Raw genomic sequence first — 144,179 nt, forward strand, 5'->3', positions numbered from 1 at the left:
TTAACCCTGAGTTTTATTCTCTTTTGGGGTTTCTAGAAGTTAACAGTCATAGCTTCATATTTGCCCCTTTAAAAAGCTGAATCTTCTGCAATTAAGATTACCTAAAACAACAGATGTGACACTAACTGTAGCAAACAATACCTTCCCAAGTTTTGAAATGCCAGGAAGACCAGGTGCTCTCTGACCAGGAATTCAAGCAGAAGCACAGTAAATGCTGCCCAGCCTGTGGGCAGACTGAGGTATGTGGCGTAGGGTCACTTCTTATGGACGCAGAGGAGAAGACGGTTTAAAAGGAAAGTTTGTGCAACACAGCTACAGTAGAATAAAGATAAAAAGTTCAAATTACCACACTCAATTTAAATTTAAAGAAACAGCTCCCCGCCCCCCACCTTTAGGAAAGCTTGAAAGAAACTAAAACTAAAATAAAATTTCCAAAACTGCTTTGCAAAAAAAGTCACTCAACACAGATGCTTCCACTTATAGAACTCGTCATCTACTTTGTATCATCAGGCATTTAGCACACCAAAGAACAAAATAATGACATCTCTTTAGTTCACGTAGGAATAAGAGATAGATAACACACTATACACCTTAACTGACCATGAAAAGATTGTTTTATTCCATGAAAATATTCTCAACAGAGAACACTATCTTAAACAAAGCATTTACCATTAAGAAATCAACATGTGCACAAAAAGAGTAAAAATTACTGAAAAATTAAAGATTTCTTTTGGACAATTCACATGTTCAAAATTTAAGAATGATTTAAGAATGATTTAAACTGTGCAAGTACAAATGTCTGTCCTATTGTAATAACCCACGTACAGGTTGCACTATGCCACGTGAAGGACCTTGCCTCCTACGGAAGCAAATCCTGCTTTGAGAAAAACAAACAGTAGCCTGAAAAGAACAGTTAGTCCTTACAAGAAAGCCTTAAACTTTGCCCTCTGTGGCCGTCAGCCAAAAAAACACAAGCACTTCAGGCTTTGTACAGAGGACAAACACAGCCAGATCACATTTCCTCCTCATTGCTAACCTTTAAAATAAAAATAGCACTAGATTTTAAAACTACTTTATGTAGTCTGTCAGTATTGAATAATGTCACATTATATAAATAACCCTGTAAAGAGATTCAAAATCTAAACTTCATAGTTTACTAGCCTCAAAGGTAATACGCTATATGTCAGCTGTGTAACAGGGGTGCACTTGATCTTATGAAGGCATTAACTTTCACACAATTGTCATTCAGCTTTAGTATAACTGCTAGTAGGATTCAAATAACACTGGGAAAGAATTATTAAAGCAGTCACACAGCTTCTAAAATATTGCTTAAAATCCAATAATACACAGACCCATTTCACGTTCTTTCTTCCCTCAAAACAGTAAAGAACAAAATTAATGAAGCTTCTGTGGTACAAATATCCCCCCACCCATGCCCATCTCCCTATTAAACACTACTAAGAAATTAGTTAAGATACAAGTCATTAACAGAATCACAAATGCGAGGCAGGACAACATGAGCAATAGGCGCACTAACAACAATTATATTTACAAGTATAAACAAACAGGAATTTCCATTGTACAAGTAAAAGTGCACATAGATCATTACAAAGTTTCACTAAATTTTATCTGGTTGAAACAAAAGCATCACTTGGAAACAGACTACCATTTTAATAAGAACATGGTCACCCCAAATTAAAACACAACGGGGAGGCGGGGGGGGGGGGGGAGTCCATAAAACTTCTCCTAAAAACACTGAGTAAAGTAAAATGGACTTGGACATGTCTTTAGTCTGATGCATAAATTTGAAGATGCACCATCACACATGGTAGAGCTCTAAAAGCCACCTACCAAGGCTACATCGGCACCCGCGGCAGCGCTGCCGAGTTAAAGGAGGTCGCACCGAGCTGACACATAAAGCCCTTTGTGGGATACTGTAGTGGTAGTGTTGGCAATCGACAGGTTTAGGCACTCTAGTTTAAGGCAGCATTTGAATGGAAGCAGCTGACTTCTGACAACAGTCCTGTGTCTTGAGGTGGTGAGGATCTTGTGTGTTTATTATGCCAGGATTTCAGTGCTGACTATAGATTCTTCCCAGACTGAGGTGAAGATGGATCACGTTTCAGAGTTCTTTCAACCGGGCTGTAGGCTAGAGCAGAGATGTTTTCTTTTTCTTATCACAGACACTTCAGGTCCACAAACTACTTCTTCATCATGCCCAAACTGGAATGTTTGTAGTGGGGAAGTTATAGCAGCGTACACGAATACTAGGATGGAAACATTAGTGCTGGAGATGTCTGACAAAGTGACTTGCACTACAAATGTAAAACAAAACAAAGGCTTTGACGAGAACAAGGGATTATAAAGACATGCCTGAAAAATCTAGCCCAATCACTCTAGACATGCAACAGGATGTTAAGCAAGCACAGAGGTGGCGCAGGCAGACACTGACAAATGGCGAGGGTTCTAACAGACGACGGGTCTAAAAGCCAATTAGAACAGAGCTGGGATAGACAGTCCTGTTGGGACAGCCAAAGAGAAGACAAATTTAATGAGAGCTCTGCATTCTTTCTGATTTAGACATCAGTAAAAGAAATGGAAAAAAAGGTTAGCCATTTTCGGCTTGTTCCCTTTATGTGAATAATTGTGAATGACCAATTTAAGGATTGGTATTACAGTGATTTTTTAAAACAATGTATGGAAATGATAATGAAGTTAGTTTAAAAAAAAACAAAACAAAAAACGTCTGCATGCACTCATGCAACTTGCTTCTCTCACTCTCTGTTTGAGCCTGACAACTCTAATACCCTCCCCCTAAAAGCAGCTGCATGTAACCTCCTTCAACATCTTGCCCATTTCCTCAGAAACCCTCTTCAGGAACCTGTAGTCCAGGAGGAAAAAGAAAAGAACAATTACTGAAGACCTTTGGTAAGACCAAAAGGGGTGTTCAGTTTAAAGTGTCTGTCCCCAAAGTGTCTGTCCTAAAATTATTTTACAGTCAGCTATGTGAGAACACCAGAAAAATCTGGGACATGAGCAAAATTAAAGGACCAGTCTCTTAAGTGCTTCCTCACTTTACTTCCCCACATGACCAGCACTGCACAATCCTTTACAGTACAGTATTTCCAACAAATGCTTGTTGAAATTAATGGGAAAAAATAATCTTGAATTGATGATTTAGCCAAAATGAGGAAATGCCCTAAATGGTGATAAAGGTATAGTCATTCAACCCAGTCAGTCAAAAGTTTTCAAAGTAAAATTTGCCAGGACTTGCCTTCCAGTCAAGATTTCCTCTCAGTGTACTTAGAATCTATTTTCCTATGAATAACTGCTAAATGCTAAACAATCACCAAAACGGTATTTCCCCAAAGACATATTCAAGATGAAAAATACAAGCATTAATTTGGAAGGAAGCTTATACATTATTAAAAATTTGTAGTATACTAGATGAAAATATTTTCAGGTCTCAAAAGAAAACCATTTTATTCACTCAAGAGCTGGACCAGGTGGGCTTATTTTGCAGGTCTCTTGATTAGCCTACTACTGAAATAGATTTACGTTTGAGGTGCTTGTTTTCTTCCTTTAGGAAACCATAGCAAAGAATAGGGAGGAAAATGAAAATGACTGTATTTCTTATTCTTTCAATAAGCCAACTATGACTTTTCTTCCTAAAAACTGTAGCTACAAAAACTCAAACTCCTATGCTAAACCACTCTTTTGGGAGCCAGCTTTCTATAGCATTTCAGAGCAGTTTTACTTATTTAAATTCACTACAGTCACTGTGTTTTCAGAAGCAAAGTGTGTGTTGGGTGAAGGGGGCTTTCTATCTATGGATTCCTGCCCAAAGATCAAATTCTATAACTTATAAGGCAGAAAAGCACAATCTTTCACAGAGACTTAAGCAGGACATAAAGCAAAAGGCATCAATTAAGCTTCACACCAATGTCACTCAAATGGTAAAACATCATGAGAACGGTTTCTTGTGGTACTATTCACATCTTTAAGATAGAGCCTACACTCAGCTCACATAGTGAACAATGTATCTTGGATGCTCTTTAAGTTTTCTTATGTTTTCCCACCCATTGAATGTGTTTCCATTTTCCATTATTGTTCCTATGTCATACACGTCACAAAGCTGCCTGGTTAGTTTAGATGTAAGTTACTGCACCTTTACTGTTTTTCTCTAGAGTTACATCTATGTATGATGTGGGAACGTAGCCTTCTTCACCGTTCTGTCTCCGAGCTCTTGTCCAGCCATCACCTTTGTCTTCCTCAATGATGTATAGAACTTCACCTTCTTTCATTGCCAGGGTACCTTCATTATGTCCTAAATGAGAATTTTCACAGCACAAGTGTAATTAAAGTAATAATTTCAAGTAAAAGTTACAAACACAACACAAAACAACATGAAACTCTACTAGATTTCAACATACCTAGAACCAAGAGCCCAGTGACAAGATATTATTAGCAAAAGCTCTATGATGCTTTTGTAGTTTATCCAACACTTTCATATATAACATTATCTCACTGGAACTGGACAGTGGCCCTGAGAAACTGGCATTATTAATATCACCCCCATATAACAGATGAAGTATCTGAGCTCAATGACATTATATGATTTGACAGGATATTCTAACTCCTATTTCACTTCTCCAACTCTTTTCCCAAATTTGAGTGGCATTGCTGTCGAGAAAATTCATGACGTGTAAATCAGGAAAATATTAAGACTGTGAGAGGGCGGGAAGAAAGAAGAATATAGTTTTGAAAGAGAGCAGACAAAAACACAGGTTCACCTCTGGTGATGGTGAAAGCAGAACAGTCACAGCCACAAAGCACAAACTTCCTTCAAAACCTCATGAACCTCAGGGCTCTCTCTCTTCCCCATTGCCAACCACTCCCAACCCGCTTAGCAGTAACAGTTTTCACAAATCAGTCTTCATTTAACATGTTAAATTCTCCAGGTTACATTATAGCAAGCCCTTATTCAGTATTATTTTCTCAGAATAAGGAGTAATTAAAAACTTTACTCAACTTTAAAATTAATACAACGGATGGGTGGGGAAGGACCTTAAGTCATACGCCATTTTATAACAATTTATTTGTGAAAGTGTTACTCTGCTCCTCAGAACTGAGGAAAAGGATTTTTCACAGTCCACAAGCAGAAAAATCTGCAAGAGAGAACCACAATGTCTTCCTTCCCTCACAGGGATTGCTCCCCACCTCTCACAGGGGAAGGATGGCATAGTCAGAAGCTACTACATTCTCTCCTTTTCTCACTGGAAAATATGACCTACAGAGTCAAGCTATCATAAGGACATTTAGCTATGCCATTTGCCTTGTACCTGTCTCTCAATGTTAGCAAGTTACAAGGAAGAGCTTATAGTGGCATCCACTAGACTTCCACTTCCTAGGTTCTGAGCCACCTGCTCAAGCTGCTTCAACTTTAGTGATTACATGTAGCATTAGTAAGATCTCTGGGGGAAATTAAATTCTGTATCAACCAAAGTTGACAGTCAAATAAAAATCTGTACTGGGATGCTGATAACACCGGTAATTTTCTTTCAGTGTCATGTATAAAAGAAAAACCTCTATTTGTAATACAGTTAAACAAAAATATTCATACTAATGAGCTGGAATTATAATTTTCTGACAATGTATTATTTAGCTAAGGACACCTAAGTACATGTTTCAGTGTATGCAGACTTTAAGGAACCAATGTTATCAAATACAAAAGAAAATCATACCATCAAAAGGGTAGATAGCTTTGCAGTGTCCAATAGCAGGCAAGGGATCGTCATCTTCAAATTCATCATCGAACTCATTGTGATGACCATGTTGTTGGGGTGGCCCTCGGACTTCTTGGTTTGCATCATCAGTGTAACTTCCCTCAGGACTATAAAACATAGAAGTTTATCTCATCAAGTATCACAAAGATGGAAACTTTTTACGCTATCTGAAGGTTGATCTCAGCATCAATTCACAGAACTAAATATCAATGACACAGTTCCAAATTAAGCCTTCACTGTCTTAAATGTTGATGATATATATAAATTGCCTGCAATACAAAATGCTTCTTTGTTGAAGTTCCTGAAACTAAAAAATTAGTGTTCTAGGCATATGGCATGCATTCAACAAATAGGTCTATCACTGGGTCCAGGATAAAATGGAGAAATGTAGGGAATACTTGCCTTTCATCATCCCGGATTTATCACCTCCTCTTTTGGCAAAAGAACCCTAAAATTCCACAGGAGACCCACCCAGACCTATGGTCAGTTCACAGACTTCCTGGGGAGTTCTGTCCTGGCTCCAGAGGGCCCGTCTCAGCACAGCACTTGTGTGGTCAGAGTGAATAGTTAACGAGTAGGCTTATAACCTGGTCAGATAGAAAAGACCCACAGAGACTTTTCCTTAGGACTGAAGAGAAGCTCCCTCCCTTCCTTTTCCACTGGACTTGGACCTGGAGAAATATGAGCCCAGTGCTTTGGAAGATCACCATATGAAGCCTTCAAATGAAGCCAAAATAGTGGAAGGTAGAACTGTGAGGTGGAGAGAAACAGTCCTGCGGATATCATCTGAGCTCTTAGATCAAGCTCTCCCTAAAGCAAGCCAATAAAATCCCTTTGCATATTTATTGTCACTGAAAGCAAAAAGACTCCTAATAAAGTTAACTTCCAATTAATCATGCTAACAGGGAGGTTAGTAAAACTCAGAAAATCCAAAAGAACAGGTAAACCCATAGGCATCTTTTTCCTTAAAATATTTTTAAGTCAAAGAGAGAAAAAACGTTAATTTTGCTAAAGAATCAAATGACTGAACAAGATAATGGAAAATCTGTATGATCAGAAATTAAAAGCACTTTTAGTATGCCTAAAAGCCACGTTCTTAAATAACACAAACAAGAGAGATTAGATTACTTTAATCTAGGTTTTAACTAGTAAGAAAACCAGTATATTTGTGGGTTTCTCTTGATATACAGGTACTCTTTCAAAAAGTGATAAGAGTTTGAGAAGGAAGAACTAACATTTCTCAAGCACATACTGTTCCAAGGTATTTTATTATGAGGTGCTCTATGTACATTACTTCATTTATTACTAATAACGCTATATGGTAGGTATTTTATTTTTCTATTTCAAGTTTATGCATTTTTGAGATAGAGAATGGGAAGGGGAGAGTGGAGGAGAGAATCCCAAGCATGCTCTGTGCTGTCAGGGCAGAGCCCGATGCAAGGCTGATCTCACAAAAGGGGAGTTCATGACCTGAGCTAAAATCAAGAGTCAGACGACGCTTAACCAACTGAGCCATCCAGGCACCCCTGTATGATAGAGATTTTAACCTCTGTATTTTAGGAAACTGGGACTCAGAGATCATTAAAAATGACTTGCTCAAATTACACTGTAAGTAGTAACCAAGATTTGATACTAGATCTCTCAAATTTTCTCTAAGAAGAATTCTAATTTGTTGGCTCTTAGTGGGGGCAGAGTGGGGAGAGACATATACACAGAGGGGGAAATTGTCACAAATGGTATGAAAGCATGGAAACTTAGCAAAATGCCTTTTGGAAGCTCTGACTCAAACTAACAATATTGTTTTTTCCTTCACAAAACTTTAAGCAATTTAACAGTTAAGTTTTTCTTCGGCATAAGCCATCCAACTCCATCTAAACTTTAAGGGAATCTTCCCAGGTCTGAGGAGCCTATGCCTTCAGACAGTAGCTCCACAAATTTTCTATGTTCATACCTTTGTTTTTGGATGCATGACAAACTAGAACAAACCAGCAATGGGAAATTTCATATTTTATGTGTAACTACTGTAAAGAAACAGAAAATCATTTAGGTTCATAAGACTAATGCTATTAAAAGCCAAACCCATTACATCAAGGAAGAAGAAAAAGAACTGTATGAAATTTAGAATGAATTTTAGAACAAAATTTAGAACGAAATTTAGAAAAAAGTGAAAAAAGTTTGAGGGAAAAAAATACAAATAAAATGCAAAAAGTGACCTTTCTCGTCCCTGTGTTACAAGATGATTTATGTCACTGCTATGTCTTCTGTCTCCTCTCCCACCTGTTTTGCCTTCAACTTCAGAGAGCCAAGCCTTAGGAAAAAAATAAACAAAAATGGGCTTAGTAAGTATTCTTAAAAGCTCAAAAGATAGTCTACAATTAAAATGTGCTTTGAGTTTTTATAATTATGTAATTCTTAGAGAATGGAAACCTTTATTCCAGTTTGACCAACGATCAACTTCATAGCTGATAAGCATAAATGTTTAGTTTTACATAAAAGTTTTAATTAAAAAGAAAAACTTGAATGAGGGACTAATTCTAAAGATTATAGACCATAATGATTCCTTTCTTTTAGATAGTAACCCTAAAATTAAATATTTGAAGATAAAATTGTAGCAAAAATCAATCTATCATAATGAAGTTTATACAAATGAATTTGTCTTAGACAACTGCAAAGTAACAAACCTACCTCATTCTTGTGGATTTCCATTCGTAGGCGGTCAATGTTATTCATGGTCTCTGCTAATTTAGGCTGCAAACTCCCTGGATCCCCCATTTGTGGATTTTTCTCATACACATCTTTCATTTTGTTGAGTGCTTCTCTGAAAATGAGAAGGAAGTCACAGAATTAAATATTCACTTCATATGTTCCCAGATAAAAGAGTTTCATTTGATTTGGGGGGGCTCTCATGTAGCCTATCTTAAGAGAGTAATAACATCTCTTTAAATATAGTCAAACATTACCTGTTTACAGATAATGTGCATAAAGATGATTGTATAGAGTGGGCAATTTATGAAGACCGTCTTAAAACATTTGGAATAAAAAAAGAGATTTTTCATTTCTTGCTTCTCATTTATGAGATTTTATATATGTAATATATGTAAGTATATATTACATATATGTATATTGTGTGTGTATACACACACACATATGTGTCTTTGTATTTATATAGGTTTAATCAAGGACTGGAAGAATATTCCTCAATATTCTTAAACTCATCATGTCCCAAATCAAATTCATTATATTCCTCCATAGACATATATTCCTCCTTAGTTCACAGCATCTTTGGCCTCCCACTCATCCATGCTAGAAATAGGAATACATCTTTAACTTGACCCTCTCCCAGCTCATTCATCTCCTCCTCATTTCTCTAATCACACCACTGTAGGTTATGTATGCCTCAATCAGCACTCTGACTTCCTCTAATATCTGACATTACTGGCTAACAACTCTTTTCCTTCTTAATTTCCTAGAAGTTACATTTTCTTTTCCTTTCTTCTCACCTCTACTGTCTCATAATGTCCTTCAGTGGCTCTTTCTCAACTTCTGCTCATCCTTTAAATGTGTTACATAAAACGACAGAGGTTTCTTCTCATCTCATCTTATACGTCTTTTTGAAAACGATCCCTTCTACTTTCTAGTTTTGCTGAAATATAATTGACTCTACTATTTTAATATCACCTATCTTTAGAAGATTTGAGTAATTTCAGCCTTCTTTCTTTCCTAAGTTTTAGACACTCTGAACAAGTATCCTTTTCGGGGTCCATCTAGTGCCTTTTTTTTTTTTTTTTAATTCTGTGCTCTTCATTGCTTTTTCTTTTTAAAATAAGCCCTTAAGTGTAGTGCTGAAGTACTGTCTAGTGTTTCTAAGTGCAAGAAGGCTGTGAGATGCCTTATGGAAAAAATGTCATGTGGTTAGATAGACTTTGTTCAGGCATGAGTTACAGTGCTATCAGCCCTGAGTTCAAAGTTAATAAACCAACAGTATATATTATAATGAGTCTTCAAATAGAAACACACATAAAACAAGGTTATAACTGACCAGGTGATGAAAATGTTGTGGCCAGAGGCTAAATGGAGCCTTAAACCTGTATTTTCCATTTCAGTCTTCACGAATTCAGTGCTCACAATAACTTTATAGTACATAACTATCACATGCTGGAAAAACTGGACAGCAACATGCAGCAAAATGAACCTCGACCACTTTGTTACACCATACACAAAAAGAAACTCAAAATGGATGAAAGACCTAAATGTAAGACAGGAAGCCATCAAAATCCTTGAGGAGAAAGCAGACAAAAACCTCTTTGACCTCAGCTGCAGCAACTTCTTACCCTACACATCTCCAGAGGCAAGGGAAACAAAAGCAAAAATGAACTATTGTGACCTCATCAAAATAAAAAGCTTCTGCACAGCAAAGGAAACAATCAGCAAAACTAAAAGGCAACCGACAGAGTGGGAGAAGATATTTGCAAACGACATATCAGATAAAGGGTTAGTATCCAAAATCTATAAAGAACTTATCAAACTCAACACCCAAAAAACAAACAATCCAATGAAGAAATGGGCAAAAGATATGAATAGATGCTTCTTCAAAGAAGACACTCTGATGGCCAACATATAAAAAAGACTCAACATCACTCATCATCAGGGAAATACAAAGCAAAACCACAATGAGATACCACCTCACACCTGCCAGAATGGCTAACATGAACAATTCAGGCAACAACAGATGTTGGCGAGGATGCAAAAACAGAGGATCTCTTTTGCATTGTTGGTGGGAATGCAAGCTGGTGCAGCCACTGTGGAAACAGTAAAAACAGAACTGCCGTACGACCCAGCAATTGCACTACTAGGCATTTATCCATGGGATACAGGTGTGCTGTCTCAAAGGGACACATGCACCCCAATGTTTATAGTAGCACTATCAACAATAGCCAAAGTATGGAAAGAGCCCAAATGTCCATTGATGGATGAATGGATAAAGATGTGTGTGTGTACACACAATGGAGTATTACTCAGCAATCAAAAAGAATGAAATCTTGCCATTTTCAACCACATGGATGGAACTAGAGGGTGTTATGCTAAGCAAAATTAGAGAAAGACAAATATCATATGACTTCACTCGTATGACTTTAAGATACAAAACAGATGAACATAAGGGAAGGGAAGCAAAAATAATACAAAAACAGGGAGGGGGACAAAACGTAAGAGACTCTTAAATATGGAGAACAAACAGATGGTTACTGGAGGGGTTGTGAGAGGGAGGATGGGGTAAGTGGGTAAGGGGCATTAAGGAATCTCTTTCTGAAATCACTGTTGCACTATATGCTAACTTGGATGTAAATTAAAAAAATAAATAAAAATTAAAAAAACATAACTATCACAAATAATGAGAATTAACTATATTACAGTGTTTCATTTATGATTAAGCATCCCATTATACCTGATGTACAATTCTTAACATCCAAATTTCAATCATTTCTACACCTGAAACTAATGTGATGCGCGTCAACTATACTTCAATTAAAAAAAAAAAAAATCTGGAACGAAACTGCCTGAGCTACAAAAAAAAAAACAAAAACAAAACCCTCCAAAAACTTTCAATCACTCATGCTATGGTTTAAGCTCCAATTTTATCTTTACTATGAAAGCAGACAGTAAGGCACCAATTCACTGTAATTACCCTTTATTCATCATAAATATCTGTTCATTAAAACAAAACTGAACCAAAGGAAACTTTTTATAAAATTGAAAAAAAATTACAGCAATGAGTCAATGAATCTGAAGCTATAAGTAATCAAGTACTGTATGCTAACTTGCTGCAAACAAAATAATTATAGCCTTAGGTTTCTACTGAGCTCAATTTATGTATCAAAGCAAAATGAAATGTATCAAGGTGTAAGAGGCGGTTAATGTTGGTGAAAACTACTGTTGATAATGAACCATTAAACTGTTTTGCAATATTATTGAGGACATGGACTATTATCATCCAATAAGTAAACTGCAACCTAAGAAACTAACATTTCATTTTTATTTATCACACAGCAACCATAAAATTTTGCAAAGTTTAGGAGTGTATTTTTCCCTCAAAAGATATTTTAATTAGGATATATGATTTTTATATCTTCGATACATCACATTTAAACATATCATTCAAAATATACCCAGAAAGGAATAATAATGGTAAAAAAGACTTAATAGAAGAATACTTTTGGTCTGATTCTTTTTGTAGTTCTCTGTTAAGTTCATCAATACGTTGCTGTAGTTTTTTACGTCTCTGTTCTGGTGGCAGATGACTGAAATCTTCCAGTGCTGGGCCCTGAAAAGAGAATCTAAATTATAAAAGACATCTTGAGGAAATTTTCTTTTTTAAATATACCCGCTATAAAATAAAAATACACATCAGTTTTAAGTTTAATTTAAAATTAGCCCCAAACTTTTAAGAAGAAATCTACACAGATATGTGTATGTAAATTAAAACTATATTGAACAAAGCTTGAATTCCAGTTTATGAAATCATGAAATAGAACAGGTAAAAATATAACCAGATAAAGAAAATTGGTAATGACCACTATCACATCATTTTCAGGTCTTGGCAGTTAAAATAAATACATATGAACCTTCTTACAGCAACAACAACAAAATGGAAACACATAACATTTCTCACCTATACAAATTATTGTTCTTTCTATAACATCACCACATTCCCAAATCAAATACTGTGAATGTTCAGACTGCAAATATGAAAAGCTTATACAAATAAGTAGGCAACTTACCTCACAGAGATAATCTAACTGGTGAAATATATTTTAATATTGCATAGTCTCTGAATGATTACACTTATTAAACCACTCTTTAGAACCAAAACATACAAAAGGTAAAACTATCCATTGTGTGAACTGAAAGTAGAAATTATTCTAATAAGGAGTTTATTTTCAATTATCCTTTTGTACAACCAATAACATACCTCAGTTTTTCCCAAAAGAAAGATAAAATCCAAAGATTAAAGATGTGATCCTTCTTTAGGAAAGATGCTTGATGTTTGAAAAAATTTTAATGTTTTAATATGCAAGAAACTATCATTTAGGAAAAAGTACTAGTATTTAGTTGTAAACTTCTGATTCAAATTATGTCTTTCCCATCTTAAATGTTAATCATGTCACTCATATTAGAGGTTCCACAACAGAGCCAATATTAGCAACTATTGATTCTATTTACCATAAACCCATATTTACATAAGTTTTGATACACTCCAAAAATTGATGATACCTATCACTCTTCATTTTTCTTTTTAAAATGGCGATATGAGGGGTGCCTGAATGGCTCAGTCGGTTAAGCATCCGACTTCGGCTCAGGTCATGATCTCACGGTTTGTGACTTTGAGCCCCGCGTCGGGCTCTGTGCTGACAGCTCAGAGCCTGGAGCCTGCTTCAGATTCTGTGTCTCCCTCTCCCTCTGCCCCTCCCCTGCTCACGCTCTCTCTCTTTCAATAATAAACGTTAAAAAAAAAAAAATTAAAAGAAAATTAAATGGTGATTTGAAGAATATGCCAGTTCAATTTTTAAAGTATTGTTGAAATGAAACTCATCCTTGCTCTCTGGGCCATTTATGCCTATAACATACTTAGTAGCTTTATTTCACCATCTATAAGAATGTTTCCCTGACTTTTAAAAAAAGAGAAAACTCACTCTTAGGATGGAACCATGATCAAAGGTTAACATTTCATTAATAACAGAATCTCCAGAATTTTCCCCAAGTGGCCTATACATTATGGATATTCAACAAGCTCACCTTAAAAAATAGGGCATCTTGTCTAAGTGGCTTTGGTTTTTTAATCTACCAAGTAGCAGAAATAATAAAATGTCAATCAACCAAATCTGACCTAAATAAATGAATGGCAGAATTTCCTAAGGTGCCTTTAAATTTAGGGGTCAATTATTAATGTAAGTTGTCGGTTTTAATCTAACTTCAGATGTAGGTTTTGAAAAGTATTATATATGTGCCAAAGATAAAACTTTTAATCTATATATTTTTAAATATTTCTTAAAATTTTGAAAAACTATCTAGTGAAGTAAAGAAATATATTTCAATGTGGGTATTTTTTGGTATTATTACAATAAACTCACAATTACCTGTAAGTAAACCTGCCTGCTTCCCACTTACCCCTAATCAAACCTTGTTCTCAAATTTAGTAACAGTAGGTATGAAAGCATTTCTAATATCCCATTTTGACATAACCTATTCTTTTATAGAATTTGAGAGCTAAACACTCTATTTCCAATGGATATAAAGACCTGTGAGGTATTTATTGACAACTTCTACTACAAGGGAATACGTTTTAAAAAGGCTAAACTGAAAGTCTGAAAGAAACTGGTCTGAAAGAGAGTGGTCTACTTTCTAAAAATAAGAAACTATGCAACCCCCAATGATTTGGGGGTTAGGTCTTCACAATGTAGTTCCATTAATGTGATTGAAATGTATAAAGGACCATCTCACTCACACACACACACACACTCACCCACAACTGCGCAAGCACATACTATATTTAGATTATGTGCACTTTTATTCCCATTCAGTACTACAGAAGAAAGTACTGACTCTCTAATGAAATTAGTAGGAAATTTTCTTTCTTACTATTTTGAAAATCTAATGATTCTTGTGATAAACTACAAATAACATGTATACAATCTTTTTAAAAGACATTAAAAATCATTTTTAATTTTCCTTGTGTAAAAATATGAACTTTTGTTCTACCATGTAACTTAATGATTAACTATAATTTTATGCTCTGTAACATGACAAGGATTCCACTCAGTAACATGTAGGAACTTAATAGGTTGATTAAAGTTAACCATATTATTTTAGAATTTTATGACATCAAGAAATACCGGCATATGTTGGACTATGGATCAAATTATAACAAGAAAAGACACATACAAGGTGAAAATGTAAGGTTGTACCTTACTACTTAGTCTGAATAAAAAAAAAAAAAAAAACAAAAAACAAAAAACACAATGTTTTGAGTGGCACCTGGGTGTGAAGTGTCTGACTCTTGATTTCAGCTCAGGTCATGATCTTGTGGTTTGGGAGTTTGAGCCCCACACAAGGCTCTGTGCTGACAGCATGGAGCCTGCTTGGAATCCTCTGTCTCCCTATCTGCCCCTCCCCAGCTCATGCTCGCTCACTCGCTCGCTCGCTCGCTCTCTCTCTCTCTCTCTCTCTCTCTCGGAATAAACTTAAAAAAAAAAAAAGTTTTGAGATTATTTAATGTTGGCACAGTATATAGATCAGCACATAAGGCTTACCATCTTCACCGACCACTGAATAGTTCAATGGAAAACAGAAAGAAATGGTAAATTATTCACATGAAATCAATACAGAAGATGCAATAAATTATACTTTTTTTTTTACAATATTAAAATAAATCATGAACATTTCACAATCCAAACAATTATGCCAGAAAAACAATTTTAAGCACATTTTGGGGAAAGTAAATTACTTGCAAAAAAAAAAATACACTGATGATAATGGGCAGATATTTTCTAAATGCAACAAAAACTTAAAAGTAAATAGAAATTCTCCGTAAGTGGATTTTACTTATAGTTCTTCATTCTCAAAATACTAATATTTGAAGAGCTAAATATAAAGATCCAATATTAGCCATTTGAAAAACTCTTCTATGACGTATTAAAAAGTGAAAAACTCTTCCCAATGCATTAAACAAACTGGCATCACAGGAACTGCTATAGTTCAAAACACTTTTTTGAATTTAAATATGTCAAGGGTAACATTTCTACCTTAGTTATAAGGTTTTTTAAAAAAATGTACAGACACATTAGAAACACATTATCAAAACAATGAGTCACCCAGATTCAAGTTTCCCATACATATTTCTTAACAGACACAAATACATGCGTTGAATGTTGCTTTGCAAACGGAGTGTCTACTTTTCACTTTTTCTGAAATCCATATGCAACACTAAAAATATAACGTCAATTTTTAGAAAGAAAACTAGATAAAATTTTTCTTTCTGAAAATATAAAAGGATATAGCCAGAGTGCTCTCATACAGTACATATACTACTCGTGTGGTATGTACCACACATATATACACTAATGGTGTGTGTGTGTCTGTGTGTGTCCGTCCCACATGAGGTGGGTTAGCAGGGCTCTGCAACTGGCAATGCATCTACCAAACATACCAAGTAAACACACGTGTGCACACGTGTCCATGCACACACGCACACACACACACACACACACACACACACTCTTTGTGACCCGTAATATGCAATTTGGCTTTACAAAGCTAATCTTCAATTAATCTTCATTCATTCATGGCTTGCAACCTCTAAAATTTTTATTTTTCTTTGTTTTCTAAATCACGATGTTTAAAGAAGGGGGATGTCAGGTAGAAGAATTTCACATAAAAAATATGAACTTTAATAAATAACTGACAAAAATATCTACCCCTTATCTCCAATGAATTGGCTATATATATTAATGGTTATGATGATAAGAAAGATGACATTTGCTATCCATTAGCTTTCCAATTAAGCTTAACATTCTTTAGACTGTCAGTAGTTTCAGGGAACAAAAAGCACAACTTATTTTAGGATCACAAAATTCCTGGTAAAAAGGTTAACAAGTTTAAGTTTAAAAAGATATTCATGGTCTTCTTTAATGTTATTAAGACAAAATTATATAGAGCACAAGAAACAAAATATGTAGAGTATTTGAATTTATCTTTTATAATTTTCCCCAGCTAAATTTCTAAGTGAAATAAAAATTATTTTTCCAGGTTATGTATTAATATGCTTCAGAGAAAACATTAAGATAATTATAACTGAAATATCGAATGGTTCAGGTTTTAGTTAGTCTAGTTTTATATCAATTATAAAATTAATTTATGGTACACTAACCTTAGATTTAAGGATACAAAAAACTCAAGTTCTTTGTAAAATATTAGAAAAATATTCAAGTTTTCTTTTAAGTAAGTCATGTTCAATACATAAATATCTTCCTCTCATATACAATTATCATGTACCTATAACTAGAAAATTTCACATACCCCCATACCTTAATAAATACACAAGGGAACTAAAAAGGAAATTAGGCAATTAAAATGATTAGATTTTAAATATAATATAAATATAAATTATTAAAATTATTAGATTTCTTTTAAAGATAGGAAAATACTGATAACTGTATTCTGAATAAATAAAAAGCTTACAAATATGACTATGAAGTCTTTCAGACCATGAATAATTTAGACAGATAATATGGACTTGTTATTGCTAGATAAATCTACTTCCAAAAAAAAGGATTACCCAACAATCTCAAATGAAACAGTTATATAGTAAAAAATATTTGTTTGTATATTAAATAGTTAAGTTGAGGTGTGCACCAATTATCCATTAATGGTTAGCTCCTGATTTCACATAAGGAAAATTATACACCATCATCCCTCAGAAAAGGTCTAATGGTATCAACCATCAAATTCAAAAACACTGGTCCAATATAACATTTCTCAGATCCTTAAAAACATTAGGAACTTTATATAGAAAAAAAAAATTATAATTTTTTAGAAAGCTAAAAGCAGATATTCAGGAAAAACAATAGGTCGCCTGGGTGGCTCAGTTGGTTAAAGCATCCGACTCTCGATTCCATTTCAGGTTATGATCTCACAGTTCGTGAGTTTGAGCCCCATGTCAGGCTCACCCCGGACAGTGCAGAACCTGCTTGGGATTCTTTCTTTCTCTTTCTCTTTCTCTCTCTCTCTCTCTCTCTCTCTTTCTGCCCTTCCCCCGCTAATGCTCTCTCAAAAATAAATATTTAAAAAATATAATATTAACAAAAAACAACGTAGCAAACATAGTTCAAAACAAGAGTTTCTGATTTGAATGGTACAACTCATCAGCTTTAAAAATCCTTAAGACTTGGGGCACCTGGGTGGCTTAGCTGGTTGAGCGTCTGACCTTGACTTGGGTCATGATCTCATGGTTTATGAGTTCGAGCCCCAAATCAGGCTTGCTGCTGTCAGACTACCAGCGCACAGCCCGCTTCTAATTCTCTTTTCTCCCCTCCCTAACCCTCCCCAACTTGCACCCTCTCAAAAATAAACATTAAAAATAAGAGAATTCTATCTCTCTCAGTTTTGCTTTATTCTACACCAATTTGTATGCACAGGTCCTTTTACAAAAACAAAAAACAAAAAACAAAAATTTCCCCCCAAAATACCTTAAGACTTATTTTGTAAGTGAATGGACTGACATGTAAATCCATGTTTAAAAAAAAAAAAAACAAAAACCTGGCTTCTTAAAGCTTCTCTTCTTTTTTGGGGAGCCTAGGTGGGTCAGTAGGTTAAGCATCTGACTTCTGCTCAGGTCATGATCTCATGGTTCTTGAGTTTGAGCCCCGCATTGGGCTCTCTACTGTCAGTGCAGAGCCTGCCTGGGATTCTCTTTCTACGTCTCTCTGCCCCTCCCCTGCTCACTCTCTGTCTCTCAAAAATAAAAACATTTAGGGGCACCTGGGTGGCTCAGTCGGTTAAGCGTCTGACTTTGGCTCAGGTCATGGTCTCACGGTTTGTTGAGTTCCAGCCCCACGTGAGGCTCTGTACTGACAGCTCAAAGTCTGGAGTCTGCTTCAGATTCTGTCTCCCTCTCTCTCTGCCCCTGTCCCACTCACAGTCTGTCTGTCTCTCTCTTTCTCTCTCTCTCTCAAAAATAAAACAAAAACAGTAAAAAAAAATTTTTTTAATGAAAATAAAAATAAAAAAATAAATTATTTTTTAAGAAGTTCTTCTTTTTGGATTTTCCTATATTGAGAAAATTCTTAACTGGAAGAAAAATATCTCCATAGGTTAATTTTGAAACAGAATCTGATAAACTACTAAATACCAATCAAAATGAAAAATGTCGGGGCCCCTGGATGGCTCAGTCAGTTAAGCGTCCGACTTTGCTCAGGTCATGATCTTGTGGTTCATGAGTTCAAGCCCCATGTCAGGCTCTGTGCTGATAGCTCAGAGCCTGGAGCCTGCTTCAGATTCTGTCTCCCTATCCCTTTGCCCCTCCCCTGCTCATGCTGTCTTTCTCTGTCTCAAAAATAAACACTAAAAAAAAAAAAAAAAAAAAATGTCAATGCCAAGATTGTAATAAACTTTCCTTTCTGCTCTATCCTCCAATATCCTAGTCAATTTGTCATATTTTCTACCTTACATATTGCTTTTTCTCCTTTGGTACGGTAAGTAATAACAAAAGTAGGAGGATTTTGACCTTCTGAAACTGGCTCCCCCAAAACAATGTTCTAATATTTAAAACTAAAGCAGTAAGTGGAAATAAGACAAATAATAACTAAGCAGATACTTTTAAGTTCTACAATTTTATAAAATGTAGATTTTATAATTCCACCTATAACTTATTCAATAAAAATGAAGAGGTCACATATTTAAACTTCTCTCTCCAAGGCTCACAGTTCTAACTGCCTAAATTTCACACAACTATTTGACATCTCTATAACTATACTGTATAGATTACTGTTAACTGGATCTGGTAGGCTCAATGTGTAAGATACAGAAACAATTACAAAAATATAGCTGCTAAACAGTCATTTTTCATAACAGCAGAATATTTAATAAAATCTAAATCATCATAGAGAAGAAAGATGGGAATTCTGCCCTCCTAAGTCAGGCAAAAGAAAATCCCTAATGATTTCTTAAGTGTTTCCAACAAGTGTTAAGGGCTTTTAAAAATGAATACAGGTTACCTGTACTGTATAACACAGACTCATTCCTACTGGCTTTTCAGAATATCATTAATTGCCTATATCATCATTCAACACAGAAGTAAGATAGATGTAAAAATGTTCATGACAGTATAGGAAAAAAGGAAGTCCAAAAAGGGACATCATATACTAGAACATGTCTACTGCATTACTGACATCACTTCAGGTTGTCATAGTGTTTTAATGAAAATGCAAATAATGTCATCTTGCCCTAAATGAATATATCTTGTTCTACATGTGGCCAAAAGAGAAACTCAACTGAAGCAATTTGTAGAAAAGGCTACAGAAGGTAATTAAAACAGACTAGACAGAGAAGAAAAGAATCGAAAAAGAACGCAAGCAGGAAGGCAGAGAGGAAGGGAGGAAGAGGGAAGGTGGGGGAAGAATGGCAAGAACAAGAGTAAGCCCAACTATAGTGTATCACTGTTAATGATTAGATTTTTTAATGGCACTGATAGATTGAGTTCTCATCTGTGGGCTATCACACCTATGTTTTTCATATGTCCAAACAAATGTTCAAATTTCATAAATATATCTAAACTATGAGCTATGAATATTACAAGCACATCCTTAAAATCAAATATAAACAAGAGAAATTAGTTTCACTAACATAATGGAATCACACTACTATTTATCAGTAGTATAATAGGTGTTGCTAAAAAATAGCTTGATATTTGATTTTTACAATTCTAAAATTTTTCATTGACAGAATAACTAGTTTTAAGTAAATACCAAAGACTGGGCAATTAAAAAAAATATTTTGGTAAAAAAATACTTTTTTTTTAAGCTCAAGAACACAAATACCATGTAAACATTACTCAGTAATATCTAGTATTTTATAGGCAAATAATTTACAAAATATCTTCTAATGTATTATCTTAATATGATCTAGAATCTTGATATTTAACATGCCTATCTTTAATTTCTTATTTAACTACTGGAAACTGTGTTTTATACTTCTAAACGTAGGGAAATTAAAAATTGAATTTGATTTTTTTATAGACAACAAAATACTTTATAAATTGGCAGAAGTCATCATTAGTGACAAAGTATTGCATGAGTTAACTGCAGTGACAAATTACTGAAAGTCTTAAAAATGTAAATACATTACAAGACAATGGTGGACATATGATTTCACATAAACAAAAAAATAGCTAATATGATTGTACCCAGCACCCTCTTTATAATACCATTCTTTTATGGTTGCGCATTTCAAATGTTATAAAGAGGAGTTATTTTTAACTTGAGGGCAGCTATACTTAATTCTGTGGTCTTTTTAAACTACATATTTACAGGAGAGAGCCTTATAATGAGGGTGGAGAGTATTAAAAGCCACACTACACACACAATAGGCCATCATGCATTTTAACCCATTATTAAACTTACCCCTCTTTTGAGACTTCTGAAAGAAGGAATTCTGGGCTTCCCTGTTTTTATTTCATTCATACAATAATGCACGGGCTCAATGGAGAATGTGAGAAACTGGGACCCATTAGGAGTACTGGATGTGAATAAACTAGTAGGGGTTAAGGGTGGGGACTGTGGCTAATATGGAAATAAAGAAAGGAATCAATAAGCCAAATGTGCATAGTTTTCTCCTAAATGAAAATTCTATTTTTGGCAACATACTTTTCACAAAATAAATCTCAAAGTTTTCTATAAAAATGTTATAAGAATATTAACATAGTTTTGCCAAAACGGTCATTTTAAGAAGTCAAATTTACTTTAAGAAATGTACCATTTCATTTGATCACTTTTTACAAAATGACATTAAAAATATAGAGTACACAAATTATAATGTCAGAGAAAGCAATATGACCTACATAAAAAAAACTCTCTTCTAATTTCTGGAACATTAGCACTACCTAACTGGTTATACTTAACCTGCACTTGTCAGAGATAAAGGCAACAGCTACAGGTAAAGTTATCTAAATAGATAATATATATTAAAACTGCAACTAATTATTATCACAAATAGGCAAAAAGTTTTCATTACATTTGTGGTTTTTCTCTCAGACTGTTTATTTCATCTTCATTGCACCTCATTTAAAAAAAAAAAAACTTCAGCAGTCCTGGTTTTTCTAAGCTTTCCTGTCTACTCTGATTTGACTTAAAAAAAAAAAGTCTCACCTCTCAACTTCTCACCTGGAAAATATTAAAAGCATGAATAATGCTTGAGTTAATTATAAGTGTACTTCTGAAGAGATTAATAGGTATATTATGAGTTAAATTTATCTGCATTCTTATGTCTAGATCAGAAAAATGAATTAAAGTCACCTATACTTTAATAAATAGAGCATATCAGATTAAAAGTACATATCTATTCCCATACTAGATAGACACTATTATAAGCACTAAATTGGTAGGATTAAGCACTCATCTATTCCATTTACTCATGCTGTTGAACTAGATTTATCTAACATATACAGCACATCAAAAAATGGGTTCCAACAAGAAGTTAAGAGAGATTCTCTTAGTAAACTGGAGATTTTTAAACTTCAAATAACCACAAACATTGGGCCCCTCCCATTAAACATTCACATGGATGATAAAAATAACTTCATTAGTACCATCTATAAGACCTAATGTGACATTTATTATTGCTATAGTCAATCATTCATTCTAATAGAGAACTGCAATTTTGGTGGTCTTATAGTTAGATCACAACGTTTCCTTAGAAATTCTGATTGAAACTGCATACAAGTGAAATTTCAAAAGCATATAATTCAAGAGGTATTAACAACTATTTAACATTTTTACTCATTAAGTGGTGGTCAAATGTTAACTCCAGAAATAATTTTTACTATTAAGATACAAAACTATGTTTCTAATAAGTGAAAAGTTAACTGAATCATTCAGATAAAAATACTTATTCTCTATTAATAGTAAGCCATTATCCACTCAACACCTACATTGATTTAAATGACACACTAAAATAAAACTATTAGCATAGAGGAATTTCATGACTTTTACCTTTGGCTTCTTTCCAAAGAGCCACAACTTGCCCTTGGCCTTTCCTACTGTGGTTTTGGCATCCATCTTCCCACCTTCCTGTTTGGATGCACTGATAGTCCCATCAGAAATGGTTCTATAAATATGTTGACTGTAATCTTCAAATGGAAAATCTCCTGGAGGTTCAAATCCAGACTTAAAGGAGTCCACTACCATTTGAGAGTCCTACACATAAGAAACATGTTTTTAAAATCATTTCATTTATTTTTAATACTGTTAGCTGTTAAAAATTTACTCAAGGAAACAACCAACAAAAATTTAAAGGAAATAATTCTACAGATAATAATTAAACGTTAAAGTGAATAATTTCTTCTGGTGGATTAGTAATAAGCCTTAAATATTTTAATCCCAATAAAATACGAATTTATAATCAAATTAACATTTTATTAGTTTGTAATATTCATGAAGTGTTTTCATTCCACAACTTCAACCCACTGAAATTCATCTGAGGACAAGTTAGTTGATAAGAAAGATCTAACTGACAAAAGGAATATAGGAAGAGGTTAGTCTCAAGTAGAAATTCTAAGAAGTTTCAGAGGAAAAAGTCTTTTTGCTTTATAGGATATCTACAAAAAGTTGATCTTTGAAACAGGGGAAAAGGCATCTATGTAAAAGAGTAAGAGGTAGAAAGGCTTTCATGCATCCAACAGGGGAAAAAATAAAATATACTGAAGACAGTTGGGAATGTTAAGTGAACAATGGAGAAAGATCTGACAAACAATATTAAATACAAAAAGCAACTTTAAAAATATAAAGTTCTATTTCCCCTAAAACTTTAAAACTCACATAACTATACTATATATTGTCTTTGGAAGTACATACCACTATCCAAATGTTCTTCTGACACCTTAAACTCATTATTTTCAAACAGAATACTTTATCTCTTATAAACTCTTCCTGTTTAAAACCCTTCTCTTTTATTCCCTATTTCTGTTCATTGTACATTTTGCCTGTCATTTAGTCAAAAGTTATCTGTTAAGTCACACCTTAGTTTTGTCATTAATGCCACCCTACCAATCACTTGCTAAAGGATGAGAAGAATGAGAGAGAAGGGACCTAACTACATTTGTAACCTTGTAACCAGCCATACTGAAATATAAATGTACTTCTGAATTTCTGATTAAAGAACCCTAAAATCCTTTTATTTTTAAAATTCAAGTCAAAATTCTATTTGTTACAGAAAAAAATCCTCATTAATATAATACCAACTTGCTATGAAGACTAAAATATGTGGTATATATTTAGCACTCCCCCAACACTGGTTCTCTTCTCTTGCTCCTTCTTCATAACATAAATTTCTGCCAACTACCCTTTCTGGTCACTCAATCAACATTTATTGAGAAATGACCAGGTACAAGATTCTTGCCAGACCTTAATTAAGACAGGTTAGTGGATATACTTTCTCAAGGGGAGCAGGGCTATGCTGTTCCTTCTACTGCCCTTTCTTTTTGCCCATTACTCCATACACTACCCACAGTTCAAGTGCCAACTCTTCCATTAAAAAGCAATTCTTATAGTAACTTTATATCCATTTCTTTCTCTAAACTTTCACTAGAATAAGAGTACAACACAGTTTGTAACCTACAGTTCACAGGTTGTGTTATACTCTTGGAGAACTGAAAATTTAGTCAGGGGAAAAGGAAGGATTAAAATTTTCTTTCAAAACAACTAGAATTTTGGTGTTCAGAACAGTCTTAAAAGCCCAAAGGAGTCCACTGAGTGCCTGGGTGGCTCAGTCATTTGGGCATCTGACTTCGGCTCAGGTCATGATCTCTCATTCCATGAGTTTGAGACCCATGTCAGGCTCTGTGCTGACAGCTCAGAGCCGGGGGCCTGTTTCGGATTCTGTGTCTCCCTCTCTCTCTGCCCCTCCCCTGCTCACGCTCTCTTTCATTCTTAAAAATAAACAAACATGGGGGAAAAAAAAAAAAAAGCCCAAAGCAGTCCAATCTATTGCCAGACTTCTACAGAATATAAAGTATAATCAGCTACCCATCAATTACTTCACCCCTTTCCCAATTCATTTCACCAACTGAAACTGCATATGCAAACCAAATACATTTATTCAAATATAATTATATAGCACTTACTCTTCTTTCATCAACTGATTTTGCGGCGAGAATCATTCCTTCCAAACACTTTGAAATGATAGGAATAACTTTGCGTTCTGAGTCTGCAAATCCTCTGTAACACTCACTGAGTTTAATAGTCCTTCGTTCATCCATTTCTTGTAGTTGCTAATAATCAGAATTTTTTTTAAGAAAGGGAATATTAAATTTTCTTTTCATTCTGATGCAACCCCACCCCCCAAATTAGGATTCTACACTAACAGTCACACTGTTGTTAATACCTTTTCAACAGTCTTACAGTACTTAAAACCTGAGACTTGTTACATAACACAAGGGAAAAGAAAAAAAAAAAAAAAAATCAACCCTTTCAGCATATCCTAACCAGGTGACACTGGTTTTCAAATATTCTAAAGGGATCCCCTAACAGGCTACCAGCTCCCTACCTCATACCACCTCCACCTTTCCATTCTTCAGTCAGAGCAGTTGTCTATGCTTCCAGGAAAAGCTGCACTCGAAAACAGAATTTTGATGGTTTTTTTTTTCTTTCTTTTTAAGCAATTAGCCTGTAACATATATAAATCTGAGAGTTCTAAGTCCTTAAATTAGTTCAGATTACTTTGGTAAGATCTCACTGGATTAAGGATCCATAGTTGACTGAATACCAACAGGTACTCAGACCTACCAGTCAGTCTACTGCTCAGTAACTATCAAAGGATTGGGGATACAAGATGAAAACAGGAAGCCAAAAGGTGAAAGTGGTACATACAATGGAATCCCCACAATTCAAAAATTTACTGGCACATGCCCCTAAGAATTATGCTATGACAAGTGAAGCCAAATAACTTACAGGCATTTTTGACCCTTAATATTTGCCGACACTACTAACCTTTTTCTCCTAGGACACAGCTACACTGTTCAAGTCCCCACACTCCCACAGCCTTTATACCAGCTTTTCCTCTCTACTTCCCAAAGCTTGTGGATTTACTCTGACACCCGCATTTTCACAAAGGAACTGTTCCCAGCATTACAAAATGGCAAGACTGGGGGCACCTAGGTGGCTCAGTCAGTTAAGTGTCTGACTTCGGCTCACGTCGTGATCTTGTAGTTTATACATTCTAGCCCCACATTGGGCTCTGTGCTGACGGCACAGAGCCTGGAGCCTGTTTAGGATTCTGTGTGTCTCTCTCTCCCTCTGCACCCCCCCCCATCCCCACCCTCCAGCGCCATCCCACTCATTCTCTCTTAAAAATAAACAAACACTGAAAAAAAAAAAAATGGCAAGACTGCTCCATAGCAAGGTTCAAACAAAAGGATTAAGCACAAAACACAGTTTTGGTCTCCCCAGAACATAATGGCTTGGCTGGAGAGCCTAGAAAAGCACCACTGAGTGATGATGACTAGATGCTAGTCATGAGGCTAGATGCTCTGGATTAAATGACTGGAATATGATACCCACTCTAGGCCACCATCTCTAACTATGCTTCCTTTGTACTGCTAATTTGCCTTACAACAAAAAAGAAAATATATCTGGGCTGACAACTCTTTCCATATAAGCTCTGCTCTCCCAGATACTACTTTCAACACTTTTCAATCCCTTTACTCTAATTTCTCTTCTTTCTAGAATAAGCAGTAACATAACTTAACCCTCATATAAATTCTGGGTCTTTACCTCAGGCTGTTTGGCAACTGTTTATCATCAAGTGATGATGGATGGAATTTGTAAGCAAACTCACGGCCTGAATTACATTTATGATCTGGCAACTAGGAAGACAAGCAGGCAAAAACCAGGCTGACAAATACATTTCATAAGATTTATTTTTGCCACCTGGGGTAATGCCAGTAACTCTGGTATAGTGTCAAAAAGCTACATCCCAATTCTAGGTAAGCAGCTTACCAAGAACAATTCCAGTGAATCCCCCCTATGTCCTAATACTCAATGATACAGTATTAAAATTTATCTAGAAAATGTCATTGTTTTACTGGACTGTTTATTACACTAATAATTATTCAGTAGGAAAATTCGTGATTTCAAAGTTAGGAAAAATTTACTTTTCAAATCTATAATCATAAAAGAAGTTCTTATCACTAGTCCTGATGACTAGTGAATCTAGAAACATCCTGGTTGATGCCTCAAATTTAAAAGTTTCACATATAAAAAGACTAGCTCTTCCAACTCTAAAACTAGATTAATTTCACATATCTAAACTTTACCTTGTAAATTTGAGGAATCACTACGTAGAAATGTTTGTGCTGTTCTCCATTAAAGTTTTGTAATTGTGCTGCATATTCATTTTTATTTTCATCAGCCATATGTGTACGCAGATTCAACTGCTGTTTGGCCTAGAGACAAATTGGTCCACATCATTACCAACACAAATAACAACAACAAAATGATACCTGATTCATTTTTCTAAAAGTTATGCTAAACCTAGACTTTTTCCAACTATTAATATTTAAAATTTAAGGAGATGCTTGCATATCTTATGGACAGAGCACTCTCCTATTGCAGCAATCCTTTTCTCTTTTTGCAACAGTCCTTCCCTTTGCAATAATCTGTTCAAATAAAGTTTCTCCTTACCAAATCCAGACTTTTTAAAATTAAACAAATGACAACATTATGGCTTGACCTGCAACAGTATGCTCTTAACCAGAAGAGGAAAAACACCATAGAAATACTTTAGACAGTTAACAAGTTATAGTAAAACATTTAAAACATGATCCACTTATATGCAACTCAGAACCACAGTGAAACACTAATGATTAAATATATGATTTTTGGATATGGTAATACTCAACAATGATTTCAGTCTCTATACAAAACCAAAGGTACTTTCAGGAATGATTATTTAGAATATAGTTCTGTTCATCTCAAGCTCTTAGAGAAATGCTTTCTGAATAGGTCACATCAGCCTCATCTACATTGGTAAGAACATTAGAATACTAACATAAAATCATTAATTCTAGATTTATTGGAGGGGAATCTAAGTAAATTTCTCAATTACTCTAATGTAGTAAGAAAAAAAAAGAAAGAATTGAACTCCATTTTTCACAGTGCTCCAAGGAACCAATCATGTTATATGAGAGTGCTCTGGAAGTTGTAAAACACATTAATACACTTTATTGTTCTAATTCCATTTTCTACAAAATGTAGTCTCTAACCTTCTAACAGTAGGTCCACAAGTTAGTTCTTGTGAACTCAGAAACAAACTGACCTGTGGAAATACATAGTAGCCAAGATAATAGAGAAGCCCACAAAAAAAAAAATTTAATCTACAGTGTACTTGAAGATTCTAATACTTAAGTACTATGGAAACTAAACACCATAGCCCGAAGTATTTCTACAGAAAAATACATTTGAAGTTCTGGGACCTTAAGTACACATTCATTTACTTCTTCCCCCTTTCTCCCTGTTCCCACAAACTATGATGGAATAGAGGAATCCAAATTATTCCCTACCCACAATGGTCAAGCGAAACGGCTCCTGTTCTAAGTCACTGGCTGTGATTCCTAAAGCCTAGGGCAAAGGTTCCAGCAGGGCATATAGGAGTGTAAAGCTAGAAACTAGAACAACTGAAGCCCCCCTGTGGGCTTCATACTTAACTGCCTTTTTTTTAAATATTACATTAAATTTTTTTTTTATTTTTAATTGTTGTAAAACACACAATATCATCTTAATTGACTATCTTAATCATTTTTAGGTGACCAGTTCAGGAGTGTTATGGTATACTCACATTGTTATGCAACTGCCTTTCTTTTCTTTAGAAAGATCAGTAATAGGCTTGCTCCTTCTTCACTTTTTTTTTTTAAACTTTTATCAGTAATTGCTCAATTGAAACTATGTTCCTTTCTCCTACCGGTCACTTACAACAGAATCCCTCTACTCTATAGTTCCTAAAGTAAATCCTCAAAGTTTTCCTAATTCTCTAATAAGTAAGGAGGTTGCAAACAAAGGAGTATAAAAAGGAAACTATAAACATTAAAATTCTTAAGTTAGGTCAAACTATTAACATATTCCATCTAGATCTCAAAATGTCTAATTAGTCTCTAAAGAGATCTCTATAGACAAAATAAAAAACATAAGTTAAATGAGAGTCCAGTTAGAGTCCCTTATCTTGCCTAGTACCTAAGCTATGTATTCCAATCAATGTTTGATAATAAGTCAAAGGAGTTTTTAAGGAGTGTCAACCAGCAAGCAAGCCTCCCATGTATACAACAGTGTTTGCAACTGTTGTGATCCACATTTTTATCAAATAATAATAACACATTATGTGCATGACATGATGCTAGGAAGGAAATGAATATATGGATGATCAAAATCAGGGTCCAAAAATCTTAACCGCAGAGTTAAGTCTAATAATTGATACAGATGTACACACGCATCTAAAATACCAACAGTACAAGTTATGAGACACATGTTCTCATATCACACCATATGTGAAAAGACATGGGGTTAACCATAAACCCAATGGGAGTCCATCCAAACAATGTGGTTGCTCAAAAAAAAAAAAAAAAAATCAATATACATTTAGGCCATAATTAACATAAATTTGGTGTTCAAAATGAGTGAGGTAATCAAACTCTGGACTGATCAGACCATTATCTGGATTATTACATCCAACTGGAAGTTAACATAATTTAGGTGGGATACTGACAAATTAACAGGTATCCAAAGGAAAACAGTCATAATGAAAAGTGACTTAAAGCCATTTCCTCAGTAGAATAAAGAAATACAATGGTTCATCTAGGGACAGAGAATCTGCTATGAATATCTAAAGAGCGTTATGTAGAAAATACAGAATACTTTCCCAGTACCTCAAAGAAACTAAAACTAAACACAGTGATCAGTGGGATCAATATAAGGAAACGCTAGAGTTGGAAAAATCAAAAAAAGAACAAACTGCCTTAAGTCTGTGTATTTCCAATGACAAGGGACTTAACTATCATTACAGGTATAAAAAGTCATTAAGAAATAGGGTAGAAAAAAATAAAACCCTCACAAGTTATACTAGAAGGACTTTAAGATAATTGTAATCTGAATTTTATATAATTTTATGGCTTTAAGTGGTAAAGAAAATGGAATGCAGAAAATTACCCCTCTGAAATGTCCAATGTTCTAAGATAAAGAACATACAGCAAAGAAGGAAAAGCTAAGCAGCAGTAGTTAAGGGCTGATCCTTACAAATAGTTATGTTATAAAACATCTGGCCCAGAATCAGCGACGAACAGTTCAGTTTTCCAAAATGAATGAAAGAATGAATGAAACAAAAACATAAATAGCTAACTAACATCACATACTTCTGACACTTTTATATTGTTTTGCCTTGGGTCAAGTTAGGGAAGCACACTACCCAACCCCCAGTTGCATACCCCATCAACATACCTTAGACTTCCTATTCTGTTTTGGAATAGGATAGAAACTCATTTTTTTTTTTTTTTTTTAGTTTAGAAACTCATTCTCAATAGCAATTATATCTTTCCTATGCATTCTGAATGCAGTTAAGACATTACAATAAAATAAACACAATCCGACTAACATGTGATTTGAAGTACACAAATATTTGTATATTTTAAATTTAGACGTAGTGTTTCTCTTGGAGAAATCTAATACCAATACAAATATTACAATTACCCTCCACATGCAAGTAATAATATTTTTATATCAAAGTCAGTTTGGATTATTTCTTACCTTTTCAACATCGGCCTTGGTTGCGTTAGTATCATTATCCAATCTTTCATAACTCTGTTGTGCCTTTTCTGCCTCTCTACATTCTCTTTCAAATTTCTTTTTACTCTGTTTAAAAAATTAAAATATCACACTAAGAAATAAAATTTACCTCATAACTTTAAAATGTTGCCACTGTACACTGTATAGAATTACACACTAAAAGTAAATTTTTTCTAAAGTAGAAAAGAAATTTTAGTATTACAAATAACCCATGTGACTTAAATATCAGACATTATAGACTGTGAAGGAAAAAAAAAATAATAGGCATGCCTGAGTTAATATTATATACTTCATCTTTTGCTAGTAAGAAAAAAAATCACATGTATTTTCTAATTATTTATTATAAGCTCATCTTCAGAGGACTTTTTGCTTTATGTGGTGTTTTGTGTTTGCTTGTTTTTATTTTTTGTGGTGGGATGTGGGAATGTCCCTCCAAAGTGGTTTCCTACCATTTGTTCCAGGTGTCTCAGGAATACCATTAGCCCAGAACTCAGCCTTTAAATTTTTTTTTATTTAATACAAATTGCTACGACTTGGTAAAAGCTACTCATAATAGAGCCATGCAATATATACCATATTTCCTTTCTTGCATACTTTTTAAAGTTTTTAAATATTTATTGGGGAGGAGGGGCAGAGAGATGGAGACACAGAATCTGAAGCAGGTTCCAGGCTCTGAGCTGTCCGAAAAAAACAAACAAAACTTTTTTTTTTTTTAATTCCTAGACTAAATTTGCTTAGTTTTCAATGCACCTTTTTACATACTTTTGTAAATATACTTTTAAGTCAACTCTAGTTTACACAGTTCTTTAAAAATCTGTCCTCGGGGCGCCTGGGTGGCTTGATTGGTTAAGCGTCCGACTTCGGCTCAGGTCACGATCTCACGGTCCGTGAGTTCAAGCCCCGCGTCGGGCTCTGTGCTGACAGCTCAGAGCCTGGAGCCTGTTTCAGATTCTGTGTCTCCCTCTCTCTCTGCCCCTCCCCTGTTCATGCTCTGTCTCTCTCTGTCTCAAAAATAAATAAACGTTAAAAAAAAAAATTTAAAAAATCTGTCCTCAGTTAATTCAAACATATTCAGAATTCTATAAATTTTACTTTCTTGATGAGATCTCTTCCAAAGGCTTTGACCTATTGAAATTTGGGTTATTGAAATTTGGATTGGTTACACCAAAGTGGACCTACTACATAGCTGTTACCCTGCAATTTCCCTTCACCATTATCAGATTCCTTTTACCTCTCCTTTGATTTGAATCTCCTATTTCCCAATTCCACACCTTCCCCTTTCTTGGTTCATTTCCTTATTTTGCTAGAACACATTCAGCGGTAGCTTCCTAGAAGATTTGTGGGAGCTAAGTCTCCATGGCCAAAAATAACTTCACCAACACTTTTAACTGATAAAATTTGGCTGGGTATGAAACTGTTGGAAACTGTCTTCCTTCAGAAATGTAAAAGTGCTAACCACTCCACTAACTTCTAGCTTCCTGCTCCCATTCTGATTATTGATCCTTTGCATAAAACATGTTTGTTTTGGGGGTGTCTGGGTGACTCAGTCGGTTAAGTGTCCAACTCTTGTGGCTCAGATCGTGATCTCACAGTTCGTGAGTCTGAGCCTCACACTGGGCTCTGCAATGACAGTGCAGAGCCTGCTTGGGATTCTCTTCCACCCTCTCTCTCGTTCATGCTCTCTCCCTCAAAATAAATAAACTTTAAAAAAAAAGTTTTTCTTAGAAAAGCCCACCTCTCAGTGTAGCTGAAAATAGCTGATCCTTGCCACATCTGGAGCACGGTTAAATAATCTCATCCTGTCAAAGGCACCCATTAGAAAGTCTACTGGGGATTTTTCTGAAAGTTTTCCCTCCCTGATAAAAAGGAACAGTTAGAAAAGAAATGCCCTCTTCTTCCTGCTTCTGCATGCAACTAAATGAGGATGTGGTGCTTGGCTGCTTCATTCAACTGCTGACCATAAGGAGACAAGCCTGAGGAAAAATGCCAACGTGGTCAAGATGGCAAAGTAGACACAGAGAGGAGAAGCAGCCTTAGTGACATCACTGAGCTATGGACCAACTCTGGAACTGCTCCATTTCTGAGCCCTGTTCTTATAAATCTGCATGCTCTGTTTGTTACCTAAACCCACTAACCGATAGACCTGGCATCTTTGGTACTTTTTTTCATATTAATTTCTCACCATTCCTTCAAAATCTTCTTTGCAGGCTAATCTCTTCTGCCCTCCATCTTTAATACCAGGGTGGCCTATTTTCATTATCCTGTGGTTCATAACTGTCTTTTAAACTGTTTTCCTCAATTTTCAATACTCTGTCACTAATTTAGCTTATTTCTCCCAGTTCTTTAAATCTCCTCTCAATAATTTCAAAAATATTAATAATCTTACAATTTCATTTTCTTGATTAAACAAGATAGAGAAGAAATGGGATCCTGCACATATTTCAACAAATTCCACAGAAATTATATTTGTCTCCCTCACTAGACCACAGGCTACACAAAAATAAGGACTATGTCACTAATCACTTTTTTCACTATTCACTTTTGTACCAGGACTCAGTACATGTCAAGGATGCCTCCAATAAATACAAGTTGAGCTGAACTCACCTTTAATGGTATTGTTAATCAATGTCTTAAAGACATTACTCCCACATTTTGTTTTGATGCTTCTTTCTTGTGACCCCTATAACTTTTGCTTATTAACTGTCAATTATTCTTTTTTTTTTAATTTTAATGTTTATTTATTTTTGAGAGAGAGAGAGAGAGACAGAGAGAGACAGACAGAGGGCAAGCAGGGGAGGGGTGCAAAGAGAGGGAGACATAGAATCTGAAGCAGGCTCCAGACTCTGAGCTGTCAGCAAGGAGCCCAACACGGGGCTCTAACTCACGAACCGCGAATCATGACCTGAGCTGAAGTCGGACACCCAACTGACTGAGCTACCCAGGCGCCCCTGTCAATTGTTCTAAAGGCAAGTCAGCACATAACAAAAATAATTTGTGTCAACACAAGTTTTTAAAGGGACCAATGACTCACGAGTGTAGGAGTCTGTTATTATGTGCAAATGAAAACACATACATACTCATTAGGTGGCAGATTCTAAGAATGCTAGTTAAGGTAATTTAAAATTTAATAAATGTAAACACTCCCTAAAAGTCTTGTTAAAACCAGTTAGAATGAAAATGAAAACAAAAATGAAAGAGACTATTAATAGAACTAAAAATTCTCAATCAGCACTGGTGCCTAGCATCTTACATCAATGATATTCATACAGTAGAAATTTAACCTAAGCTTTGAATATGTGTTTTTTAAAAAAAAACATTTATTGAGAGAGAGAGAGAGAGAGAGAGAGCGAGAGAGAGAGAGAGAGAGAAACATGTGTGTGTAGGGAAGGGGCAGAGAGAGACAGAGACAGAGACAGACTCTTAAGCAGGCTCGGTGCTGTCAGCACAGAGCCCGACGCAGGGCTCAATTCCACAAACTGTGAGTTCATGACCTGAGCCAAAATCAAGAGTCGGACGCTTAACCAACTGAGCCATACAGGCACCCCTAAATATGTGGTTTTAAAACAAGAAAAAAAGGCCACAAACACATATATACACGAGGTTTTTTCATCTCAAACTTAAAAGTCCCTTTCCCAACAATTACAAACTAAACTGATTAACATAACATGAAAAACTCCTTTTAGCATAATTTTCAAGGAATACAGTGTCCATAATAAAAATACACAAGTAAAGAGTATGCTGCTTGCGAACCTGAGGGTTCAAAAAGAATATTAATCTTGTACTACAGAACATCATTTGGCGGAGAATTTTAAGGAAAGGAGACAACAATGTTCCATGCAGACATATTGTTTTTCAAATGACTGTATGCCAGAATATCTAAGAAAAACCACATTAGCAAGTACCTTTTGAAAGTTTTTATAGTAAATAATTATTGCACTTTTATAATTTTATCTATAAATACTATCAAGTATTTTCTCTCCTATAATTTGAATGGTCTATGACCAGGAGTCCAGTACTAGGAACATTTTCATGATAGAATCACTGAACTGGAAGAAACATTTCACAAATCTAGTCCACAATCTTCAATTTTCATATTCTAAGGATGAAATCAAGAGAAATCATAAAGGTACAACTACGATCTAAGTCCTCTCAGTCTCTGTCAAATGGTCTTCTAAGATACATCACTATTAATATCCCCATTACTCCTACCCTGTTATCAATAGTTTATAGTAACTACTGCAAAGTCAAAAACTGTTTTCCTAAACATTTACAGATATCTGAAGACCACAGAGTTGGTATAAGTATAGAACCATACAGAAAAAAATAACAAAATGCACATTCTCTTTTTATACCAATGTTAAAAATGAATAAATACATAGAGAAATATTCAACTCAATAGATGTGAAGCATAGGAGAATTTAGGGCTAAACTAGTCTATAAAATTTTATGTTAAGCATGAAGACACTATAACTCACATTATCCATCTGTTTCCAGCACATATCAAGATACTGTTGAGCTTTTCGTCCTTCTTGAAGATGCTGAAGATCATAACCAAAGAAAAAAAACCAAAAAAACAAAAAACAAATAAAACAAACAAAAAATTACATTTAAATACTAAAAGTCTTTTAAAAACCCAAACGCTTTCGCTTAATTTTTTTAAGGTACTAATTATATAACTTGATATCAAGACTTAGGAAGAGATTATTAGTAGAGCAAAACTCTCAAATGCATTTTATAGGTATTATCTGAATACTGTAAGCATAACCTTTAAAACAGATATAATTTCTAGAAAAATACATATGTCTTAATTAAGGGTTGACAAATGTTTTCTATAAAGGATCAGATATATATCTTAGGTTTTGCAAGCCATGTGGTCTGTTACAAATATTCAACTTTTCTGATATAATCAAAAGCAGCCACAGGCAATGCATAAATGAATAAGTATGGGCCTGTTTCAATAAAACTTTATTTATAGTCACTGAAATTTGAATTTCATACAATTTTCACATACCATGAAATATTCTTTTGATCTTCTTTTCAACTATCCAAAATGTACAAACCATTCTTAGCCCATGGGAACTAAGAAAAACTGGCAGTAAGCTAAATTTGGCACATGGGCTGTAGGTTATCAAATCTTGGTCTTAAATCCAAAAAGATTACAAATTAGCAAGAGTATCTTAAGATGATTTTGGCTAGAAGAAACTGAGTGAAACAGAAAACCAGCTTATACTGAACAAACATTACTTTGAAAAGCAAAGTAATTATGTGAAAATATTTCATATTATATATAACTGGATAAAAACAATAATTACCATTTTTCTTTCAGTTTTCAGATCATGAGCATATCTCATTAATTCACCATAAACTCTGTGCGCCATTTCTTCTGCTACTACTTCTCGTTGTCCTGCATAGTCATTTAACTCGTTAAGGATGTTAAAAAAGGCTATACACGAGGTAAACCTGACAAAAACATATTAAAAAATGGTGAAATTTCCTTTATTTTCTTTACAAATGTTTTTTGTGAGGTATGGATTCAGCCTGACACTTGACAAATTTTAACATACTCAACCTAACTCTTTCTTCACTACTAACTCCAAATTAACTTTGTATGAAAGAATCCCATATTAAGCTCAAGTTGTATATGTTTGTATACCTTCAAGTAGTCTTAATTTATAAATAAAGGGATATATGGGGTCAAAAAATATTAAGAATACTACCTGCAGGCTCTTTTGACATACTGGAATCTCTTAAGTAGCCAAGTGACTGGCCTGAGCTGGGGTGACTGGCCCACTTAGTTGGATTCCTAGGACTGGCAGCTGAACCTGGTGCAGAGATGATACGCTTGCTCTCGAGGACAGAACCTGCCAATCATACCACTCAAATGCATCTCGATGGCTGATCTACAGAACAATTTTGCTATCAACTCTGGACACAGCTGCTTGTATGCCTGCCCACATCCTGAATGGAAGTAAAGTGCCATTATAGTTGGCACCAAAAGAGGGGTAAGAAGGGGCAAAAATAAGGGTAAAAAATGTGTGTGGAGAGAAGGAAAGAAACAAAGAGAATTGCTGTATTAAAATGTATAGACCTACTCTGAATACACTGCCAGAATATTCTTTTGGCTGAAGGCAAATAGCTCAGATAGAACTCCATTAACACTAAACCTAAGAATCCTAACAACAATTATACACAAAGCTGTTTTAAGTCTAGTCTCTTTGTTTCTGCATTTCAGAGCCATCCACATACCCCTGTTTAAGACCAAAAAGCTCATATGTAATTCCCAAACTTTTATTCAGAGTTCCAAGATTACCCTGACAACCTCATTCCTTTTCATTATCCCTTTAAACCAACCAGCCAAACTATCTTAATACCTCTAAGAGTAAAAGCAAGAATCTAATAAGCTAACAACTACAGAATCAAGTATGGAAAAAATACGAAAGACTAAGTGACTCAAGTGAAGTCCCACGTAGTTCAACTATTTCAGAAAACTGAGCCCACTGAAATATTCATTCTTATTAAAGTCGTTCCTTCTTCATAAAACTGTGATTTAATCAAAACTTTAAAAAATTATTATAAAGGGCTAACAGCATATTTATTTTACTAAATAACACAAATATTAGTATTTTTTAAATTTTAATATGCAATAATAAACAGGTGTAGAATTTACCTTGGCTCTTCATCTTTGGAGGAACGTTTGGGACAGTACTTCTTAACCAGATTTCTACAGGAAGAAAAAAATTTTTTAACGTACAAAATATACTACTACTGAAACTGAAATATTCTCTAAGTTGCCAATTTCATGATATCAAGAGTTTAATGATAAAAAACAAGACAGCAGTATAATCATCTACTACCATTAACATATTATCTCTACATTTTGTTCTGAAAATACTGGTATCTGTAAAAGGAAATGTTATTATCTGTGTTTGTATGAGTGTAATCATAATAATAAGGATGATTATGCTAGCAAATAAGCAAAGAGGAGGAGGAAGAGAAGAAACAAAGTACTCAGTGTATGACACTGAGTCACAGCAAAAAGACATGTACTTCAAAGACATACCATCACTATTTTGTTTTGCAAATCAGATATTTTAAAATGAACTAAGATATGAAAACAAATGCTGATTCACTAATAGGATAAAAGAGCAGTTGGTCAGCATCCTCCATAATTCTACTTTTATATGAACATCATTATGGGACCCTTCACATTCTTTTTTTTTAAGGCATATTAATTACACTTATACTGCAACTTTCTTTGCCTGCATCTACGTCCATTCTAGACAGTCTCAGACTAACATGCTACCTCATCTCATCTTTGCAAACTCATAAGAAGACTAGAACATGGACTCTGAAGTAACACTATACTACCTGGGTTTGAATCCTGGCTGTTTTGTGTGGCATCTATGTGTCCTTGGATAATTCACTTGCCCAATTTCCTATCAATAGTAATAACAGTACCTACACCCCACAGGGTTATGAAAATTAAAGTGGATAATATTTGTAAAGCATTTAACACAGTGCTTTATACAGTTCTCAAAATATGGTCCATGGACAAGTAAAGCTCCACAGATTGTTTGTGACTAATCCACAAAAAGCTAAGTACACAAGTTGAGAGTAAGTTTATGTCTATTGAATCTAATAATAAAAAAATTGGTGCCTGCATGAAAAGATGTTCAACGTCGCTCCTTATCAGGGAAATACAAATCAAAACCACACTCAGATATCACTTCACGCCAGTCAGAGTGGCCAAAATGAACAAATCAGGAGACTATAGATGCTGGAGAGGATGTGGAGAAACGGGAACCCTCTTGCACTGTTGGTGGGAATGCAAATTGGTGCAGCCGCGCTGGAAAGCAGTGTGGAGGTTTCTCAGAAAATTAAAAACAGACCTACCCTATGACCCAGCAATAGCAATGCTAGGAATTTATCCAAGGGATACAGGAGTACTGATGCATAGGGGCACTTGTACCCCAATGTTTATAGCAGCACTCTCAACGATAGCCAAATTATGGAAAGAGCCTAAATGTCCATCCACTGATGAATGGATAAAGAAATTGTGGTTTATATACACAATGGAATACTACATGGCAATGAGAAAAAATGAAATATGGCCTTTTGTAGCAACGTGGATGGAACTGGAGAGTGTGATGCTAAGTGAAATAAGCCATACAGAGAAAGACAGATACCATATGGTTTCACTCTTATGTGGATCCTGAGAAACTTAACAGAAACCCATGGGGGAGGGGAAGAAAAAAAAAAAAAAAGAGGTTAGAGTGGGAGAGAGCCAAAGCATAAGAGACTGTTAAAAACTGAGAACAAACTGAGGGTTGATGGGGGGTGGGAGGGAGGGGAGGGTGGGTGATGGGTATTGAGGAGGGCACCTTTTGGGATGAGCACTGGGTGTTGTATGGAAACCAATTTGACAATAAATTTCATATGTTAAAAAAAAAAATTGGTGCCTGTATTTTACATGTCTCTTTTTTATGACATTTTTTCTGGCATTAAATTTTTATTGGATTTTACAAAAGCAACAATACACAATGAATTGGAAACTCAAAAAGAAACTAGTTTATCAACACAAATATGATATATACTGCTTTAACCTATAGGCATTTAAAAAATAAATGGCCCTATGGCCTTTCAAATAAATACTTCAAAAGAAGCATTGTTCTAACTATTCTCAAATCATTATCAATTCATTCCATTTAATTCAGCTTATTCATTCTATAATTATCCTCTATATGCTAGGCACTGTGCAAGTTACTGGGAACATTAGAAATGAGAGAATATCCACATTCAATATTTACATTCCATTGAAAGGAATACAGAAGTATATACCAATAATTACAACATACAACATAATAACTGCTATGATAAAGGTATGCAAAGGATGCTATAATACAAAACAGAAGGTCTTAACCCCCTGAAGAGTCAGGGGAGAGAACAGGCAAGACACTGAGGAGGGTTACATTTACCAAGTTAATTAAAAAACTCATAGTCACCACTGGTTGTAAAACAAGGTACAGGATAAAAGCTTCAGGCCTTACATTTATATACTTGTTTACAAAAAGTTTAATAGAAAGGAGGGGAAGGGGCCCCTGGATGGCTCAGTCTGACTTTGAGTGTCTGACTTTGGCTAGGGTCATGATCTCACAGTTCCTAAGTTCGAGCTCCGCATTGGGCTCTGTGCTGACAGCTCAGAGCCTGGAGCCTGCTTTGGACTCTGTGTCTCCCTCTCTCTCTGACCCTCACCCCCTCCCTCTCTCTCTCTCTCTCTCTCCACCCCTCCCCCCGCCCTTCCTCCCTCCTGCCCTCCTCCTCTCTTTCTCTCTCTCAAAAAATAAACATTAAAAAATTTAAAAAAAAAAGAAAGAAAAAGAAAGGAGGGTAAGATGGAAGAGAACAAAGATCCAGAGCTTCTCTCTTCCATAACACTCACGGCTACAAGTACATACAGTGCAACTCACTCTGGGAATGACCTGAAGACTAGCAGAACACCTCTTCTACAACTAAAGATATACAGAAAAAGCCCATCAAAAAAAGGATAGTAGGGGCAGCGACATAGTCAGGAACCAGATATCACAGGTGCAGAGGTCTTACCTAAGGAGCAAAGGGATGAAGCCCTACATAAAGTACCCTCCCTCTCTGGGGATCTGCACAAGGAAAGCAAGCCCCCATAACATCTGGCTTTGAAAATCACCAGGACTTAACTATGAGAGAGAGCCACAGGTCTACAGGAAACTGAGACTCTGCTCTTCAAAGAGCCAGTGAATATCATTCATGGGAGGCCCAGCACAGTGGCAGTAGTTTGAAACATGCCTGGACCATACGTGAAGGACATTTATGGACTAATTTTAGGAAGTATGCAGAAGAGCAGGTATCTGTAGGAAACTTCTCCAGAAATGGAAGCATTGGCAGTTGCCATCTTTCTTTCGTTCCTTCAGCCTACTTGGCCCTCTCCTGGCAGGCACCACCAGTTCTGAAACTCTTCCATCTACTTTGGTAGAACTGTTCACCCAGTCCAGTGTTCCCCTGCAGATCTACCCTATTTAACCTATCTGCTCTGGCAGGTACCCCTCCAAAGCAACTCCTGACCTGGGAAAGGCTAGGGGCCCAGGAGCCCAGCTCCACACCCCCAAGCATGCCTGCTCAGCATGTCACAGTGGGGCCTGGCAGCCAGCTATATACCAGGAGCTAACTCCACCACCACCACACTCACAACAGGCCTCTCAGCCAGGAGCACTGTGGCCCAGTCAGAACATGAGGGTGCGAAGAGCCCATACAGGGACTATCCCTAGAGTGCCTGTTCTGCTGACCAAGGGAAATTGTATTACTTTGGCCCAAAGAATACCTTCTACATAAGGCTACTTGCTTTCAAGACCAGGAGCCACAGGTGACCTATCTAATATATGGAAACCAACAGAGAGACAGACAAAACAAGGAAATGGAGGAATACGATCCAAATGAAAGAAAAGACAAAATCTCAGAAAAAGGACTAAATAGAACAGAAATAGGCAATCTACTGGATAAAGAATTCAAAATAATGGTCATAAAGATGCTCACCAGACTTGAGATAAGAATAGATGAATTCAGAATTTAAACAAGGAGTTTGGAAAATATAAAAAACAAATCTATGAGAGCTGAAAAATACAAAACATGAAGTGGAAAATACACTAGAGGAAGCAGAAGAATGAACGAGTAATCTGGAAGACAGAGTAGTGGGACTCATCCATGCTGAAAAGGAATTTTTAAAGAATAGGTTAAAGGGATGCCTGGGCAACATCAAGCATACTAACATTTGCATTATAGGGGTCCCAGATAGAAAAGAGAGAGGACAAAAAAACTTATCTGAAGAATTAATAGCTGAAAATTTCCCTAACTTGGAAAATAAAACAGATATCCATGCCAAGGAAGGAAAGCCCTAAAGGAGATGAACCCAAAGAGGTCCACAGCAAAGCACATAATAATGCAATGTCAAAAATTAAAGAGACAATCTTAAAGCAGCAAGACAAAAGCAAATATTATGTATACAGCAACAATCACCTAAGTCTATCAGCTAATTTCCAGCAGAAATTCTGCAAGCCACAAAGGAGTAGCATGACATTCCAAATGCCGAAAGGAAAAAAACCAACAACCAAGTATAGTCTACATAGCAAGGTTATCATTCAAAGTGAAGGAAAGATAGTTTCCCAGACAAGCAAAAATTAAAAAACTTTATCACCACGAAACTGACCTTAAAAAAAAAAAGTGCTTTAGGGACTTAAGGTAGAAAAGGCCATAAATAGAAGAAAGTTATGAAAAGAAAAAATTTACCAGGAAAAGCAAATATATGGTGAAAGTATTAGATCACTCATAAAACTAGTATGATGGTTAAAGACAAAAGCAGTAAAATCAATTTTGTTTACAATAATTAGTTAAGGGACACACAAAATAAAAAGATATAAAATGTACCATCAAATACATAAAACAAAAGTGCTTTAAGAATGTGTTTGAACTTCAGTGACCATCAATTTAAAATAGACTGCTATATACATAGCATGTTATATACTGAACCTCATGGTAACCACATACCTAAAACAAGTAACAGATACACAAAAAAACAAAGAGAAAAGAACCCAAGCATAACACTAAAAAAAGTCATCGGGGGCGCCTGGGTGGCTCAGTCTGTTAAGCAACTGACTTTGGCTCAGGTCATAATCTCACAGTTTGTGAGTTCAAGCCCCAGGTCAGACTCCGTGCTGACAGCTCCGAGCCTGGAGCCTGCTTCGGATTCTGTGTGTGTGTCTCTCTCTGACCCTCCCCTGCTCACACTCCGTGTGTGTGTGTGTGTGTGTGTGTGTGTGTGTGTGTGTGTGTCTCTCAAAAATAAACATTAAAAAAAATTTTTTAACAAGTCATCAACTCACAAGGGAGAAAAGCAAAGAAAAAAGACCTAGAAGAACTACAAAAACAACTAGAAAATCATTAACAAAATAGCAATCAGTAAATATTAATAATGATTTTAAATGTAAATGAACATTTAATGCTCCAATCAAAAAACGTAAATACTCCAATCAAAGTAACTAGGTAACTGAATAGATAAAAAAACAAGACCCATCTATATGCTGCATACAAGGGACTCACTTCAGACCTAAAGATACATACAGACTGAAAGTAAAGGGATGGAAAAAGATATTCCAGGCAAATGTAAACAATAACAAAAGCTGAGACAGCAATACTTACATCAAACAAAACAGACTTTAAAACAAAGATGGGCGTTACTTAATGTAAAGAGTTTAACCCAATAAGAGAATACAACTGTAAATATCTATGCACCCAACAGAGAAGCATCTAAATATATAAGCCAAATATTAACAGACATAAAGAGAGAAATTGATGGTAATACAGTAAAAGTAGGGAACTTTGACACCCACTTACATCAACAGATGACAACACAGGTATATGCAAAATCTATAAGGAAACTTTGGCTTTCAATGACACATCAGAACACATGCACCTAACAGATATATACAGAACATTCTACCCAAAAAGAACAGAATACACTCTTTTCAAGTACAAATGGAACAGGCTCCAGTATAAATAACATTTAGACCACAAAACAAGTCTCAATAAATTTAAAAACACTGACATCACATCAAGCATCTTTTCTGACCACAACAGTATGAAACTAGAAAATCAATCACAAGAAAAAAACTGGAAAAAAACAAAAACATATGTAGGCTGAACAATATGCAAGTAAATAACCAATGGGTCAACAAATAAATTGAAAAGAAAATAATAAAATATCTTGAGACAAACAAAAATGTAAACTCGACACTGAAAATCTTTGGGACACAGCAAAGGCAGATCTCAGAGGAAAGTATAATGATACAAGACTTCCTCAAGAAATAAAAAAATCTCAAACAATCTAACCTTACATCTAAAGGAACTAGGAAAAAAAAAAAAAAAAACCACACAGGGGCACCTAGGTGGCTCAGTCGGTTAAGCACCTGACTTTGGCTGGGGTGGTAATCTCGCGGTTAGTGAGTTCGGGGCCCACGTCAGGCTCTGTGCTGACAGCTCAGAGCCTGGAGCCTGCTTTAGATTCTCTGTATTCCTCTCTCTCTACCCCTCCCCGACTTGTGCTCTCTGTCTCAAAAATAAATAAACGTTAAAAAAATAAAAACAAAGAAACAAACAATAAATCATTACCCAGACTCAACTAGAAAAAAAGAGAGGACTCAAATAAATAAAATCAGAAATGAAAGAGGAGAGACATTAAAACCAACACCACAAATATACAAAGATTATAAGAGACTACTATGGAAACTTATATACTAACAAATTGGACAACCTAGAAGTAATGGATAAATTCCCAGAAAAATACAATTTTCACGAATGAATCGGGAAGAAAGAAAATCTGAATACACTAAATACTAGTAATCAAACTGAATCAGAAAAACAAACAAACCTCAGTGCACCTGTGTGGCTCAGTCACTTAAGCATCTGACTTGGGCTCAGGTCATAATTTCGTGGTTTGTGAGTTTGAGCCCCGCTATCAGGCTCTGCACTGACAGCTCAGAGCCTGCTTCAGATCCTCTGTCTCCCTCTTTCTGCTCCCCCGGTCCCGCCTATGTCTGCATGCTCTCTCTCAAAAATAAATAAATATTCTAAAAAAAGTTTTTAAAAAAACATTCAACACAATTAAGTGGGATTTATTACTGGAATGCAAAAATGGCTTAAATCCATAAATCAATCAATGTGAATGTAGCACATTAACAAAACAAAGAATAAAAATCATATGATAATCTCAACAGATGCAGGAAAAGAATTCAGCATTCATTCATGATAAAAACTCTCAAAAAGGTAGGTATACAGGGGACATTCCTCAACATAATAAAGTCCATATATGACAAGCCAACAGCTAACACCACACTCAATGGTGAAAAGCTGAAAGCTTTTCCTCTAAGATCAGGAACAAGACAAAGATGATCACTCTTTCCACTTTCAATTAACATAATACTAGAAGTTCTAGCCATAGCAATCAGAAAAGAAAAAGAAATAAAAAGCATCCATATTTTTAAGGAATAAGTAAAATGTTACTAATGACAGATGACACAATACCATATAAAGTCTTAAAGACTCCACCAAAAACAATAAATGAACTAAGAATAAATGAATTCAGTAAAATCGCAGGATACAAAATGAATATACTGTTGTGTTTCTATAAACTAATGACAAAATGGCACAATGAGAAATTAGTCCCATTTACAACTGCATCAAAAAGAATAAATATCTAGGAATAAATTTAAACAAAGAGGTGAAAGACCTGTACTCTGAAAACTATAAAACGATGAAAGAAATAAAAGATGGCACAAATAAATGGAAAGATATTTCATGCTCATCAATTGGAAGAATTATATTGTTAAAATGTCCATACTACCCAAAGCAATCTACACATTCAAAGCAATCCCTATCAAAACACCATTTTTTCACAGAACAATTATTATAACAAATAATCCTACAATTTGTATGGAACCACAAAAAGACCCTGAATAGCCAAAGTAAACTTGAGAAAGAAGAACAAAACTGGAGATATCACAATCCCAGATTTCAAAGTACACCACAAAGCCTCAGTATTCAAAACAGTATGGTACTGGCACAAATACAGATACATGGATCAACAGAACAGAATAGAGAGCCCAGAAATAAATCCACGCCTTTATGGTCAATTTATCTTTGACAAAGAAGGCAGGAATATATAATGGGGAAAAGCCAGTCTCTTCAATAAATGACGCTGGGAAAACTGAACAGATGTGTGCAAAGGAATGAAATGGAACTTAATTATACCATACACAAAATAAACTCAAAATAGATTAAAGACCTGAAATTATAAAACTCCTAAAAGGAAAAAAACATGGGCAGTAAAGTCTTGGACATTGGTCTTGGCATTACATTTTTAGATCTCTCTCTTCAGCCAAAGGCAACAAAAGCAAAAATAAATAATTGGGACTACATAAAACTAAAAGCTTTTTTCACAGCAAAAGAAACCATCAACAAAATGAAAAGGCAACCTACTAAATGGAAGATATGTGCAAATGATATATCCAATGGGAGTTAATATCTAAAATATATTAAAAAAACTCATACAACTCAACACCAAAAGAACAATCTCATTAAAAATAGCTATAGTTATCTGAATAGACATTTTTCCAAAGACATACAGATGGCCAACAGAAACACCAAAGAATGTTCAACCTCACTAACCATCAAGGAAACGAAAAGCAAAACAACCTCACATTTTTCAGAATGGCTAGTATCAAAATAACAAGAAACAAGTGCTGGTGAGGATGTGGGGAAAAGGGAACCCTTGTGCCCCTATGTTGGTGGACATGTAAATTGGTGCAGCCTCTATGGAAAACAGCATGGAAGTTCCTCAAAAATTTAAAGATAGAAATACCACATGACCCAGTAATTTCACTTCTGGATATTTCTCCAAAGAAAATGAAAATACTAATTCAGGAAGATATATGCACTTGTACATTTATTGCAGAATTATTTAAATAGTGAAGATACAGAAGCAACCTAAGTATCCATCAATAGATGAATATATAAAGAAGATGTGGGACACAGACACACACTCACCCACACAAGAATATTACTCAGCCATAAAAAAAAAAAAAAAACAAAAATTTGCCATTTGCAACAACATGAATGGACCTAATGAATATTATGTTAAGTGAAATATGTCAGACAGAGAAAAAAAAATGCCATACGATTTCACTTCTGTGTGGTGGACCATAAAAAAAAAAACAAAAACTGAAAGAGTTATAAATACAAAGAACAAAAACTGGTGATTACCAGAGAGGAGAAGATAAGGGAGATGGGTGAAATAGGTACGAGAGGTTAAGAGGTACAAACTTCCAGTTATAAAATAAGTCAACCACAGGGATTTAAAGTACAGCATAGTCAATACAGTCAATTATAGTGCAATAAGTGATGACAGATGGTAACTACACTTATCATAGTAAGCACTGTATGATTTATATAAATGTTTAAATCATTATGTTGTACGCCTGAAACTCATAACATGTCAACTATATTACAATTAAAAATAAATGTCTTAGGGGTACCTGGGTGGCTCAGTCTGTTAAGAGTCTGAATCTTCATTTCATCTCAGGTCATGATCTCACTGTTATGAGATTGGGCCTCGCACTGGGCCTGAAGCCTGCTTAACATTCTCTCTCTCTCCCTCTGCCCCTCCCCTACTCACACGCAAGCACTCTCTCAAAAGTGAAATAAGTATATAAAAAAAATGTTTTTAAAGCTTTACTAACATTTACCACACCACGCTAGTACATGTACATTAGTTATTAATAATTGTGCACACACATATGTTCAAACAATTTCTACAGGTAAGGAATAAAAAGTTCAGAGACTGCTGGCCTAGAGATATCAAATATATAAAACGCTTTTCCATAACATAATATAGTAAAAGAACAATAGAAGGCTCTATAGAGGAGCTTCCCCAGAGGAGAAAGGGTGAAATTTGATTCCCTGACATGCCCTGAAAAGGTAAACAAGAATTAGACAACTGGAAAGCCCAGGGAGAATTCTAAATAGAGAAGACCTAATGAGCAAAGGCAAGGAAAAGAAAAATACTATAGCATTTATGAAGAACTACAAATGGGTTCATTGTTGCTGGAACATCAACTGTGAACCAAAAATGGTAATTAGTGAGGTTGGAAAGATATATGTGGAGCAGCAGAGGCCCTTCTACATCATATTACGGAAATCCAACCATACACCCTTAACCATTGGTTCTTAGTCAAAGTTATCTGAAACACCACCCAAAATCATTTTTGTGGATGAATTAATTTATTAACTCAAACATCAGCGAATCTATGTACTACCCATTGATTATTTCAGCTACCATATCAACAGAAAGAATGATGAATCACAGCTACCACACCAGTTAATCGTATATGACCTAGAGTCTTTCTAAGAGAGAACTCAAAAAGGAAGATGGGGAAGCGATGGGAATAATTCAGTTAATTACAACAGACAAATACACAAAGACAGAAAGTAGATGAGTGGTTGCTAGGGCCTGAGGGAGGGGTGAATGGAGAATGACTGCTGATGGGTACGGGGATTTCTTTTTGCAATGATAAAAATATTCTAACATTAAATATTGGTGACAGTTTGACAACTCTGTGAGTATACTAAAAACCACTGAATTGTATACATTAAAAGGGTAAAATCTTATGGTATGATGATAATGAGGTATTAATGATACCTCAATAAAGCTGTTATAGGAGGAGGAGTGTCTATTGGATAGCAGTCCATCTGCCACAGGTATGTACATCAAAGAGAGATTAACAGCACTGATACCAAAAATATTTAATTTAGCAATTACAAGGTAACTAATTTATGAGCGCATTGATTAAGATAACTACAGTCTAGGGGTGCCTGGGTGGTTCAGTCAGTTAAGCGTCCAACTCTTGATTTCGACTCAGGTCACGATCTCTCCGTTTGTGGGTTCAAATCCTGCATCAGGCTCTGCGCTGAAAATGTGGAGCCTGCTTGGAATTCTCCCTCTCTCTCTCTCTCTCTCCATGCCCCCTCCCCACCTGCTCATGCTCTCTCTCAAAATAAACAAACAAAAAAAAAAGAAACGTAACTACACAGTCTCCAACATATAAATGTGTTGTATTCTAGAAATTATTCATTTTCATTCATTCATTCATTCATTCATTCATTCATTCCTATAAGACAGAGAGAGAGAGAGAATGAATGGGGGAGGAGGAGAGGGAGAGGGAGAGGGAGAGGGAGAGGGAGAGGGAGAGGGAGAGGGAGAGGGAGAGGGAGAGGGAGAGGGAGAGGGAGAGGGAGAGGGAGAGGGAGGGAGAAAGAGGATTTTAAGGAGGCTCCAAGCCCAGCAGGGAGCCGAACACAAGGCTGGATCTCACGACTGTGACCAAGATCATAACCTGAGCCAAAATCAAGAGTTGGATGCTTAACTGACTAAGCCACCCAGGAGCTCCTAGAAATTACTTTTTTTTTTTTTAATGTTTGTTTATTTTTGATAGAGCACAAGCAGGGGAGGGGCAGAGACAGAGAGGGAGACATAAAATCTGAATCAGGCTCCATGCTCCAAGTGTCAGCACACAGCCTGACTTTGGGCTTGAACCCACAAACCAGGAGATCATGACCTGAGCCAAAGTCAGACACTTAACCAACTGAACCACCCAGGTGCCCCTAGAAATTACTTTTAAAGTCAGTGATTTTCAACCACGAATCCATGAATTACTTTAAACAAAAATAACTTGGGCAAAAAACATTTCAAAGAGCAAGTAGTTTCAAACTCTGAACACATTTTTGTATATCAACATTTTAAGCACTATTTAGAATTCCAGGCTATAGAGGGCATTAACTGTTTTGCCTACCTGCATCACTGACTACCCTTTATTTTCTAACAGCTTGTGACAGATACATTTCTGCTCATCAAAAAAAACACATGATTTTATACATTTCCCAGCCCCCCCTGCAGTTAGGCAAGACCCCGTGACTAATTCTGTATCATGGGCCATAAGCTCTGTGTAACTACCAGACTAAAGCACTGACAACTTGTGCATAACCCTAAGGGCTCTCCCATTCCCTGCTGAAGCAACTGTGGAGGCTCCATGCAGAGATGGAAGATGAAAATAGTCTGGATTTTGAGTTATCACATGGGCTACCCTAGAGAGTTATCACTTGAACTTGTAGTCAACTTTGCATGAGCAAGAAATAAGATCTGCTGTGTAAAACCCCTGGGATGTGGAGTTACTACTTCAGTACTGCCTAGCATATCCAAAACTACAGCTCTTTCAATGTTACATCTATGTAGTTATGGTGCTGCTGGCCACATGCTATGGTCTAGAAATATTTATTTGATCCAGCCTCATTATTCCAGGCTAACAAAAGTCAATCTTAAAATTTCTGTTGTACTTCTTGGGAAAACATGTTCTCTCTCTGCTGAAGCTAAACTGATAGGATATAATCTTAGATTTACCATGTGAGAAGAGACTACTTGGGAATTAAACCAACAGAAGAGGAAAGCAAAACCAAGAGAAGAGAATTCTTAACATTTTCCTGAGTATCCAGATCCCTGAACTTTTCAGTCACATTAATAAATTCCAATCTGAGTTGGGCTTCTGTCTCTTAAAATAATTATGGCTACCAGAGGTTACCCATAAAAGTCGTAACACAGCTTAAACATAGCATAAAAAACATTAATTTAAACTCTAGCTCCTGGGGGCACCTGGAGGGCTCGGTCAGTCGGTTAAGTGTCCGACTTCAGCTCAGGTCATGATCTCACAGTTTGTGAGTTCGGAATCTGTGTCTCCCTCTCTTTTTGCCCCTCCCCCGCTCATACTCTTTCTCTCAAAAATAAACAAACATTAAAATAAATAAATAAACAAACTCTAGCTTCTGGGAGGAAGAGCATATATATAGAAGAGGGAAGGGGAAGAAGAAAGTAATAATTACTTTTATCTTTTGCAATGCAAGGTTAGTCCTAAGCAATTTTTTTCATCACTCTTGCCATTCTTTATGTAAAAGTCACCCGTCTATAGCAACTCTTCCCAAACCCCACGTATAAAGAGCCCACAGAAACCGTACACAAGCCACTAGGCTCCATCCAAGCCAACCCTGCCACTAGAAAAACTAAAGCATGGTCCAAAATGTTTTGCTTGTATTACACCAAATCAAAACTTCTATTCTAGGAAAACATAAGTTCTGGAAGAAGACACAACAAACTCTTAATTATACTCACTTCTAGGGAGAGGGGCTGGGAAAGGACTTGAATTTAAATGTGTTACAATAGTCATATGCTATTTTTATAATTTTTTCAAAAAATTAATGGTAACAACATAAAGAATGTATTCCCTTCAAAGCAGCTGATCTTTGAAACTTCTAAGAAAACAGTGTAAAGTCAGCAAAAATTCATAAACAAGTGTGAATGATTAGTAAGTCCCATAAATCCCTGCTTCACATTTTTAACATAATATGCTTATTAGCTCAAATAAATCTCAGAGTGGCTTGTCTTAAACATGTTAAGTGTAAAGCATTTAGGTTGTTTCTCAACTGAAGATATTTTACGCAATTCATCACTCTCAAGAAATCTATCCTTAACTGTCAGTTCCCCTAGGCTATTCTTTTTCACAAACTTCGAACAAAACCAGAGATTCCAAAAGTAACCAATTATGATAGCAGGCTATATGTAAGTCACATTTTTGAGTAGGGTGCTGTAAATTAGGAGTTAACTGAAACACAAAGTTTTATACACATGCAATACATATCAAAGAAATTAAAATAGATGTCACAGGTATGCTGATGCTTTGTTTTGATATATGTGTGTTTCACCCATGTTTTCCAACTACCTTGGGATCTAGCACTCTAGAAACAGAAGAATGAACATTTCTCCTTCAGCGGTCAGACAAAGCTTCTAAATTTAATGGGCTTCTCCAAAACTTATGGTATTCCATATATATACTAATGATATATGTAATATTAAATATAATCACACTACTTAAATTTAAATTCCCAATTTTAATCTTTTTTATCCATTTTCATGTTTTTATTTATTTTTGGTTTTAGGGAAAATTATAGAATATTTCAAATAATGTCTCGAAATTTTAATTCACTTTTATTAAAACTACATATTACAGTTAAATGACAGAGTATAAGATATCCCAAAGATTATTAAAGGCTGAAAATCACCTCTATACATTTTCAACCACCTCCCAATGAGAAGCTGAGTTCCAATCCTTATTTAACAGGAGACCAATATCATATTTATTGTAAAACGGGATACAACTCATATTATTTCTTCTGGCAGAAGCATAGTATTAGATACCTGAGACTGATCAGCATCCCTCTTCTTAACTGCCCCTTCTCCCCGCAATCTAACAGTTAACATGCTTGGGAGCTGCCAGATTAATTGAAATGACCCTATTTATGGGCCTGAATTAAGTGATCCAGAGATAGAAACTGAATCTCACTGAGCCAAAGAGTTTTCTTCCTAGAATTTCCCAAGGTCTTGGGACCTTGAGGCCAGTATGAGAGCTGAATATCTGACACATAAAACTGGCACTGCTGGTGAGTGTATTTCCTGCTATACAGAGAAAGCCAGTCTGACTGAAAGAATGGAGGCAACCCACCAAAAGAAGCCAAAAACAAAAACAAAACAAAAATTTTTTTGGAGAAAAAGAAGAAAACAAAGGGCTCTCTGAATGTGTTTCAGATACGATTTTACCCCTGTGACCTAACTACTTTCCAGGCCTTCCAGCAACTTGACTATTCAACCTCCTCTTGAACTCAATTAAAAAGTAAAATCAATAAAAGGTATCAATAAATAATTCAACAAATTTCTCATTATACTCATCATTCAAACTGGGTTTTCCATCACTTACAAACATGAATCTTTCCTTATACAGTGTAAAATTAAACATAAAAGATACCCACAGACAAAATGAAGTTGTATACCCTTACCTTCCACCATCTAAAAAGATTAACTCAAAATGGATCAAAGACCTAAAAGCAGGAGCTAACACTACAAAACTCTTTTAAGAAAAAATAACAGGAAAGCTTCATGACACTGGATTTGGTAATGATTTCTTGGGTATGACACCAAAAGCACAGGCAATTAAAGAACAAATAACTTGTACATCAAAATGTAAAACTTGTGCATCCAAAGTCACAACCAACAGAATGGGAGAAAGAATTTACAACTCATATATCTGATAAGGGGTTAAAATACAGAAAATATATTTGAACACCTAAAACTCAGTAACAAAAAAAAAGTAATAATTTGATTTAAAAATTGGGACAACATACACACACATACATACAATGGAATACTATTCAGCCTTAAAAAGGAAGAAAATTCTAAACATGCCCCAACATGTATAACCCTTACATTATGGTAAGTGAAATAAGCCAGTCACAAAAAAAGCAAATATGATTTTACTTATGAGGTTCCTAGAGTAGTCAAATTCATAGAAACAAAAAGTAGAACTGCAGGGGCTGTGAGAAGGGTAAAATGGGGAGTTGTTTAACAGGTATAGAATTTAATTTTTCAAGATGAATTAAGTTCTAGAGATTGGATGCATAATGGTATGAATACACTTAATGCAGTTCAAATGTACACTTAAAATGAGTAAGATGGCAAATCATATGTTAACTACATTTTTACCACAATTTAAAAAATTAAATGTAAAAAAAACAGCGGGGGGGGGGGGGGCGGGCACCTGGGTGGCTCAGTTAGTTAAGCATCTGACTCTTGGTTTCAGCTCAGGTCATGATCTCATGGTTTGTGAGTTTGAGCCCCACATAGGGCTCTGTGCTGACAGCATGGAGCCTACTTGACATTATCTCTCTCCCTCTCTCTCTGCCTCTCCCCTGCTCGCTCACTCTCTCTCAAAAATAGATAAACTTTTTTAAAAAATAAAAAAAGGGGGGGATTACTACAAGTGATATTACAACAAATTCTGCATATTATATATTTTTTAAAGGGACATGCTTCATTCTCATTTTTTACACCTCAACCAATGACAGATGCTGAAATACATAAATGACTAGAAGAAATAAAAGGACCTATTTATGAAAGGCATAGGGAAAGAATCAAGCTTCAAAGATGTGAAAGGTTTACCTTAGTATCTATTCTCATTTCTTTAATGCCAGTTTCTACTTTTGCTTTATCTTTAGCATATCAAGGGTACACAGTACCTAAAATGTGAATGGGGCTATACTAGCCTCAGCTTTATAGTTTATACCCAAAGAATATATGCAACAATTCACTGCTCTTTAGGCATAATAATGGATTATAGGCAACTGCAGATCTTTCAGAAGAATATTTTCAGGGATGTTCAAGATAGAAAAGAAAGAAAAATTACTTTATTTTTTCAATTTAGACTGAGGCAGGAGGAGGAGCCTGCCACCAAAGATTTAAGTATTACACTTTTCAAAGAAATTCTGTTCTGCTCTTCTGTTTCCCTTCTAAATATCAGATTCTTAAAAGACAACTATAGTAACACCTGCATAGTCTAGATTCAAATGAGCAGTTAAATGTCTGATTTACCTATATTTGATACAAACAGGATAATGAAATAAAAATTTTACCTCATTTTAATCACTGCTACATAATTCAAATGGCACAAAAAGTAATTTGGAAATGAAATTATTCAAGGCATTATGAAAGAGCCAAGAGATTAATGAAGTGATCTAGACAGGCAACACCATTAACAACCAACTTACTTTTTTTAGTTCTTTAAACAATAAGGTCTTTAAATCCTTTTCATTAGAAAGCTTACTATTAAAATATTCAATACAACTGGTTTGAACTTTCTATCCTAAGACTTTTGTGTTTCACTTGTTAGGTTCTGCTTCATCATTTAATCAAAACAAAAACACAAAAACACCTAAAACACTTTAATACAAAAATCAAGAACAGGGATTGTGATTCTCATTAAGGTGATGAGCCTGAGTTTCTTTAGTTGTAAAATGAATCATTTCACATTGATTGAATCATTCCTCAACAGTTCACTGTTGGATGCTTGCTATAGGAAAATAAAGAACTTAAAATTGCAAAGGTTATCACAGATCATCAAACTCTTGTGAAGATTAAATGAGGCAGCAGCATATATAAACTGAAAATGACACTCAATCCAGTTGTTAAAAATGTAGGTTAGTAGTTTGGTGGATAATTAAGTTGAGGGGCTGGAAGCAGGCAGCAACATTTTAGGTATAACAAAATGAAATGAGACAAAAACAGACCTCTATGGCTCATTAAAAAAACAAGGTAGGATAAGAGAAGAATGACAATCAAAAAATAAAATATCAAAAAACTAAAATATGCCAATGATAACTACATGAAGTCCAATCCAAACATATCAAGAAAATATAGTTACATGACATTAAAGAAAAGGCTCTCCAACCGCTATGGTGTTTGCTCTCTAAGTCATCAGGAGAAAAGAATTAACACAGTTAAGGAAAATATTAAAGGCAAGAATCAGAGAGAACTAAAGTAACCTTATGCTACCCCTAACTACAATTTATAATAGATTATGGGAATCATAACAAGTAAAAACGATTTATCTTAGGGGTGCCTGAGTGGCTCAGTCGGTTAAGCCTCCGACTGTGGCTCAGGTCATGATCTCAGGGTTCTTCAGGAGTTCAAGGCCTATTGGGCTCTCTGCTCTCAGCACAGAGCCTGCTTCTGATCCTCTGTCCCCCTCTCTCTCTGCCGCTCCCCCACTCATTCAGTTCCTCTAAGATAAATAAACTAAAAAAAAGTATTTGTCTTAAGTTCTCTTAATTAAAAAATCAAACACTTTCTACATGAGGTTTAAAAAACACTGAAAAGTATTCTTGCAAAGGAAATGAAAATAAACAGGGCTTCTTGACAGGTTTTGTTTTTTGTTTTTGTTTTTTTACTTTCCGTAATGAAAAAAACATTTTCTTAAAAGAAGGACTTCTAAGGTGTTAACCTTTTTTTTGAATCTGTTCTTATTTTTATGGAAAACATACAACTAGACCTAAACTTATGAAGTACACAATTTAATTTACATTTTAATCAAATTTCTGTAACTATTACATTATAAATAGATATGTTAGTTGTAAAAACTATGTTATACAGTTTCCAGATAATTTATTATTGTCTTTACTGTCTCAGAGTACCACTGAGACCCAAAGATGTTTCAGTGGTACTAGGCACTGGTGATAGGAAAAAAAAAAACTCCTCAATAGAGAATTATTCATTCTCTCTATGCTGAAGCAGCATAATATACCATCTACAGCCCTGACTCTGCAGCTACTTTGAAGCCAACTAACTATTCACCTCTCTGTAACTCAGTTTCCTATCTTTAAAATAATAACTGAAATCTCACTGGGTTTTTATGAAAATAAAACCTATTAGTATGTACAACAGCAATAGAATAGTGCTAACAAAATAAATGCTATATAAGTGTTCAGTAAATACCAAAAACAAAGGCTTGCTCTGTGCCAGGCACTGTTCTAGAAGCTAGGAAATAAGCAGTACACAGAACAAACAAAAATCTCTCTCTTCTGTCAAGTTTTACATTTTAGTAGGTGATGACATTCTAGAATTAAGAGGCACAGTGGGGCGCATGGGTGGCTCAGTCAGTTACGTATCCGACTTCAGCTGGGATCACGATCTCACGGTTCTTGAGTTCAAGTCCCGCATTTGGCTCTGTGCTGACAGCTCAGAGCCTGGAGCCTGCTTTGGATTGTTTCTCTGTCTCCTGCTCTCTCTGCCCCTACCCTGCTCATGCTCTGTCTCTCTCTCAAAAATAAACATTAAAACAAAAATTTTTTTTAAATAAGAAGCACAATTATGTAGCCAATAAATCATCTCATACAGGCACCTATATGTGTGGGTATGTATGTATTGTGTGTGTGTGTGTGTGTGTGTGTGTGTGTGTGTGTGTGTGTATTTTTTTTTTTTTTTTAACCCGGGCAGGCTCAGTGGGGATTGAAAGGAATAAAAGAATTTCCACAGGAATGGGGCGCCTGGGTGGCGCAGTCGGTTAAGCGTCCGACTTCAGCCAGGTCACGATCTCACGGTCTATGAGTTCGAGCCCCGCGTCAGGCTCTGGGCTGATGGCTCGGAGCCTGGAGCCTGTTTCCGATTCTGTGTCTCCCTCTCTCTCTGCCCCTCCCCCGTTCATGCTCTGTCTCTCTCTGTCCCAAAAATAAATAAACGTTCAAAAAAAGAAATTTAAAAAAAAAAAAAAAAAAAAAGAATTTCCACAGGACTGAATTCTATGAAGAAAGTTCATCTAAACCCCAAAATATGGGCAATAGTTCCTCCTGCCTCTAGCCAGATGCCACTAACAGGGTTTACTGTATTCAACAGTTGATCAAAAACACAGAAGAGACCAAAGCAGTAGAGAGTTAAACAATGGCCAACCAAAGAATAAACGTAATCTCTACTTTCATCAAAAACAGTACTAAGATGAGCTCCCTAGGTTCTTCTGAGACTAAACAGAGTGACAAAGAACAGTGATGAAGAGGCATGAGAAAGTTAAGATTAAATATAAAATAGAAACCGGTTTTATTTGGATTATTCTATACCTAAGCCTACCCTAAATATTTAGGACAGCTCTTAGTAGAACAACTTCATCACAATGATGTACATAACAAAAACTCTAGTATGGATAGAAAGCAGTACTTTGTCAAAGTTTCAGCATATGAGCAGAGATCCTAATTTCTAAACTAAATTGAAACACAGATCATTCAATTATTTATTCTTCAACTTATATCCACTCAGCTCTAGGAGGACCAGTTATGTAGGCCAGGCTTGGCATTGGTACACAACATAAGATCAAAAGGAATTGGGAGAGATTTCTGTTCTAGTTAAAGTAAGAGTAGCTGTTAAGCTTCTGTCGTCCAATCTATTTCTCTTCCAGTATACCACACTGCCATATCTGAACCAAAAAGGAATGGTCTGTGGAAGTAGAGGAATACAATTTCATAGAACAATCTCTATGATGGAACTTAATACTGTAATTATCTTTACTAGAAAAAAATGATATATATCTATCATGTACATACAGCTTCATTTTTTACTAAAGAAATTTTAATCTCTGCCATACAAATACAATAGTGTAAGTTTATTAAAAGAATGACCGATTTCATTTTTTTATGCCTGCAAACAAAAAAACATTCTACCAAGTAATCTGATGTCACCATATATCATCACTCAGAATGGAGATGACTCAATTATCTGTAACTGATGTACAGGACAAAAGCAAAAGAAAAAAAATTAGATTTCTTTACAACTTATAGAGCCTATTGACAAGTCCCTGAGACAGGCAGAGTGACCTTCCTCTAGGAACTCAACTTCCTCAACGTTAATACTTTGCTAAGGGTAAAACACAATCTTAGCTTAACATTATCCCAACCTCCAAGATCCTGTAAGTCTCCTTTAACATATAAAAATTCCTTTGGAAACTTCTTTTATCTCCATGCCCCAAGTGACATGTTAGCAATCATCCTCCAAGCATAGGGCCCACTAATATACATGTGAAGGGTCTCATGACTAAAGTTTTACTAGACAGTAATAAATCACCTTTTCCTAATAACAACTAGCCCCTCAAGTTCCTACAAACCTTGCTTCCAAATTCCTTAGAGACTTACACTATTCCTAACCCCCTTCCAACTTGAAAGGATGTAAGTCACTCCTCACAGACAAATAAGAGGGGGAAGAGGAAAATAAACTAAGGGTACGAAAGGCTAAAAAATTTTAATCTTACAATATATCTAAAATATAAATGTATAACATTCTGAATATAGTTATTTAGGAGGGGGGGAAGCTGCCTCACTATAAAAGAAATTGCTTCAAAAGGTAGCGAAAGAGTTTTTCCCATTAGAGAGGAAATAAACAAGGCAAACTTCTTCCCTTTGGACAAAACAGATACTATAAAGAGCATGTAAATGATAATTCAATCATTTACTAAGTATTCAGCCAAAGAAGCAAATCTCAATGTAGAGAGAGGAAAGGGAGTCAGTGGTTTAAGTTACACATGCCTCTTCCCAATTCTACCTTACTGGAATTCCTCAACACCTTCCAATAATCCTGTCTTTGTTGAAAAGCATTACACTGGAGAGCCACTATTAAGATGGAGATGTGCCAAATTTCTTTAGTGTGCTGGTAGAGAAGAAAGATGCAAATCACTGATCTAGAGTATCTATACGTAATAAAGCTTACTGTCTCCTACAAAATTGTATTTTCCATATCATGTAATTGTGGGTTCTAGCCACCCTTGCTTCATTGAAAATTATAATGGTTATCAGTCACAAAACAGAAAGGCTAACAAATCTGCCATTTGATTAGCCCTATTACTATAGTAAAACCTTGGCCTTCCTGAAACCCGAGTCCAGTTATTCTAGACATCCAGATTGTTGAAGTTCTACCTTATAAATACTAATTTTCAAAAAAAATTTTTTTAATGTTTATTTATTTTTGAGAGGGAAGGAGGGAGGAAGGGAGAGAAAGAGGGAGAGAGAGAGAGAAAGAGAGACAGAACACGCACACACATGCGTGCACGTGTGGGAAAAGAACAGAAAGAGAGGGAGACACAGAATCCGAAGCAGGCTCCAGGCTCTGGGCTGTCAGCACAGAGCCCAACATGGGGCTTGAACTCACAAACCACGAGTTCATGACCTAAGCTGAAGTTGGGATGCTTCACTGATTGAGTCACCCAGGCACCCCTAAATTACCAATTTTTATTTTATAATTTGTAACAGAATTTTCTTTTGAAATATGTCATCTTCTTTGCTTAAGAACAAATGTTTTAAATTACAAAAATAATACACAACCACTGAAAAAACTTCACTATTTCAAAAGTCTAAATAAAAAATGGAACTTCCTTTTCCTACCAATCCCCCACTCCCATTCCCTAGGGATAACCACTATAAAACAATTTGGAGTGTATCCTAGACTTCTTCAGAAAATATACAACTTTTATACAAAACTGTATACATACACACGAGTAAAGAAGGAGATCTTGCTGTACATTCAGTTCTACAATTTGCTTTTTACACTGATGGACTGAATAGTCTTTTAAGTTTATCCTGCTACATGTGATTTATTTAAACTGCTTATTCCATAGTATTTTTCATCATTCCCTTACTGACAAGGTGCTTTTATGTTGGAAACACTGTTTTCATCTGTTTTTTTGTAGTATGTTGAACTCTTCCCTTATTGTCACTTCAAACTGTCATCACTACGTTGCCTGTAACATTTCTTATCCTCACTTCCATTGGAAAACTTGGGAACCAGACAACTTACTGTGCTAGAAATGAGATCAAATTGAAAATTAAATGAGGGAAATTTTTCATTGTTCACATGTGATTACTTTTTATTGCTATTTTAACCTCTCAGAGGTCCTTAATGCTTCTTGATTTTGGGTAAAGAATTCTAGATTCTGGATAAAGTTCCCAGATCATAACTTTTGGACAGGTGAAATATTATCATTATTTTTATTAACATCTTAGTAGGTTTGCTGGTTCATATTTTCATATGGAAAATACCTTGTTTAAAAAAAAAAACAAAACAAAACAGGGGCACTTGGGTGGCTCAGTCAGTTAAGCGTCCAACTTCAGCACAGGTAATGATCTCACATCTCGTGAGTTCAAGCCCCACACAGGCTCTGTGCTAACAGCTCAAAGTTTAGAGTCTGCTTTGAATCCTGTGTCTCCATCTCTGCCCCTCCCCCCTCATGCTCTGTTTCTCTCTCAACAACAAAACACAAAAACCAGAGGAAATGAATGGGATCAGTACATTAGCATGACGCCACTATGTTAGCAAATGTCATTATAATAGCATATCATTATAAAAATACTGTAAGTAATCTATTCATCATACTACTCTATTCCATCCCTATAACCAGTCAGTAGTTACATACACCACTACTACTGTAGTAGATATATGTGGTTTATCACTCAAATATCCCCTAATCTTTTGCCACCCACTTAAATTTCTTTAGGGTAACTATCCTCCCCCTTCACTAGCTATAAGTCAACCTAAGAGTATTCCTACCTCTGAACTGTTCAGGAGAAACATATAACCTCACTAGGTTTAGCATGATAAAAGATGACCTTCACTGGAGTTTCTGGAAAAAAGAAGGTGGCACAAGCTTACACTCTGCTTTCCTTCCACCCCCCCCTTCTTTCAATTTCTTCTTTCTCCCTTTTCCTTCCTCTCTCCTTCCCCAAATGCACAACAGAAAAGACCATCATTCCCTGGAATGTGGAGGTATGAAGATATGAAATCTAGAGCTAAAGGGGCAGGAAGGATAGTACTGAATGGAAACTGAAGATAAAAGCAACAAGGGGAAGCAGAGCCAAGAAATGGTGCCTGGACACATTTGATCCCTGAATCAAAATATACCTGAATTTTTTTTCTAATTAAAAATGTATGTTTATTTATTTATTTATTTTGAGAGAGAGAGAGAGGAGAGATAATGGGGTAAGAGGCAGAGAGAGAGGGAGAAAAAGAATCGCTAACAGGCTCCACACTGTCAACACAGAGATCTAAGTGGGGCTCAATCTCACCAACCATGAGATCATAACCTGGGCCAAAACCAAGAGATGGACGTTTAATGGACTGAGCCACCCAGGCGCTCCTAAATATACCTAAATTTTTTAGTCACGTGTGCCTGTTTTAGTCACGTGTGCCTGTGACTTTTCTGTCACTTGCAACATAAGGAACCCTAAACCTGCTGGCTAGAACCTTATACTGGGGTCTAGTCTTTGAGACTTTAAGCACCGTTTTTATTAAGTTCTACCAAAACTATTTGTCAAGGTGTAGTCTCACAACAATTTTCCACCTGAACAAAACCTTAAGATAAATTCCATCTGTTTTATGGCTAAAGCTTTCCCTTTAAAACTATTATCTTCTAACACATACTCCAACATTACTTTCATAAGAAATATATTATCTGATTTTTGACAGAAATTCAGCTCCGCACACTCAATTTCCACGTTCTATAAACTCTGAAGAACTGAGAAATTGAAGAAATCTTCAACGCTTTTGAAAGATTACTAGAGCAAAATTACAGGGGAAAGCATATTACTCAGGAATTTCTTTTTCCTGGCATTTTGCTTCCTGATTTTAGCATTTTACGTATGTTTCTGGAATATCTACGGCATGATCTAGCTAGCCAATATTCCTAAATAATTCCAATTATTTAATTAAATTGATTAAAACAAATTGGTTATGGGGCACCTGGGTGGCTCAGTTGGTCAAGCGTCCAACCTCAGCTCAGGTCATGATCTTGCGGCTAGTGGGTTTGAGCCCCGCGTTGGGCTCCGTACTGCCGTCTCAGAGCCTGGAGCCTGCTTGATTCTGTATCTCCCTCTCTCCCTGCCCCTCACCAGCTTGCACTCTCTTTCTCTCAAAAATAAATAAATGCTAAAAAAAAGTTTTTTTTTTAAAAATCAGTTACCTAATTCAATCTAATTATGACCCAAAAAATCCACAGAATTTACACTGATCTATCCGTTTAAAGATATAACTTCATTTCTGAGAACTGAAAAAAAATTATAACTTACCTCAATTGTTTCGCATAGTTCTGTTCAATTTCTATCCTCTCTTTAACAAATTTGGCATATCTTTCCAAGAAGTCAATTCCCCATTGTGTATGCTTGTCTAAGCTGTCGAACTGATCCTAGAAAGGGAAGGTAAAAACACATTGAAAAGTCTAAAATTTTATCCACAAATATTTTAACCAGCTTCTGATATTTATTCAGAGGCGCTTCTCTGTTGGTCTCCACTCACCTCATCCTTTAAGATCTACATAGAAGTAGGTTACAAATGCTAAATTTCTTAGAATGCTAAATTTCTTAGCATAAATCATAGAGCTTTATGTCTGAATGCCTTTACACATGTGGTTTCCTCTGGATGCAACACTCTCCCCTGGTCACCTTTTTTACAATTTACTCTTATTCCTCCTCTGAGATTTAGTTCAGGCACCGTGGCTTCCAGAAAATGGTCCTAAACTCTCAGACTGGGGTATATTGATCTAGGGGTCCCCAAGGCTCCCCTAAAAATTACTCTTTTAAAAGTTATTTAAATTCCAGCTAGTTAACACACAATGTAATTATTAGTTTCAGGTAGACAATAGTCATTTAACTCTTCCATGCATTACGTGGTTCTCTTCACAAGTGCATTCCTTAGTCATCTATTTCACCCATTCTCCCCGCCCCCCCCCACTTCCCTTCTGATAACTAACAGTTTGTTCTCTATAGTTAAAAATCTGGGTTTGCCTCTCTTCTTTCCCCATTGCTTGTTTGTTTTGCTTCTTAAATTCCACATGAGTGAATTATATGGTATTTTTCTCTGACTTATTTCACTTAGAATAATACTCTATATCTCCATTCATGTCATTGCAAATGGCAAGATTTCATTCTTTTTTATAGCTTCTTTATATAGATGTATATATGTATTCTTTATATATATGTATATATACATATATACATATACATACACACACACACACACACACACACACACACACACACCTCCTTTATCCATTTATCAATCAGTGGACAGGGGCTGTTTCCATAATTTGGCTATTGTAGATAATGCTGCTATAAACTTTGGGGTGCGTGTATCCCTTTGAATTAGTACTTTTGTATTCTTTGGGTAAATACCAGTAGTGTGATTGCTGCATCAGAGGGTAGTTCTATTTTTAGTTTTTTGAAGAACCTCCATACTGTTTTCCAGAGGGGCTGCACCAGTTTGCATTCCCACCAACGGTGCAAGAGGGTTCCAGGTTCCCTTTTCTCCATATCCTCGACAACACCTGTTTCCTGTGTTGTTTTTAACCATTCTGACAGGCTGGAGGTGACTACAGCTCTGATTTGCATTCCCTGATGATCAGGGAGGTTGAGCATCTTTTCATGTCTGCTGGCCATCTGTTATGTCTTCTTTGGAAAATGTCTGTTCAGGTCCGCTGCCCATTTTTAATCTGATTATTTGGTTTTTTTGGTTTTGTATTGTGTAAGTTCTTTTTAATATATTTTGGACATTAACCCCTTATCAGATAGATATATCATTTGCAAATATCTTCTCCTATTCCATAGGTTGCCTTTTAGTTTTGTTTATTATTTCCTTTGTTGTGCAGAAGCTTAAAAATTACTATCTTATTCACTTGCCATACTCTGGAGGTCAAGAACCATGTATTATTCATCTCGAAACTCCCAAGGCATAATAAGCACCATGCCTGGCACCATAGCAAGCACTCAATGAAGCTAAACAAAATCAAATACACCTGGTAAATTCTGCATTTACCATACGTTTGACCTTGGGCAGTTACCAAGGCTCTCTGAACTTTTTCCATCTTAAAATGGGAATCCCATCACACACCTCAATAGGGTTATGATGATGTCATTAAGTGTTCTACAATGCAGTAAACATGATACCAACACATCACAAAGTTATGTTATCCTGCAGAGCTCTTTCAATCCTCAAATATTCCTTTCTACCTCTTGTCTAAGAAATCATCATTTCCTATCTTTCAAATTGACTCCAATCTCCAAATTGACTAAAAACTTGGTGTTTTCTCCCTCTCCCATATCAAAAACCTATGTTGATAAAATAGTCAAAAATCATCCCTTTTTGTATCTCTAATAGTTCTTCTTTTTCTAAATCACCCATTGTTTAATCAGATTCGTTATTTACAAATGAATCATCTCCAAGTCTTCGCCCTTTATCCCTTTCCCAACTTAAATCATTTTAAATTCTACTTGTAAAGGTAAATTCTATCTAAACAGCAGAGGCAGAATTCATCTGGCTATCACAGTTTGGTATTACTACTCTATTTCTATTCTTTCATACAACTCTTACATTATCATGTGGCTTCCAAAGTAGACTTGGAAACAGAAAAACAATGCACTGCCCAGTGAACTTAATTGGAGTATTAGTATTTCCTATTATAAATTGAATTCTCTTTCAAACTGAGTAACTCTCAACAAAAAACATTCCCCCCTAAAGGAACAGTCTGAAGCTAAAACAATCACCCTTCATTTTTCCAAAATGCTTCAAAGGCTTCTTCCCACCATCATCTTCATCAAATTTTACATTACACTTATTTTTCTTCTAGATAAAATCTTTAATTTTTTAAAATTACAAACCCCTATTAGTAAAAAATGTGAATATCTGTATCATATGTAACTTTGTAAATTATATACACTATACTATTAAATTACATAATTGTGAAATGCACAAAAATAGAAATTTTAAAAAGAAGTTTAAATGAAATAAATGTTAGTTTTAAATAATTTTTTAACTTATTTAACAAAAGCCTTCGGGCCATTACTTTTTAAAAATATGAACAATTTTAGTGAGAGCAATGAATTAAATATGCTTCATTATTTCTAAAATCTTGGTATAATACTTAATAGCAAATAAATCAAAAAGCCTTGGTTCCAAACTGTGAACACTTAATGTTTAGTGATTGTCAGAGTTGGGGAAACAAAAAACATCCCACAAAGATATAAAGTTCTAAATGGAAAAAATTCATTATTGACTATACTTCCCAATTCCTTCTTAAACCTCATTTACCTATATGCAAAGGCTTGTATTAAAATCTGGCTAATAAAGGTCCTTGATATTAGTCTGTTATTTTTACAAACTAATCAGGAAACACCGCATGTTTATATTTTTAACAAATAGGTTCAAACTCCACTGAAACTGTGATATGATTTTGTGTGTCAATTTGACTAGGCCACATTGCCCATATATGTGATCCAATATTATCCTGGGTGTTTGGCATTTTTAGATGAGATAAATATTAAATTGGTAAATTTAGAATAAAACAGATTACCCTCCATAATGTGGGTGGGCCTTATCCAATCAGTTGAAAGCCTTAACAGAACAAAGACTGACCTTGCAAGATGGGATGCTGCCAGCTGACTGCCTTTGGGCTACAACTGCAACAAGAACTCTTCCCTGGGCCTACCTTGTGCAGAATTTGGAGTTGCCAAGCCTGTAAAATCGTTGTCACAGAATTCCTTATAAACCAATCAATCTCTCTCATTTTCTCTACACACACACACACACACACACACACACACACACACACACTCTCTCTCTCTCTCTCTCTCTCTCTCTCTCTCCCTCCCCACGCACCCCCCCCCCCCTCGGCTTGGTACTGTTTCTCTGGAGAACCCAGACTAATACCCTGACTTTAAAACAAGAAATTTCTGTTTCCAACTGTTTTAAGGTGCAGATATAGTATTTGCAGACACACAAAATTATACAATGATGGAAGCATTTCCAAACATTCAGCATCAAAATGCTTTCTCCACAGCTCACATTTCTTTGGAAAAGTAGTCATTTACTATTAAAATTTTCCTTTTATCTTGAAGGAACAGATTAAATTTTCTCAAAAATACGTGCTAACAAAGCATACTACTAATGGTCACTTATTAAAGAAATGGTCAACAAATTTGAAACAGCCCGGAGATGAAACAAACCTGCATGAAACAACAACCTTCAATGGTCCCTTCCATTTCATTTGGAAATACTGTAAAAAGTCTGTATCTATTGTATTATAAGGGCATTATTTTCATAAAATTGACAATAAAAATATGTTATAATATTCTGTGGTGTTCTGGCTTCACCTTTTTTTGCTTACCGATAAATGATGAAGTGAATAAATTGCAATCATATCCTAATTTCCTTTTTAAAATTCCATTCAATGCACTACAGTATCACCGGTTATACAATTCCTTCATAAAACACTGTTCAAATAATTTACCATTGAGTATAAATCTTCAACATAGCTCTCCTTTAGTGGTTCACAAAAAAGTAGTTCTAAACACACTTTATTCCTGAAACAATCTTAAAACACTATGTGCTGAGATACCATAATCAAACTGCATAAGCACCCTTTTAGCATATAACTTTTCCTAAAATATTTCTAACAGTATGTTGAGACCATTAGTTTGTCACCATGTTATTTTATACATACTATATCACTATTTTTACCACAAAAAGAAGAGCAAGTGTATTTCTAAAAGTATGCTTTCACCATTAAGTGTGAAATCTGAGAGGATTCCAGCACACTCATGTGCATAGTAGCATTATTCACAATAACCAAAAGATGACAACAACCCACGTGTCCATCAACAGATGAATGAATACACACTATGGTATATACATACAATATTATTCAGCCTTTAAAAGGATATTTTGATACATACTACAATCTGGATGAACCTTGAAGACATTACTCTAAGTGAAATAATCCAGTCAGAACAAATACTGTGATTCCATTTGTATTAAGTCCCTAGAGTAGTCAAACACATAGACACAGGAAGTAGAAATGTGGTTCCTAGGGGCTGAGGGGAGAATGGGGAATTACTGTTTAATAGGTAGAGTTTCTTTGGAAAGATAAAAAAGTTCTAGAGATGTGGGAATGCAAGCTGGTGCAGCCACTCTAGAAAACAGTATGGAAGTTCCTCAAAAAACTAAAAATAGAACTAGCCTACGCCCCAGCAATTGCACTACTAGGCATTTATCCACAGGATACAGGTGTGATGTTTCGAAGGGACACATGCACCCCCATGTTTATAGCAGCACTATCAACAGTAGCCAAAGTATGGAAAGAGCCCAAATGTCCATCGATGGATGAATGGATAAAAAAGATGTGGTATATATACACATACACAACACACACACACACACACACACACACACACACACACACACACACGCACATATATATATAATGGAGTATTACTCAGCAATCAAAAAGAATGAAATCTTGCCATTTGCAACTACATGGAGGGAACCTGGAGGGTATTATGCTAAGTGAAATTAGTCAGACAAAGACAAATATCATGACTTCACTCATATGAGAACCTTAAGAGACAAAACATGAACATAAGGGAAGGGAAGCAAAAATAATATAAATACAGGGAGGGGGACAAAACAGAAGAGACTCATAAATATGGAGAACAAACTGAGGGTTACAGGAGGGGTTGTGGGAGGGGGGATGGGCTAAATGGGTAAGGGGCACAGAATCTACTCCTGAAATCATTGTTGCACTATACGCTAATTTGGATGTAAATTTAAAAAAATAAAAAATAAAATAAAATAAAAAGATTCAGGGAGCACTATTTTCAGAATGGGTAATTAAGAAAAAAAAAGTTCTAGAGATAGATGGTGGTGATGACTGTACAACACCATGAATGTACTTAATTTCAATAAATTGTACACTTAAATGGTAAATGTACTTATACCACAATAAAAGGAAGGAGCTTCCCAACACTTATCAGTAAATTCAGTGAAATTTAGTATATTCTTGATCGTGTGACTTTAAATAGCACTAAAACACTGCACAGGTCACCATCTGGATTCTTATTTTTCAAACTCTTGCTTATTCTGATGGTTTCATATTATTATCTGATTATTCTAAGACTCAAAATACATTCAGGGCAAGCTCATTACTAACAGTAACAGATCTGTGGCCAGTTTTCTCATGGAAAACCATTCTAGTCGATCATGATAATGGCCATTGTATCTTTTTTCTTTCTTTTCTTTTTTTTTTTCTTTTTTAACATTTATTTATTTTTGAGACCCATAGAGACAACACGAGCGGGGGGGGGGGGGGGGCAGAAGAGAGAAGGAGACACAGAATCCAAAGCAGGCTCCAGGCTCTGAGCTGTCAGCACAGAGCCCGATACGGGGCTCGAACCCATGGACCATGAGAAGTCAGACCCTTAACCAACTAAGCCATGCAGGTGCCCAGATTATTTAAATATTCAAAAATATCACGGGACAACTGTACAAGCAGAAAACATCAGAGAAGCCAAATAATTGAGTTAATTATATTTTAACTAAGATTTTCATATACCTATTAAGCAAAGAGATCCCAAATAAAGGCCAACTAGGAAATATACCAATCAGCATTAAAAAGCAGGCTAAAGGCAAGATACACATTTGACTAAAATTGAAACAAAGTTCTCTGTTTTTTAACCACTTTGGGGGAAAAAATATGAATTGAAAAAAAAGTACCTCTGAAAGACAAAAGTCTTAACATAGAAAATTTTAAATCCTATTACATTATATACCCATATTGTACATGATTTGTTGCCTCAGTCAATCCACGAGTTAAAAATAAGAATTTATGGGGCACCTGGGTGGCTCAGTCGGTTAAGCGGCCGACTTCGGCTCAGGTCATGATCTCGCGGTCCGTGAGTTCAAGCCCCGCGTCGGGCTCTGTGCTGACAGCTCAGAGCCTGGAGCCTGTTTCTGATTCTGTGTCTCCCTCTCTCTGACCCTTCCCCGTTCATGCTCTGTCTCTGTCTCAAAAATAAATAAACGTTAAAAAAAAATTTTTTAAAAATAAGAATTTATGTCAAATATAGATTTAATATTATGACCTTTAAAATGCAGACAAAACAGTTTTTTATTTTTAAGATAAAATTTATTAAATCCATTGAATAACATTATCTTGGTTTTCAACTAGACATGTTAATTACAATACATTAAGAATCAGTATGATAAACTCCAAACATTTAAAAATGAGTGATTTAAATTTTGAAAAGAAGTGAGCAGAGAAACTAATTTAGCAATATTCATATAAAGAATAAAAAGGCAAAGTAAATAGCAAGAGATCCAAACAAGATTCATGGTTGAAATGTTAATATATTCAGTGAACAAATGTTCATTTTAAATTCTTGTGATTTTACCAGACATTTTACTTTTTCTCTAAGCAGAACTCAACAAAAACATCAATTCCAAACTGCAAAATAACTTCACCATAAAGCTGTCTCATTACTCTGAATCCAAGAGACATGAGAAAAAAGTACAAGTTCATTTATCATTTTTATATGACAGTTTCCAATCATTTGAATCACTTCATTTGTTAACAATGATTTGAGTATTTTTATAGGATTCAATGACTTAAATGTTAAAAACCAGGTGCTGATAACAAAATTAACCTCATCACACAGCCTAGCACATACAAGGCACTTACTTGCTGATTGAATAACCATTCTATTTGCATAGCACTTTTTTTAATTTACATCCAAATTAGTTAGCATATAGTGCAACAATGATTTTAGGAGTAGATTCCTCAGTGCCCCTTACCCATTTAGCCCATCCCCCTCCCACACCCCCTCCAGTAACCCTCTGTTCTCCATATTTATGAGTCTCTTCTGTTTTGTCCCCCTCCCTGTTTTTATATTATTTTTGCTTCCCTTCCCTTATGTTCATATGTTTTGTCTCTTAAAGTCCTCATATGAGTGAAGTCATATGCTATTTGTCTTTGTCTGACTTATTTCCTTTAGCATAATACCCTCCAGGTTCCATCCACGTAGTTGCAAATGGCAAGATTTCATTCTTTTCGATTGCTGAGTAATAATCCATTGTGTGTGTGTGTGTGTGTGTGTGTGTGTGTGTGTGTGTGTGTATACACACACACAACGTCTTCTTCATCCATTCATCCATCAATGGACATTTGGGCTCTTTCCATACTTTGGCTACTGTTGATATTGCTGCTATAAACATGGGGGTGCATGTGTCCCTTCGAAACAGCACACCTGTATCCCTTGGATAAATGCCTAGTAGTGCAATTGCTGGGGCGTAGGCTAGTTCTATTTTTAGTTTTTTGAGGAACCTCTATACTGTTTTCCAGTGTGGCTGCACCAGCTTGCATTCCCACCAACAATGCAAAGGAGATCCTCTTAGTATCCTCGCCAACATCTGTTGTTGCCTGAGTTGTTCATGTTAGCCATTCTCACAGGTGTAAGGTGGTATCTCATTGTGGTTTTGATTTGTATTTCCCTGATGATGAGTGAAGTTGAGCATTTTTTCATGTGTCGGTTGGCTATCTGGTGCATAGCACTTTTGAATTTACAAAGTGTTTTCACATGTATTACCCAATATCACCTTCAAAACCCTCTTGGACAAGACATTTTATAAACGAGGAAACCAAGTTTCTGACTCCAGACCTCATTTTCTTTCTACTACAACACACCATTGTTTGGTAAGTTTAGTAATTAATGTTTATTAGTAAATAATGGTCCCAGACCCTTGGTTTTACAAGTATGGAAGCTGATGCCCAAAATTGCTTAAGTAATGTGCCTCATAGCTGGCTAGCAACAAAAATGGGATGGGACTAGAAAGATTATCTTCTAAAATCTTTGCCAGTTTTATATTCTTAAAAGCCAAATGAGTAACTATTGTGAATACTGTTACTAAAAATGATGCATTTCTTTCATCAGGAAAGAAATAGATGGTTTGAAAAAAATTCTGGGTCACTGGGAAGCTTTGACGAAAGGAACAAATGAAAAAACCTCAAAGTTAGAAACTGCCTAACACAAACACACATGAATGCTTAAACTCTTTACAAGATTCCTGGTAAGTTGTTCAGTGTTTCTGAGCAGCATACCCGTTAGTGATCAGAACAACTCCAGAAGCATGAGAGAAGACAGACATTAAGAATTCTTTTCACTAACACAAAATGAAGTACAAAACTTTTAAATCAAATATAAGAATCAATCATAAAGCCTTATGTGTTCACAGCTAACACCCTCTAATCACTTTAGTTTCAAAGCCTGAGATCACATTTCTCCCCAGTCCATGCCAGCAGATACCTCAGGACTATATAGTGGAACATGTCAGGATATGCTCAAGTCAAACTAAAGAACTAGAATCAAGCAGTATTTTGAAACCACCTATGGATTACAAATAAATGTTAAGTTATCAAAACAGGCAACTTATCCTCACTCCCCCATTCTCTCTACCTTTAGCATTGCTCTTATTTCTATGGATTTACTCTACATTATTAGCAGAGTCTAACTCATTCCATTTCCTTGCCTCCATTAACCCCTTAATTCCTTTTCCAACATATTCATTCTTACCAAAGCTTCTGTGAAATGTTCTCTCCCCCATCAGTGGTATGTCCTAATTAAATGTTATCTCATATTTAAATTCAAGAAAGCTATTATTTTCTGTTTTCTTAGGTACTGTTTTTTAATTCTGTAAAATGTTTAAAGTTATTTCACCTTATTCATTTGGGAACACACACACACACACACACACACACACACACACACACACACACACACAAACATTCTAAATTAAAGCTGGCACCAAAGCCAACTAAATGTCCACACTATTCAGCATAAATCAAATGAATTATATGTTGCTCCAAGGTTCTACTGCATACTGGTAAGTGTGGTAATAAATAATAGATTTACTCAGTTATCTTACTTTTATCTTTAATGTAATTTAATTAAAAATAAGTATTTTATGTATAACAAAATGTTATAATTATTTTAGAAGTCACCATTTTATATTCAATCCTTGTTTTTCTAATTACTTTGACATAGCCTTGCATCCAAATGAAGTCCCAATAAAGTACTTTTGGTAAAGCACCAAGGGTCACAACTATTTAAAAAAAGACTTTCTTTACTAAAAAGCAGAATAATGACTCTGTTGTCCTAGTTTGGGCTTAGTCTATGGCTCTGATTCTCTGCCAAAGTTTCTCCAGCACTTATGAATACCAAAGTACTAGCAGAAACATTTTTAAGATCTAACACAACTGACTTTTCTCATTCTTGGATTCATATGGAACTGGAAATGTTTTTTAAGTCTCATGGAGCTAAAAAGAAAAAAAAATCAATTCATAATTTAGAGTCAACAACGTCTACCCCCAAAGCAAACTGAGGAATATTTTAAGTTTAAAATAAACAACTTAATTATTTGGATTTGTTTCCTTGTAGTTTTATCTGTTCTTTAAAAAACAGATGCAAACTTGTGTATTTGGAAAACTTACCTGTTATCTTTTCATTTTTAGTTAAAAAACTTAAATTTTAAATTAAGCTTTTAGTGACTTCAAAATCTATCCAGTTAATTCTTCTAATACCCTACTGCTTATTTTCTTACTTCTCTTCCCATGACTTTCTCTTCTACTCTATCTCAGCAACTCATTCCAATGATCATTTCCATTATCATTAGCAGCAAGTACAGTATCTCCTACTCCCAATAAATTGGGAGTCTCTCATTCTCAGATGGCTAACCCTATCTGCCAAACTCACAAACTCCAGTACCCCAAGACCAGTAGCTTTTTTTTTTTTTAATGTTTGTTTATTTTTGAGAGAGACAGAGAGAGGAGGAGCAGAGAGAGAGGGAGACAGACAATCCTAAACAGGCTCCACACTGTCAGTTCAGAATCAGACACAGGGTTCGATCTCACAAATCATGGGATCGTGATCTGAGATGAAATCAAGAGCTGGACACTTAACTAGCTAAGCAGCCACAATGAGCCCAACTTTTTTTTTTTTTTTTTTTTTTTTTTTTTTAAGCAAGCTCTATGCCCAACACGAGGCTTGAACTCATGACCCAAAGATCAAGACTTGCATGCTCTACCAATTGAGCCACCCAGGCCCTCCAAGGCCACTAATGTCTTGACCCCATAGATAGAACTTTAATCCATTGATCCTGACACATTATTTCTATCACTCATGCCCCTCCTTTTTCGACACAGCTTGGATTCCATAAGCCATCACTGTATTCACTCCATGCCAACAGCTTCAACTGTCTTTGCCCTCTCTTGCTTTGTTCAACTTCAACCCTAGTTTCATATTTAACTCTTCACCAATCCTCATGCTGGTGAAAAAAGGTGGGGTGGGTAGGAAGGATGGACAGATGAACCACCAAACCAACTACACTGACTGGTCATACTTTGAAATTTGTGCTTATTAACCCAAAAGACTTTAAACTACTTAGCCCAAACCCATTCACCACCCCATTATCCTAGCCAACTAACTTATACCTTCTTACAGTTTAAATTTACACCACCTCCTATCCATCTCACTCTCAGCCAATACCTTGCTTCCTACCTCACCAAAAGAGACACAATCAGAAGATAATTCCTCATTCTCCAACTCCATTTTTACCACAAACACCTATGTGCTTTTATTCTGCCTTCCTGCTTATTACTTTGGATACACCATTCACACCATTAGTGCTTCTGCCTACCCAAAGAACTAGTACAATTACAAGTTTAGTTGTTAAAATGTTTAAGATTCTGAGCCTGCATATGCTTGATGCATTCCATGAAAAGCAAGAAGCTGAATAAGCAAGCTACAGCTGAATGAGCAGAGGGAAGAACTGAAGTTAGAATGGAAAGCATATGAGGGTCAGAATGCAGATTATCTTCTACCATAAGGGCCTTGGCTTTAACACTGATTGAGATGAAAACACACTGGAAGGTCTTGAGCATTAGCCTGACATGACCTGACTCAGGTTATTAAAGAGATCACTCTTCAATATTGATTTAAAAAAAAAAAAAAAAGAGATTCATGGGGTACCTGGTGGCTCAGTCAGTTAAGCATCTGACTCCTGATTTTGGCTCAGGTCATGATCCCAGGGTCAGGGGATCAAGCCCCATGTTGGGCTCCATGCTGGGCGTGGAGCCTGCCTGAGATTCTCTTTTTCCATCTGCCCCTCTCCCGAACTCACACTCTAAAAAATAATTTTTAACTTTTAATAATAATAAAAACATGACTCTGGACAAAGGAGACTTTTGGGGAAGGCTGCTGCAATAATCCAGATCATAGCTCAGGTTAGCTTGGCACAAGGTAGAAGGAGGAGAGTAATGAAAAGTGTTAAGATTTTGGATATATTCTGAAGGTGGTGCCAACAAAATTTTCTGATGTTTTCAGTGTGGACTATGAAAGAAGGAGAGACATCAATTTTGAGCACTGTGAACTAGAAGGATAAATCTGCTTTGAACTAAACTGGGGTAATTAAGTGAACAAGTCTAGTCAAGGAGAAAAGACAAAAGTTCTGGTTTTAGATAGTTAAGTTTGTGATATCCTTAGATATCCAAGATATGTTGAATAGGCAGTTAAATACATATGTCTGGAATTAAACAGAAGTGGTCTCCATGAAAATGTATGTTAAGACATGATCCTGAATGCAATTTCAATTCAGCTCTACTGCACACCAACGCTTAGAAGTTAGGGAATTGAGAAGGAACCAGCAAAGGACATTGAAGAGGGACCAGTGAGGTACAAATAAAACCAGAAAGTGTGGCATCTTGAAAGCCAAATGAATAATGTATTATTTAAAGGAGGAGGAAGTGATCCACTTGTCAAATGCTACTAAAAGTAAGAAGACTAAATAAAAATGGACCACTGAATGGAGCATTATGAAAATCACTGACAACCTTAACAAGAACAGTTTTGTTACAGTAGTGAAGGCAAAACCCTGACTCAAGTGAGTTCAGTGAGGATGAGGAAGAAAGAAATTAGAGGCAATGAATAAAGACACCACTTTCAAGGAATTCTGGGGTTTTTTTTTATTTTTTTTTTACATTTATTTATTTTTTAGAGACAGAGAAACAGCACAAGTGGGCAGAGAAGAGAATGAGACACAGAATCTGAAGCAGGTAGGGTACAGGGAGAGAACAAGACACAGAATCCAAAGGAGGTTTCAGGCTCTGAGCTGTCAACACAGAGCCCGACGCAGGGCTAGAACTTACAAGCTGTGAGATCATGACCTGAGCTGACTTCGGATGCCTAACCAACTGAGCCACCCAGGCACTCCAAGGAATTCTGCTTTAAAGAGAAGAGATATGGGATGATAACTAAAAAGAGAAGTAGGATCAAGTGTGGGTGGTTTTTAGGTGGAAGAAACAGTATGATTATATGCTAATAGAAATGATACAAAAGAAAGGAAAACACTAATAAGGTAAACGAAAGGGAAGAACTGGACCAGTGAGCACTAAGCAGGTAAGAGGAGAGGTATACATAATTGGTGGGGCTGACCTTTGCCTAAGACAATGAACAGTTCAAGTTATAACAGGAGAGAAGGCGAGTAAATTGGCACAGGTTTAGAAAGTTTGGCAGACGTGGTGGTAATAGCTTCTGAAGAATTCTATGGTGATTACTTCTATTCTTTTCACTAAAACTGAAGCAAGGTCATTAGTTGAGAATACAGATATAGGAGGTATTAGAGATCTGAGGGGGAAGAAGAGTCCCTCTCCCATTTTTGCATTCATAATTTACATCAATAGGCATCACATATATGATAAGACAAAAATATAATTCTTCAAATTCTCCAAATTATGGTTTATAAATGAATACACAAGAGTACCTAATTAATAGAGCCATGTCTTTTAAAGGCAATGATTTACCAGGCCATAAAACATTCCACACAAAAAAATAATTTATAAGATGGTAATGAGACCATGAGAATGTGCCTCTCAGATTACTAACCACAGGGAACAGAGCTGACCAGGGCCCCAACCACAGGGTTTCCCACTGGGTGCTCCCACACAAAGACTACGGAAGGCAAAGATATACAGACATCTGGTTCAGGGAGACAAAGGGTTCTTCTGATGGGTGAATCTGGCTCAAGGACTACCAGACAACCTTGCCAAACTCTCCTTAGAACTTCACTCTAGCCTAAGATGCTTCTACTCAATATTCCTTCCTCCTTCACCTCCTCCATTTAGGTCATACTTGCATGGTGGTCTTAGGGCTTTTTCAGCCTTCTCTGGCTTCCCCTCCATTTCCCCTAATATAGGTTATCACCCCTAATGCATTCCCATATGGGTGGCTGCTTCTCAGAGAACACAAATTGATACAGCTGAAATGTCTTCAAAGGTAACATACTTAACTTTAATCTTTGGGAACAAAATTCTTGTCCCTAAAACTCAAAAGTGTACTTTTAAATCTTGTTTCTAATGAGGCTAACAAATGCAAATTCAATGAATAAAGCAAAGCCCAAGAGGTTACACAAATTTGAATATAATGTTACTGTTTCCAGTCTTCTGCCCTGCTCTTGTTCTCAAAAAGCAGCAAACTAAAGTCCTTAAGAGAGTTAAGATTAAAAAAAAAAATGAGCACAAGTTCATTTAGGACCTTTCTCACTTAAGTGAAATGACAATTCCATACAATTTTTCACCATCTCTACTTTTGCACTTTTGGTGATAGTACAAACTAAATAACATTTTCAAGAACTTTGTATTTTATGCATTTAAAATTTTGGGGTCTCACTTATCATATTATGACAGGGTTTTACTTAATCTGCTAAAAAGAATTTGAAGGGGCAGCCGGGTGGCTCAGTCGGTTAAGCATCCAACTCCTGATTTTGGCTCAGGTCCTGATCTCATGGTTTGTGAGTTCCAGCCCCATATTGGGCTCCGCACTCATAGCACAGAGCCTGCTTGGGATTCTCCCTCTCCCTCTCTCTGCCCCTCCTCTGCTCTCTCTCTCAAGCATGCAAACTCTCCTCCCACCAAAATAAATACTTTTAAAAAATGAAAATAAAGTTAGAGTTTTGTTTGTATGTGTATAAAGTTATCTTTCAATTTATTAAAAATAAGCTAAAACTTGGGGCGCCTGGGTAGCTCAATCAGCTAAGCATCCGACTTCGGCTCAGGTGATGATTTTGCAGTTCATAGGTTCAAGCCCTGTACCAGGTTGTCTGCTGTCAGCACAGAGCCTGCTTCGGATCCTCTGTCTCCCTCACTCTCTGCCCCTCCCCAACTTGTACTCTTTCTCTCAAAAAAAAATTTTTTTTTTAATAATAATAAAATAAGCTAAAACTCTGAAATCAAAAAAATAGACTTGGTATTCAAACTTAACTGCTCTTTTATAGAGTAGAAATAGCTACAGTGGACATACAATTCTAAATATGAAGATACAAAGAAACAAAGATATTTCTAAACACAGTACAGTAAAACCTTGATTTGTGAGCATAATTCGTTCTGGAAACAGGTTTATAATCCAGAGCATCTGTATATCAAAGTGAATTTCCCCATAAGAAATAATGAAAACCCAGATGATTTGTTCCACAGCCCCAAAATATTCATATAAAAATGATTACAATATGTAATATAATACACAAAATAATAAAGAAAATACAAAACATAAAGAAAAATAAACAAATTAACCTGCACTTAACTTTGAAAACCTTCGTGGCTGGTGTGAGAAGACAAGAGAGAGGAGGGTTATTATATAGGACAACCTTCACTATCACTAACAGATGCTGACTACAGTACAGTACTAATGAACTCTTGACATATACTGTATTTAATATAACTGGCAATAAGGTAACAGAGGAAAGGGTCTATATATGCAGGCAGCATGACCTAGAAAGAAGCAAAGCATTCTTAACCTTGTATGGAAAAGCAAAGGAATGGGGCGCCTGGGTGGCGCAGTCGGTTGAGCGTCCGACTTCAGCCAGGTCACGATCTCGCGGTCCGTGAGTTCGAGCCCCGCGTCGGGCTCTGGGCGGATGGCTCGGAGCCTGGAGCCTGCTTCCGATTCTGTGTCTCCCTCTCTCTCTGCCCCTCCCCTGCTTGTGCGCGCTCTCTCGCTCTCTCTCTCTCTCTCTCTCTCTCTCAAAAAATAAACATTAAAAAATTTAAAAAAAAAAAAAAAAAAAAAGAAAAGCAAAGGACTATCCATAGGTGCTATGAAGTGACAAAAAATACACAAGTGCCAGTTGTGGGCACCTTCCAATGTTCTAAAAAAATCACTGATTCCTGCCAAACACCACAGCCTGAGACCAAGCATCTGATCATGGGAGATGATTATCCACAAAGCCGCAGTGAAAGAGAGAAGAACCACTGGCTCAGCTGTGATCATGTAATATTCGGCATCACATGCTACTCATACTGCAAGACATCGTTCATTTATCAAGTTAAAACTTATTAGAAATGTTTGCTCACCTTGCGGAACACTTGCAGAACAAGTTACCCACAATCCAAGGTTTTACTGTATTATATTGTCACTGAAGGTGATTAGTTAAGTCAGCAGATATTTTAAGACATTTTTACTTCTTAAAAAATTATTTTACTGATTGCTTATAATGTCATTTTTAAATTAAAATATACATAAAATTTACTTAATCATTTTCAATGCCACTTACAGTGGCATTAAGTACATTAATATTGCTGTGCAAACATCACCACTATCTATCTCCAGAGCTCTCTTCATCTTGCAAAACTGAAACTCTGTACCCATTAAACAATAACTCCCCATTCTCCCCTCCCCTCAGCCCCTGGCAACCATCATTCAACTTTCTTGTCTCTATGATTCTACTACGCTGGGAACTTTACATAAGTGGAATCATACACTATTTTGTGATTTTTGTGACTGGGTTATTTCACGTGGCATAATGTCCTCAAGCTTCTTCTATATTTTAGCATTTATCAGTATTTCATTTTTAAGCCTGAATAATATTTCATTATACAATGTATGTATGTATCATTTTGTCTCTTCCATTCATCTGTGAATAGCCACTTGTTTTGTTTCTAACTTCTGGCTATTATGAATAATGCTGCTATAAACGAAGATGTACAAATCTCTCTTCAAGACCCTGCTTTCAATTCTTTGGGGTATATACCCAAAGATGGAAACACTGGATCATAATGGTAACTCATGCTATGGTTAATTTTTGAAAAACCACCATAATGTTTTTCACAGCAGCTGTACCATTTTACATTCCCAACAGTGTACAAAGGTTCTAATTTCTTCACATCCTGACAACACGTGTTATTTTCCTTTTTTTAAAATACAGCCATACTATTAGGTATGAAGTGGTGTCTCATACTTTTAATTTGCATTTTCTTAATGATAGTGCTGTTGAACATCTTTTCATGTGGTTATTGGCCATTTGTATACCTTCTGTGAAGAAATGTCTATACAAGTCCTTTGCTTGTTTCTGACAAGATTATTTGTTGTTGGGTAGTGGGAGTTACTTACGTATTCTGTGTATTAATCCCTAATAGATACATGATTTGCAAATGTTTTCTCTCATTCTCTAGGCTGCCTTTTCACTACATTAATAGTGTCACTGAATGCATAAAAGTTTTAAATTTCAATGAAGTCCAAAATTTATCTGTTCTCCCTTTTGTTGTCTGTGCTTTTGGCATCATACCCAAGAAGTCGCTGCTAAATCTAATGTCATGAAATTCTTCCCCTATGTTTTCTTCTAAGAGTTTTTATAATTTTAGCTTTTACATTTAGGTATTTTATTTATTGTTTCATTTTGAGTTAATTTTTGTCCATGTTGTAGGGTAAAGGTTTATTTTCATTCTTTTGCATGTAGATATCCTATTTGCCAGCACAATTAGTTGAAAAGATCACAGTGAATAGCCCTGGCACCTTTCTTGAAAATCATTTGATCATATATATGAGGGTTTATTCTGGGCTTTCTATTCTACCCTATTGGTCTTTATTCCACTACCATACTGTAACTTTGTACTAAGTTTAGCATCAAGAAGAGGGAGCCCTCCGACCTTCCCCCCACCCCCAAGATTATTTTGGCTATTCAAAGTCCCTTGAGACCCATATGAATTTTAGAACTGATTTTTCTGTTCTGCAAAAAAAAAATTCACTCGGATTTTGACAGAGATTGGATTTAATCTGTAGATCAGTTTGGGTAGTATTGACATCTTTCCAATCCATATATATGGATGTCTTTTCATTTATTTATATTCTCTCTGATTTCTTTCAGCAGTGCAGGGGACAAGTCTTTCACCCTCTTGGTTGTTTATTCACATGTATTTTATTCTTTTTGATGCCATTATAAATGTTTTCTTAATTTCCCTTCAAATTGTTCATTGTTAGTGAATAGAAACCCAACTGATTTTTGCCTGTTGACTTTGTACCCTGCCATATTGCTGAATTTGTATTAGTTCTAAAAGTTTTTGTGGAATCTTTAGTGTTTCTTACCTTTAAGATCATGTCACCTGTGAACAGAGATAATTTTACTTCTTTTCAGAGGTGGATATCTTTTATTTGTTTTCTTGCAAAACTGCTGACTAGAACTCCCAATACTATGCTGAATAGATACAGGAAAAGCGGGCATCTTTGTGTTGTTCCTGATCTTAGAGGAAAAGCTTTCAATCTCTCACCACTAAGTATGAGGTTAGTTATGTGTAAGCAGATAAATTTTAAATTGGGTTCTGAAAGATATGGACACCTAGAAGCAATAAAGGAATGCATTCCAAGAGGACTACATAATCAAAATCAGGAAAAGAGAAAGTAATTTTTCAAAACTTTTGTTAAAATAAACCGAGATCACAAAGGAAAATAATACATAAGTGCACAATGTTCATTATCCAAGAAAGAGAAGTGGCTACCAAAAGTATGTTACTGTCCAAATTCTATCTTTGTCAACTAAATCAATCATATGATCCACAGGATACAGAAATCTTGTGTGTTGCCAATCTACAAATTCTATCAAACAAGATGGATTACTAATTGGTGATAAAACCTGTGGGATGCAAAAGCATGAACTCTTATTATTAGTGAAAACCCTTCTAAGTTCACTATAGAGACTTTTTAAAAAGTGACCAGATTTTAGACAGAACGAACCCAATGGATATAACAGATATAGTTAAAACATTCCATCCAAAAACAGTAGAACATACATTCTTTTCAACTGCACATGAAACATTCTCCAAAAGAGATCATGTATTAGGTCACAAAACAAGTATCAGCAAATTCAAAATGACCAAAGTCATACCATGCATCTTTTCTGAACTCAATCAACCATAAGAAAAAAATCTGAAAAGAACACAAATACAGGGAGGTTGAATAACATGCTACTAAACAATTAATGGGTCAACCAAGTATCAAAGAAGAAATAAAAAAATACACAAATGAAAATGAAAACACAATGTTACAAAAGTTTGGGGATGCATCACAAGCTTCTAAGAGGGAAGTTTACAACAATACAGGCCTACCTCAAGAAGTGACAAAAATCTCAAATAAATAACCTAAACTTCCACATAAAGGATTTAGACAAGAAAAACAAACAAAACCCAAACCCAGAAGGAAGGAAATAAAGATGAGAATAGAAATGATACAGAAACTATGGGGCGCCTGGGTGGCTCAGTCGGTTAAGCGTCCGACTTCGACTCAGGTCACGATTTCACGGTCCGTGAGTTCGAGCCCTGCGTCGGGCTCTAGGCTGATGGCTCAGAGCCTGGAGCCTGCTTCTGATTCTGTGTCTCCCTCTCTCTCTGCCCTTCCACCGTTCATGCTCTGTCTCTCTAGGTCTCAAAAATAAATGTTAAAAAAAAAAAAAAGAAATGATACAGAAACTAAAAAAACAAACAGACCAAAGGAGCTGGTTCTTTGAAAAGATCAACAAAATTGATAAACCTTTCAGGGGGAAAAAAAAACAAACAAACAGAAAGGTCTCAAATACACAACATGAAATCAGAAATGAAACAGGAGAAATAATCAACAGAGAAATACAAAGGATTATATGAAAATACAATGAAAAATTATATGCCAACAAGTTGAACAAGCTAGAAAACTGGATAAATTCGTAGCAACACATAACCTCCCAAAAACAAATAAGGAAGAAACAGAAAATTTGAACAGACCAATTACCAGCAATGAAATTATATTAGTACTCAAAAAACTCCCCACAAACAAAAGTCCAGGACCAGATGGCATCACGAATGAATTCTACCAAACACTTAAAGAAGAGCTAATACCTGTTCTTCTCAAACTATTCCAAAAAATAGAAGGAAACCTTCCAAATTCATATCAGATAAAGGGTTAGTATCCAAAGTAAGTAAAGAGCTTACTGAACTCAACACCCGAAAAACAATCCAGTGAATAAACGAGCAGAATAGATGAATAGATATTTTTCCAAAGATATCCAAATGGCTAACAGGTACATGAAAAGATGCTCAACATCATTCATCATCAGGTAAATAGAAATCAAAACTACACTGAGCTACCACCTCACACCAGTCAGAGTGGCTAAAATTAACAACTTAGAAAACAATAGGTGTTGGCAACATGTGGAGAAAGGGAAACTCTCTCACATTGTTAGTGGGAATGCAAATTGGTGCAGCCACTCTGGAAAACAGTGTAGAGGTTCCTCAAAAAATTAAAGATAGAAATTAAGATACAACCTGGCAATAGCACTACTAGGAATTTATCCAAAAGATACAGGAGTGCTGATTCATAGGGGCACATGTACCCCAATGTTTACAGCAGTGCTATCAATAGCCAAATTATGCGAAGAGTCCAAATGTCCATCAACTAATGAATGGATAAAGAAGATGTGGTATACATATACAATGGAATACTACTCCGCAATGAAAAAGAATGAAATCTTGCCATTTGCAGCAACATGGATGGAACTAGAGGGTATTATGCTAAGTGAAATAAGGCAGTCAGAGAAAGACAGATATCGTGTTTTCATTCATACGTGCAAGTTGAGAAACTTAACAGAAGACCATGGGGGAAGGGAAAGAAAAAAAAAGTTATGGAGAGGGAGGCAAACCATAAGAGACTTTTAAACACAGAGAACAAACTGAGGGTGGAAGGGGGTGGAGGGGACAAGGGGGCAGGGAAAATGGGTGATGGCACTGAGGTAGGCACTTGTTGGGATGAGCACCAGGTGTTTTATGTAAGTGATGAATCATGGGTATCTACTCCCAAAGCCAAGAGCACACTGTATATACATCGCATGTTAGATAACTTGACCATAAATTATATTAAAAAAAAAAAAAGAGGGGGAGGTAACATTCTGAAAACAGGAATAAAGTGGGAATCTGGGGAAAACAAACAAAACAAACCCAAATTCATTCTATAAGGACAGCATTACCCTGATATCAAAACCAGATAAAGAAACTACAAAAAAAGAAAGCTACAGGCCAGTATCTCTGATGAACATAGATGCAAAACTCCTCAACAAAATACTAGCAAACCAAATCCACCAAATATATTAAAAAATCATTCACCACAATCAAGTACAATCTATTCCTGAGATGCAAGCATAGTTCAATTATTTGCAAATCAATCAACATGACACATCACATCAAGATAATGGATAAAAACCATAGGATCATCTCAACAGAGGCAGAAAAAACATATGACAAAGTACAACATCCACTGATGATAAAAACCGTCAACAAAGTAGGTGTAGAGGAAACATACCTCGGGGTGCCTGGGTGGCTCAATCGGTTAAGCATCCGACTTCAGCTCAGGTCATGATCTCGCGGTCCCTGAGTTCAAGCCTCACGTCAGGCTCTGTGCTCACAGCTCAGAGCCTGGAGCCTGTTTCAGATTCTGTGACTCCCTCTCTCTCTGACCCTCCCCCATTCATGCTGTCTTTCCCTGTCTCAATAATAAATAAATATTTATAAAAAAAAAAAAAAGGAAACAAACCTCAACATAATAAAGGCCATGTATGAGAGCGCCTGGGTGGTTCATTCAGATAAGTGTCCAACTCTTGATTTTGACTCAGGTCATGATCTTGTGGTTGTGAGATCAAGCCCCATGTCAAGCTCCAAGATGAGTGTGGAGCCTGCTTAAGATACTCTCCCTCTGTTCCTCCTCCTCTTGCATGCACTCTCTCTCTCAATAAAAAAAATAATAATAATTAAAAAAAAAAAGAAAAACCCACAGCTAACACCATATTCAATGGTGAAAGACTTTTCCCCTAAGATCAGGTACATGTCCACTCCCACCACTTTTATTCAACATAGTACTGGAAGTCCTAGCTACAGCAATTAGACAAGAAAAAGGAATAAAAGACATCCAAACTGGTAAGAAAGAAGTAAAACTGTCAACATTTGCAGATGACATGACACTGTATATAGGAAACCCTAAAGACTCCACCAAAAAACTACTAGAACTGGGGCGCCTGGGTGGTGCAGTCGGTTAAGCGTCCGACTTCAGCCAGGTCATGATCTCGAGGTCCATGAGTTCGAGCCCCGCGTCAGGCTCTGGGCTGATGGCTCAGAGCCTGGAGCCTGTTTCCGATTCTGTGTCTCCCTCTCTCTCTGCCCCTCCCCCGTTCATGCTCTGTCTCTCTCTGTCCCAAAAATAAATAAATGTTGAAAAAAAAAATTTAAAAAAAAAAAAAAAAACTACCTGAACTGAAAAATGAATTCATTGAAGTCACAGGATATGAAATCAATATACACAAATCCATGGCAATTTTTTAAAATTTATTTTCAGAGAGAGAGAGAAAGCATGAGTTGGGGAGGGGCAGAGAGAGAGGGCAAGATAATCTCAAGCAGGCTCCACACCATCAGTGCATAGCCCAATGCAGGGCGACCCCACAAACCATGAGATCATGAACCGACCCGATGTTGGATGCTTAACTGAGCCACTCAGGCACCCCTGTTGCATTTCTATACACAAATAATGAAGCAGCAGAAAGAGAAATAAAAAAAACAACCCCATTTAGGGGCTCCTGGGTGGGCTCAGTCAGTTAGGCAGCCAACTTCAGCTCAGGTCATAATCTAATGGTTCATGGGTTGGAAAAACAGAGCCTAGAGTCTGTTTCAGAGTCTGTGTTTCCCTCTCTCTCTGCTCCTCCCCCACTTGTGTTCTGTCTCTCTTGGTGTCTCTCAAAAATGAATAAACATTAACAGAATTTTTTTTAATTTAGATTTGCACCAAAAAAAATAAAATACCTAGGAATAAGCTTAACCAAGGAGGTATAAGACCTGTACTCTGAAAACTATAAGGTGCTGATCAAAGAAACTGAAGATGACACAAATGGACACTTGATGCTTTATAATAATGCATTTAATATAATAATGTTAAAATGTCTATATTACCCAAAGCAATCTACAGATTTAATGCAATCCCTATCAAAATACCAAGAGCATTTTTCACAGAACTAGAACAAATAATTCTAAAATTTGTATGGAACCACAAGACCCTAAGCAACCAAAATAGTCTTGAAAAAGAACAAAACTAAAGGTATTACAATCCCAGCTTTCAAGATATACTACAAAGCTATAGTGGTCAAAACAGTATGTACCGGCACAAAAACAGCCCAGAAATATACCCACAATTCTATGGGTCAATTAATCTTTGACAAAGGAGGCAAGAAAATGCAACAGGAAAAAATCTCTTCAACAAATGCTGTTGGGATAACTGGACAGCTACATGCAAAAAAATGAAACTGGACCACTTTCACACAAAAACACAAACTCAAAACAGATTAAAGACCTAAATGTGAGACATAAAATGACAAAAAATCCTACAAGAAAGCACAGGCAGTAATTTCTCTGACACTGGTCATGGCAACATTTTTCTAGGTCTGCCTCCTGAGGCAAGGGAAACAAAAACAAAAATATACTATTGGGACCACATCAAAATAAAAAGCTTCTGGTACAGCAAAGGAAACAATCAACAAAACTAAAAGGCAACCTATGGAATAGGAAAAGATATTTGTAAACGACATATCTGACAAAGGGTTAGTATCCAATATATATAAAGAATGTATACAACACTAAAAAAACAAAAAACAAAAAACAATAATTAAAAACAGAAAGAAGACATGAACAGACATTTCTACAAAGACATACAGATGGCCAACAGATACATGAAAAGATGGTTCAATGGCACTCAGCATCAGAGAAATGCAAATCAAAACCACAATGAGCTATCACCTCATACCTGTCAAAATGACTATCAAAACACACGAAATAAGTGTTGATGAGGATGTGGAGAAAAAGGAACCCTCATGCACTGTTGGGTGGGAATGCAAACTGGTGCAGCCACTATGGAAAACAGTATGAAGGTTCCTCAAAAACTTAGAATTACCATGTGATCCAGTAATTCCACTTTGGCTATCTACCCGAAGAATACAAAAACACTAATTCAAAAATAGATACGCACCCTTATGTTTATTGCAGCATTATTCACAATAACCAAATTACGGAAGCAACCAAACTGTCCATTGACAGATGAATGGATGAATAAAGATGTGATACACACACACACACACACACACACACACACACACACACAGGAATATTATTCAGGCTTAAAAAATAACGAAATCTTGCCATTTGCAACAACGTGGATGGATCTAAAGGGTATAAAGCTAAATGAAATAAATCAGTGAAAGACAAATACTATATGATTCACTCATATGTAGAATTTAAGAGACAGAATAAACAAAGGAAAACAAAGATAAATAAAAAAATAGACTCTTAACTACAGAAAATTGATGGTTACCAGAGAGGAGGTGGGGGGGGGGGAGGGCGGTGAGTGAAATAGATCAAGGGGATTAAGAGTATACTTGTCATCATGAGACATGTTAGAATTGTTAAATCACTATATTGCACACCTGAAAATAATACAACATTGTATGTTAATTATACTGGAATTAAAATTTAAAAATTAAAAGTGGCCATGTTATTAGGAAAACATCTGGCTAATTTCTGAATAATTCACTATGTGCACAAAGGAAGCAAAGTGATAGGATTCTTTGAGAAGTCACACTTGAAGGGTTTTTTTTTAACCTACCAACTTCTAAAGAACAAATCACATACAAAACCTCATATAAGATATTTTCAGAAAAGTGACATTTTAAAACTCTTATTCTGTATACTTCTAAAATTACCAAATTTAGAAGAGCATGTGACTCTTGATTTCAGGGTAGTGAGTTTGAGCCCCACAATGAGTGTAGAGATAACTAAAAAAAAAAAAAACTTAAAAGAGAAATAAAAAATAACCAAATTCAATAAAATTCTCTTTCCTCTGAATACTCAAACCTAAAGTATACCTTATGCAACACATTTTTTTCAATTATACATTTTCTATTGCAAAATATACCAAACATGCAAAAGAATGTATGCAATGAATAAGTAGCCCCTACTATAAAAGTATTTTCAGAATTTATTTAATACTAAAATACCAATTTTAACACCAGTATGTATTTAGGCATTTTCTTCATTTAATATAGAAAACAATTTTTAATGTTTATTTATTATTTGAGAGAGAGAGACACACACAAAGTGTGAGCAGGGGAGGGGCAGAAAAAGACAGACATAGAACCTGAAGCAGGCTCCAGGCTCTGAGCTGTCAGCACAGAGCCCCACGTGGGGCGTAGCTCACTAACCACAAAATCATGACCTGAGCTGAAGTTAGACGCTTGACTGAGCCACCCAGACACTCCGAAACAGTAGTTTTAATACTAGTATTTTGAAGTGTTCACAATTCAGTAACTCCTTAAAAAAAAAAAAAAAAAAAAAAAACTGGTAAAACGAAAGTAAAGTACAGACTACAAATACATTTTTATAAATATAAAACTAAGCATACAAAATGGCAAGTTTAAATACAAATTTATAAACAGGGGCGCCTGGGTAGCTCAGTTGGTTAAGCGCTGACTCTTGATTTCAGCTCAGGTCATGATCTCACAGTTTGTGAGTTCAACCCCCACACATCGGGCTCTGCACTAACAGTACAGAGCCTGCTTGGGATTTTCTCTCTTCTTCTCTCTCTCTGCCCCTCCCCCCACCCACATATACTTTCTCAAACAAACATTTAAAAAATAATTATAAAACAGAATGTAAAACATACATGGTTATTTTAACTAGCAAATGTAACAAAAATATTCTAAAATAACCTGAACAGTATATGCATTGACCACTTACTTATGATACCTGAAAATAAAGTTTCATTTGACTTTTATTTTTAAAATTTTTTTTAGGATTTGACTTTTTTAAAGTAATCTTTCATTGAAAGAGCCAATAGCAAATAAATAAACAATAAAAAGAAAGAACCAATAGCATCATTTTTTGTTGTGCATATTCTTATGTAAAGTTTTCCGGCTTGGATACATTTTCTCCCTGAAGAGAGCAGTGAGGAGACAGCTACAAGCTAACACCACATATTTTCCAACGACACTTTATTCTTCAAGTAATCTCATCTCTTGAGTAACTTCTGAGAAAATCGTTTGAACTATTTTTTGTTTTCTTAACAGGAACTAAACTCTTTTGTACTGATAAATAGCAGTTACTTGAAAAAAGCGTTTGGAGTTTGGTCTTTATCTCCTTTAGTTTCATCATGTAAAGATGAAGGTTCCAACACATTTATCTGTATATCATTTTTAGGACTTTCATGCTCATATTCTCTGAATTAAATTACAATTATTCTTGCTACAGAGCTATGCTTTATTATTTTCTTCTACCTCTTGAAAATTAAGGAGTTACATAAGACTGATCTTTGTTTAATTTGAAATTCTAATGTAGAGTACATATATAACTACCTGGTTACATCTCAAGATGCAAATGATTCGATTTTTTTAGAATCCAAAATAACTATTCTACTAACAAAACCAGTGGTACATCAGTGCATTAAAATAGCACATGATATATCATACTAAACATCAATACTTCAAGAACTATGCACAAATAGACTACTAATGTTTCCTGTGTACACTTAAAACGTTTATTTAGCTTTTAGCAGACCATAAGCTCTAAATGCAGGATCTATTTTTAATTCTTTGTATCGCCTACCTAGTTTAATATTTAGTAGCTCCTGATCTCTGAGCCTCAGGTTCCACAGCTATAAAACTGGAGTATTTGCAGGACTCCAAAGTGAGAACATTAAATGAAATATAAATGAAGCATTCAGCACAGAGCTTGGCACTGGTGGCTATTATTATTCATTTAATTCAATAAGTGAATGAATGTTGGGCTTGGCAGTAGGGACACAATGTGAGCAAAAATATACTTAGCGAGAAGAAGAGTTATTAATCAAATAATCACAATTTCTCTTTAATTTCATTGGCTAGTATTGTCAGAAAAATATTAAATACAGTGGTGATGGTTAATTTTTAGGGTCAGATTGGTATATCTGAATGTGGATAAACATACAGGTTTTATGTCTTTAAGCAAACTCAATATATGAATGCTGTGCTTAAAAGACACTTGACAATGACTGTTATATGAAACAAGATTTGATTATCTTGTACCTGTAAATTATCTAACATCTTCTTTAATTCTACAATTTCTAACAATACCATAGCATCCACATGGATGATGCATCTTCCCACTTTGTCCCTCTCATTTTCACAGTTCTTTGAAATATGGGGATCCTAGTGGTTTTCATTTGTCTCACATTGGCCTCTTTAGCACTGCTCTGCTTCCCAAATCTCAAACTTGAGTCCAGGGTTATTTAGTGGTTACTTAAGTGTAAAGATGAAACTCCAGTATGGGAGCAAGTACTTTAAATCTAGTTTTATGTTATACTCTTTTGCCCTGGCTCAGATTCTCTGGTCATCAGCTTTCATCCTTGTCCTTGCTACCTACTATCCTGGACAACTCCCTGCCACTGTTCCTTTACCCTCACACCAATAATAAACAGTATCATCCCCGTGGAGCTGACATTTTATCCTTTGTCTTGAGATCAAAGAACATGATTAACAAAAGGTAGAGTTGAGAGCAGAACCAATCCCTATGTATATGCATTCATATTTTTTAATATAAACATTCTCTAGAACAGTACTAAGCATCCCTTTGCATAGTCTCTCTTTGATTTCTTGGTTTTCTTCCTCCTGAGCTCATTTTCCTTTTTATCTTAGCATCTTTCCCTTTCCCCCATTTCAGACTCTTAAATCTACTCCAGGAGCATAATTTAAGTATGAAATCTAATCAGAAATCATATGACTAAAAGGGACATCAAAGGTTAGCCTCTCTATTTACAGATGAGGAAACTGAAGCCTTGAGATTAAGCTATTTGCCCAAGGTAACAGAGCTGAGTAAGAGCTGAATTAAGGATCCAGATGTCTTAGTTGTTCCAGTTTTGCTCCTTCAAATTAGTACACTTAGCTAAGTAAATGCTCTCAAAAATTTTATTTATTATTTAAAGAGTAAATGGGCTTCCTGGCCCTAATCTAATCTGAAGAGATTAGTTGTTGGTATATTCATGGGAATAACTCCAAAGAGTGACCTCATACTATTCTTAGCATATAATTATGGTTTAAGTACTAGATAATTTAGCTATATCTATATATGCTCTGTTATAGTTGGAAGAAGCAGAACTGGCCCAGACAGAACTTTTATGGTTTATTTTTCTAAGTAGTATTAGAAAATCTTAATATGTAGAATCAAGAAATAATTAGTATTAAAATAAATTTTATATGACTCATAAGTACTGTTCATTAATCTAATCTGAAGAGTTTTTAAGATCCAAAGCAGAAATGCTCAGAAAACATTTATGACTTTGCTATTCTTTAGTCTGTCTTGTATGTAATGTAATTATAATATCGGGGGTAGACACTGAGTAAAAGGGAAATGGTCAAGTAAATGAATCTTGCAAGTTAACATAAAATAGGCACTATTAATACCACTTTAAATTTACATGGCCACCTTGCCCCTTTAATATCAACTCTAAAGGATTCCTACACTTCAACCTCAAAAACTAGCTTGTGAGCAGGTGGGGTAGCTACTACTAGCTTGCATTTCCATATACCATTATTGTGCATAGTACTTTGAGTGAATACATAATTTCAGACTTTTTAAAAAAACTTCATATTAAGGGGCACCTGGGTGACTCAGTCGGTTAAGCATCCGACCTTGACTCAGGTCATGATCTTGCAGTTGGTGAGTTCGAGCCCCGCATCAGGCTGTCTGCCATCAGCACAGAGCCAGCTATGGATCCTCTGTCCTCCCCTCTCTCTGCCTCTCCCCTGCTCGTACCCTCTCAAAAAAAAATAAACATTAAAAAAATTAAAAAAAAAAAAACTTCGTATTATGATCATTTTTTACTCCTACGATAGCCCTGGCATAAACCTTATACTGCACATAAAGATATACTTACAAGTATTATATATATGAAATAAGTTTAAAGGGACACTATTAAATTCTTACCTAAACTTTAACGCCGATAGCAAAGGAATGATGTGTTCTTGCTAATGTAAAATACATCAGATATTTAGAATAACAAACAAAAGACTTACTAGGAGAAAAGTACACACATGGAGGAGGTTTAGCAGCTTAGAAAAAATGGAAACAGGGCAAACAAAACTTTCAGGTTAGTAGTACGTTTTTTTGGTAGATCTGTATTCAAATTGAAGACTGAAATTTTACATGCAGACCAATACTTTCCCTTTTTTGTTTTGTTTCCAATTTATTTCTCTCCTATTGAAAAGGACTGAAGGAAATGACCATTATTCAGAATTAGATTGTGTATTCACAAGTGGCAATGAAATACAATAAAAGTGCTAAAAAGATATTATAAATGGACAGTAGTCTGTTACTTTTCGTTGTATTCCCAGCTCAGAGGTAAAATCTGTTTTGAATCTCAATTTCTCTTGAATTTTACTATGCCTTCATTTAAGCACAGGAATACAATAAATTAAAGGCTTTTAAGTGTGACCTAATAAATTGGTTATGTATTTTTAGAATTATTATTTTATCCCATAATTAATGGGCCATTAGTTTCCTGAATTTTTCTCTTAAAAATTCATATTTCAGGCATCAATACTGTTTTCCTTTCTGGTGGTATTAATACCAAATGACTACTGATAGCTAGTAGTGCTAAAGATTGGGTCTGAAATACGCTTTCACTAAAATATTCAGAGAGCAGTATCCAACAAATGACTACCTAAGATTTTTAGCCAAAATCTCTTATCTAGGCCTATCTGAGGCCTCTCTAATTGCTTATATAGAAATTAAAAAGAAGTCTTCTACAATATTGAGAGACACCTATAACAAAAGAGGGGAAGCTTCAGCTACTTATTGGTTATGCACTTCTTCCAATGCAGCATTTATCTGGATTGTTTCTATGGCAACACAGGTAAGATTAATAATATCATGCATCAGAGCAAGTGATCAAGATTCTGATTTTTTTTTTTCACTGTTCTACTTTAAACCATTACTTGCTTTTGTGCTAACTGGAAGACTTGAAATAGTCTGGAAATCTTATGTAGAAACTTGTTGAAGAGATTTAATACACTACTTCTTTAAATTAGGAGGCTTTAGAATCAAAAGACCCTGAGAGACCCAACTTGTAGGGCCCTCAGGGTTCATGGGTAAGAATGTATAAAGATACTTGAAGGTATGTACACACCAGTGCCCCCCAAAGTATGGAGGAACTTTATATGCATTATTTCATTTAATCTTCACCCACAACCCTATGAAGTCAGTGGTAGTATCCTTATTTTATAGAGAAATGAGTTCTAAGAGCTTGACTGGTTTGTGAGGGGTACAAAGTTGGGAGTCCTTCCATTTGACACTGCAGGAAAAAGACAAAAGCATTAATGATTTGTCTAAAGTATTCAGACTGAGGTATTATGTGTATGGAGCACATGGCTAATAGAGGTTTACTCATTTCTCCTTGCTAAATTGTCCTGACTTCAGTAAAATCATAACCTGTAAAGAACTGCAGTATGTTAGAGAAGTGTGAAATAAAGAGATTTAGAAGAGTTACAAATTTCAAAGTATGACTCAATGGCTGCTTTTGGAAAGCAAACCTCAGGATGGGTCTGAATCACCAAGTATCTTTCCTGTCAATGTGACTGTACAAATTAAAGAAACCCTGAATCAAAATTAAACTTCCTCATAAGAAGAAATATTATTTCTGGGATTTTTCAAAATGGCTATATAAATCTCAGCACTCTCCAGGAATTTCTGAATGGCTAAATTCCATGTAATGTTTGTGCCCACCTGACTTGGAAACTTCATTCTCCTTTATAAAACTGCTAAAAGCTGAAAGATACAATATCTTAGGGCTCTACCTAATGCTGTAATTCTTGATAATTTTTAACACTATAAAAAGTATTGACTGTCTCGCTTTTCTATGAATATAGTTGACTGCATCTTACTGCTTTTATTTATTTGTTTGTTTAGAAGTAGGCTTCACCCCCTGTGCAGCGCCCAACATGGGGCCTGAACTCAAGATCCTGAGGTCAAAACATGAGCTGAAATCAGAAGTCAGATACTTAACTGTTAAAATTTTTTAATTACTAAAAATTCATTTATTTTACAGTCTAATCATTGTTATCAATAAAAAAAGTAATGACCTGTACATATTAAATTGTTCAACATGAGGTTCTCTGTTAAGAGAGCTTGAATGCCCCTGCAGTAGAGACACTTCCAAGCATCCAAGTTATAAAGTACAGGGCACAGTTCTTTGGCTATCCGGGGTAGAAAGCAGTAAGAGTGAACAGCCAAGGGAAACTGGGGAAAACTGCCCCCGGAAAAACTGCCTGGGCCTGTTACTTAACCTGGCAACTGAGTAGTCTAAGAAATGGGGTTCCTGAACTTTTCAACTTCATGGACCACTACAATTTCAGAGTACATTTGGGGAACTAACCAAACACTGTCAATCTTGTGTGTTTTACAACTTTACTTTAAAAATTAAAATACAGGGATGCCTGGGTGACTCAGTCGGTTGAGTGTCCGACTTCAGCTCAGGTCATGATCTCACAGTTTATGAGTTCAAGCCCCCACATCAGGCTCTGCTCCGACAGCATGGAGCCTACTTAGGATACGCTCTCTCCATCTCTCTGCCCCTACCCTGTTCGTGCTCTCAAATATAAACTTTTTAAAAAAAATTATTAAAAAAATAAAATAAAATAAAATAAAATAAAATAAAATAAAATAAAATAAAATAAAATAAAATAAAATAAAATAAAATACAATACAATACAATACAATACAATACAATACAATACATATGGGGCACCTGGGTTATTCAGTTGTTTGAGCATCAGACTCTTGACTTTGGCTCAGGTCATGATCCCAGGGTCATGGGATGGAGCATCGGGCTCCGTGCTGGGCATGAGCCTCTCTCTCTGCCCCTCCCCTGCTTACACATGCTCATATTCTCTCTCAAAAACCAAAACAAAACAAAACAAAAAAACTATATATACATATATATAGTAAGTGTTCAATATGTTACTTTTACTTATTTGTAACAAGTAGTAACTATAGTTTTACAGAACTTTTAGGACTTCTTTTTAACTGAATAAGGGTATTATTTTAATTCTCATGAAGTTATCACATACACAATGATACAGCAAATTATATCAAACACTCAACACAACAAAAATCCTTTTCTTATTTAAATTTTTTTTTCTTTTAACGTTTATTCATTTTCAAGAAACAGAGAGAGACAGAGCATGAGTGGGGCAGGGGCAGAGAGAGAGGGGGAGACAGAATCTGAAGCAGGCTCCAGGCTCTGAGCTGTCAGCACAGAGGCCAATGCAGGGCTCGAACTCATGAACTGTGAGATCATGACCTAAGCCAAAGTCGGACACTTAACCGACTGAGCCACCCAGGTGCCCCGTCCTGATCTTATTTTAAACAAACTTTGATTTTTTAAAAAGGTGGCATGTGCCCAACTTTAAGTCAATTTAAACATGTTACCAGATGAGATTACTAGTGGGCAAAGCAAGACACCGTGGCCCTGAACATCTGTAAGTGTTACTGGATATGCTAAAATGCAAGGCCTCAATTGACTTGAAAATCTTTTAACCTTTAACTTTTTAAAGGAGCTATGTGTTGTCATCTGTGGCATAAATTTTTGAGGAGAATTGACTGTCCTTCCTTAGGATTACAGATATGAATTATTGATTAGATCATTCGGGGATTTTAATGTTTTGTGACTACATAAATAGAAGATTTTAATTTTAATGTTTTTGTAAAAACAGAATGGTTTCTTTACAGACTAGCATTTGAATTCACATAGTCAAATCTTTAATTATAAGCAAATCGAGTTATGTTTTTCTACTCTTTTTATTCTTACTAATGTCAAGGTAAATATAAACATTGTAAAAATTAAAATCTAGAGACTACGTAGAAACTTTTTCTCTTAATAGCAAATATCAGTTAATACTGGATGTTGACAAATCTTGTGGCTTTATACTGAACATGAAAAGATGCAGGGTAGTTAAGAAAGACAATTGCTCAGTCATTATATATCTGTGTGTATATCCATCTTCTTTGAAGAAGTTCAGATTTTTTTAATTACAAAAACTAAGTGGACAAATTAATGGCTTTACGAAGAAATTCACTGGCAGATTTCCTTGAGAATAAGCTGTTTTCATTCATTTCAGGTCAGTAAAAATCTATCAATGGCCTGTTTTCATATTAAAGGTATATTCACCCAGTTCACTTAAAATGATTTAATGTTTACAAAATTTAAGCTTATATCCAACTTTTTTTCCTTAAGTGTTTTATTTATTCATTTATTTTGAGAGAGAAGGAATGTTCACACTGTGAGCAGGGGGAGGGGCAGAAGAGAAGAGAGAGGGAGAGAGAGAGGGAGGGAGAGGGAGGGAGAGAGAGAGGGAGGGAGAGAGAGAGGGAGGGAGAGGAAGGGAGAGAGAGAGGGAGGGAGAGGGAGGGAGAGAGAGAGGGAGGGAGAGAGAGGGAGAGAGAGAGGGGGAGGGAGAGAGAGAGAGGGAGGGAGAGAGAGAGAGGGAGGGAGGGATGGGGGGGAGGGAGGGAGAAGGAGTGAGCGAGCGCGAGAGCGTGCGAGACGTGCTGTCCGCGCAAAGCCTGATACAGGTCTTGAACCCACAAACCACGAGATCATGACCTGAGCTGAAATCAAGAGTTGGACGCTTAGCTGACCGAGCCACACAAGTGCCCCAATATTCAACTTTTTCTAAAAATTTAAATTATATATACATTAGATATATACCAGACTTGAAGATAGATGCACAACCTTTATTAGCTCAACAGTCTACAATATGGTTCTCAACCAGGGTCAATTTTGACCTCTTCCCACCAAAGGGGACATATGACAATGTCTGGAGACATTCTGGGATGTCACAACGGTGAGAGGAGGGAGTGGGGATTGCTACTGGTAACTTCTGGGTAGAGGCCAGGGATGCTGTTAAACCTGTTACTGCGCATAGGACAGCTCCGTGCCTCAACAAAAAAATTATCTAGCCCAAATGTCAATACAGCCAAGTTTGAGAAACCTGGTCTATGCTTCTTCTAGAAGATACACTGGTAATCTAAAGATCAGAAGCCAAGAAATTATATGAAAACTACTTAAGAGAAACAGAAATGCTCTGAAGTGACCTGGGTACAAAGGACACATGGGAGAAGTAGGGTGTGCCCTCTATGAGCTCTCATAGGTTTAAAAAACACATAAATGAGACAAAGTCAAGAGAGTTTTGTTTTGTTTGTTTATTTATTGGGGGGGGGGGGAATCCAAGCAGGCCCTAAGCTGTCCACAAAAAGCCCGATGTAGGGCTTGCTCCCACTAAGAGATCATGACCCAAGTCAAAATCAAGAGTCAAACACTTAACTGACTGAGCCACTCAGGTGCCTCCAGGAGAGTTTTAAGTTAAACTCTGAAGGATGAAAAATGGGGGTGATGAGATTCTGGGTAAGATGCTAGAGAGAAGATGACAGCAACCAAAACTTGGAATTGGAAATGTGTGTTAAATGTTGAAAACCATTAGTGAGGGAAATACATTTGACCTTCATGATAAACATTTTTGGTACAAGGAAATAGAACCTGAGAACTTATTTAACAATTTCAAAAATTATTATACAGATATACCATTTAATGTTTCTGCCTCAGTATAAAGGCAATGGTGGGGGGAGGGCTTAGAATGAATTTGCTTATGCTAAGCCCCACAGAGCAACCTGAGAATTACAGTTTTGGCTCTTCCAGAAATGAAATTTTAAACCAATCAGGAATCACCTGATCAGCATTAGTTCGATAATCTGCCTGATAGATGCTGTCATCCCCTACAGGAAAGTAACCTTGCAATAACCAATATGCTTTTTTGACTAGTAGAACTTCCTTCTTCCTGTTCCCTTCCGCCTATAAGTCTCAGCTGCTACAGCTCCTGAGAGGTCCTTTCTATCTGACTGAAATTGTTGAATAAAGCTGGTAAAATCTTTAAAATCTATACCACTTTTTAACAGGGGAAAAAATTCTTTGGATTCCCAAGCATTCTTCAACGTACTCAATGAATAATCTTAACACAGCATGTGGAAGAAGTCTGATTAGTTACCGCTGTAGAGAACCCAACTACTTACTTCTTTTCCTAAGAATCTTAGAAGCAAGCAAGCCAATGTAAAGTAAGTCCCCTTTCTGATAAAACATCAAGGTGGAGAGGGTGAGTGTTGCGTAGTCTCATTTAGTCTATCACAATAATCACTCCCTTGAAAGTATCCTCAACTCCTTTGCCCTTCTCCTTTGTTGTATTTCTGATAAAATCCAACCCTGGTTATATCCAGTTGTGTAACTCCTCTATATGCCTATATCCAGTCAGCTGAACAAAGATGGAGAAAAACAGCCATCCATAATGCTTAGCCTCACTTTTAAATTTTTTACCACAAAACTCAGGGGGGCCTTCAGAGGTGCCCTTTAATCCTACTACGTTTTCCTGGTCTGTTCACTCTCTAACTCTTCACTATTTGCCATTTCCTCTTGCTCATGAAACCTCCAGTACCATCCTTCCTCATTCTCAGCTACTAATTTAGATTCCACTGTCACTAAGAAAATTGAAGCAATCTATAATTACCTCATCTTCAGATTACTAAACTATCAGCTTGTACTCTACCTTTGTCTCTGTTCCACTGATCCCTGATCCTAAGATCAATTCATTTGCGCACTGATCCCATGCCATTTCTTACTTAAGTACATTACTTCTGAAATTGTACCGTCTCCCACATTATCAAGACCTAGATCTTTCTAATACATCCCATTAATATCATCCATATTAAAAAAAAAGACAAAAAGCAAAAAAGTCCCTTACTCTGTTCCCCCATCCAGCCCCATTTATGTTTCCTTTCTTAGCAAATTCCTCCAAAGAGCTATTGGTGTACTTGCTGTTTCTACTTTTCACATTTCACATTTACTTTTTTTCTCACCCCTAAATTTACTCTTTTCTACAAACATGGACACTCTCCTATATAAAAATATAACCATCAAAATCAGAAAATTAACAATGATACAATATTACTGTCTAATTCTCAGAACTCATTCAAGTTTTGTCAGTTGGTCCAATAATGTCCTTTACAACAACAGGACCACGTCTAGAATGGTATGTTACAATATTGTCATGTTTCTTCTTTAGTCTCCTTCAATCTGTTACTAGTTCCTCAGTCTTATCTTTCACAATTTACACTTTTGAAGGTTTCAAGCCAATTATTTTGCACAAAGACCATCAATTTTGAGTTTGTCTGATCTTTCCCTATGATTCACATTAAGCATCTTTGGCAGGAAAAGATGCAGTCTCCTCCTCATTGCCTTCAATCCAGTGGCATAGGACTTCCATTAGTCCCATTACTGATCACTTGATTAAGGTGATCACTCCAAGCCTCTCCATTATAAAGTACTATTTTTCCCTTTGTGATCAACTGTGAACTATGAAATATCTTTTTCTTCAAGCTTTAAATTTATTCATTTATTTTTGTTTTTTTTCAATATGGACTCACAGGTTCCTATTTTATTCCATGGATTATCATTCATAACCATCATTATTTTGATGTTTAAATTATCCCACATTCGGCCAGTGCGAGCCTTTTTAGGCTGGCATGTTTCTGACATGTTCTTATCATTCTTTGAGCACTTCCTTACTTGAGGCATAAGACAGTTCAGGCTAATCCTGTATTTTTCCTGCCCTAGCCCTGGAATTAGCTATTTCTCCAGGGAGCTCTGGTTGCTTTTAATGGAGAAAGATATTTCAGAAGCCAAGATTTAGATACTAGGTATACTCATTCCTCATTGGTATATCACCACCCCAAGGCCCTCTCAATGGAAAGACCTACAGAAAATGTACATATACATACAGATGTACAAGATGGACATAATACAATTATCCTTTTACATATCTATAAACATTGAAAATCATGAATTCACACCACTACCTCCAATTCCAATCTAATACCAACCACCAATACCCTTTCAGTATTTGTAATTCCTTTCTCCAAAGTGAAAAACCTGGCTCCCTTTACCCTTAATATATTTATTTACACATTTAAATGATCCTCAACATATAACCAATCTCTCATTGCTACTGCCACCACTCCCCACCTAAATACCTTCTTAGCTATACTCAGCCTTCATATCACTCATTAGACTGCTGCTGCTGCCCTTTACTCTGACATTCTGCATTGGGCTAATGCTACTGTGCTCACCCATCCACATGGATTCCTCCCTCATTACACCTAGGTTCCATTATCCTGAGCCTGACTGCCCTCCTGCATACCACTCAGCCTCCAAAATACTGCAGTGGGTTATAGATGCCTCTGTCTCAACCCTCCCATGTGGTCATCCCCATCCTACTCATGCTCTGAACATTCCACACTGAGTACATCATCCCCTCATGTGGATGTCTCCACCCAGCTTAGGCTCTGTCTTAATACTACAGGTCACCTTCCTGTGTACAAGCCCTCCTCAAGACTCGGGTTCTGATACCCTCCTCTAGTCCAACACAGTTTCTAATCCTGTGAGGAAACCAACCTTGCTCAGTCTTGCCTGTGTTACTCAGAAGGTAGTGTGAGAAGGGAATGATCCTGCCATTCATTCACCTTAGATTCCGTTTTATATTCTCCAACTATCACTTCCCCACTTATCCCTAATTGGAAGGATTCTTAATCCATACAGTTTGCTTATTCCTGAACCAAAGTGAATCCATGTGTTCCAGACATTTTATAAAAAACAAAGTTTTTCACAATTAAATAATTAGGTAGTCTGTGTCAATCAATGGTACTTAGAATTATAGAAAGGATTAGAATTGATTAAAGAAATAAAAAGTAAAATACTAAATATAGATATTAATGTCTTTATTACATCTTTTAACTTTCTAGGATAAAAAGGTTTTAATAACAAAATACATTAATGTAGGACACAGTTAGTTATAGCAGGATGTTAAAATAGAAATATAGGGGCACCTACGTGGCTCAGTCAGTTGAATGCCTGAATCTTGATTTCAGTTTAGGTCATGATCCCACGGTCATAGGATCAAGGCCCATGTTGGGCTCCATACTGAGGATACAGACTGCTTAAGATTCTCTCTCTCCTTCTTGACCTGCTCATGCTCGCTCACTCGCTCTCTCTCTCAAAGTAAATTAACTTATATTTATACTTAGAGTGTTTTTCTTTTGCTCCACATTCCCATATCTGAGAATAGCTTTATACTGCAATTTATTTTTGTTTTAAAGAGTATTTAACGGTCTAATAAGAACTAGAAGAGGTGCAAGGCACCTGGGTGGCTCAGTTGGTTGAGTCACCGACTTCGGCTCAGGTCATGATCTCACGGTTAGGGAGTTCAAGCCCCGCGTCTGGCACTGTACTGACAGCTCAGAGCCTGGAGCCTGCTTCCAATTCCGTGTTTCCCTCTCTCTCTGCCCCTCCCCCTTCATGCTCTGTCTCTCAAAAATAAATAAATGTTAGGGGCGCCTGGGTGGCGCAGTCGGTTAAGCGTCCGACTTCAGCCAGGTCACGATCTCGCGGTCCGGGAGTTCGAGCCCCGCGTCAGGCTCTGGGCTGATGGCTCGGAGCCTGGAGCCTGTTTCTGATTCTGTGTCTCCCTCTCTCTCTGCCCCTCCCCCGTTCATGCTCTGTCTCTCTCTGTCCCAAAAATAAAATAAACGTTGAAAAAAAAAAAAATTTAAAAAAAAATAAATAAATAAATAAATAAATAAATAAATAAATAAATGTTAGAAAAAATTAAAAAAAAAAACTAGAAGAGCTTTACAGCATCAAGTACACTGAGAAGTTTGTAGAATTAATATAAACAACCCATTATTTTGTAGATTAACATCTTTTTCTATCATGTATTTAATATAAAAATCTTGGTTGGTAGTAACAAATAAATCTAAATGAGTTTATAATGGCCTCACAGTTTTTATTCCAACAGATAATTCAGCAGTTGTTACTTACAAATATTGTGCAGTGAGACAGCATGTAGCCATGTTTATACAAGTGTTTCAGACTCATTGATTCTTCATTTATTGACCCAGATTAAACTCACCCTACGTAATAGTAAACTATCAACTTCTCTGCATCTTCTCTGTCATCTCTCTACACCAAGCTACAATTACCTTTCCTGGTATACTGCAGTAACCTCTTATCTGGTCTCTCCATATCCTTTCTAGTCACCTTCTCATCTGTTTTTCACATTGAGCCCATGATCTTTTCAAAATGCAAAAGTAATGTCAGGCAGTACTATACAACTGTTAAGAGCACTGATTCCACAGCCAGGCTGCCTGGGTTCAAATTCAGAATCTGTCATTTATGGGGCACCTGGGTGGCTCAGTAGGTTAAACATCTGACTTCGGCTCAGGTCATGATTTTACAGTTCGTGGGTTTGAGCCCCACATCCGGCTCTGTGCTGACAGCTAAGAGCCTGAAGCCTGCTTCAGGATTCCGTGTCTCCCTCTCTTTGCCTCTCCACTGCTTGTGTTCTCACTCTCTCACTCAAAAATAAACATTTTTTAAAAATCTGCTATTTATTAGATGTGTCACCCTAGACAAGCCACTTAACTTCTCTGCCTTAGTTTCTTCATCTGTAAAAAAAAAAAAAAAAAAAAAAAAAGATGTCAATATATGTACCTTAAATTGTAAGAAGTACACGAACAAAGTAAATGCTCTGTGAATGGCAGTCTACCTCATCAACCTCAACCAATACATCTGTATCTGTATTGTTCCAACCACACTGGCAGGTTTTTATCCCATTTGAGAAAGGGCTACACACCCCGTTTAAGGGGCTTTGCACCTGCTACACCCTCTGTCTCAATTCACCCTCCTGCCCTTTGGCACACTCCTGTTGCTAACTAGCTCCTAGTTACATATTTTTTTCAGATCTTTGTCAACATCTTTTCTATAGGGAAACCTTCCTTGAATTAAGTAGGTTAGATTTTTATATCAATATTATCTTAAAGAATTTTGTTACTCTTTGTGTGGCTGATAACTGCATTCTCTTCTACCAAGCCTGGTTTTGCTCACATTATAGCCGTAGTGCTTTGTTCAACTCTCAATCATTTGTTGAAATGAATAAATAAAACTGCCAGTTGTTCCAGGTGTTGTGTTGAGCGCTTTATATAGCATCTCATTTAACCTCACCTGATGTTAAGTATCAATACTCCTATTTTACAAAAGTGAAAAGGCTCAGGGTTTAAGACCCAATAAATCGCTAGATGGGAGACACAAAAATTAAAAGTAAATCCTGCACTTAGAACTTATAGCCTACTGGGGCACCTGGGTGGCTCAGTTGGTTAAGCATCTGACTTCGGCTCAGGTCATAATGTCACGGTTCATGAATTCAAGCCATGCGTGGGGCTCTGTGCTGACAGCTCAGAGCCTGGAGCCTGCTTTGGATTCTGTGTCTCCTTCTATCTGCCCCTCCCCCACTCATGCTCTGTCTCTCAAAAATAAACGTTAAAAATATTTTTTAAAAAAAAGAACTTATAGTCTACTAAGAGCTTAATAAATCCTTTACATAAACAAAAACAAATTTCATACTATTTGTGCATTAGTATTTAGATGTTGGTGTTTGATCTGATATGTCCTGTGATATTTTAATGCACTAATAAAATACTATTAAAATTAAAGAAATTAGAGGTATAAACATTGCAAAAAGAGAAGGCAGAGTGTTACTATCTGCAGATCTAGTATCTACAATACTTACAAAACTCAAGAAAATGAAAATAATACCACAAAAAATAGAATTCACTGGGTAGCAAGGAACAGATTAACATGGAGAAGTCACTTTAATATATACAACTACCAGTCAGAATTTTTGATTTAGCAATTATATTTCACAACTCTATAAAGTTAACAGCAAGCTATATTCCTTTGTTTCCTTTTACTAAACAGAATTACAGGTATTCTTAGGCACCACATTTCTTATGTATAGCAGGTTTTATACTTTAGAAATGATACTGATGGACTTTTATGCCTCCTCCTTATTTATCTAGTATTTGTAACATACGTAAAATATTTCTTCAAATGCAATGATGGCTCAGAGTGTCTCTTTAATACACAAAATACTGTCTTTTAAATAATGAAATTTTTTCCAGAATGAGAATCTCAAATCTTTAGGGTTTCCAAAAGTAATGTTTTACTTCTTTCATTTCAAACTGTAACTCTATATAATTCCCTACATCTTACAGTTTTTTGCTTTTATGTTTATCATGATTCTAGATACCAAGAAATATTTAAGATAGGGAGAGGTCATTTCAGATTCTGTTCACTTGAGAAAACACAAAATGGCCTTGACTCTAGTCCTCCACGGAAACTGCCGAACTTTAGAATGCAGTTACTATCCTAGGGCTCAGAGGAGACACAGTGTTACAGTTGTCACTAATTCTTTATTTCTCCAGTCTCCTTGATAACTATTTTCTACTGAGGAATTGGAAGTTCAGAGAATGACATCAAAGAAATGAAGCCAGACATGGGAATTAGAAGCTGTGGAGAGAGGCAGAAGAAGCTAGATATAGAGTACATAAGGTAGCGGCACCTGGGTGGCTCAGTCAGGTAAGCATCTGACTCTTAATTTCTGCTCAGATCATGATCTCGTCCTCAGAAACTGAGCCCAGTGTCAGGCTCTGCACTGACACAGCAAGCCACTTGGGAACCTTTCTCACCCTCTCTCTGCCCCTCCCCATGCACACATGTTCTCTCTCTCAAAATAAACATTAAAATATATAGAGAAGGAGAAAGCACACAAGGTAGCTTGGAAAAAAATTCCCAATATCTACCTACTACCTTAGAACAAGGTCCAAAATCTTTAAGAATGATCTACAAGATGGGGCACCTGGGTGGCTCAGTCGGTTAAGTGTCTGACTTCGGCTCAGGTCATGATCTCATGGTCCGTGGGTTCGGGCCCAGCGCTGGGCTCTGTGCTGACAGCTCAGAGCCTGGAGCCTGCCTCGGATTCTGTGTCTCCCTCTCTCTGTTCCTCCCTCACTCACGCTCTGTCTCTGTCTCTCAAAAATGAATGAATGTTTTTTTTTTTTTTTTTTTTTCAACGTTTATTTATTTTTGGGACAGAGAGAGACAGAGCATGAACGGGGGAGGGGCAGAGAGAGAGGGAGACACAGAATCGGAAGCAGGCTCCAGGCTCCGAACCATCAGCCCAGAGCCTGACGCGGGGCTCGAACTCACGGACCGCGAGATCGTGACCTGGCTGAAGTCGGACGCTTAACCGACTGCGCCACCCAGGCGCCCAAAAATGAATGAATGTTTAAAAAAAAAAAAAAAAAAGAATGATCTACAAGACTCTACCAATCACCTTTCTAGCTTCATCTCACACCACCCTCCCCCTCAACCTGTAAGCCTCAGGCATAGTGGCCTCTCAGTAACTTTAATAAATGACTGACAGAATCACCAAGATAAGATTTTTTAAAAACATTCCCCAACACCACCCCATACCTAGTACATCAGAAGCTCTAGAGGAGACCAGAAATCTGTTTTAAATTTTAATGTGTATTTATTTTTGAGATAGACATGGACAGAGCACGAGCGGGAGAGGGGTAGAGAAAGCAAGAGACACTGAATCCCAAGCAGGCACCAGGCTCCAAGGCAGGATTTGAACTCAGGAATGGTGAGATCATGACCTGAGCTGATGTTGGATGCTTAATCAACTGAGCCACCCAGGGACCCCGATCTAGTTTTGTTTTCAAAGAAACAGGATGTGTAAGAACCTCCCACAGAGAAGCCTTCTCAGACCCTTCAGACTAGGTACATCTATGATGTGATGCATTTCCACAGCACCTTGTATTTAGCACCCATCACTTATAATCACACTTATAATAATTCATCACTTATAATCACACTTATAATAATTTGCTGAATATATATCTTCCCAGCAGGATGAGCTCCTTTAGAACAAAGACCATGACTGTGCTGTTTCCCCTCCCAGAATCACTGTCTACCTTTAATACTTCTCTGGACCCAGTAGACTACATCAATGAGTGGGCTCCCTTGCTCTTTAACTTGGGCTTAACTTGTGTTCAGTCAATGGAAGGCACAAAAAAGATGAAAGTGAGGCCAAGGTTTTTATTCCTGCAGCTCTCTCCCTACCAATTAACAGTAAACCTCCTTTGTTCCTGTGCTAAAGGTCAGATGCTATCAGGCAGCCCTATCTTAAAGCTCCTGATTAGGGGTCTAGTGAACTATTCCCTCTCCTTGCCCATTAAGACCAACCTAAGTAATAAAAGCTCCCAACTGTTACTAGCTCCAGGGTACTTCACCATCCACCTTGGTTCAGTTGACCATATGCCCACATCTTTATGAACAATATCTTTATTAAACTCTACTCATTTAACTTTTGTGCTATTTCCTACCAGGGCCCTAACTAATCTAATGTCCATTCAAAGACATGCTAAGTTGAGGATAAAACATTCTAAATAGTGTGGCAATCTCTACAAGGCAGTGTTAGACACAGTGCTTCCTATAAAGTTATCCACAAATGTGTGTTGATTATATGAATAACCCTAAGAAAGCATTCAGAAATGGTTACGTAAATTAGATCCATTAGAGGCACTTAAAAAAATAATAAAGGTTTTGGAGTCACACAAAACTGGGTTCAAGTTTAGCTTTGGTGACAAAGGTTAATCTTTCTCATTAGTTTCATCTTCCATAGAATGGGAATACCACCACTTAATTAGTTAAACTAAGTTGTGGTACTGAAAAGACCAAAATAGTTTGCATGAAAATAAACAACCATTTACCACTGTGCCTGGCACACACATTCCAAATCCGAAGTTCCTCCCTTCCCCAAAGTCAACTCTTTCAAAAAGACATTTAGCCAAAATTATATAAAATGGCTCAAGATCACTTGTTAATTTAAACACTTTCCTTTAAAATGACTTATAAAGGTAACACAGCAAAATAAAATAATTTTCAAAAAGATAAGAAAATGGGGGCGTCTGGGCGGCTCAGTCTGTTAAGTGGCTGACTCATTTTCAGCTCAGGTCATGATCTCATGGGTTCATGAGTTCAAGCCCCACATCAGGTTCTGCTCTGACAGTGCGGAGCCTGCTTGGGATTCTCTCTCTCTCCCTCTTTCTCTCTGTTCCTCCCCTGCTTGTTATCTCTCAAAATAAATAAACTTAAAAAAAAATGACAAAAATGATCAAGGAGACATTTAAAATGATACCAAGACAGTTTGTAAACAAAATGCAGACAAAAAAAAAAAAAAAAAATCCATACATTTGTTATCAGTGAGCCAGAAATCTGACTGTGAGTTTTCTAGCAGCAAATTCAAAATGAGAAATGTCACAGGAAACACTTTTTTTTTCAATATATGAAATTTATTGTCAAATTGGTTTCCATACAACACCCCGTGCTCATCCCAAAAGGTGCCCTCCTCTATGGAAACACTTTCGATAGAATAAAAAGCCTAAGAGAAATTTCTTCCACGAGTCTCATAAAGAACACACAGTAATGCAGTAGGCAATATTCTAAACAAAGTCCTTATGATAAACTGGCGAACTGGTAGCACCTTCAAAAAATAATCTCTTTACACATACACTGATGACTGGCTTCTCAACAAAAGTAATAAAAGTAGTATAATATTCATGGTAAAAACTGAAGTCTCTGAATGTAGAAAGAGACCTGAATTCATATCCTAGTTCTGACACTTACTGTGATGTAGTTTTGAATAACACACTTAACCTGACCCCAAGAAGATACACTGCCTCAACATAGTAACCATTCAATAATCAATTATTCCTAGTATTCCTACAAGCAATTAAATGGGAGTGAAAAGGAAGTTATGATACAGTTCAAATACAAAAAGTTCTCCAAATGCCCTGGTTTAATATAAGTTGATTTTAGAGCTTGTAAAGCAATGTTCTCAAACTTTGGTATTATCAGAATCATCCAGATGTTTCTAAAATACAAACTCCTGGGCCTCATTCCTACAGATTCTGATTAAGGAGGTCAGAGTAGGGCTTGGGAGGTTTGTTTTGTTGTTACTGCCTTTAAATTCCCAAGATGATTCTAATGATCACCCAGTTTAAAGGTCTGCTAATTAACAGCAATGTTTCTCAGCCAGGGGTAAGAACCACAATCACCAGCAAAGTTTTATAAAACTCCAGATGGCTGACCACTCAACACCACCACAACTTAATGAATCAGAATCTCCAGGCCAAACTGACCAAATAATCAACAGCTGAGTGAAATAAGAGAGAAGCTGCTGTTGTTCAAGTAAAGGGTATAAAAGCCACCAAAAAAACAATAACCTCTGGACTAACAGGAGTTGAATGTAGAAATGGATCAACATTTTACCTAACCAAGAAAATTAAAGATACAGGAAAAGGGGGAGGGGGCTAGATTCTTGACCTAGATAATATAGTAAAACTACGAAAAGGAAAACAAAAATGTGACTTCAGTTAACTTTCTGTCTACAATGAGTAAATACCACTGCAGCATTTGTAATCTTGCATCACTACAAAATATTGCCATTATTATTCTTAGAACAGATCTGAAGAACAGCCAAAATTATCTTAGTTCCAGGCATTAACTAAATTCTGCAATAAAATTCGAACTTCAAAAGGTCACATATGAATTATACAGAAGTTTTCATTATTTTTAAGTATCTCTGGGACCTCATCTTCCCTGGTCTTTCATAGCTGAAATTACGGAGAGGTAACAACAAAGTTTCTACCTGACAATGACAAGGACTGCCATCATGGTTAGAGCTAAGGGAAGCAAGCTAAGTGGAGTGCCAGTTAGGGGGAAAGTTTCTTAAACAAAAGACAAGTAAAAGAAAGCACAGCTAACAGTTGCACTTGGATTTTAACTTTCTCAATCTAAATGCCAAAATCAAATACTTCTTAGTCTGAAAGAGTGGCTGACAAGTTCAACAAGAAATACCAAATATAAATACAGTATCTTCTTAGCATTGCAATTAAATTTCTTTTCTTCTCAATACTGGTTTTTATTTGTATTTTACTAATACATACTATCACAGCTAATTAACGTGAACATTAATATTTTAGATTTTTTTTTTTACTATTTACTTTTGAGAGAGAGTGTGTGAGAGAGCAATCGTGCTCAAGTCGGGGATGGGCGGAGACAGAGGGAGACAGAGGATCCAAAGTGGGCTCAGTGCTGACAGCAGAGAACCCTATGCGGGGCCCAAAATCAGAAACTGTGAGATCATGACCTGAGCCAAGGTCAGGTGCCTAACCGACTGAGCCACCCAGGCACCCTGGTGGCTCAGTCGGTTAAGCACCTGACCTTGGCTCAGGTCATGATCTCACAATTGGTGAGTTCAAGCCCCACATAGGGTTCCACACTGACACTGCTGAACCTGCTCCTGATTCTCTCTCTCCCCCTCCCCCATGCATGCTTCTCTCTCAAAAAAATAAACTTAAAAAAACTTATAAAAATAAATAAAAGTTAACTGAGGCTAAAAGACATTTCTCCAAAGAAGATATATAAATGCACATGAAAAGATGCTCAACACTATTTGTCACAAGGTAAATGCAAATCAAAACCACAATGAGATATCACTTTATAACCACTACGATGGCTGTAATTGTCCATTAAGCATCCGACTCTTGATCTCAGCTCATGATTCCATGGTTCATTGGATCAAGCCCCAAGTGGGGCTCCACGCTAACAGCACAACTCTGCTTGGGATTCTCTGTCTCAAAATAATAAACACATGTTAAAAAAAAAAAAAGTCAGATGATACCAAGTTTTGGCAAGGATGTGAAGAAATCAGAGCCCTCCTATATTGCTAGTGCAAATGCAAAACATTTTGGGAGTTCTTCAAACAGTTAAACATAGAGATACCATATGACCCAGCAATTCCACTAAGTATATGCCCAAGAGAAATAAAAACATACATCCACACAGTTATCCACAGATGTTCATTGCAGCATTATTCACAATAGCCAAAAGCAGAAACAACCCAAATGTCCATAAACTGATGAACAGGTTAATAACATGTAGTATATGCATACAGGGGAATATTATTTAGTAATGAAAAAAGTGAATTTTACTGATATATGCTGTAACACAGATAAGTCTTGGAAACATTATGTTTATTGAAAAGTTCCAGTTACAGGGGTGCCTGGGTAGCTTAGTCGGTTAAGTGTCCAATTCTGGATTTCTGCTCAGGTCATGATCTGACAGTGCAGAGCCTACTTGGGATACTCCTTCCCTCCCTCTCTGCCCATTCCCTGCTTGTGCTCACGCTCTCTCTCTCTCTCTCTCTCTCTCTCTCTCTCTCAAAGTAAATAAACAAACCTTAAAAATAAATAAATACTATTACAAAAAAAAAAAGTAAGTTCCAGTTACATATCACCACATATTGTAGGGTCCCATCTATGTGAAATGTCCAACAAGCAAATGCTTAGAAAAAGCAAGATTAGTGGTTTCCTAAAGCTAAGTTTGGGTGAGAGAGAGAAATAGTTACTTCTAATGGGTACTGGCTTTCCTTTAAGGGTAATGAAAAGTCAGAAGAAAAATCAGTAGTCAAGGGTTAGAAAAGAGGAAAAGATGAATAGGTGGAGCACAAAGGATTTTTTAGACAGTGAAACTACTCTGTATATTTGAAGGGTGGCTGTGTCATTATACATTTGCCTAAATCCATAGAATGTACAGTGCCAAGAGTGATCTCTAATGTAAACTAAAATGTAAACATGTAAACATGTAAATGTAAATGTAAACATGTAAACATGTAAAATGTAAACATTTGGGTAATAATGATCTGTCAGTGTGGGTCCATCAACTGTAGCAAATTTGCCACTCTGGTGGAAGATGCTAATAAGGTCGCTACGCATACCTGGGGGCAGGAGACATACAGGAAATCTCTACCTTGTGCTCAATTTGGCTGTGAATCTAAAACTGCTATTTAAAAAGAAAAAAAATCTGTAAAAAAATCAGTAGTTGGACAGGGGAAGATCAACAGAGCACAGGGGTTTGTTGTTTTCTGGGTTTTTTTGGGTTTTTTTTTTTTTTTGGTGGAGGGGAATAAAAATATACATAAGACAGTATTTACCATCTTAATCATTTTTAAGTGTACAATTCAGTGTTTTTAATTCCATTCATATTGTTGTACAACCACAACCACCATCTACCAGAACTCTTCTCATCTTCTAAACTAAAACTACACCCATTAAACAATAACTATTCATTCCCTCCTCCCCTCTGCCCTGAGCAATCATTCCATGTTCTGTCTCTATGGCTATTCTAGGTACCTCATGCACTGCAATTACACAGTATTTGTCCTTTTGTGGCTTAGTTCATTTAATATAATGTCCTCATGGTTCATCCATTTTTGTAGCGTAGACGAGCATTTCCTTCTTTTTTAAGGCTTAATAACATTCCACTGTATCCACATACCATTTTGCTTATCCATTTATCTGTTGATCAATACCTAAATTGCTTCTATCCTTCAGCTACTGTGAATAATGCTATCAACATAGACATATATATCTCTCAAAACCCTGCTTTCAGACCACCTGGCTGGCTCAGTCAATAACGCATGTGACTTGTGATCTCAGGGTTGCGAGTTCAAGCCCCACTTTGGATGTAGAGCTTACTTTAAAAAAGGAAAACAAAACAAAACCTGCTTTCAATTCTTTTGGTAAATACCCAGAAATGGAATTGCAGGATTATATGGTAATTCCATGATTAAGTTTTTGGAACCACCATACTGGTTTTCATAGTAGCTGCACTATTTTACATTCCCACCAACAGCACACAGGGTTCTAATTTCTTCACATCCTCACCAACACTTGTTTTTTTCTGTTGTTTTGATAGCAGCTATCCCAATGGGTGTGAGACAGGCCACAGGGGATTTTTAAGAAGTGAAACTATTCTTTATGATCTTGGAATGGTGAATATATAACACTACACACTTGTCAAAACCTGTAGAACTCTACAGCACAAGAACAATCCTTAGTCTATACAATTTTTTTTAAAAAATCATGAAGAAAATCAAAGGATCCCAAGAAAGAATACAGACTGAGATAAGAAAACCTAACTGTAAAAAAAAAGAAAAAAAGAGAAAATCTAACTGTAGTTAAATGTATGAAACAAGCTCACTGAAGGGGATGGGGGAATAAATGGTGCTGACCTAACTTGGAAAATGCAAGAGTCTGTAGAACTAGAGGGAAAAGGAACTGCACGTAAGAACTCTACTCTAGCTGATAAAGTTGTTCCTCAGAGGGCTACAGATTAATAACTCTGATATTGCTACACTACATACATACTGAAAAGGAACAGCAGCCAAAGGGACTTGTCCCAGATAGGAATTTACAGGTAAGCAAGGAGAAGAGGCTAGAAGGATAATGTGCAAATGGATTCGAGTTGAAGACATTAAATATTTAATATAGATACAGGTGGTTACATATAGAAATATTTATAGATACAGTGCATGTACACAGCTTAGTATATACACATACATCTGTTTTATCAGCTGAGAGAAACTGAAAGAATAAAACTGCAGTAGTAAGCACATCTAGCACCTATATCTTGGTCTCTAACCCCATTCTCCAATGAAAGGAACCAGAGCTGTTTGGAGAAATGGCTGATTCTAGGACTGGGACAGAAAACAGGCAAGATGAGCCTGTACCATCTTATAGTACAAGGAAGTAAACAAGTTCTTTAAAAAAAAATCCTTACTAATGGAGATATGTACAGGGGCACAGCAGCCAACTAAAAGTGTTTTCAACGGCCAAAGCTGGAACAATCTGAGCAACAAAATAAATGAAGAAGTATTGGATTATATCCTTATTAATATAAACAAATAAGGGAGAAGAGATAAATTTCCTGTGCAGAATAATTCCAAATAAATTATGTAGATACTCCAACCCTAAAAAAAGGGAGCATAACTCCTTTCCCTTTAAGTGTAGGATGCCTATAGTGACTTCCTTCCATAGAATACAGTATGGAAACAGAAGAAAAAATAACTTTACAGTGGAGAAATCCGATAAACACTACTTCAGCCAAGTGACCAAAATGAGTACCAACAATAAATCCTGATAATCTGTACCTCTGAAATGATGTGATGAAAATGGCACATGCTCATCCTTCCCAAAACCCACAACCTCAGTCTGATCACAATAAAAACATCAGGGATGTCTTAGTAGCTCAGTCAGTCAAGCATCCAACTTTGACTCAGGTCACGATCTCACGGTTCATGAGTTCCAGCCCAGCGTCGGGCTCTGTGCTGACAGCTCAGAGCCTGGAGCCTGCTTTGGATTCTTTGTCTCCCTCTCTCCCTGCCCCTCCCCCACTTGCACACACTGTTTCTCTCTCTCTCTCTCAAAAATAAATAAAACATTTAAAAAAAAATTTTTTTAATCAAACAAATTCCAATAGAGGGGCATCCTACAATATACCTAATACTCCTCTAAATTCACAAGATCATCAAAAACAAGGAAAGTCTGAAAAAATGGCAGATAAGAAGTGTGTAAAGAGAGGGGTGCCCGGGTAGTTCAGTCGGTTGAGCATCTCACTTTGGCTCAGTTCATGATCTCACAGTTCATGATTTCGAGCCCTGCATCAAGCATGCTGCTGTCAGCGCAGAGTCCACTTTGGATCCTCTGTCCCCCCTTTCTCTCTGCCCCTGCCCCCCACTCTAAAATAAGCACTTACCAAAAAAAAAAAAAAAAGTGCCTAAAGAGACATGACAACTAATTGTAATGTGGACAGAAGACATTAGGTAAAAACTAAGGAAATCTGAATCAACTATGGATTTTAGTTAACAATAATGTATCAATTCTGGTTAATTTTAACAAATGTACCATACTAATGTATCAATTTAAAGAAAGAAAAAAAAAACTGCCAGTAACTCTAGGCTGATGGCCTCTTACTTCCTGGAGTCGATTTTATAGCCTGGTAGTATATCTAGGTGACTAAGAGACCTGCGCCATTAAAGGAGATTTTTATTGTTTCCAACATCCACGAAAACTTTCTCCTCACAAAAAAAACTTCTGGACTTCTATTTCAGTATCCTTTCTTCAGTCCCTGCAGTGCCTTCACTCAGTCTGAGGTTAGGTCAACTTCAACAAGCCCTCACCATCAATTCTAACCATTTATGCAAAACACCCATCTATTCTGGCAGGTGATGTCACCACAGCATAGTATAGCAAGCAAAAGGCAGCCCACGAACCCCAGGTAAGACACATAAGCCCCTCATCACCAAGCCTCTTAAAATTATGGTGGGCCAAGCTGGACTCCTAAAGACCTTAACTCTAAAATATCTGCTTTGGGGCGCCTGGGGGGCTCAGTTGGTTAAGCATCCCACTCTTGATTTCGGCTCAGGTCATGATCTCATAGTTCATGAGATCAAGCCCCATGTTGGGCTCTGCTGCTTGGGGTTCTCTCTCTCTGCCCTTCCCTTGCTCACACACTCTCTTTCAAAACAAATAAACTTTTAAAAATATGTATCTGCTTCATCACTAATATCACTACCTTTTCTTAGCCCCTTTGCTATTATTCAAATATCCATAAATACATATTTGTACACACATGTGTTTTGCTTCTACAAAGTGATCATTAGTTCCTTCGAGACAGACACCATAAATTCTGTATTTCGGGGTACCTTAAAACTACTCCCCTTCTTCCTTTCTAATAGAACCCTAATTTTGTTCAGGTGGCAATTTGTCCAGCTTTGAACAGTGAAACCTAAGGGGAAGTTTGTTGTAGAAACTCTGGGAAAGATTTTGCCTTCCTGAAAAAGAGGCAGATTTATCTGATGTTGTTCCTCTTTCTCTTACTTTCCTTTTTTTTTTTTTTTTTTTTTTTTTTGGACTTACATACAGGTCTGATAGCTGGGGGTACAACTTGCAACTCTGAGAGAAAGTCCAAAGCATTTCCACAAATGCTGATCCTGAAAGTGCTGAGTTCATGAACCCATGCCAGTGATTGCCTATCTCCAAATATCTTCTTATACAAGACAAATATTTATTTCAGCACTTGTTTAAAAAAAAAAAAAAATCAAGTTGCAGGACCCAGCACCATAAGCAACAATGATAACTGTGACTTCAAAAGAAAGACTTACAGTATACCTCCTGAGCTTTCACAATAGGATTGGAAAGGAGGCAGAAGCTCTGAACAATCCTAGGGGGAACTATTAAGCAAAAATCACTTACAGGGATCAAAAACTTTAAACAGCCTAAACCCTAACCTTACAGGTAGGGCATATCACACAGCTCAGTATGCCCTAATATTGACAGACATCTTGCCAGGATCCTGAGATCACAAAATATTTAAGGAAAGTCTTGAACATAAAAATCAGGAATGAAAACTAGCAAAAACGGAGAAAAAAAGCAACTTGGAGGCTACAAACATCATGCAAGATAAGAAAACTAAACACAATAAAACAAACAAAAAAAACCTATTTTTGGTATACAAAAAGAATTAACAGAAGATATTAATCCAAAACCTAAGTAGAGGATGCTATGAAGAAACAGAAAACAAACAAAGGTGCCTGGGTGGCTCAGTTGGTTAAGCATCCAACTCTTGATTACAGCTCAGGTCATGATTTCACAGTTGGTGAGTTCAAGCTCTGCTGAGTGAGCCTGCTTGGGATTCTCTCTCTCCCCCTCTCTCTGCCCCTCCCCTGCTCATGCTGGAAGGGAGGGAGGGAGGAAGGAAGAAAACAGCTCTTGGAAATTAAAAATACACTAGCAAAATAATTAAAAATTCTGGGGCACCTGGGTGGTTCAGTCAGTTAAGCATCCAACTCTTGATTTCAAGTCAGGTCATTCTCACAATCATGAGATCAGGTTCTGTGCTGATGACACGGAGGCTGCTTTGGATTATCTCCCTCTCTCTCTCTCTGTCCCCCCTCTCCCCCATCTATCTCCCTCTCTCTCTCTCAAAATAAATACATAAATACCTTTTAAAAATTAAAAACTCATTGTAACAACTTTCAGTTTCTAGTAGTAGCAGGCTAGGTTTTTCAGATCAACTTTCACTATTCCACTGGATAAAAACTTTAAAATATGGATAAAATATATTTCAAAAATATAAAGCATCAAAGACAAGCCAAGATAACAAGGAACTACAAAGTCACAAGTGAAAAATTCAAACCAAAAAGGAAAAATAAAAGCATATAAGCTACTTTTACCCTGAGGATGTTTGTTAATCCTACAAATCAGGATCTTTGTTTTGATAACATAGCACAAAATGTGGGGACAGAAATCAAAATCCGACACCTACACAAGGGAATTTCAAGCTCTGAATTTGGTTTAAGGTGGTCTCAGACTAGGAGTGACTCCAGGCACATAGAAGAAGAAAATACAAACCCTATACATAACATGGAATACCACAAACTAACCATAAAAGAATGATTCTCACATACAACATGTTAAATGAAAGAAGTCAGACAAAAAAAGAGTATATATTATTCATGTGAAGTTTTAAAAAATCTACAAAAGTAATCAATGGCAATACAAGTCAGAACTGTGGTTACTTTGGGGTGGATATTTACTGGGAACAGCATGAAGGAAACTTCTCTATCTTGATCTTAGTGAGAATTACAGGAGTATGTTCATTTTTCTTTTAATCTTAATGTTCAACACATAAGATTGGTACACTTTAATGGCTAAATGCTATATCTTAATAAAACTTTAAAAAATGAAGGTGAAATAAGGGCATTTTCAGATTCAAAAAGTTAACAAATGTTAATTATATTCTGCCTTGGCAAACAGTAAAAGATGTTCATTTAGTTCATGGTCCAAGTCTAGAAGATTGATTCAAAAGTTAAAGTTTGTGTCGGGGCACCTGGGTGGCTCAGTCTAACCGGTTAAGCATCCAACTTCGGCTTAGGTCATGATCTCATTGCTTCTGAGTTCAACCCCTGTGTCAGGCTCTGTGCTGGCAGCTCAGAGCCTGGAGCCTGCTTCATATTCTGTCTCCATCTCTCTGCGCCTCCCCTGCTCACGCTCTCTCTAATATAAAATAACATAAAATAAAATAAACCAAAAATTTTAAAAAAAAAGTTATGTTTATTCAAAAGCTATTTACTTACCATAGCTATTTCAATAATTTTGATTTTTATAATTTGTGATGGAAAAAGAATCTCAACTAAACACCACTAATATGTCAAAAATCTCTCAGAATCAACTTAACATTTTTACTCACTAAAAAGTAATCTTTTATGCTTTCCCAATTCATTAAGTTTCAGAAAATTTACATTTTTACATTATTCTTACATGACCACCGAAGAGAATGTTCACTGTTGTCATTTCTAAAATCCAAAGGATCATAAAATATACCACAAAAATAATCATTTGGGGGTGCCTGAGTGGCTCAGTGGGTTGGGTAAGCATCCGACCCTTGATTTTGGCTCAGATCATGATCTCACAGTTCCTAAGATCAAGCCATGCATTGGGCTTACGCTGTCAGAATCCCCAGCTTGGGATTCTCTCTCTCTACCCCTCTTCCTGCTCACATGTACTCTCTCTCTCTCTAAAATAAATAAATAAACTTATAAGAAAATAATCATCTGTACTCAAACAATCAAGGAAATGAGAACTCCAGGCCTAAAAGAGAAAAATTTCATATGAAAGGCACAATTAAATATATTTCAAGATTATAAAAAGGATCCCTAAAAGGGTGCCTGGATAGCTCAGTTGGTACAGCACTGACGCAAGATCATTGAGTTCAAGCCTCACGATGTGGAGCCTACTTAAAAAACCAACAAAGGATCGCTAAAGTTAAATAAGAAATATACATGCTGGGGAAAAAAGCCAAAATACCCTTAGTATTCAACACATTAACTGATAACAGAATTACAGCAATTCATTGATTTCCTTGTTCAACAAATAGTTCTGTGCCTATTTTATGCCTATTCTTTTTCTACAAAATAGGTATACAGCAGGGATACAGCAGGAACAAAAGAGATGACTCTCACTCTAGAAACAACAAAAAAATGGTATGACGGGAAAATGTGACTAAACATTTATATTTCTTCTAATTATGACAAATAGATAATACTAATATTTCACTTATTTCATGAGGTATTGTGAAAGTCTGAGGATTAGTCCTCTATCAAGAACTTAAGGAAAAATTGTTCCTAAGTCCCAAATATTAATAAATAATTTGGATTCAATAGCGACATTTTACAAAAACTTTTATTCTTATTCTAAATTTGTTTCTCTTGGGCTCTGTACAAATTCTAAATGCTGAATCCCACATTACAAAAAGCAGTCAGAGAGCATCTTACAACACCTTACAGCATCTATCTACGCTTTGAAAGAGGTGGTTTTAAGGAAGTAGTGAATGAAAACCCTGTAAAAGTAATCACAGAATACAACTTAATATAGGAAAAAAGGAAAATGCTGAAAAGCGCAGGTGACAATATTAGAATTAACTGTATCAAAAGATTATTTTTAAACACAATTTGCAATTTTAAGGCATCATTTACCATCAATTAAAGGTGGTATCTCAAAATATTCTAAAATATGTTTGATATTTAAGAAACTTAGTGCATAAATCAAGCACACTGGGAGGATGATCAAAACTCAACCTCAGAGAAAGCACTGGAACAAAACTGATATAGAAGTAAAAATATTAATTCATATATCTAGGGTAATGGAAAAACAGTGTAAACAAAATACAGAAACAACATATATTTTAAAAATACAACTGATATCAGAACCAATAACACATTGTTAAAAGAACACCCTTCAAATATTCTTGAAGAGGTGATAAAATCAAAAAACTTTCATCTTCTAAAACCCAGAGGGATTCCTCCTCCTGCCACCAAAGGCTTCGGAAGGAAGAAATAATCCCTTCTACTAACACAAACTAAAACTTCCTTCTGTGGATTTTTAAATAGTCTAAAGGTTGAGTTAATTAATGCTAATAAATAACTTCTTTCTCACTCACTCCATGAATTTGAATCCAGCATTTAGACACACCTACCTCTCAGCCTGGTCCCAATCTACCCTGCATCACTACTTCCAGGCATCCTAGAATTCAAATTCAAGCCAAACCTAGCCATTACATTCAGGTCAATCCAGCAAACATTTACTAAAGATCCTAGTAGTGTCAGGCTCTATGCCAGGCAGTGTGCTGATGATAGGGGAGAATAGAGCAATGAATCAGACAATGATTAGGCAATGATCTCTGCCCTCTAGGAACTTCTCAGGAATCTCCATATGGAAAACCTTCCTTATTCCAAACCCCATGCCAGATCTTTTTTGGTATGTCTGATATACACAGCCTAAACTAATACATGGAACAGTTTTTGCTTCCTATGAAACAAAACTTAGTATATAATCTTTTCCCACTAGTTTTTAATACAGTGCAGGTATGACTATGTTCCCCAAAACAGTATTTTTCTGTTTTGCTATTGAGCTAAAAATGTTTAAAGACTGAAGACTAATAAATAAAATAGCACTTGTAGGTGCCCTAATTATAAACCATTCATTACTATTCTCTTGTCCTATTTTCTGCCTGCAAACAGGAGCCGATACATAGGAAAAAGTAGGTAAAATAGGTTTTTAAGGGTTCAGCCAAACCCACATTTATAGATTGGGGGAAGGAGAAAGAGAGTGAGTGTTCCAGAATAAAGGCAGGGAAGGGGAGTGGAACTGAGTGATTTAAGTAGCAAATGCAGAGGAGAGAGATTGGTTAGAGGCAGTTCTCCAGCTTCCACCTTGTTAGGACAGAATGGTGGCATATATAGGTGACTTGATTAACTCTCAGCCTCCTTAAACTAAGAACAACAGTTGTAAGACAATGGTGAACACAACAAATTCTACCAACAAGAGGGAATACAATGTAATAATACTTATGGGTGCCTGGGTAGCTCAGTTGGTTAAGCATCCCTCTTGATTTCAGCTCAGGTCATGACCCAAGGGTTATGGGATCAAGCCCTGCACTGGACTCTGCACTAAGGGTGCAGCCTACTTGGGATTCTCTCTCCTCTCTCTCCCTCTGCCTGTTTTTCAATCGTGCTCTCTTTAAAAAAAAAAAAAAAAAAAAAATTAAATATTTATACCATGGCTATTTTCCCAAAGGTTTGAATGTACAAGAAATAAGTATAACATAAGTAGTAATCCATAAGAAAGAGATTATCCAGAATGTGTACTCTGGAGAAAAGGAGGTTTAAGAGGAACTGATCAACAGAAGACATTCTGGACAGTGATACCAACCAACATAGAGGAGTGTTTGAGTTAGGAAAGAGCATCACCTCAAAAATGGCTCTAAGTTTCCTCACAGCAGGGCCAATGTTATAAACCTTTCTAAATTTCACCATTCACAGTGCTTCCCTATAATAGACACTCAATAATTTTTTTTTAAACTAAATTCCTACAGTAATTTCATGGTCTTTAAAAAAAGCAACACCATTCACATTAATTATTAATAAATTGTTTTCTTTGAGGGCGCCTGGATGGCTCAGTTGGCTGAGTGTCTAACTTCAGCTCAGGTCATGATCTCACAGTTCATGGGTACAGGCCCCACATCAGGCTCTGTGCTGGAGCCTACTTCAGATTCTGTGTCTCCTTCTCTCTCTGCCCCTCCTCCACTCACACTCTGTCTTACTCTGTCTCTCAAAAATAAATAAATAAATGTAAAAAAAATTTTTTTAATAAATTGTTTTGTCAACCTCCTCTACACAGGTGCACCGATTTTCTAAAAAATGTGAAGTAATCTTCAATATTACAAATACATTCTAAACATTATAGACTACAGTGGGACCAAACTGCTTTGTCCTAGACAAACCCATTACTGTGGCCTAAGATTTCATCAGCTATTTTTACAGTCACATCACAAACCTATGAGTCAGGTAAAGTCAGAAGAAATACCTTTAGGTCAGCTTTTCCCCCAATATAAAAGTTTTTTACCCAAACACTAAAACTTAACTTCCTAATTTTGGATTCAATTTGTTTAGACATTCTTAAACTATTACCTAGACCATTTAAACCATCATCACCTACCAAGGCCTTCAGAACCATAAAGACTTCTCCAGGATGCACTTTTTAATCAGTAATCAATACTCTGCATAACAGACTATTAATTCAATGAGGCAAAACATGCATGATCGCCTACAGGCATTGTTTCGGTCAGTGAAAACAAAGAAAGATTAATCAAGTTCTATACTCCAGGACTCAAAGTCTAGTCCACTTGCAGTGTAGGTATTAAAATAGAAATGCTATGTAAATGCTATGTGGACAAAGATAAAGAAGCATTAAGGGTTAAGATTGGGAGTTATCCACTGAATCTATCATCCAACCCAAATTTTTCAATTTCTTCCAAAAAGAGCATGAGCTTTGTCAAAAGCACTTAGCTAATAATTTAATGAAAATAACAATGGTTTTTAAATTATACACTCTTGGGGTGCCTGGGTGGCTCAGTTGGTTGGGTGTCTGACTGTGGCTCAGGTCATGATCTCACAGCTGGTGAGTACCATCCCCTCGTCGGGCTCTGTGCTGACAGCTCAGAGCCTGAAGCCTGCTTCAGATCTTGTGTCCCCCTCTCTCTCTGCCCCTCCCCCACTCATGCACTGTCTCTCTCTCTGTCAAAAATAAACGTTAAAAAAATTTTTTTTAATTATACACTCTTAAAGCTAAGGGCCAAAAATCACACAGACCAAGGAAACTAAGGCACACACTCAATCCATACACAGACTTTTTTGTTGAAATTTGCTCCTCAAAAAAACAAGAGTTATCTCCTAATAAATAAAATGTACTGACTAAACACAGGACTTGTCCAATCTCTAACTTTCTCAGTTTTAAAAAGGGCTAATAATTACAAAATCTGTGCTTTGTGAAGTCACGAATTCATACTTGGATTCTTTTTGATCCAACCATTCTTCCTGTGATAATAAGAAAATCAACACAATAAACAACACTTAAGATGCCATCTTATAACTGGGCCACCTGGGTGGCTAAATTGGTTGAGTGTCCGACTCTTGATTTCAGCTCAGGTCATGTTCCCAGGGTCGTGGGATCAAGCCCCATGACTGGCTCTGCACTGAGCATGGAGCCTACTTGGGATTCATTCTCCTCTCCTTTCATTCCCCTCCCCTCCCCTCCTCTCCTCTCCCTCCCTCTGCCCTTCTCCCCCACTCACGCTCTCTCCAGCTCATTAAAATTAAAATTTTTTTAAAAAGATGCTATCTTATAATTATGTTGCACCCTGAAGAAATGAAGATACTGTCATCTCTTTGCTTCATATTACCAAGAACAGAGAACCCAAAACTAAGTCTCTAGCATAAATTCAATGCTTACTTAAAATGCTCATTTGGAACACGTGGAATCCCTTGAAGCACAGCTCAAATCTATTACCAGTTAATTCATATCCCCTCACAACCAAACAACAAAGTCTGACGTAACCCACTTAGCCTATCATTTTTAGTTGTCCCCCAGAGTCAGTGTTAAAATGGTTCTCTATTATTTTATCCTCAAATTTAACATAAGACTTAAGCATTAAAATAGCAATGAAACTCCAATGAATAGAAGAAAAAAACTTAAGTTTGAGTGCATAACTGCATTCATCATTTTTTGGTAACAACATGCTCCCAATAATTAAACCTTTGGGATAGTAATGTAATCTTAAACATGAAATAATAGAACTGGTTTCTAAATTCAGAATTTCAAGAGAATTTCCCCAACCTCAAATTCCTCAATGACAAGAGCACAGTATAGGTGTTTGTTACAGTCCACTGGAAGCACAATATCCTTATTCAAAACAGAACAGTAAAAACAGGAAGTCCAGTCAAATTTTTCTAAGGTCTCTTCTGGGTGCTAACAATAGACCTCTACACCAACTTCTACTTTATCTAGAGTTTAAGCATCCAGATGATACTAGTTCATTCTATATCATTTGGTTTCTTATAAAGGTTTCCCTCAAATCCTAAAACCACTAAAAAGTTTAACACACAGTGCATTAAATTTTAAGAGAAAACTTAATTTAAAATTTTTTTCATAATTTCCAAAAGGATACAAAATAATTTTTATAGTTAGAACAGAAATTCCCATCTCTTCTACAGTTAACCTTTCCAAACTGAGAAACGATTCAAAAGCTGAAAATAAATAATCAAAATACAGGAGATAGTGGGAGATTGCTAATCACTTTTGAATGCATTATATTCTTAAATTACAAATAAAAAAATTTTAATCGCATTTTAATCTTGACTAAAATATTTGGTTTCTCCTTAAAACTTTTTCTACAGTATGATAAAGTGCTTTTTTAAATCTAAGAGTTAAATCTAAATACTATTACTCTACTCTTCCAGTGTATACTTTAAAAAAAGTCTGTGTACATTTTGGTTTCCTCTGAAACGTGGATTATTTATGTAAAAATAAAAATATTTTCTAATTATAAATATAAATAAAACTATACCCATCTACTTTAACTGATAATGCACTACAGTCAATTATAAAATGTACAAAATCAAAGGGAAAAGGCCAATAACGCCTGAGAATCTAACGTGAAAGGTTAAATTGTACATAATTCATTTACTACATAATCCTTCCTAATGCTAGAACAGTCAATGCTATCTAAGAAATGAACGTCTGAGATATTTTCTTTTGGGTGGTGTGTTTACAGATTTGGGCAAACACTTGTCCTGAATGTAGCAGGAGATTCCTGGGCTGGCTAAGTGTTCCAACTAGATGAACTCTAAAGTCTCTTTCAGTTCTAAGATTCCCGGCCTGTGAAAAATAACCTAAGAAAGCATTTTGCCTTTCAATTAACCGATCTACCTTCATTCCCAGCCAAACTGCTCCTTTAAAGACAAAAAAGTTCTTCCCGCCCCTCTGCAGTGGTTTCACGAGATCCTCGTTAACAAAAGGCACGAAAAATGTGCACAGGTGGGATAAAAAGGGGAGTGGCTTGAAGCCAGGCAGCTCTCAGGACAGCGCCCCCACGCCCCAGGTCCCTCGGCTGCACCTGAGAAATCACTGCCCTCCACACCTCCACCCTTCCGAAGCTACGTCGCGAGCGAATTCTCCGATCTATTACAGCCCACCCGCACCTTGGTCAGTCATTGGGCATTGTCTGCAGCCTTTAGCGCGCCCAGAAAGACAAGGAGGAAAGAAAGAAAAGGGGGAGAACGAGTGAGAATAAAGAACGGCGGAAAGGGAAGTAAAGCAATCGGGAAGCCCTACGCTCCTTCAGGCAAAATTGGCTTCCCCATCGACCCATCAATTTAATTCAGATCCAAAAGCCACCCTCCCAACCCAAGGTAGCAACCGGGGATGGCCCAGCCCAAGTCCCCGAAGCTACGCGCGGGTCCGGGGCACACAGACTGGGAGAGGGAAATGGGCGTGTGGGCTGGGCCTGGCTGGCCGGAGGCCGGGCTCGGAACAAAGCCGCCAGGCTCCCCCTACCTGGGGCGAGGGCGGGGCGGCGCCTCGAGGCTCCCCGCACAGTCCCGGCCCGGCGACGCCCTCGCCCCGGGGACCCTTGCCCCGGCTGGGGGCCGCAGCGGGCCCCCTCCCCGTCAGAGAACAGCGCCCCTTTGGGACAATGGGCCCCCTCCCCCGCCTCCGGGCGAGGAGATACAAAGAGAGAAGAGCGCAGCCCGGCAAAGAGCCAGGCGTCGGAAAGTGAAGGCGGAGGAGAGACAGGGAAAGGGTGAGGATGGCGGCGGACGCGGGAGTCCGCGGGCCGCTCCCTCAGCCGTCCAAGGCGCTGCCTTCAGCTCCGCCGCGGCGGCAGAAGCGGGAGCGCAGACCAGCAGCCCCTCAACCCTGGCGGAGAGGAACAGGGATCTGCACACAAAGGAGAAGGACCCCCGCCATCCGCTAGCGCCTGGGACAGGAAAGCCCGAAGAGCTCTGGCCGCCGACGGTCAGCTGCGCCTGACCAGCCCGCGCCCCTCGCGCGCTGTGGTGTCCGCGCGGGGAGCCCCTCTATCGGACTCACCCACAGCTCCGTGCCCCAGCTCATGGCGGAACTTGAGGCGACTCCAGCCGTCTGGCTGCTCTGCTCTCCGTCCGTCTGTCGGCTCTGCCCTTAGTCTGTCCGACTTCCCACTAGCTGCCCAACGGGCTTGCGGCTCCACGGCTCTGCCTCCGAAGGTGCCGCGACTGCCGGGCTCCCCAGTGAGTGAGAAAGACTAGACAGGAGAAGCCGCCGCCGCCGACGCCGCGTCCCCGCCTCCCGGAGCCGGCAGGGAGGGGGCACGGGCCGAGGGGAGGCGGGACGCGGAAAGGGGAGGGGGCGGGGCGCGATGCACCCTGGGATCGCGGCGGACCCGCGCTCGCCTGGCCTTTGCCGGTAGAGTACCCTAGCAGAAGGGTCTCCAACCTGCCTGGCTCACTCGATAGGTTTCTTCCTACCTGCCGCCTGGGGCTTGGACAGTACCACCCCCGCCGCCACTCTCATCTCTGCCTCCAAGATGGAAAGGGAGAGAAGGGAAACACTCCCACCTCCCTTCTCTCCCCTGAGACCCCTTAGATGAGGCAACTCCAGTCGCCCTCCCTTCCTGCTTGTCGTTCCTCCACCTGGGAGAAATCCTAACATAGAAACCTTTTAAAAATCCTTGGGTTTACATAGTCGGAGACTTGTATTTTACTTATTTTTTTTAAGTCTTGATTGGTAAAGGTGATCTTGAGAATCATCGAAATGTGTAGAGGTTGAACGTCAAATGTGAATGCAACGTGCCCCGATTCTGTTTTTAATAAAACATTTTAATTTTATAACTTCTGCCAGGAAATCATAAGAAGAGGCAGATCTTGGGGCGCCTGGGTGGCGCAGTCGGTTAAGCGTCCGACTTCAGCCAGGTCACGATCTCGCGGTCCGTGAGTTCGAGCCCCGCGTCAGGCTCTGGGCTGATGGCTCGGAGCCTGGAGCCTGTTTCTGATTCTGTGTCTCCCTCTCTCTCTGCCCCTCCCCCGTTCATGCTCTGTCTCTCTCTGTCCCAAAAATAAATAAACGTTGAAAAAAAAAATTTTTAAAAAAGAAGAGGCAGATCTTTCAGCATACATTTTCATGTCTTGCCATAACAAGAGATAACGACATGGACCAATATGAGCCGAGTTATCACCTGCAGGAAATGAGAACCGAGCTGGACCCAGCTGAGGAATGGGCGCCTTGTCCGTGGGGGTTGGACGGGAACCAGGCTCCTCCTTGGTAGTGCAAAGAGCCTATTGGAACTTCAGATACCTCTCACTCAGAATATGGGAATCTTAGAGGCAGGTCCACCATTTCCTCTTTCCTCTGGGGATTACTTCCCGGCCTTTGTGAACAATCATTAACTGCAGTCATCCAGATTGGTGGGTACCATTAGATATCAAATTCACTTAGCAACTGCTAACATATGCTTTAGTATTAATTGCTTGTCTCCTAAACACACACACACACACACACACACACTTCAATCCAGTCACTAGTACAGTGCTCCTCAGTGTCATATGACAGATGAGTGTCTTAAGTTATCCCAACCGGAGTGTCAACATTTGAAACTCCTCCCCTTGAACTGCCTGCTCAGGTGGCCCAGTCTCTTCCGCTTCAATCCTTGTCTCTGCCTAGCTGTGAAGCCTCGTGGACTTAAAGGCAAATAACCTGTGCTTCCCTGACAGGCCACCATTCTTGCTGAATCCTTACCTCCCTTCTCTGAATCCAGCTTTAAGCGTACAAATACTCTCTTGCAATGGCCAATTTTAAGTATGCCATGCAGTGAAAAGTCTGTGAAGCACTGATTGAACACTTTCTCTTTCCAATATTTGTCTATACTGCCTGTATTTAAAATAGAATTCCTTCATTGTTACTTGTCTCACCTAATGCTGCTATCCATTTCCCCTCTCCCTCTAACTCCCTAGACATCATGAATGCATTTAGCAATTACAAGTAAGATTTATTAGTAGTAGAAAATATATTAAATGGTTGTCTCATTATTCAGAACCATTCCAATACTAAGGTTTACTGTATCTAGGTATTCTCATGAAAGTTAAGACATATGGAGCATAATTTAAGCCAAAATTGCATGTTTTTCCTTTAAAAAGTAAAATAATCTACCAATAACATTGAAGATCATCCTTAACCATACTGTTTACACAAGTCCCCAAATGAACATAAAGTCTTATCTCCTGCCTGAATATTTTTCTTCTCCCAAAGTTTCTGAATAGAACTCCACACTTAGAACAATTCATTTCTCTTCAAAAACTTAGATTTTTGGCCAATAATTCAGGGAAAATTTCCACTATCCTACCTTACTATAAAATTTAAACATAATTCATATAACCAACTTAAATTGATCATCTCTTTTAAGTAACTGTAACTTACAAAATTTTATCATGATTTCAGAATTCACTATTCAACAGTCTTTAAGCAGAAATGATTAAAAAGTGAAAACTATCACAACAAAAGAATAAATGTTTTGTTATATTTTGTTATAAAAATAATAAAGATTAATCAGCTTCCAAAGTATTCCTTTTTATAATGAATCTCTAAAATAATGCAGGCACATTTCAGCTAACGAACATCCAGAGGTGTTTTACACACACATGCATAATCACACACACAAATATATATTATTGGCATGGCAGTTTATAAAAATGTTGATTTTTGACCTAATCAGAATCCACTGGGTGTTTAATTATTCATATATATAAGATTTATTCTTATGGACCCATAACAACGTGCTTTGTTAGCAGTTCAAACACATCATTTTTATCTCTAAAAAAGGTAAAACATAACTTTTAGCATCTTGAAAGCAAAATCTCTTTAGTATAACAGTAGTCTACTATTATTTTACTTCAGATGCTACGCCCAAATCATATTTTGCATCATTAAGGGATACAAAATCCTGTCAAACCAGTTATTTTATACCTTTTTGCTATTTGACCTGCCTTGGCACCCCATTACCACAGAGCTTCTGTTTCATAATACAGATTGTATAATGTAATCAACAATAAGAAGGAATTGAGAAAACAATATTCTAGCTTTCTCCACATATTTTTACAATGCAGCCACTCTACTGAGTAAACTTGACAGAGGTCAAATTACACAGGCTCATTAGCAATTTTAAAAATTATTACATTTTATCTTTTTATTAATTATGGAAAATAATTTTTATTGAATCCATTTTCTCTTCAAGCATATGTTTGAACTCTGCTCTATGATAAACCATTGAAATGTTACATTTTCTTTTGTGTATTTTTATCTTGTATTAATTCAAATGTAAGTTCCTTTTATGGTTTCTTGGTTATAAACATAGCTAATGCCCTTTCCAGTTTCAAAATTTCCCTGCATGAATTCCCTTATTAAATTAGATTGTGAAAGATAATTGTTCACTGCTGCATTCTGGAATATAGAGTAATTTACTAGTCCAAATGCATCAACCTCTAACCATACATCAATCTCTTGTCTTAAAGTTAAATTCTTGCAAAAGTTTATTCCAAGGGGTGCCTGGGTGGCTCAGTCAGTTAAGGGTCCAACTTTGGCTCAGGTCATGATCTCATGGCTGTGAGTTCAAGCCCCACCGTGAGCTCTGGGCTGACGGCTTGGAACCTGGAGCCTTCTTCGGATTCTAGGTCTCCCTTTCTCGCTCTCTGCCCCTCCCCTGCTGGTTCTCTCTCTCATTCACTTGCTCTCTTGCTCTCTCGCTCTCTCTCCCAAAAATAATAAATGAATAAATTTAATTTTTAAAAAAGTTTATTCCACGTATAAAATTAGTAATGTCTCAAGCACTTTATCGGAAAGTGTTTTCAAAGAAAAAAATAAAACTTTGTATCAACACTTATAACACGGAAAGCTTTTCTTAGCATATATGTACCAATGTCCCATCTATAAAATGGTTACCAATCATATAGAATTTCCACTATTGAAAGGAAATCTCTAGCATGAACAATAGCAACTCCTTTCTTGTTATTTAAATAACTTAAGATTTCTGTCTTAAAACTATAGCGACAGTGTCCACAAGTAGAATCATTATCTACATAGATAGACCAGAACAATCAAACTGAAACTATTTTAGTTAGAATATCAAGACAATGTACTTGGCACCTCCGTTTTAATGCTTCAAATGGAGACCACACCAGAAACCGGATCATACCAGAATACAGATATGCCAGCCGAATGAAGAATGGCACTGACTAGTAAATAGTCATCGCTGCTTTCTGAACTGCCAGTTTTCCTAACCAAGAGTTGGAAGAATTTCAAAACTTGAAGAGGATAGTTTAAAGTGGCTCAGTGAAGAAAAAGAAAAAACCACCTACTATTTTGTCTTTGGGGATTCTGCTCTCCAGTACTGAATCTAGTTAAAGCATCTCATGTAATTGCTCCAATGAAATTTGGCAAAAAGAAAAAAAGTAAAAAAATAAATAAAATTTTGTGTAAATCAAATGGAATAGATTAATTGAAAGAGGTAACTCATTTCCACTTCTCTATGATGATTGGTGCTTTCCCACGGGTTATTATAGAACTGGGTGGATGTAAAAGCAATTAGGTATTTATTTAAATTCTCTTTAGAGTCAGGAGACCTAGTATAACAAAAGTTAGAAATTTCTTCAGGTGATTATTACACTTCCCCATACCCATTCAAAACTTCCATTAATTTAACTCTTAAAGCTTTCATTTGTTTTTGTTTTTGTGTGGGGTTTTGCCTGTGTTGACAAATTTAAAAATATACACACCAATAGGGCACCTGAGTGGCTCAGTCAGTTAAGTGTCCAACTTCTGCTCAGGTCATGATCTTGTGGTTCGTGAGTTCAAGCCCCGCATCAGGCTCTGTGCTGACAGCTGGGATCCTGCAGCCTGCTTCAGATTCTGTGTTTCCCTCTCTCTGCCCCTTGCCCACTCACACACTGTCTCTCTCTTCTCAAAAGTAAATAAACATTAAAAAAAAAATACACACATCAATTAACAAAAAGAACACCTAGTTCTCTATTTTCTTTTTATGAAATCCAATCCTTGCATCCTATGCACTTATAGAAGTAAAACCAGCTTTTACAAGCTCACAAAAACCGATTGTTACGTTTTCAGGACTTTTGCAAACAGACTGTTAAAAACATTAGCTTGGTACAAGTCATAGTGAAACTATTTACACCATGGAATCGGCAAATGCTACAAATCAAGGCTGTCTTTTCATTTGAAAAACTAATCCTTAAACATCAGCGCACCATTGTTGAAATCCTATACAGATTAACATTAAAGGAAATGAAAATTTACCTTTAGCTATTAGGTGAGAACAATTCTGAAATGGAATAAAATTTAATTTCATTGACTCCATTCAAATATATTTCGGATACTCAGGATCTAACATTACCATTTTTGTTTCATTTCCTGTGTAACAGAATCATACCTATTATGGTAATCCTTGTTTTTACTTTCTTCCTATTAGGATTCTAATGTTCGTAAGTCTTTGTCATTTGATATTTACTATAACATGTTATTGATTTACTTAAAAAGTCATAAATAACAATTTTGCATCCTCCATGTCAGGATTTTATGCTACCTATGAGTCAATGCTTAATATCATTTTTGTTGATAATAAAGACGATTTAAAGGCTGATTCTCGTCATCCTTATCCAAATCCAATTAGCTAAAATTTTAGTGTTCGTTTTATGGACCAAAACAGCCTAGATTTTAGATATTTTAATTTCTTTGAAAATAAGATAATCTATATGTAAACTCAATGTATTTTTACTTTTAACCACCATTGCATTGTAACAATACAGTTTTATCCTTTAAATAAAAGAGCAAGTTAAAGCCACTTATTTTGAAATAAGCCAGCAGATAAACACTTTCTGGTTAAACTATTAAAATCTGACTTTATCCTACAGAGCCTGGTCTTATAGTTATAATCTAGACCGTCTCTAATACAGGGCATTCTAGAGAGAATTAGTTGGAATAGCTTCCAATAAATCAAAAATTTCTGGGACCACCTGTGTGGCTCAGTTGGTTAAGTATCTGACTCTTGATTTCAGCTCAGGTCATGACCTCACCATTTTTCAGATGGAGCCCCTCATTGGGCCCCACAGTGCTTGGGTTTCTCTCTCTCCTTCTGCCCCTACCCAGCTCATACTTTCTCTGTCTCTCTCAAAATAAACAAACATTTACAGAAAATTTTTTTCTGTAGGGTTGCCAGATTTAGCATACAAAAATATAGGAGTCCCAGTTAAATTTGAATTTCTGATATTGCCAATATTAAATGGGACATACTTAAACTAAAATATTATTTGTTGTCTATCTGAAATTTGAAATTTGAGTTTACCTGAACATCCTGTATTTTATCTAGCTAAGTGTTCAGGATAATCTTAGATTAAACACCTTAGGTAAGGAATTCTTAACCATGAATTTCAGTCATGGGTTTGAGGGAGTTGATGAACACCTGAAATTGGCTGTAAAAGATTTTTGATAGATATGTCTGCAATATTTTCTGAGAACAGCTTGTATCTGTGGCTCTTAATGAAGAATTTGCTTCTTATAGAGTTTTGAAAAGTTGTGCCTGAGAAGGTTCAGAACAGTGGGTAGAAGATGCTATCACTTTTTGTTTAATAGAGGAAGTTTTTACTCTGAGTTTATATGCACAGGATACCTCTGAAAGGACAAACAAGAAACTGGAAGTAGGGGTTACCTCTGGAAGGGGGAAATAGTAGACTGGAGTGAGAAACCTCACTTTTCATTACCACTCTTTTGCACCATTTCCAATTTTATTTGGAAATAATTTTTATTACATTATTTTATTTTAATTTCATTACATTGCCCGTGTTGTACCTATTTAAAAAGAGTTTAGAATTAAAAAATAACAACAGTGCCTAGGCCTCACTCTAGGCCTATTAAGTCAGAATTTCTTCATTTCCAGTGGTTGGGCCATGATATTTGTTTGTATGTAGTTGTGTTTGCTATTTTTAAACTCCACAATGTATTTTGATTATTCATCTAAATCACACACATACTGTTCCAGAGCATTTGCCAAAAAAACTATAAACACAAACACACACACTCCACACTCACATAAATACCATCCTTTGTATCTCCCAGGAAAGACTGAGAAAATGAATGACTCACTTCAAACTACACTGGAGAGATTCTGTTTAGAATCTGATGGGGAGTGAGTCCAACCAGGCCACACTCAGGGGTGGGGAGGCAGGAAACCACTCAACGTTTAAGTTGAAGGCTCAGGAAAATGGATTCCTAATTAATGTTTCTGGCCCCTAGAGTACGAAATGGAGTAATTGAGAAGTTGCTTACACCTCTATTAAGTAACCTGCCTTTTTTGCACTTCTAATGGGGGAGGCCAGGAGTAGCAAGGACCTGCCACTCCTGGAAATTCTTCCTAGTGTTCTGGCATCATAGGAATTTGCCTAGCCTGGTTCAAGGAGACAGCCCCACCTATTCACAATTTATCTCATCCTACCCACTACCCAGCAACTGTCATTCCGTGTTCACGGACTGACTACAATTCTTCGGGATTCAATCACTGTCCCCAGCTGAGTGTGCTAGAGCATTGAGTCATTCTCCTGAAGCCAACCTGAAGAAACAGTATCTCTTCTCCACCACTTCAGCAAAATTGGCAGCAAAGAATTTTTTCATAGGCAAATATATAATCTGAGGGGGAAAATTTTATTTCTCTTTTTTAGTGTTCTATTTCTGGTCTATTGTGTTCAGAGGAAAGGAATACCACAAATTACGTGGCTGTACCACAATTTAGGCAATGCATTTGATTTCATTCACAAAAACAACTCTAGCCATTGTTATGAACCCATATTGTAGAAAATAGTGTCTGGTGATAGCAGTCCTGGGGCTTCTTGGAGATCTTGAGCCTCCAAATTGGGTAATTTCTGAGGTCTTTATGGCCATTTCACTTATTCTTTGAAAGAGGGTGATTCAAAATTTTCCTTGATAATGCTAAATATTTTGTTGGTTAAAAGGATCCAGGTGGTCTTCTTAAAATCCTTAAACTGACATTTTTAACGAAAAGAAATAGTACAGAATTGTGAATTTTGTCAACACCCAAGAACCTTTACAATATGGACTTGAACTACCTTTCCACTCATCTCCTACCACTCTGCCATTACTCCTAAGCTCTAGCCATATCCAACTGCACTGAGTTCCACAACTGCTTGGGTACACTATCATGCCTCTATGCATGTGTTCCTCTACATCTGGTTAACTCTTACACATTCTCAAGGACTCGCCCTACATTCTGGGTCTGAGAAGCCTTTTGTGAATATTCCTTTCCCTCTTCTTTCCTCTCCTGACATTGTACTTGGTATGTTCTATTGTTCTCGGTACCTACATCTAAACAGATAATTCGAATAGTCTTTTTATTTGTCTGTCTCCTTTGAGCTCAGGACTATTCTTGGCACAGAACAAGTACACAATTAATATTTAATAAATGAGAATCAAAGGTTCTCAAATAATAAGACAAAATTCCCTTTCTACATAGCTTTAAAGTTGACAATAGATGTACGTAAGTCATATTTCTAAGATTGATTTTCAGATTCTTTTACATCAAATGCCTATATACCATTCTTATTTGCTTCCAAATTGCCAGTAAACTAGAATTAAAATGTGAATTAAGAGAAATCTTAAAATGAAAATTATTTATAAAATAATGTTTTCTTTTTAAAAAAATTTTTTTTTCAACGTTTATTTTTATTTTTGGGACAGAGAGAGACAGAGCATGAACGGGGGAGGGGCAGAGAGAGAGGGAGACACAGAATCGGAAACAGGCTCCAGGCTCTGAGCCATCAGCCCAGAGCCCGACGCGGGGCTCGAACTCCCGGACCGTGAGATCGTGACCTGGCTGAAGTCGGACGCTTAACCGACGACTGCGCCACCCAGGCGCCCCTAAAATAATGTTTTCTTAATTGTACTCTTTTTTATATAGAAAAAGAATTGTCAGCAGCTAATTATTTTAGATTTGTAAAATGCACAGTTTTTGTACATTCTTTAAAATTAATAAATTCTCTTAAACTTGAAAGTTATTTAGAAATTGCACATAAAAATGGTATTAGTTACTTGTTCAGAATATAAATTAAAAGAAACTCTTTAAAAATTAATAAAAAGAATTCAGAAAAACCAAAGCAACCATGACTGCCACTTTCCTGGCAAAAGATCAGTAGAGATGAGTTAAGTGTTTATCTTATTAAAGAGATAATAATCCACAAAAAAGGAAGCAAGCTTAATGGTGATTTTTTTGAAGTAGGGATAAACTGAATTCAGTTATGACTCCCAAACTTGTAATCTAAACATTTTATCTTTTTCTATTTGTTGTTTTCCTAAAGAATTATACCTGCAAGTATACAATATAATTAATCAAACAACACATTTTAATGCATTTAAGCACAATAGATCATTTGGCAAGGCTTAGACAGAAAGACAGCCAGATAAAGCCATATGTGAAAATATATAATCATAAACTTCAAGAAGCAGTAAACAACTTAATTTACATTCAAATATAAAAGTTATAAATTAACAGAAATAATTTTAGAATCCAACACCATTTGTTTGAAACCAACAATCAGATTTTTTAAATTACAAATCTTATTTTTTAAATTACAAATCTTATTTTTTAAATTTCTGGGGAGGATTCACGGTTGTTGCTATTGTTATTGTTATCTTTTACCAAGCCTACTATGAAGAGGTAAAAGAGGAAACACTTGATTTCATATTATCAGATTTGTTTTCTAACTGTTAAATGTGTTCATGTTTCCCTAGCTTGATGGTAACATCTTCTCAGGTTTGGATCAGATCAGTCACAAGGCAGATTAATACTGGCTTTGAGGTTGATTAATTGATTTTGAAGTGTCACCAGGATCATCTCTAAGCCTATATAATCTGCTTCACTTCAAGCAAATTGTTTATCTTTTAAATTCCCCCAAGAAAGGAGAGTTTTAAACTCCCAGAAAATGCAGTACCTTTTGGATAATGATGAAACCATCCCCTTGTCAAAACATGCAAGTATCTGCATATTAAAGGATTCTAACGGGATTTTTTTAATGACTTTTTTTCCCCAGAAAAACCCTATCAAATAATGAACTTAGCCCTACTTTATTTTTTTTTTAATTTTTTTTATTTATTTTTGGGACAGAGAGAGACAGAGCATGAACGGGGGAGGGGCAGAGAGAGAGGGAGACACAGAATCGGAAACACGCTCCAGGCTCCGAGCCATCAGCCCAGAGCCTGACGCGGGGCTCGAACTCACCGACCGAGAGATCGTGACCTGACTGAAGCCGGACGCTTAACCGACTGCACCACCCAGGCGCCCCATACTTAGCTCTACTTTAAACCATATAGCTTTAAAAAAACCTGAACATAAAAACACCCAGTTTGGCACTGAAGAGTAGGAAAGCTATAGCCCCTTTATCAAACAGTGCTCAATCAACTGGATACCCATATGGAAAAAATAAATCTTGACCGCTGCCTCCTATAATACACAAAATTCAATCCCAGGTAGATTTTAGATCTAACTGTGAGAATTAATGTAGTGAAGCTTCTAGAACATATCATAAGAGATTATCTTCATGATGTAATATTAGCACAAGTGTATTAAACAGGATACAAAAAAGCACTAATTATAAAGGAAAAAAATTGGTAAATTGCCATTCATTAAAATTGATCAAAAAGTGCTTTAGAGAGAATGAAAAAAGAAGCTCAGAATGGAGAATATATATACTAGCATTACATATATACCCAATATAGGACTCATATTGAGAATATGAAAAGAACTACAAAACAGTAAGATAAAGCACATGATAGAAAATTGGCAAAATACATGAATCAGCACTTCACCTATGAAAATATTCAGGGGCGCCTGTCTGGCTCAGTTGGTAGAGCATCTGACTCTTGATCTTGGGGTCATGAGTTCAAGCCGCCATGTTGGGGGTAGAGATTATTAAAAGCAAAAAAGAAAATATTCAAATAGTCTACAAACATTAAAAAGTGTTTAGTCTTATTAGATATCAGAGAAATGCACATTCAAACCAACAATGAAATATTACTACATGTCTGTCAAAATAGTTAAAATTCGAAGGACTGACAATTCTAAGTGTTGGTGAAAACATGGAACAATGCAAATTCTCACACACTGGTGGAAATGTGAATTGCTACAGCTTTGAGAAATTATTTGGCAATATCACATACTATATGACCCAAAAATTCTACTCCTAGTATATACTCAAAATGAATACATTCATATGTGCACCAAAAGGCATGTACAAGGATGTTCATAGCAGCAATTATTCAGTTAAATACTGGAAACACCCCAAATTTCCTTCAGTTGTAGAATGGAGAAATAGAGGTATATTCATGTAATAAAATATATTACCACAAAGAAAAAGAATGAAATATAACTACAAGCAAAAGTAACAAAAATATTAAGTGAAAGAAGCCAGACAAAAAGAATCCGTAATATATAATTACACTTATAAAATTTCTAACAACAGGAAAACCTAAATTATAACATTGGAAGTCAGGATAATGTTTATCTCTGGGGAGAAGAAAAGGGTGATGATTAAGAGGAAGTACAAGAGGGTCTTTTGAGATACTAATAATATTCTTTCACTTTAGATGGGTGATGCTTGTACAAGGTGTTTCTACTTTGTGATGATACTTCAAACTGGAGGTACTTAGATTTGTGTATTTGTATATGTTATGCTTTAAGTTTTAGAAAGTTAATTTTTAAAAGAAAAAAGCTGATCTCTTAGGGGTACTTATTTACCTTTTTAAAAATATTTTATCGGGCACCTGGGTGGCTCAGTCGGTTGAGGTCCATCTTCGGTTCAGGTCATGATCTCACAGTCTGTGAGTTCGAGCCCCGCGTCGGTCTCTGTGCTGACAGCATAGAGCCTGGAGCCTGCTTCAAATTCTGTGTCTCCCTCCCTCTCTGACCCTCCCCTGTTCATGCTCTGTCTCTCTCTGTCTCAGAAATAAACATTAAAAAAATTTTTTTAAAATATTTTATTGTATTTATTTGGGAGAGAGAGAGAGAGAGCACAAGCAGGAGAGACAGAATCTTAAGCAGGCTCCATACCCAGCACAGAGCCAGACACAGGGCTTGATCCTACAACCCTGGGATCATGACCTGAGCTGAAATCAAGAGTTGGTAGCTCAACCAATTTAGCCGCCCAGGCACCCCAGGGGTATTTATTTACCTTGTAAAATAATTCTGCTTTCCAAAAAAAAAGTTGGACCATTTATAATGTCTTACAATTTTCATAGAACTTTTCAGAAATTTGTCCATTGAGTAACAGAATTTACACTTAGGCAAATGATTAAACATAAGGTAGGGAGTTTAATCATTACATTAGTTTTGACTGCCATCTAATGGCGAGAATGCTGCATTATATAGAAGCAAATAGAACCTGTCCCTGCAGTGGGCAAAAGAACACGGACTTTGGCTACAGTTTGCAGGCCTGTTTTTCTGTAAATGTATTACTTGCAAGTATTAGACAAATATTTGGACACTATGTAAATATTGGGCATAATATTATGACACGTAGATGTTAAGACATGATGTAAATATTAGACATTCACTTAAGACTATCAAATCTGGAATAAAATCAAATTTTCCATTTCTTTGTGTAAGAATTTCATGACTCTTTTCAACTTTTATTCTGCCTCCTGACCATAACTTACAGTCCTTACAGATTACAGCCCACTTAACGTGGCAGGTATTAGGCAGCAACAATATATATTTCTGTTACCATGAAAATCCAAAAGGAGAAATAGACTTAATATGTGTAATTCAATTCTTGGAATATAAGCAGTGCTCGGTACAAAACATTGGATTAATGTACTGCTTAAAGCATTCTACTTGGATCTTAGCTTTTCAGTGGGGTTTTGAAAGCAAAGGCCTATGTGGCACATTGCTATCATCTGACCTAGAAGATACATATACTGTGATGAAATCTACCACTGAAAGAGAAAGGTAGAGAAGGCTTAGGTGAGAATTCTAGGTGAAAATAAGCACTTTTGAACCTCAAGTGTTAACTAGATACTTTTGAAAGCAAAGAAGAATTTCCCTAGGTAGAATCTATGGAAAGAAGCTTTAAGATAACTGGCACCCTTTGGGGCGCCTGGGTGGCGCAGTCGGTTAAGCGTCCGACTTCAGCCAGGTCACGATCTCGCGGTCCATGAGTTCGAGCCCCGCGTCAGGCTCTGGGCTGATGGCTCGGAGCCTGGAGCGTGTTTCCGATTCTGTGTCTCCCTCTCTCTCTGCCCCTCCCCCGTTCATGCTCTGTCTCTCTCTGTCCCAAAAATAAATAAAAAACGTTGAAAAAAAAATTAAAAAAAAAAGATAACTGGCACCCTTTGGTGGATTTCAATAATTTCCATGGAAACTGAAAAATAGAAATTGGAAAAGAGGAAGTTTTGGTTATATTTCTTCTGTATATTGCTCCTCATCAAATCCAGTCTGATTACTAAGAAACCAAGGTGAACACAGGTCCACCTCCAGCAAAATGCCCAACACTTTATATTATGATTAATCCAGATAGAACTAATGAATTGGTTTTTTGTTTGCTTGTAGGACAGTTTTATTGAGGTATAATTGACATACTATAAACTGCACATATTTAAAGGGATATATATGTATATATACAGTAAAACCTTGGTTTGCAAGCATAATTTGTTCCAGAAACATGCTTGTAATTCAAAGCACTTGTATATCAAAGTAAATTTCAAGAACCATTGGCTCAGTTGTGATCATGTGACATTCGGTGTCATACTACTCGTATTGCAAGACATCACTCATTTAACAAGTTAAAATTTATTAGAAATATTCGTTCGTCTTGAGAAACACTCACAGAACAAGTTACTTGCAATCCAAGGTTTTAATCTCAACAATCAAGATAATGAATATATTCATCACCCCCAAAAGTTCCCTCATGACCCTTTGTAACCCAAAACTTCTTCCCTCTAAACTGCTCTGTCCCTAGGCATCCATTGATTTGCTTCTTATCAGTAAAGATTAATTTACATTTTCTAGAATTTTCCGTAAACAGAATCATGATGTATGTACTCTTCACCGCCATACTCCTTATACTCTGCAATTATTTTGAATTCATCTATATTGTTGCTGTATAGGGGTGCCTGGGTGTCTGAGTAAGTTAAGCATCCGACTCTTGATTTTAGCTCAGTCATGATCTCATGGTTCTTGGGATTGAGCCACTGATAGCACAGAGTCTGCTTGAGATTCAGTCTCTCTCTCTCCCCCTTCCCCTCATCTCTCTAAATAAATAAATAGGGTAGGGGTACCTGGGTGGCTCAGCCATTTAAGTGTCTGACTTCAACTCAGGTCATCATCTCACTGTCCATGGGTTCAAGTCCCATGTCGGGCTCTGTGCTGACAGCTCAAAGCTGTCAGCCTGCTTTGGATTCTGTGTCTCCCTCTCTCTCTGCCTCTCCCCAAATCGTGGTCTGTCTCTCTCTCTCTCTCTCTCTCAAAAAGTAAATAAACATTAAAAAAATATAAACATTTTAATAGGAAAAACGTTTATATTGTTGCTATTTAAATTGTTAATTCCTTTTTACTATGGAGTAGTGTCCCATTGTGTGGGTATACTACAATTTGTTTATCCGTTCATTTGATCAATATTTAATTTTTTTGTTTTACCAATAGACTATTTGTAAATATTACTAATAAAGCTGCTATGAACATTTGTGTAAAAGTATGTGTGTAAATATATGCTTTCATTTTTTTCTTTACAGTGATTAACTAGAAGGGGTCAGCAGGCTGAATGATGACCCACTGAAGATGTCCATGTCCTAATCCCCAGAACCTGTGAATATGTTACCTTATAGGGCAAAAGTTACTTTGCAGGTGTGATTAAGTTAAGGAACCCAAAATGGGGAGATTATCCTGATTATCCAAGTAAGCCCAGTGTAATCACAAACATCCTTACAAGAGGCAGGCAATAGAGTTAGAAGATGAGGTGATGATGGAGCAGAAGATAGAGAAATTAGAAGAGGCTATGCTGTTGGCTGTGAAGATGGGGAATGGGATCATGAGCCAAGGAATGCAGGCAGCCTCAAGAGCTAGATGGCAAAGAAATTAATTCTCCCCTGGAACTTCCAGAAGGAACCAGCCCTACCAACACCTTGAGTTATCCCAGAGAGATTGACTTTGGGCTTCTGACCTCCAAAGCTGTAAGATAATAAATATATGTAGTTTAAAGTCATGAAGTTTGTGATAATTTGTTATAGCAGCAATAGAAATAATGCAATAGAATGTAATTGCTAGGTCATATAATAGGTCTATGTTAAACTTTTTAAGAAATTCCCAGTTGTTTTCAAAAGTGATTGTACCATTTTAAGTTCCCACTAGCAGAGAGTTCCAGGTGCTTCACATGTTCACTGGTACTTAGTATTATCATTCTTTCCAATATAACATTCTAGAGGGTATATGGTGTTACCTCATTGCATTTCAAATTTGCATTTTCTGATGAACAGTGATGCCGAGCATTATGTCATGTCCTTATTTCCCAATCATATACCTTCTTTGGTGAAGTAACTATTTAAATCTCTCTTGGGGTGCCTCAGTGGCTCAGTCAGTTAAGCGTCTGACTTTGGCTCAGGTTATGATCTCACGGTCCATGAATTCGAGGCCCACGTCGGGCTCTGTGCTGACAGCTCAAAGGCTGGAATCTGCTTCAGATTCTGTGTCTCCCTCTCTCTCTGCTCCTCTCCTGCTCCCACTCTGTCTCTCTCTGTCTCTCAAAAATGAATAAGTGTAAAAAAATTTTTTTATCTCTCTTGCCTATTTAAAAAAATTTGGTTTATCCTCTTCTTTTTTTTTTTAAGTAGACCATGCCCAGCATAGATCACAACCCTGTGATCAAGACCTGAGCTGAGATCAGGAGTAACTACTTAACCAACTGAGCCACCCAGGTGCCCATTTATCTTCTTCTTACTGAGTTGTATGAGTTCTTTATGTATATTTTTAAAGTAATTAATTTTTTAATTTTTTAATTTACATCAAGTTACTTAGCATATAGTGCAATAATGATTTCAGGAATAGATTCCAGTGATTCATCCCCTATGTGTAATACCCAGTGCTCATCCCAACAAGTGTCTTCTTTAATGCCCCTTACCCATTAAGCCCATCCCCCCACCAAAAACCCCTCCCACAACCCTCAGTTTGTTCTCTGTATTGAAAAGTCTCTTGTGTTTTGTCCCTCTCCCTGTTTTTATATTATTTTTGCTTCCCTTCCCTTATGTTCATCTGTTTGTATATTAAGAGTTCTTTATATATTTTAAATACCAACTCTTTATTGGATATATGTTTTGCGAAATTTTTCCAAGCCCATAAGAGTGTATCTTGAAGAGCAAAAGTTTTTAATTTTTATAAAGTCCAGTTTGTTGTTTGTGGTAAGCAGCTTCTAAAATGGCTTCCAATGATCCCCACTTTCTGGTATTTGTGCCCTTGCGTTATCCTCTCCCCTTGAGTGTGAGCTGGACCTAATGATTTATTTCTAATGAAAAGTTTATGGGGAAAGTGATGGAATGTCACTTCTTTTTTTTTTTTTTTTAATTTTTTTTTTCAACGTTTATTTATTTTTGGGACAGAGAGAGACAGAGCATGAACGGGGGAGGGCAGAGAGAGAGGGAGACACAGAATCGGAAACAGGCTCCAGGCTCAGAGCCCGACGCGGGGCTCGAACTCACGGACCGTGAAATCGTGACCTGGCTGAAGTCGGACGCTTAACCGACTGCGCCACCCAGGCGCCCCGGAATGTCACTTCTAAGAGTCTGCTACAAAAGCCTGTGACTTCCTTCTTGTTTGTAGCTTTTCTCTGCATTTTTCTTTCATTCTTCCTCTGATGAAGCAGGCTGCTCTGTTGTGACCTACCCTATTGAGAAGCCCACGTGGCCTGAGGTTGGCCTCTGGCTAATAACCAGCAAGGAAATAAGACTTTCTCAACAACCCTTGAGAAACTGAATCCCGCCAATAACCATATGAGTGAGCTTGAAAGTGAACCCTTGCCCAGATGGTCCTTCAGATGAGACCACAGCCACATTGACAGCTTCATTACATGCTTATGAGAGACTCTGAAGCAGAAGGCCTAGCTAAATCATGCCCAGATTCCTGACCCACAAAAGTTATAATGTATATTGTTTTCAGTCACTAAGATTGGAGGTAATTTTTACATAACAGTAAATAATCAATACAGTAGACATTTTAAATGATTTTTTGTGTCCTATTTAAGAAATCTTTGCCACCCCCCCCCAAAATATATCTTTCCCAAACCCAAAGACATGAAGATTTTCTCCTATGTTTGTTTTCAGAAATTTTAAAGTGTTAGCTTTTATGTTTAAGAGTATGGTCCATTTTGAATTAATTTTTGTATATAGTGTATACACAATGTGAAATAACAGTGTATAGCATGTGTATAGCGTGAGGCTCATTTTGTCACATATGGCTATCCAATTGTTTCAGCATCATTTGTTTGAAAGATTACCCTTTCTCCAGTAAATTACATTAATTCTTTGTAAAAATCAATTGACCATGTTAAGTGTGAATCTAGTTACAAACTCTCTGTTCTATTGTCTATTTTTACACCAATACCATAGCATCTTGATTACTGTGGCTTTATAAGTCTGGATATTAAATAGTGTAAATCTTTCCCCACTTCTTTTTCAAGGTTGTTTTGGGGGATGTGGGTGGCTCAGTAGGTTGAGCATCCAACTCCTGATTTCAGCTCAGGTTATAATCTCAAGGTTGTGGGATCAAGCCCTGCATCAAGCTTCTCACTGGATGTGGAGGGTGCTTGAGATTCTCTCTCCCCGTGACCCTCTGCCCCTCTCCCAACTTGGGCACATGCATGCATGTACACACTCTCTTTCTCTGTCTTTCTAAAATAAATAAGGGCACTTGGGTGGCTCAGTCAGTTGGGTGTCCAACTTCAGCTCAGGTCATGATCTCATGGTTTGTGGGTTTGAGTCCCTCATTGGGCTCTATGCTAATAGCTCAAAGCCTGGAGCCCACTTCAGACTCTGTGTCTCCCTTTCACCCTGCCCCTGCCCCACCTGCACTGTTTTTCTCTGTCAAAAATAAATAAACATTTAAAAAAAATGTAATAAACAAAACAAAGTTGCTTTGCCTGTTATAGATTATTTTCACTTTCATAAACATTTTAGAATCATCTTGTCAATTTCTACAAAAAAATTCTGCTGACCTTTGTTATTGGGGTTGTATTGAATCTATAAGGGAAGAATTGACATGTCAACAACATTGAGTCTTCTGATCCATGAATAGGCTATATTTCTCCATTTATTTTGGTCTTCCTTAATTTCTCTCAGCAATGTTTTATCTTTATCAGTGTATAGGCTTTCAACATCTTTCAACAAATTTATTTCTAAATACTTCATATTTTTAATGATATTAAGACTGATAGAAATTTTTAAATTTTAATTCCTTACTGTGGCTAGTATTTTTATATTTTTTCTATATTGACCTTGTGTACTTCAATGATGATAAGTCACTTCCTAGGCATAGTAGTTTGTTTTTTTTTTAACAGTTCCTTTTTTTTTTAATTTTTTTAAGTAATCTCTACTCCCAATGTTGGGCTCTAACTTACAATCCCAAGATCAAGAGTCACATGCTCTACCAGCTGAGCCAGTCAGGCACCTCAGTTCCTTAGGATTTTCTACAAAGATGGCTATGCTGTGTACAAATATAGCTTTCTTTCTTCTTCTACAATCTATATGGTTTTTGTCTCTTTTTATGGCCTGAATACAGTGTTGAATAAAAAAAAAATGAGCATGGACATTTTTTGCCATGTTTGGAACCTTAGAGGGAAAGATCTTTTATGATTAACCATAAGGCTAGCTGTCAGGTTTTTTTCTATATGGACTTTGTCACGCTGAGGAAGTTCCCTTCTATTGCTACTTTGCGGGAAGTTTTCATGGGGAATGAATGTAAGCTTTGTCAAATGATTTCTATTGGGACGAATGTGTGAGGGTGTGTGTGTGATTTTCAAATGTCATACCAGTCTTACTTTCCAGGGATAAACTACTTTAGTCATAATGTATCATCCTTTGTATTCATTATTGGATTTATTTTGCCCAAATTGAAGACATTTTTTACCTTTATGTTTATGAGGAATATTAGAATGTACTTTTTTATTCTATTGTTTTTGTCTGATGTTGGTACCAGGTTATTGCTGATCTCATACAATGAATTAAGAAGCATTCCCTCCTCTTTGATTATCTGAAGGAATTTTTATACAATCTTAATTATTTCACATTTACATTTTGATGAACTTCAACAGTGAAGCAATCTGGGCCTAGGGTTTTCTTTATGGGAGTGTTTTTAACTAAAAATTTGATTTAATAGCTATAAAACTTTTCATATTATCTTTTAGAGTAATCTTTTGAGTAAGCTTTAGTAGTTTGTATATTTCATCTAAGTTTGTTGAAATTATTGGTATAAAGTTGTTCCTAATAATAGTTCCTTATTATGTTTTTAATGTTTATAGACTATAGTGATGTTCCTCTCCTTCTTAATATTTATGATTTATGATTTAATAAATTCTTAATATTTATGATTTTAATAGTTACATAGTAAAGGTAAATGTCTTCTTTATTTACCTTTACTATGTAACCATTAAAATACACACATAATGGATAGACAGCACTGTAATGTATAAAGTAAATATGTAGTCAAGACATTCGTGTTCCTGAAGCTTTTGAATTAGACATTTCCATGAGATTTCTATGGGATAACTTTCAAGAAAGCAAACAAGAAGGAGAATAAAACATTTATATTGGTTCTTGAGTTGAGGGGTGTCTTCTGGACCCACACTCTAAGCAATCCAATCCTCTTTTATCCTATATAGAACAGGTCAGAATCAATATGTGAAAATATTCCCTTGGCTTAGAGTTTGTGGAAGATATTTTTCCCAATGTGTTTTTATTGTGGTAAAGTGCACATGACATAAAATTTACCACCTTAACCATTTTTAAGTGTACATTTCAGTGGCATTAAATACATTGCTAATGTTGTACAACCATTACCACCGTCCATTTCTATAACTCTTCATCCTGTGAAATTGAAACTCTATACCTGTCACCAGGGACTCATTAACAAGCTCCAAGCAAGCCACAATAGCATAGTTTTGTAGCCCTCCTTACAGGTGCTGCTTGCCACCAGAAACTAAGGGCTGAATGCCAGAGGCTGCAAGCTCCAAACAAGCCCCCCTGACCTAGTTTTTGGCTGATATAATCCAATTGAGATGCTGTGCTAAACTTTCAGATGACCTCAGGATCATTACCATCTAATTGTAACAATAAAAAACATACCTACCAGTACCATAATAGATCTGACTGCACCTGTTTAAGGGAGGAAAGAGGTGGCACTCTGATTCTGAGAAGTCTCTTCCCTCTTCTCCAAAAAATCCTGGGATGTCAACTTATTTACCAGCCTCTTAATTACCCTAACCCCTTAAAACACTGACCAGGAGACCTAATCCGGGAGAAGGTGCCTTTAGAACATGGGTTCCTGGGGTACTTGGGTGGCTGAGTCAGTTAAGCGTCCCACTCTTGATCTCAGCTCATGTCTTGATCTCAGGGTCCAGAGTTCAAGCCCCGTGTTGGACTCTACTCTGGGCATGAAGCCTACTTAAAACAAACAAACAAACAAAAACAAACCTTGGGTTCTTTTCTCCATTCTCTGGTCATTGAATAAATTACCTGCT

The 144,179-nt window shown here is 36.6% G+C and overlaps 1 protein-coding gene across 1 annotated transcript; it reads right to left on the reverse strand.

Moving 5' to 3' along the window:
* Positions 1-603: 603 nt before the first annotated feature.
* On the reverse strand, positions 604-72,829 carry FNBP1L (formin binding protein 1 like). Its single transcript, XM_047082316.1, has 14 exons — positions 72,779-72,829; positions 61,472-61,587; positions 37,044-37,097; positions 35,689-35,836; positions 34,852-34,914; positions 30,338-30,442; positions 26,863-26,991; positions 24,673-24,819; positions 22,544-22,747; positions 11,996-12,105; positions 8,472-8,604; positions 8,000-8,094; positions 5,745-5,893; positions 604-4,327 (listed from the first exon to the last, which is right to left on the reverse strand). Exons 1-14 carry the CDS (start codon positions 72,827-72,829, stop codon positions 4,149-4,151), a joined length of 1,683 nt encoding a protein of 560 aa, XP_046938272.1. The 3' UTR covers positions 604-4,148.
* Between the last annotated feature and the right edge of the window lie 71,350 nt (positions 72,830-144,179).

The sequence above is a fragment of the Lynx rufus genome, unplaced genomic scaffold, assembly GCF_022079265.1.
Source record: "Lynx rufus isolate CCGP_SWC_20201006 ecotype Redwood Valley unplaced genomic scaffold, mLynRuf1.p SCAF_2, whole genome shotgun sequence".
NCBI classification, from domain to species: Eukaryota; Metazoa; Chordata; class Mammalia; order Carnivora; family Felidae; genus Lynx; species Lynx rufus.

What these genes read in the sequence shown, in the direction of transcription:
- FNBP1L (XM_047082316.1), bottom strand. Translation starts at nt 72,829, where the DNA reads ATGGAGTTGGAGAATGAGGAATTATCTTCTGATTGTGTCTCTTTTGGT. An exon ending in AATCAGTTGATGAAAGAAGA is followed by an intron (nt 22,748 to 24,672) that starts GTAAGTGCTATA and finishes TCTTATGTGTAG; the next exon opens with GACTCTCAAATGGTAGTGGA. An exon ending in GTAACACAGGGACGAGAAAG is followed by an intron (nt 5,894 to 7,999) that starts GTCACTTTTTGC and finishes TATGTTTTATAG; the next exon opens with TCCTGAGGGAAGTTACACTG.